General features: G+C 39.6%; 2 protein-coding genes and 1 non-coding gene across 6 annotated transcripts; 2 read left to right on the top strand and 1 right to left on the bottom strand.

The window, feature by feature from the left end:
• The first annotated feature begins 28,402 nt into the window (after positions 1–28,402).
• On the top strand, positions 28,403–28,477 carry trnaa-agc (transfer RNA alanine (anticodon AGC)). The gene has a single exon. It is a non-coding gene; the product is annotated as a tRNA-Ala (tRNA).
• A 10,923-nt stretch (positions 28,478–39,400) lies between these two features.
• LOC131524553 (uncharacterized) lies at positions 39,401–49,996 on the top strand. 2 transcript variants are annotated; one of them, XR_009267003.1, is made up of 5 exons: positions 39,401–39,493; positions 44,833–45,514; positions 45,605–45,737; positions 49,027–49,119; positions 49,251–49,996. XR_009267003.1 is itself a non-coding variant. In XM_058751742.1 (4 exons), exon 1 carries the CDS (start codon positions 42,350–42,352, stop codon positions 43,994–43,996), a length of 1,647 nt encoding a protein of 548 aa, XP_058607725.1. In that variant the 5' UTR covers positions 41,337–42,349; the 3' UTR covers positions 43,997–45,514; positions 45,605–45,737; positions 49,027–49,119; positions 49,251–49,996. The 2 variants fall into 2 exon arrangements, 1 of the variants encoding a protein (XP_058607725.1); XM_058751742.1 differs by lacking the exon at positions 39,401–39,493 and having other exon boundaries at positions 41,337–45,514.
• A 17,170-nt stretch (positions 49,997–67,166) lies between these two features.
• cd151l (CD151 antigen, like) lies at positions 67,167–115,145 on the bottom strand. Of its 3 annotated transcripts, XM_058752264.1 has the most exons (8): positions 114,892–115,143; positions 113,810–113,893; positions 98,391–98,582; positions 81,161–81,235; positions 80,980–81,084; positions 74,638–74,799; positions 69,971–70,057; positions 67,167–68,026 (listed from the first exon to the last, which is right to left on the bottom strand). In XM_058752264.1, the coding sequence occupies exons 2-8, from the start codon at positions 113,891–113,893 to the stop codon at positions 67,967–67,969; spliced, it is 765 nt and encodes a 254-aa protein (XP_058608247.1). In that variant the 5' UTR covers positions 114,892–115,143; the 3' UTR covers positions 67,167–67,966. The 3 variants fall into 3 exon arrangements, with proteins under 3 accessions (XP_058608247.1, XP_058608249.1, XP_058608248.1); XM_058752266.1 differs by lacking the exon at positions 98,391–98,582 and having other exon boundaries at positions 114,892–115,145; XM_058752265.1 differs by lacking the exon at positions 113,810–113,893.
• Positions 115,146–138,001: the final 22,856 nt, after the last annotated feature.

The following is a 138,001-nucleotide window of genomic DNA, read 5'->3' as shown; positions in this document are numbered from 1 at the left end:
GTAGCTAAAGAAAACATACAATGTTAGTTTTTTTTTTTTTTGATTTTGTTAATTTCTAGAAGAATCTTAATTTCTGTGCATTTTGTTTGACATAAATCGGCGCCCATGGACAGGTATTGTGCCCTACTGGTCACAATATTTTCCCATTTCCACACACACACACACACACACACACACACACACACACAAACATTTGGCCTGGTTGTATTTTGGTACTGTTTTTATCTTTTTTTTTAACGTTTCTTTCCAACGTGCAGATTACGTTATTTTAACACCTGAAAACAAAGTCTTTCAAAAGTTGCAGTTTGGTCTGGTTTCGTTTTGGTCGTAGACAAACGTGATATTTACGTTTTTTTACTACTTAAAGAGAACATTACAGGTTGGTGTTTTTACAACGTTTTTAAAACGTTTTATTTTGGTTACTTTTTTTTTTCTTATTTAAAATGTTGTACTTCAACATTACCTAATTGTAACCAAAATACAACGTTGTGAAAAGTTGTAAAAAATGTTTTGTGTTTGCTGGGTAATTACTATTTAATACAATTATTATTGATATGTGTCATCGTCCTAACCCTCCAACTTCCCCTCATTTCTGATCAATTTAGTTAATTACTATTATTATTATTATTATTGTTATTATTTATTTATTATGTATTTAGTAATATTATTACTGCTAGTATTACTATTATTACTTATCACCTTCCTCACCCTCCATCCTCTAATGTTTGCTATTAATGCTATTATTATTATTATTACTGTTATCATTACTATTATGGTTTTTACTATTGTTATGTCTGTTGTACTTTCTATTTATTTATTCATTAATTATTACTATTATTATTTTTTTCTTTTGTTTATATACTTCCACCTCCAGCACCCAGTCACACTTACACACACAGACACACTCTGTCACGAATCTGGTCTGCACTTCCGTTCACTCACCACTAGAGGTCACCCGCTTATCACATGGACTCTGGCACTTCACCATTTAACTACATTTCCCATCATCCATTACTGATCACAGCTGTCACCAATCACTCATTGCACCAATCACCCACACACCTGATCCTACGCACACACTGATCACATACATATTTAAGCCACGGACTTTCTCTCCCTCGTCGCCGAGTATTGTATGCATTATCGCTGCCCTACAGAGCCCCTTTAGTTTTCCTAACCTAACCTAACCTAACCTAGCCTAGCCTAGCCTAGCCTTTGTTGGATTGTGTTTTCCCTGCCTGGACCATCGCTAACGCTTTGGATGACCTCTCCTGTCTCGCCCCTTTGGATACTGTTCGACGATCGTCGACCCACGCTTGTCTCTGTTTACTCTTTGTCTCGCCCATGTTATACCTGTTTGCCACTGTTTGACCCTGCCTGTTATGACCACGTCTCTGCTTAAAAGTCTGCAGATGGATCCACACGTCTCATGTCTCATCAGCCCCGTAACAGAATACTCGGCCACACAAGGATCCAGCGGCTTTTCTAGTGGACATTGGCCAGGTATGGACGCCAGCGATCTTGTTGCTAGCCCTCAAGCAGGGTACGCGATCACCGAGGGTTACATTACGGAATATTTGGCTTTGGCTAATGGCTCCAATTACCGGACCAGATGTTAATAGATTTTTTCTGTGAGGGTATTAACCAGCCACTCAGGTCACGACTAACCCTTGAAGCTCCCTGTTCGTCTCTAAGTGACTTTATGGATTACGCTTTAATGACTGTTGGTTCAGCGTTTACTGTGGGTGTTGCGGAGGAACGTGACACCACATTCAATTGTATGATCACAGCCACGCTAGAGCACGCTCACAAAATGGCGGCCACCACAACACCCGTCATGTCATTGCTGCCATTCATGAGTCAAGTCACAGTTGATCTTCATGAGTCAAACCAAGTCAAAGCTGATCTTCACAAATCAAGCCAAGTCACAGCTGATCTTCACAAGCTAAGTCAAGTCACCGTTGATCTTCACGAATCAAGCCAAGTCAAAGCTGATCTTCAAGAACCAAGTCAAGTCACGGTTGATGTCAGAGAGTCAAGCCAAGTCACAGTTGGTCGTCATCAACCGAGTCACGTCTCAGCTGATCATCCAGAGTCACAGCAGCACGTCACAGCTGTCCGTCCAGAGTCACAGCAGCACGTCACAGCGGACCCGTCTGCTCCGCCCTGGTGGTCTTCTGCTCCACCTGTTCCGTCTGCTCCGCTGTGGTGGTCCACTATCTGGCTCTGGTGGTCTTCTGCTCCGCCCTGGTAGGCTCCTGCTCTATCTGCACCGCCATGGAGGTCTTCTGCCCTGTCCGCTCCGCCCTGGTGGGCTCCTGCTTCGCCCTGGTGGGCTCGTGTCCCGTCTGTTTCGCCCTGGTGGGCTCCAGTCCCGTCCACTCTGCCCTGGCTTCCTGCTCTGCCGGCTCTACCTCGGTCCCAGATCACTCCGCTTCCACAAGGACCTGGCCCTCCATCCCTCCCCCTGTTCCACCTCCGCTCCACCTCCCTCCTGGATTATAGACTGTGTGGAGCGTCTGGAAGCCGCTCTTTGGGGAGGGGCTCTGTCACGAATCTGGTCTGCACTTCCATTCACTCACCACTAGAGGTCACCCGCTTATCACATGGACTCTGGCACTTCACCATTTAACTACATTTCCCATCATCCATTACTGATCACAGCTGTCACCAATCACTCATTGCACCAATCACCCACACACCTGATCCTACGCACACACTGATCACATACCCTATTTAAGCCACGGACTTTCTCTCCCCCGTCGCCGAGTATTGTATGCATTATCACTGCCCTACAGAGCCCCGTTAGTTTTCCTTGCCTTGCCTAGCCTAGCCTTTGTCGGATTGTGTTTTCCCCTGCCTGGACCATCGCTAACGTTTTGGATGACCTGATCTCGCCCCTTTGGATACTGTTCGCCGATCGTCGACCCACGCTTGTCTCTGTTTACTCTTTGTCTCGCCCATGTTATACTTGTTTGACCCTGCCTGTTATGACCATGTCTCTGCTTAAAAGTCTGCAGATGGATCCGCACGTCTCATGTCTCATCAGCCCCGTAACACACTCATACTCACTCACACAAATCATGTTGGCTGTCATGTATGTTTTGTTGACCTTGGTTATTTTGTATTTGATTTGTCACCTGTAAATAGTATGTTTATTTGCATAATAAAAAAAATAAAATAAATAAATAAAATGTTTAATTATACTGTAACAAGAACACCTTAAAATAAAGTGTAACCGAATGTAAAAAAAAAAGGAAAAAAAATGGACTAAACGATTCTTCGAAGCACATAATTTGCCTCTATGATTTTTTTTGTATTCGAGTTACTCGAGGAACCGTTTCAGCCCTAGTTTTATTCAAAACTCACTTTAAACGATTTCTAAGATTTTTCTACGATTAATATAAATTTTTACTTTAAACGAGTTTTGAGTAAAAGCATATATTAATCTCAGAAATTGTTTTATGTAGCTTGATGCTAAAGCTAGTCTTCGTTCTGACTCATCAGCTTACGTTTAAGTATGTACCTGCAAATACATCATTATGTGATAGAAGATACTGCTCCAGACAGTCATGAATATGCTGGGAACTGTTTGCCCAGGCTGTGGATTAAAGATAATAATGTTGTAAATAATGTTCATTTTCCTACGCAGACCTATTGTTTCGCTTCAGAAGGCCTCAGTGTATTGTCAGGAGCCACAGGGATTGATTTGGTCATGTCTGTATTTGTGTTTTTGACACTCAAAAACCAACAGCCACGGGTGTGCATTTTATGAATTACCAAGAACAACAGTTTCACCAAAAAATCTTCTTAAAAAAAAGAAGTAATTTGCATCTCGGATGGCCTGAGGGTGAGTAAATTAACAACAAATTTTCATGTTAAGTTAAGTTAGTGACGTATTGTCAAGTATGGTGACCCATACTCGAAATTAGTGCTCTGCATTTAACCCATCCAAGTGCACACACACAGCAGTGAGTAGTGAACAAATGCACACACACACACACAGTGAGCACACACCCGGAGCAGTGGGCAGCTCCCGGGGAGCAATTAGGGGTTCGGTGCCTTGCTCAAGGGCACCTTAGTCATGGTATCGAAGGTGGAGAGAGTGCTGTTCATTCACAATCCCCACCTTCAATTCCTGCCGCCGCAAGAATCGATCCGGCAACCTTCAGGTTACAAGCCTGACTCCCTAACCATTAGGCCACGACTACCCCCCAAAGTAGTACACCCCCCCCAAATTTTTTGGTAAACCATCCCTTTAACCCAAATGTACTGCCAAGATGTCCCCCAAAACATACAAAAAGCTGCTCAGAGCGTGTGCAGTTCTTAGTGTGTTCCATATCTCATCAGGAGGAAGTGCTTACAAGCTCACCACAAGATCCCTGAATGGGGCAGTGGGAACTAAGGCACATAGCTGGGCCGGGGCCTCAAGACAACATGAGAGTCTGTCAGTCCGAACTCCAGTCACACTTCACTTACAGAGAGCGCTTGTAGGTCCCCAACCCTCTTGATGGAACTAAGCGCAGTCAGGAGTGCCCATCTTCAAAGACAGAGGCACTAAGCTTGGAAGACTGTAAGGGCTCAATTGGAGCTCTCAGTGGGACCTGTAAGACCAGAGAGATGCTCCAAGAGCATCTTAATGAGGAGATTCTTATTCTGTTTGCAATGAAAAAAGTAAATAAATACATTTCTGAACTATTACCTGAGGCACACCCTTTTAAGTTATTCCACATATTTCTCATCTCAGATACAGTCTGGACAAATGAGACATAAATGCTTTTCTTGTTCAGGGTGTGAGAATATAGACAGAAACACCCATATAATGACAATTTTTCCTCTCTGTTTTCTGGAGTTGGCCAGTAATTTCAGACATTCCAAGCAAAACCTATTGTTCACCCTCAGAATTCCAAAGGCATGTGAAAAAACAGATACACCCAACAAGATCTTATAAACACAAATGAAGAACAGAATCTAGCCAAATTCCCACACAGTATTAGAGGACAGAAAATTAGTAAACAGTTATAGAATACTCAGATAAATACAAAGTTTGAGAATTTGCTTGTGTCCATAATAGCAGATCTGTGCCAAAGGTCCTTGTCATTAGTGGTGCTTGCCAAAGGCGAAGCATCACTACTACTATTCTGTTTAGGAATTATATATCATTCATACCGGCAAGCAGCCTTTGCAGTATCATCATTGACAGCTGCCGAGCCACTCCCTAGCAACCAAACAGAGTACCCTAGCAACCATTTAGCAAGACCTGTTTTGTGCATCAGAACATCGTAGAGACATGGGAGCAGTGTTGGGGAAAGTTACTTTTAAAAGTAATGCATTACAATATTGCGTTACTCTATAAAAAAGTAATTAACTGTGTTTTTTACTTTTTATGGAAAGTAATGCATTATGTTACTTTTGCGTCACTTTTTGTCACCTGGACTGGGCTCACTTATTTATTTTTAATAACAGAAAACCCAAAAGTTATATTTTTGGAAACTGTAAAGGCCCTTTCACACAAAGAATGAAATTAATAAGCCTCAGGCTGAAGAAAATGCCTCTGCCTCTACTCTTACTCCCAATTTCTCTTAACACCGGGACAAGAAAGGTGTCAGTGAATAAATAGGAAAACAAAGTAACTTGTGTTACTTATTTGAAAAAGAAACTCAGATATGTTCTTGTTAATTTAAAAGTAATGTGTTACTTTACTAGTAACTTGAAAAAAAGTAATCTGATTATGTAACTCACGTTATTACATACATTAAAGAAATACAACAATAAAAAATAAAAAGTTAAATATATTCTCCACAATCCAAAACACACATCTTCCACTTTTTTAATATCTAAAACACCTACAAAACACCTACATTATAAAAACGTATTGCTCATTCAATTAATTCCTATGCCTCAACCTCCTATAAGTACAAAATTACCTGCCTTTTAAAATAATTTTTTGTGTAATTAATGACACTGGTAAGAAATTCCATAATTTCATTGCCCTGAATGTTACTGTGCATTTAAAAAAATAGTTTTAGCATAAGGGAGTAAAAATCTACCTTCTGTTGCCCGTCTAGTAACATATTCATGTGACTGAACATTAAATTGTAATTTATTATGCTGTAGTATGTGGGACTCACATCACCTAAGACATTGTGATTTTGGGTCACACGTCACTCAAGGTGCGGTTATGAGTATATCAGAGGTTTGGTAAGTTTATAATTACGTTCCACAAGTGGGTGATCAGTCCGGCGGTAGAGACGTCTTCCACTGATGATGCAGACTGCGTGCAGCGGGGAGGGCACAGAGTTGTGTTCCGGTAGCCGTCAATTTTGACCTGGAGGATGCTGAACTTTTGTTGTGCCACAAAGGGTCCTTAGAGCATGGACCAGGCAGCTGGGTCAGATGGGACTTCACGGGGTCCTTTGCAGCCTGGCTGTGTCGTTGAGGAGCCGTGGGTTTCAGGCAGTGTCTGCCACTGCGGAGGTCCTTTGTGGACTGGGCTGTGCTGCTTTCGGAGCGGCAAGAGTCAGACAGAGTCCGTCACTGCTGGGTCCTTTGCAACTGAAGGGCAGCCAAATGCAATAAGGAAGGTTTGCTCAGGAGCTGAGTTAAACCTTAGCTGTCTTGAAATCTCTTTCCTCGTCAGGCCAGAGACTCAAAACGTTGTATCTGCTACTGTCTCTCTGGATGAATCAGAGACTCATAACTTTGGTGTTTCTGTTAATGTCTCTCTAGATGAAAGACTCAGAAATGGGGAGTGTTCCTGTTGCTGCCTTCCCGGTAACAGGACTCAGACTCAGAACAAGGAGTGTCTTTTGGGAAGGTATCTCTTTTTGATGAGGAGGAGATTGGAATCTGGCGCCTCTCCGTTTCAGGAATGTGATTGGCCACTTGTGTCCAAGGTGGCCATGATGTTGCCCACCCTAGTGTGGAACTCATTTGCATACAGTGGAGTACAAAGTTAAACAGTGTCTTTAACATTTCACCCATGCAATATTTCTTTACCAAACCTCTTTCAAACTATTATCAGCATCATGAGGAGCAAAAAGAGTCCAAACATGATAGGAAACTGTTGAACTATCACTTATTCATACCATAATATGTTAATAGGCCTGCTTCCGTGAACTGTTGTGTTAACAGTCAATGGCCATCAACATAAACTGTACTTCATCTGAGGATGAAGTGAATCCCTTGCAGTTTGCATCCATTTAAGGTCTCCAAACATGGGTATGAATGGATTTGGATAGATCTGTGTGGCCTTTCTTTGTTTCGGCCACTGCAGTTGCATCCAGAGATCTGGAGGAATTTTTATGGCAGTCATTTCCTAAACCTTAGGATTGGGTGTGATGGTGAGGGTCAACCCGTAGTCCAATGAGAAGTCCTCTCTTAGGTGGTCGTGGATGCAGAAGGTCTCCCTTCCTGTCCTGTTAGAGGTGTCTGGCAGTTGTCTTGGCATCTTATCTGATGGTTCTGAACATCTTTTTATGTTCCTCCACCAAGATCCAATCACAGTGGGGCACATCTCCCTCCACACCGGCAGTTAGAGAGGGGCCCTGCCATAAACTGGTCCTTGGAATGCCAGTTTGACTGTTGTTCACTACATTCTCCTCTGCCCGGACTGATCAAGGACCCAAAGTCGTTGATCGGGTCCGTGTACTGAAAGAGGAACAGCAGGAACAAAAACACACCTCGCCTCATCCTTCAACCATTGGCATTTTTGGAGTAAACTATAATTCAATAGTTTGTATACACAACTAAATTTAGTGGGTATACTAGTGATATCTTGTATCAGTACTACTAACAGGTTACAAATAATTCTACATGTAAAGAAAGAAAGATGTGGTTAGTATCAAGGATTACCCTAGAAGGCTATTTAGTGAGCGGGTAGAAAGAATAACTTCTGTCCTACTTCTATCTAGTCAGCGGTACCTGTCATAGTAGGGGAAGCTCAGGAAGTGGTCTGCACATAGCGGATTTGAGCTCAAGAGCTCCACTCAGTCTCATCCTTCTCTGTTCTGACATTCTAGCCTGCAGTTTGTTGATTAGCTTGCACAGTATCCACCCCAGGGGGCCCATTGTACCCCACCCACATAGTGTTAGAATAAGCATAAGGCTGTCACTGATATCCCTTCTCCAAGTGAATGGTACCTTCTTATGTTTTAATTCTACAGGTGTAGCTTGTATGCTACCTAATTGGAGACTTATCTTTGCTAATTTAGGTCCCCACGTCATGCATGTCTGTGTCAAGATGGTATAGAACCATGTGTTCAATGTGGAGAATTGCTCCTATTGGGATTTGAATTAGCATAGTGTCACGGGCAGAGGTGGGTAGTAACGAGTTACATTTACTTCGTTACATTTACTTGAGTAAATTTATTGGGTAACTAATACTTTTAGAGTATATTTAAAAATGGGTACTTTTACTCTTACTCAAGTACACTTTTAGTGAAAAAACAGTACTTTTACTTCGTTACTGTGGGCGACGCTCCTCTCGTTACTTTATCTTAATGCATTAAAAATCCTTCAATTTATTCCAAGAGCGCCGTCTACTTTTTTTTTTTCTGGGCAATGAGCGATGCCCGTTCGCGAATGATTCATTCTTTTGAGTCAATTCTGTTCGAAGGCTTGATCAAACCAGTTGGCAGACCAGTGAATCGGTTCGCGAATCAGTTTGAATGATTCGTTCAGTTCCCTGCCGCACGCGCGGAGTCGTCTGAAGCGGTTCTCACTCAGAGTTGTAACATCAAGAGCGTTGAAGACGTGGGTTTGGATCTACAGTCAGTTTAAAGCAAATCTGCAAAGGCTATTGCTAGCTATGAAGATCTTTATTAGACGAACACCGCGTGTGATGTCGTTTCCACAGGTATAGATTCGATTACAGTACACGATACCATGACATACCAGTTTGTTGTACATGTACCTTCTATACAATGTATAATTTATTCATTAAATAAGCTGTCACAGAGTATGAAATAAACACCCGCCAAACCCGCGTTAGTTCCAGGAGGAATGCCTTGCCAAGACACAATTAATATTGATATTTTCACAATATTTACGCTTGCAGAAATAAAGGCTAAATTTGTTTACATTTTGCAGAACAGACGGAAGAAGATCCATCAATGTGCATTTGTTTCGTTATGTTCAGATGTTCTGTAGCGGACATGTGAGGAGTTTTCACTCTTCTCCGTGTCAGAGGTTATATACATTTATAATACATAATTAAACTTTTAAATATAATTTAATTTGACTCAGTGATGCCAATCAGAATTTGTATCAGCTGTTACTCCAGGTTTCAGAGTCATATGATCCTTCAGAAATCATTCAGATATATTGATTTATTACCAGTGTTGTTGAAAAAAACAAAAAACAAAAAAACAGCATATGCTGGTATGGTATGTTTTGAAGCTGGGATGTTGGTTTGTGCTGGTCTTGAGCTGGTGCTCAAACCAGCATCCCATGCTTCAAAACATACCATACCAGCATATGCAGGTTTTTTCAACAGGGAACAGTTTTGCTGCTTAATATTTTTTGGAACCTGTGACATTTTGTTTGGGATTCTTTTATGAATAGAAAGCTAAAAAAGAACAGCATTGATAATAAATCAGGCTGATAAAAAAATCTGATTTGCATCACTGAAATAAATTACATTAAAAAAAAAAAACATTAAAAGTATTTTGAACGGCAGTGTGTGTGTGTGTGTATAAATTTTTTTTATCTAAATATCTATATATCTAAATAAAAATATACTATATTCAGTATATCCAAAGTAACTAGTAACTAACTACTTGAGTAGTTTTTTTATCCGATACTTTTTTACTCTTACTCGAGTAACTATTCAGACTATTACTTTTACAAATATTTCTTCAAGTACGTTTACTTTTACTTGAGTACAGTTTTCGGGTACTCTACCCACCTCTGGTCACGGGGTGAAGAATCACACGACAAGTGAATGCAAAATAAATGCCCCGGAGGGTGGATTTATTGTTATTCAAGCAGGGTGAGTCAAGTGAAATGAGTGCCTCTGTGCTGTTCGTGCTCTCTCTCCTCCTGTTCCTTGGCCGTGTGATCGTGCTCCGTGATTCGTCCTGGATTTAGGGGTGTGCCGCTCGGTCAGCTGCTGCTGTCTGCGGGAAAGATCAGAGAACGACGTTAGTCCTTGCCTCATGGAGAATGAACTCCCTTGTGGCTTGGCTCGGCGTGGTTTTATAGCCCGGCCTATAACGAGCTGCAGCTGTGACCGAGCGGCCGGTGATGAGGGAGTGCAGGTGTTCCTGATCCGTTTCCAGGGTGACGCTGATGGGTAATCGGGACGCTCGTCACACTCCCCCCCCCTAAGCGTCGTCCTGGTCCTGTTGAGAATGTGAATTAGTAGGGGAGAAATAGGGGGTGGGTGGAGAGTGACCCCTGACAGACCTGCGAAAGCTGCCCATATCCGAGAGAGTCCGTCGGCGTTGGTGTTGGCAGCCCCGGCCCGGTGGCGCACGTCGAAGTGGAAGTCCTAGAGCACGAGGGACCAGCGAGTCACCCTGGCGTTGGTGTCCTTGGCGCGAGCCATCCACTGTAGGGGCGCATGGTCGGTGACCAGGGTGAACTTTCGGCCGAGGAGATAGTACCGCAGCTCCAGGACTGCCCACTTGACGGCCAGGGCCTCCTTTTCGACTGCGGCGTAGTTTCTCTCGGCGGGGGACAGCTTTCGGCTGATGTACAGGATCGGATGCTCTTCACCTGCCTGGACCTGTGACAGGACGGCTCCGAGCCCTGCATCGGAGGCATCCGTCTGGAGCAGGAAGGGGCAGCTAAAGTCCAGCCCTCCGGAGTTCCGACAGCACCTCACGGCCTGCATCCGGGCACCCGAGGGTGGCACGGGCGGGTTAGCGGCTCGGAGAGCTGCGATCTCCTGATCCGTCTGGCCTTGCCGAGCGGCGAGATGTTCGGCTATTTGCTGCTGGCGGATGCTAACCTCGGTGAGGTGTTTCAGGAGTTCTTCCATGTCTGAGGAGGGAGGAGCGCGCACCTAAAGAAAAACAAACAGAAAGGGAAAAAAAAAGAAAAATCGGGTGGGTGAATAGCCAGGTAAGTGATTCCGCTTGTCGGTGATCCTTCACTCTCATGCCCGCATTCTCCACCACTTGTCACGGGGTGAAGAATCACACGACAAGTGAATGCAAAATAAATGCCCCGGAGGGTGGATTTATTGGTATTCAAGCAGGGTGAGTCAAGTGAAATGAGTGCCTCTGTGCTGTTCGTGCTCTCTCTCCTCCTGTTCCTTGGCTGTGTGATCATGCTCTGTGATTCGTCCTGGATTTAGGGGTGTGCCGCTCGGTCAGCTGCTGCGGGAAAGATCAGAGAACAGAGTTGTATGTTGATTTATGGCAAGGATCATGCCCTCTAATGTCCTATCCATCTGCTGAAGGGGAGCTCTATGAGGGGGGTTTGATGGTTGAAACTGACAACAAACTAGGCAACCCTGGATATAAGCTGCGATGTCTTGTTTCATCTGTGGCCAGTATGCTACCTGACGGAGGGTCTCATGTGTTGCCTTCACCCCCCTGCGGCCTCCACAGGGTTCGTCATGGGCATGCAGGAGCATAACCCCCCTGTTAGCTGTTGGGACCACCCACCGAGGGGGTGTGTTCTCTTCAGGGGCATATACTAGCAAACCCTTCTCTAACCTCAGATGGTGTCTGATAAGGTACAGAGTTTTCAGGTCACTTGACTCTGCCAAATTTTGTTCAGTTATGGGATGCTTGACTGGGTCAGAGATGAATAGGTGGATAGTACTGATCACAGGGTCTTGCTGTTGCATAGCAATAAGATCAGTATCTGCTAGCTCTCTGCCTATCACTACAGTCTGAGGAGTGTCAGTGGGGGCTGTCACTGTGTTCCTTGCTTGCCTGCGTGTGACAGCATAACATTTACAAGAGGAGGCTCTGTTGTCGGAAGCCACTCCTCCTGGAACTGCAGAGGTAAGATGTGTCTTTAGATGATTTTTGAAAATGGCTAAAGACTCAGCTGTTCGAATTGAGATCGGGAGGTCATTCCACCAGATGGGCACAGTCCAGGAAAAGTCTGTGAGAGAGATTTGGTACCTATTTGTGATGGCACCACAAGGCGTCGTTCACTTGCAGAACGCAAGCTTCTGGAGGGTGCATAAGTTTGAACTAGTGAGTTTAGATATATTGGTGCAGCGCTAGTTGTTGTTTTATAGGCAAACATCAGTACCTTGAATTTGATGCGAGCGGCTATTGGTAGCCAGTGCAACCTGATGAAGAGAGGGTAACGTGAGCTTTCTTCGGTTCATTAAAGACCACTCTGGCTGCTGCATTCTGAATCAGTTGTAGAGGCTTGATAAGGCCTGCCAAGAGCGCATTACAATAGTCCAGTCTCGAGAGAACAAGAGCTTTGGACAAAGAGTTGTGCAGCTTGCTCTGACAGGAAGGGTCTAATCTTCCTAATGTTGTATAAGGCAAATCTGCAGGACTTGTAGCAATATGGTCTGTGAAGCTTAACTGATCATCTATCATAACTCCAAGATTCCTGGCTGTCCTGGAAGGAGTTATGGTTGACGAACCCAGCTGTATAGAGAAGTTGTGGTGGAGTGATGGGTTGGCTGAAACCACGAGCAGTTCTGTCTTGGTGAGGTTGAGCTGAAGGTGATGGTCTTTCATCCAGCTAGAGATGTCACTCAGACAGGCTGCAATGCGAGCAGCTACCGTCGGATCATCTGGTAGGAATGAGAGGTAGAGTTGAGTGTCATCAGCATAGCAGTGATAAGAAAAGGCATGCTTCTGAATGACCGATCCCAATGACGACATGTAGATGGAGAAGAGAAGTGTTCCAAGCACTGAGCCTTGAGGAACCCCAGTAGCCAGAAGTTGTGACTTTGAAACCTCACCCCTCCAAGACACCCTGAAGGACCTATCTGAGAGGTAGGACTCGAACCACAGGAGCGCGGTTCCTGAGATGCCCATCTTTCTGAGAGTGGACAGGAGGATCCAATGGTTAACTTTGTCGAAAGCAGCAGACAGGTCCAGTAAGATGAGTACAGAGGATTTGGAAGCCGCTCTTGCCAGTCTCAGGGCTTCTGTAACCAAGAGTAGGGCAGTCTCAGTTGAGTGGCCGCTTCTGAAGCCAGATTGGTTGTTGTCCAGAAGATTGTTCTGTGCAAGAAACAAAGAGAGTTGGTTGAACACAACTCGCTCAAGTGTCTTTGCAATGAATGGAAGAAGGGATACTGGTCTGTAGTGTTCTAAAAGTGCTGGATTTAGAGAGGGTTTTTTAAGCAGTGGGGTTACCCGAGCCTGCTTAAATGCTGTGGGAAATGTACCAGTGTGAAGAGAGGTGTTGATAATGTGAGTAAGCACAGGTATGACTGAAGAAGAAATGGCCTGAAGGCCAGTGGGGATAGGATCTAGCGGACAGGTAGTGGGATGATTGGAAAGGATGAGTTTGGAGACCTCCGCTTCCGAGAGAGGAGAGAAGGAGGTGAGAGAGTGTGTATTTGTCGGTAAGAAGTTATCAGTTTGTGGTGGGAGGAATTGGTCACTGATGGTTCTTGTTTTATTTGTAAAGAAAATTGCAAAGTCATCAGCTGTAAGAGTTGATGAAGGAGGAGGGGGAGGAGGATAGAGAAGAGAAGAGAAAGTTTTGAAAAGTGTGCGAGAGTCAGAACAGTTGTTGATTTTGTTGTGGTAGTATGTCGTTTTAGCAATGGAGATATTTGCAGAGAAGGAAGAGCGGAGTGACTGATACGCACTAAGGTCAGTAGAGTTTTTAGATTTGTGCCACTTCCTCTCTGCAGCCCTTAGTTTAGTGCAATGTCAACGGAGAACATCAGACAGCCAGGGGGCAGAGGGGGTAGTGCGTGCTGGACTGGATGAAAGGGGGCAAAAGTTGTCCAAGCAAGATGTTAGAGTGGAGCAAAGAGTGTCAGTAGCAGTGTTTGTGTCCAATGCTGAAAACTGAGAGGGTGAAGGAAGTGCAGATGAAACCATTGAGGAAAGGCAAGCGGGAGAGAGAGAGCGTAGGTTACGGTGAAAGGTGACCTGTGGGGGAGTGTGTGTTATGTCAGGAGTTAGTGTGAGGTTAGAAGTGATGAGGAAGTGGTCTGAGGTGTGCAGTGGAGTAACTAATGTGTTGTCAGTGGAGCAGTAGCGTGTGTAGATGAGGTCCAGTTGGTTACCTGATTTGTGAGTAGCCATGGTAGACACTCGCTTGAGGTCAAATGATGTGAGAAGAGTGTTGAAGTCAGCAGCCTGGGGTTTTTCTAGGTGGATGTTGAAGTCACCAAGCAGTACCAGAGGAGTGCCATCCTCAGGAAAGTTTGAGAGCAATACATCCAACTCCTCCAAGAAGTTACCCAGTTGACCTGGGGGACGATACACAACTACAAAGTGGATTTTAACAGGGTGGGTAATAGTAATAGCATGAGATTCAAATGAACTGTTGCCTGTAAGAGATGGTAGAAGATCAAATTTCCAATCATTTGAAATAAGGAGACCCGTACCTCCAGTGGGAAAAAGTGAAATTAATGGAGAGAGCTACATCATAATCTTGTAGTGCCATCATCCATGTAGCAATGCGACTGTTTGAGACTCTCCCCTCCCTAAGCCTCTGGCTGTTTAGGAACTGGACTGGTTGATGACATGTCTCCACAATGACTTTCTGGCCACCATTGTAGCTACGGAAATGTTCAATTGCCCACACTGTAGTGAGCAGGGCTTTCTCACAGTCTGAAAACTTCTACACTGAAGTAGATGGGCCCCTACACTGCTGAGTGCTCTGCTAGCATAGGCAACAACCCACTTGTCTTGGTCATGTTTTTGGGAGAGTGCTGCGCTGAGGCAGTGTTCAGAAAAACCAACCTCGAGGAAAAACTCCTTGTCTTTGTCAGGGTAGGCAAGGCATGGAGCAGTGCACAATCTCTCTTTCAGTTCTCCCCCCAGCTAAATTCTCTGCCCTTCTGCAGCAGCTCATGCAATGACCTCGCTATGTCTGCGTAATCTTCTATAAACTGACAGGAGTAATTGCACACTCCCAGAAAGCTACACAGTTCAGAGATATTTGTTGGAGGTTTGATATTCTTTACTGCTTCAATTCTACTGGTCTGGGGTTGGATACCATCAGGACCAACAGTCAGTCCAACATACTCCACTTTTGTTCTGCACCACTGTCCTTTGGCTAAAGACAGTTTAGCGCCTGCCTCAGTGAGCTGGGTGAGGACATGCTTTATCTCAGCTAAATGATCTGACCAGGTCTGACTACGCATAAGGACATCATCAATATAGATCACACTGCCGCGTGTAGCTGCATCACCCATTGCCTTGTGTAGAAATATATTAAATTCTGTGGGGGAGTTTGAATAGCCAAATGAGCACCTGTTCCAAGTGAACTGTCTACCTCCAAATGAAAATGCTAGCTTGTACTGATCTGCAGGGTCTACCTTCATTGTCCAAAAACCATTTGCCACGTCCACTGTGAAGAAATATTTGTCTGTAGTAACCTTCGCTAGCTCTTGGTCCAGATGTATCATGGGCCAACGTGACAGGGGAACCTGTTTGTTGAGCTGGCGGTAATCTACAGTTAAACGCCACTTCCCACTTGGGTTTAGGACAGGCCAAACTGGAGAATTGTAGGTGGAGTTGCACTCACGTATTATCTTTTTCTCTAACAGGGAATCAATAATTTCCTGAATAGAGTCAAAAGCAGCAAGTGGAATTCTGTACTGCCACACAAATGTAGGCGGGGCATTTGGATCTGTGGGGATATGGACAGTGTGGACATCTGTGACACCACAATCATAAGAATCCCTAGAAAAGATTTCCCTATGCTCATAATACACCTGTCGTAATTCCTGATGCTGGATCTCTGTGTCCAGAGCATCTGCCTGTGCTAACTGTTGTTGCACCTCTGCCTCAAAACCAGGGTATGGTTCAGTGCACGGTTCCACATCTTGCTTATAATTCGGTGGTACAGATGGCTCCTGGGCCCTCACAGTATGCACCACTATTTCACCTTCACTGTCAAAGTCTACTCTACACATAGTCCCCCCCATCACAGCTGGGTGGGGTGTGATGAAATCATTTTGGTAGGGTAGATGAGATACACTTGTTCATAGCTGTCTTTCTCTATTGGCAAATCAGGAAGCTCTCCTATGACTGCAATAGTTAATTCAAAATCATGAAATGAGCTATCAATTATGTACCTCAAAGGAGTGAGTGGGGGAATATGGATACTTCCTCTTGTGAGGTTTTGTACCAGAAGGTAGGTTGATCGGTTGTATAGTTCAAGCTGTGGGTTACCACAGATCGTGAGTCCCAATTTGCAAAATTTAGCAGAGTGCTGGAAAAAAGCTAGTACTGTCTGATTCAGTTCTTGACCCCTTTTTATGATTAGCCTGATGGGGACCTCTGCCGTTTGGGCAGGAACCACCGTTTCAAACTCATTCATTATCTGACATGCTTGGGGAATTGTCTGACTGGAAAGCATGTTGCTAGCATCACCGGATAGCACATTAGGATCAGTATCTGCTCTGGACCACAACACATTGTTGACTGTGTCTAACAGCACTTCCAGCTTTACTAACACATCAGAACCGATGTATACTGAGTGTGTCAGATCAGGTACCACAAGCATGTAGTGCTTGAACTGTTTATGATCAAGCCCAAGGGAGACTGAGCAAACTCCAACACTCTTAACTATTGTCAGGGGACAACTGGCTAGCCGCAACTGCTGTTTCTTCTCCACCATGCGAGTTAAGCAACATTTCTCTTGTAGCTGCTTGTAAAGTTCCTGACTTATTGCTGACTTCTCTAACCAGAGTGCAAACACAGCATCCTTGACAGGTACATCATTGACATGTATACCCCCTACCACATGTGGATTATACACCTCAGTGTTACGAGGTTCCAGGGCACACAAAAATGCATCTTTCTTCTCTAACAGCTGCATGGGCAGCCTGTTCTCATGAGCTGAAGATTTGCAAGTCCCTCACATCAGATGCTTCTCCATTGAGACTGGAATCCTGCATTGTCTTTTGTCTAGTGTCAGATGTTTTCTCTGCCTCGACTGCCTTACAAAGCTTCTGACTAGAGCTAGTTTCTCTGATGGGCTGTGGGATTCGGACCTGCACCCACAATTGACAGCTTGATCAATCAAAGGTGCGAGTCTATTTAACAAATCCTGGCTGATAAGAAGCTGCTCCATGTTAAAACCAACAACATAGAGAGGGTGAACTATTTTCATTTCACCAAAAGCTAACTCCACCCACACCCTCTGGTTAATAGGGGCCTGGTCCTGTGTGTAGCTGGTTATCTTGATTTGACAGCTCTCTACCTTAAGCCACTTTCCTAGCGAGTTGGTTGCTTGGGTAAGCTCTTTAAACAGTCCAGGTGACACCAAAGAAATTTCTGAGCCAGTGTCTAGCAGCGCGTTACATACTAAAACACCTTCAATGGAAACAGAAATGTAAATCCTTCCAGCCCTACCCTTTTGTGTCAAGTCACCAAGGAATTGACAGAGACTGAGATTGGGTCTGCTGACTTTGGAGTGGTTGGGCCTCACAATCTGTTCCCTACTTTCCCCTTCCCCCGGTTCTTCCCCCCACCCTATGAAGTACACTTTAGGTGGGGGAGGGGAGGGGTCCTGGACTAGTCATTGCTTAGAAGGAGGGTCCTTCTCCTTCTTGGAAGTGTTCTCCTCAGACTTAAGGTCTTGGAGGGCTTTAGCGAGCATTTTATGAATTTGCTTAAAATTATCACTGTCCCTTTCTTCAGTACCTTTGGACTCCTTTTTCTTTTGACTACCCTGTTTGTGACTGTCTCTTGATCTATCTCTGGCTCTCCTATGCATTTCCTCTCTGTGTGCATGTCTGCCTCTCTTGTATCCTCCATTTCCTGAGGATTTATGGCCCTGGGCTTCCTGTGTGGACTCACCAGACTTTGGCCGAGAGGAGCGGCTGCTCCGGGCAGGTCCACTTTGGGGAAGCTCTGACCGTTCTAGCTCCAGGGGAGGCTCACTGTCATGTCGGAGTTCAAACACATGAGCACCTGAATCCCTGTCTTTCTTGTCTGTGTGCAACTTCTCATTCTCCCAGGCTCTCATGGTGAGCTGTCTTAACTCTGCTGCAGTCATGCGATCAACATCTACCAGTAGTGAAAGGGATTTCCTAATGGTAGGATGCAAATTACTCGCAAACAAGCTCTTAAACATCACATCCTCTTCAGCTCTAGGGGAGTCTGCACCAGGAAAATACATTCTGTGTAAGCTTTCATAATACTCTCTGGGTGACTCATAGCGACTTTGCTTAGTCTGCAAGGCGGAGAGTCTGGAAGTAGATGGGTTCTGGTACATTGTATATTCTGCTCTCAGGGCCCTACACAGTTCATGGTAATTGCCAGCGATGGCTGGACTTTGTCTCTCGATGAAACCATGGACAGTTTGAACTGTTGTTTCCTCAGAAGGAGGAGTATATCTGCCATAGTGGCCTCAGGGATATAGGACAATGCATAGTTTACATCCTCAAGGTACAACTCTATATTGCTTCCAGGGGTATCAGGATTAAACACTTCAATGTCACGTGCTAATTCCCTAAGCTGTCGCAGTCGGCTATCCTTGGATAGTGCTGGACTGGGAAAATCAGGAACGGGGCGACTAGTTTTTCCCCATGCTGGGGAGTCAGGGTCTATTTCATGAAAATGGCTGGGACTGGAAACAGTAGTTGGGCCACCAGCAGCTACAGCATCACCATGGGTTTGATAACGCTGCCTCTGTGAAGGGCTTCCCCGTAGGAGATCTTTTACTGCTGAGCCAAATGAGCTGAAGCGCACACTATGTGGTTCAGGTTCAAGGGGCGTGTACCTACTTATGTCGAACTGCTCCATTCTTTTACCTATTTCCTCTAGCCTCTGCTCTGCAACCACAGCTTTGTCTGCCCGTTCTCTGGCTCTGGCAGCCATCCTGTCATGATTGTGTTGTACTTCTAACAACTTATTGTCTGCTCTACTTAAGTCCTCCCTAAGTAGGGTCTGGGCCTGTTCTGAATGGTACAGCTGTTGTTTAAAAAATTCAGACTGCTTACGAGCATCAACATAAAGTTTGTGTTCTCTTTCTACGTCCATTTTCAGGCTAGAAATTTCAGACATGGCCAACTCTAATTCATCTTTGGCCCGCTTTTCACTCATACCCACTAACCTTAGATCATTTTGAGCCTGAGCCAGTTCTGTTTGCAGAGTGGCTAGGTTCTGGCCCCTGGGTATGGTGGCTGGACTTGAGTGCCCATTCTTGAGTTGTTCACACTCAGTTTCTAGGTCTAGATTTTCATCTTTCAACCTTTTAATTTCTGCTTCTTGGCTGTTAGTAATACACTGCAAGTCTTCTTTCTCTGCAGATAGCCTAACAGTTTCAACTCTCAAGCAGTCGTTTGCCTGATGCAGATCAGCCAGCTCACTCTTTAGCTCCTGGATCCTCATATCCCTGTCTCTCATCTGTTCTTTGGCAAGGGATACTCTGTCTATAGCTTGGATTAACTGAGCAGCCCAATTTAGTGCTAGACTAGAGAGGAGTTTGGCTAGCGAGGGACCCATTAAGGCCTGGCCCGCTGCTTCAGCTGTGAGCTGTGCTGTCTTGTGACTGATTTCATCATAGGTTAAGCCCTTAAGCGTCTCTAGGTAACCTGGATTCAGAGAACTGGTCAGGTCTACAACCAACTGTTCAGGCAGGGTTAATTCAGCCATCTTTTACAGATAACTTACTGCACTTAGTAACTAATCTGTCTTAACGTTTGCCACAAAGGTGTTACTAGTTCAAATCACTGGGACAATGTAATTGACACCCTCACTAGTGATGAAACTTTAGCACTTGGCTGTGATTTGTCAGAGGTAATTATCCTTATCTGACACTTATCTAAGCTTCAAAAGGAAACTTACTTGATAGTCTTACAAGAAATAACAACCCTTTGCTATACTCCAGTAGCATTAAGCTATAATCTGTAATTACAACTTCTGCTAACAGTACAATTTCCCGAGTGAGGAAACCCTTACCAGATCTATGCCACTGTAAAACGGTCCAAAGCTTAAACCACAACTCTTTTTACTGCAAACAATTCAACTACAACAAATCCTGTTTATAAATAGTACCACAGAGCTGAGTAAGAAAAAGTTTCAAGTTTCAAGTTTCAAGTTTGCTTTATTTATATAGCACATTTAAAAACAGCAAGCACGGCTGACCGAAGTGCTGAACAGATAAAGACATAAAAACACAGGACAACCCACAGATTCATACCATAAACTCACAGTGAATTAAAAGCCAAAGAAAATAAATAGGTTTTAAGAGAAGATTTAAAAACAGTTAAAGACTGTGCCGATCTGATATAGGCTGGAAGGCTGTTCCACAGCCTAGGGCCAGCAACTGCAAATGCTCTATCCCCTCTATGCTTTAACCGTGATCTGGGGACAGAGAGAAGTCTTTGATCACCAGACCTCAGATTTCGAGTCGGATTGTATGGATGTAGTTGATCGGATAGGTAGCTCGGTGCCAGATTATTTATAGATTTATAAACATAGAGAAGAATTTTGAACTCAATTCTGAGATGCACAGGTAACCAATGTAGCGATTTCAGAATTGGAGTAACGTGATCAAATTCACGATGTCCTTTGAGGAATTTAGCAGCGGCATTTTGTACTAATTGTAGACGAGCAATGGAAGATTTAGAGATGCCAAGATAGAGAGTTGCAGTAATCCAAGCGAGTTGTAATGAGCGCATGGATAGCAATCTCTAAAGTTTTCACAGATAGAAAAGATTTAATTTTGGAGAGAAGACGTAGCTGGAAAAAACAGGAACTAATAACCGCATTTATTTGTTTATCAAATTTAAGACTCTGATCCCAGAAAACACCTAGGTTCTTAATACAGGAAGAAGTAAAAGGAGCAAGGTAGTCCAAATCGATACTTCTGCTTCCTGAATTTTCACTAGGGCCAAAGACTATAACCTCCGTTTTTGATTCATTTAGACATAGAAAATTTTGAGAGAGCCACGTTTTCACTTCATCCAGGCATTCAAAAAGAGGTTCCAGAGCAGCATGTTTATTTCGTTTCAGAGGTATATAAATTTGGGTATCATCTGCATAGCAGTGAAATGATACACCATGCTTTCTGAAAATAGAGCCCAAAGTAAGTAAATACAAAGAAAAAAGAATGGGATCGAGAATTGAACCCTGCAGCACTCCACAGGAAAGTTTAGCAGGCAATGATGAAAAATTGCCCAATCTAACAGAGAAACTTCTATTTGTTAAATATGATTTGAACCAGCAAAGAACAGTTCCCCGGATGCCCACAAAATATTCCAGTCGAGATAAAAGAGTTTTATGATCAACTGTATCAAAAGCCGAGGTTAAGTCTAACATAATTAGGATAACAGAGTCACCAGAGTCAGTCGCCAACAAAATATCATTAAAGACCCGTAATAAAGCAGACTCTGTGCTATGCAGAGACTTAAAAGCAGACTGGAAGGTTTCAAAAATATGATTTGCACAAAGGAAAGACTGCATTTGAATAAACACAGTTTTCTCAAGTGCTTTTGTAATAAACGGAAGATTTGAGATGGGACGAAAATTATTAAAATTACTAGCATCAAGAGAAGGTTTCTTAAGAAGAGGAGTCACAGTAGCCTCTTTGATGCTATCAGGTATAGTCCCCGAAACTAGACATTTATTTAGAAACGACACCAAACTAGGGCCAACCGAATCGAAAATTTGTTTTAAAATACGTGGAGGGAGAACATGATGAGAGCAAAAAGAAGGTTTCAAATGATCGATAGTTTCTTTGAGAGACTGGAGAGAAACTGGATCAAAATCACTCCATATGGCTGAAGAGCAGCAAAATTCAGGTGAAACATTAGCAAGTGGTTGCAACTGAGATCTCAGAGTAGTAATCTTATCACAGAAAAACCTTGAGAAATCTTCACATAATGACACTGAGGGATTCGAAATCGCATTTACAGGAGGATTTAACACAGAATTTATCACAGAAAATAAGACTTTAGAGCTATGCTGATTCTTTGCAATTAAATTAGAAAAATACCTAGATTTAGCGGATTTCACTGCTTTCTGAAAAGTAGCAAAACAGTCTTTAAGCATTTCATATGAAATTTGCAATTTGTCCTTTTTCCATTTTCGTTCAGCTCTTCTACAAGCTTGCCTCAGAGAGCGGATGTTATCATTGAGCCATGGTTCAGATTTAGGTTTAGACTTCTTAGGTTTAAGAGGAGCAATGGTATTCAAAACCTCTGAACAGGCAGTATTAAACAGACTAAGATGCTGTTCAGCATCCAGGTCAGGCAAAAGTGACTCCAAGGACATAGACAAGCACACCTTGTTAAAGGTGTTTGAGAAGTCGTCACAGAAGTGGGAAGAAAAGGAACGAGTCAGTTGTACAGTAGGAGTAATGCAACGTAAATAATACAGGCAAATGATCTGAGAGCAAAGTATCAAAAACTTGAGCATCAGTAATAGAAAAACCATGAGAAAAAAACAAGTCCAAAGTATGTCCGTGTGTATGTGTAGGATCTTTCACCCACTGAACCATATTGAATGAATCAATGAGACTTAGAAACTCCATTACCAGAGGTTTAGACTGACAGCACACATGTATATTAAAATCACCTAGCAGAAGAATATCGTTATACTTTGTTATGCAATTACCCATGAAAGCAGTAAATTCATTTATAAATTTACGATGTCCTTTGAGGAATTTAGCAGCGGCATTTTGTACTAATTGTAGACGAGCAATGGAAGATTTAGAGATGCCAAGATAGAGAGAGTTGCAGTAATCCAAGCGAGTTGTAATGAGCACATGGATAGCAATCTCTAAAGTTTTCACAGATAGAAAAGATTTAATTTTGGAGAGAAGACGTAGCTGGAAAAAACAGGAACTAATAACCGCATTTATTTGTTTATCAAATTTAAGACTCTGATCCCAGAAAACACCTAGGTTCTTAATACAGGAAGAAGTAAAAGGAGCAAGGTAGTCCAAATCGATACTTCTGCTTCCTGAATTTTCACTAGGGCCAAAGACTATAACCTCCGTTTTTGATTCATTTAGACATAGAAAATTTTCTTTCAACCACTGAACCATATTGAATGAATCAATGAGACTTAGAAACTCCATTACCAGAGGTTTAGACTGACAGCACACATGTATATTAAAATCACCTAGCAGAAGAATATCGTTATACTTTGTTATGCAATCACCCATGAAAGCAGTAAATTCATTTATAAAGTCTTTAACTAGGTGAGGGGGCCGATACACCAGTGCTAACAAAACAGGAACATTCAATTCCAGTCGCAACAACTGTACTTCAAAGCTACTGTAAACAGCAGACGGAACAGGATGACAGTGCATACTAAAACTGTTTTTTAAAATTACAGCTAGACCGCCCCCGCGGCCTGAAGAGCGGGGCAAATTAAAAAATGTGCAGCCTGAGGACTCAGATCACCAACCTTAATCCAAGTTTCTGTAATGAACATAAAATCCAAGGCATCAGTAGTGAAAAAGTCATTTAATAAAACCGTCTTATTGACTAGCGACCGAGCATTAATCAGAGCCATCCTGGAAATCGTTGGAGAAATAACGGGAGTAGAGGCTCTGTTCAACAGAGCCTCTGTCCCACCGCGGCGAACACGGAGAGGTAAGTAGCGAGAGGTCGCAAATGGAGAATCCAGGTGAATGGGTCGAAGCCAGCAAGCAGGATGATCCAGCGAACGCCAGACAGCACAGCGGCCATTGCCTAAGTTCCGCGTCATACGGAAAAAGCTGGAAACGCGGCCCGTGCGCAACTCCATTTTCAGTTTCAGTTTCAGTAAATGTTATCTAAACAGGTTAGAGAAACATAGGCTGCAGGTATAAACTAAGCCAAGGTCTTTAGGAAAGAGGTTTGGTAAGTTTATAATTACGTTCCACAGGCGGGTGATCAGTCTGGCGGTAGAGACGTCTTCCACTGGTGATGCAGACTGCGTGCAGTGGGGAGGGCACAGAGTTGCGTTCCGGTAGCTGTCAATGCGCTGACCTGGAGGATGCTGAACTTCTGTTGTGCCACAAAGGTTCCTTAGAGCATGGACCAGGCAGCTGGGTCAGATGGGTCTTCACGGGGTCCTTTGCAGCCTGTCTCGTTGAGGAGCCGTGGGTTTCAGGCAGTGTCTGCCACTGCGGAGGTCCTTTGCGGTCTGGGCTGTGCTGCTTTCAGAGCGGCAAGAGTCAGACACGGTCTGTCACTGCTGGGTCCTTTGCAACTGAAGGGCAGCCAAATGCGATAAGGAAGGTTTGCTCAGGAGCTGAGTTAAACCTTAGCTTGAAATCTCTTTCCTCGTCAGGCCAGTGTAGGGAGCGAATTTATTTCCTTATAAAATTAATTCTGAGGCCAAAACTCAGGAGCTCTCCCAAAGACAGATGCCATGCAATAAAGCCATGAAACTAACCTGGAGAAGATATCTCCAAAGACAACGAAAGATCTCCAAAGAGAACAAAAGATCTTCAAAGAGAACAAACACCACCCTGACCAAACTTATCTCGTTGATCATTTACGACCCCATTCTCCCCCTGCCCTCTCTACCTCTCTCTCTTTTCCCCCAAAAAAGCTTCACTCAAAGTTCATTGAGAATAGCTATATACCTATCATATATCGTGTGAACCCGTTGTTTTTCACCTTCATGTTTGGTATCATTTTAAAGGTCTCTGTGTGATTGGTAAAATGGTCTCAATTTCACAGTAGTCACTTATATTATGGGAAATATTGGAAACTTAAGTGAATTCTGCACCTCTGTTGTGGGGGCGGTCTCCTTTCAAAACCTGATAAACATTGCTCTACAGGTGTGACCATTTGGGGCACGAGAACAGCTCCTAGAGAGGTTTCTCATCCCCCATACACAGATCTAATCTGTTTTGGGGCAGAGAATAAATGTTTATGGGTCTTTTGTTCTGGTAGTATTTAAGGGAAAGTTGCAAATCAGTCAGCGCGATTCTGTAGTCAGATTGGCCCGTAGTGTGGAGGGTATTTAATATGTTCCATACTATGTATTTTCTTCTTGAAATCAGGTAAACATTTTACTCTTAGATTCATCTTTGAACAACTGATGCTATGTATTTTCTTATTTTTGAATTGGCTTCTTATTGTTTTATGTAATTGGCACGACACATTTACCTGACTAATAATAAATAGTTATATTTGATTTTTTCTGAACGGTCCTGAAATCATTATGACTATTAGACTGTGAGGAGGCTTTTGTTACCGCAAATCTACGGCCAGGATAGGTCAAACTGAAGGCTCATGAATGAACGGAGCAGTAGGCACGTCATCGGAGACCTCAGATTTCTGTCTATCACCGATGTTGGCAAGTTGTACGGGAAAAGACTAAGTAAACTACACTTTTTGTCATAAGCAAGCAGCTGGCGGCAGACGATTAGGTATTAGTCTACCTACACCCTCTGACTAACATCGGAATGCCGAATTTGGACCTCTCTGGGGTCGGCTGTCTCGCCGGCGAGACAAACTCGTTTTTTTTAAGATCAGTGCAAAAGACACTAAAAATACTCTGTTGATTTTGGTCACACAAATAAGTTTTATACATCAATCGAAACTGTTAAGTGTCTACTTTTTTTTGGGTACACTCACAATAACAACACAACTTTGTGCTTTTGGAAAAATAATAAAACAAACAGGGTGCGCTCTCTGTCTTCTCCTTCTCCGCGAACTGTTTTTAGAAACGCGTCACTAAAATGAACTGTAACTCAGCAAATACTCAGCACACAGACATGAGGGTTATATCTATAGAAAGCTTGAAGTGTATACTTTGAAATGAAACAAACATTCTGTGATGAAGTAATCTGTATGAAATCAACACGATGTTCAATCTGTCCCGTCTGACTCATTATCTCTAATGTGACCCCGCCCTCGCGCTACTCGCGCTGTTCATATGTAAATAGCCACGTGGTAAGTCTTGGCGTGCAAACGCCAACAACACAAACAAAGAGGAGGTCCTTCATGGCGGCTACTGTTTGTTTCTGGATGAAGACGCGCTGAGTAAAAGCAGGATTTCCCTCGAAAGAAGAACACGATTTCATCCAGTAGAGGAGAGCAATCTGATGAGTAAGTAATGTTTCTTTTTTTTGCATTAGTTAATGTTTTATTGTGACATAAACTTAAACACATTTTACTAGTTGGGTTTTTCCCAAACGACAACATGATGAATGCTACGCGTCTAAGAATGTTTAGACCATGTTTATTATTAATACTCTGTTCACAAATATATTTTAATAGCGTGCACAATAATAATTAGTTTCTCAGATATAAAATATAATTTTTTATAATACAAAGTACATCCTTTTATTGTACAAAGCATGCTTGAGTCTGTGGCTACATAATCATATCATAGACTACTATAAAATAATTCATACTAGACTATATGACTACAAAATCATAGTTGGGTTTTTCCCAAACTATAATTCCTGACTACAGTGTTTGAAATAGTGTAAAACATTTTGAATATGAGGGGCAATTCATTGTATTTAAATTTCTTATGGCGCGATGATGTTTTCATGCTCTATATAAAACAATAAAAGTAATATGCGTGTACACTGTAACATGATGAATGCTACGAGTCTTAAGTATGTTTAGTACATGTTTATTATTAATAGCCTACTCTGTTCAGAAATAGATTTTAATAAAGTGCTAAACAATAATAATTAGTTTCTCAGATATAAGATTTCTTTCTCTTTTTTTATGATAGTACAAAGCATGTGTGAGTCTATGGCTACAAAACATATATATACAGATGTTCCTGATATTAACATGCTCACAAATGTTTTTTTGTTTGTATTTTATTGAATCAGATACCAGCACCAGATGTATCCTGATGTCTCTTCAAACTGTTTTCCTCTGAGAGCGCTGTACCGACATCAGATGTTCAACTACACTGATATTCTATGTTAAAACAAGCTCCTTCTCTACTGATTGTTTTTTTTCTTCTTGAAAGAAGTAGAAACACTTAAATAAAACGCATAAATATCAGGTATGATTTACTTGTTTCACTTGTTGAACAGAATCTGTTGCAGGAATGACTCAAAGTCTGTTCACATCTCTGTGGTTAGATCAGTGTGCACAATAATGTGTCTTTGACCTTCATTATGTATGTTTTGGTTATACTGTGTTGTAAATAAAATACAAATAATTTAAAAACCTTTTTCAATCTCCTCACATTCTCTCTTACCTGCCTCACAGTCACAGTCACACTGATGGGCCATTAGGGGCCCATAGGGGAGGGCCCTTTGTCTCTCAGGTGAAAATCACTTAATATTCATGGCCATTACCACTCCCTCGCATATAGACCCTCGATCACAAAACATGTCTTGAAAATTTTAAATCAATATATTGTTTTCTGTGAATGAGTAAGCAGAATGATTTTCACATAATTCTGAAGTAAATATTCTAGCCTACAAGACCGATTACTCAAAAGTCTTATTCACAACTATTTAGTGTGGGTTTTAAGGCCTTATTTCAGCTACATTTTTTTTCCCAAAACTTACTAACCACGCATAATATTTTTTTTCTAAAAAATGCAAACATGCACATCCATCTTGGTCACATATTATTGTAGCACAGTTTATGCTGAATACAAAAAAAATTACATGTCAATAGTATGTTTTAAGTAGCTGAAATAAGCACAAATATCAGGGCATGTCAAAACATCTCAAGGGCCCCAAAATGACCTCAGACCCCAGAGGGTTAAGTATGGGTGTGTGAATGAGGTGCAGGTGTGGCAAGGTGATTAGGCCCAGGTATGAGGGATGATGGGAAACTGAGTACGAAATGGGGTTAGTATTCAGGGGATGGTTCCCTCTGGTGGCCGAGAGGGAGTAGTGCGGGAGCTTCGATTGTAACAGAGCCCTCCCCCTGCGAGCGGCTCCTGACGCGAGGAGGCAGACGACGCCGGGGTCTTCCACAAGGTCGAGGGGCCGGCTTCTCCGGGTGCAATCTGTGGAATTCCTCTGTGAGAGTGGTGTCTAGGATGTCGTCCGAGTTAACCCATGATCGCTCCTCCGGACCGAACCCCTCCCAGTCGACTAGATACTGTAGTGTACTGCCCCGGCGTCTGGAGTCTAGCAGTTCATGCACTCGATACGCCTCCTCGCCGTCGACCAGAATGGGCGGGGGAGTCTGCGGCTCAGCTCCCTCCTCCGGTCCCCCTCTCGGACCACCAGCGGGTTTCAGCAGAGATACATGAAAAGTAGGAGAAATGCGGTAATGAGAAGGCAGTTCTAACCGAAATGATACAGGGGTAATTTGTCTGGAAATCTTGAAGGGCCCAACATACCAGGGACTGAGTTTCTTGCATGGGAGGGAGTGCAAGAAACAGCTACAGCTTTCCTGTAGCTCAAATAGTAGAGCATGGCGCTAGCAACGCCAAGATCATGGGTTCGATTCCCAGGGAAAGCAAGAGCTGATAAAATGTAAAAACTGTTACTTGAATGCAGTGTAAGTCGCTTTGGATAAAAGCGTCTGATAAATGCATAAATGTAAATGCATGGAAGTCGGAGGCGAAGATCCCGGGTCGAGTTTTGAGCATATTCCGCCCACATCAAATATCGACTCCACTCTGTCTGTTGTTGTTGACAGTAGGAGCGAAGGAAGCAAATGACCTCTTGATTGAGACGCTCGGTTTGACCGTTGGATTGTGGATGGTATCCTGAAGTGAGACTGATATTGACATTTAGACTCTTAAAGAAACTTGACCATACCCTTGAGGTGAATTGAGGGCCTCGATCGGAGACAATGTCGTCAGGAAGACCGTAATAGCGAAACACCTGGTTGCACAGTAATTCAGCTGTCTCAAGAGATGTAGGCAGTTTAGGCAATGGTATGAGGCGGCAGGCTTTGGAAAATCGATCCACAATAGTGAGAATGGTGGTGTTACCATGGGAGTTGGGTAGATCCGTGATGAAGTCTATGGCAACATGAGACCAGGGACGCCGCGGCGTGGGAAATGGCTGCAACAGGCCGGCTGGAAGTTGTCTGAGTGATTTAGTGGTGTTGCAGATGTCGCAATTGTGAATGTAATTGGCTGTATCAGTCAAAAGCGTGGGCCACCAGAAGCGATTCCGCAGGAGTTGTTCCGTAGCCGAGATCCCAGGGTGGCCTGAACTGGGGTTTGTGTGAACCTGAGTGAGCAGTTGCTGACTGAAGGGTTCTGGAACGAATGCACGGTCGACAGGACATTCTGGAGGAGGTTGAATCTGTTGATTAGCGTGGTTGATCTCGGTCATTATATCCCACTGAACGGGAGCTAGCAGAATTCTTTCGGGAATGATATTTTCGGAGGAGCCAGAGAGATCTCTACCTTCAGTTTGACGGGAGAGTGCATCTGCTTTGGTATTCTTGGTGCCAGGTCGATAGGTTACAGTGAAGTGGAAACGTGTGAAGAACAGTGCCCATCTGGCCTGCCTGGGATTCAAACGTTTGGCTGAACGCAGGTATTCAAGGTTCTTGTGGTCGGTGAGAACGATAAATGGGAGTGCAGTCCCCTCCAGCCAGTGTCGCCACTCCTCCAATGCTAGTTTTATGGCCAGTAGTTTGCGATTGCCCACATCATAATTCCGTTCAGCAGGAGAGAGTTTGCGGGAAAAGAAGGCACAAGGGTATAATATAGCGGGCTCACCATGGCGTTGGGATAACACGCCTCCCACCCCCATATTTGAAGCGTCGACCACAACGCTGAATTGGCGGTCTGGGTCAGGGTGTCGAAGGATGGGTGCGGAGGTAAAGCGAGTCTTTAGTTCTTTAAATGATCGGAGGGCTTCGGGTGTCCACACTAGGCGAGAGGTGTTGCGCTTGGTCATAGTGGTGAGCGGAGAAGCGATGGAGCTGAAGTTTCTGATGAAGCGTCGGTAGAAGTTAGCGAACCCCAGGAAGCGTTGTAATTCTTTTACCGTCTGTGGCTGTGACCAGTCGAGTACTGCCTGGACCTTCTTGTCATCCATAGCGACCCCGTCTTGACTGATTATGTAACCGAGGAAAGAGGTGTTGGTCTGGTGGAACTCACATTTCTCTGCCTTTACGTAAAGCTGGTGTTGTAGTAATCGCTTGAGAACTGATCGGACGTGTCGTACGTGTTCCTCTTGGGTATCTGAGTAGATCAGTATGTCGTCAATGTTGTCATCAACGATTACCCATCTGTCTAACATGTCACGAAAGATGTCATTCATAAAAGCTTGGAAGACGGAGGGACTGTTAGCGAGCCCGAAGGGCATAACCAAGTACTCATAGTGCCCACTAGTGGTAGAGAAGGCTGTTTTCCACTCGTCCCCTTCACGGATGCGGATCAGATTGTAGGCATTCCGTAGGTCGAGCTTGGTGTAGTATTTTGCCCGCCGTAGTTGTTCGAGGGCTGAAGGGACGAGTGGTAGTGGGTAACGGAACTTCACAGTGATTTCATTCAAGCCTCGATAGTCAATGCATGGTCTTAGGCCCCCATCCTTCTTCACAAAGAAGAACCCGGCGGATGCAGGAGAGGTGGACGGTCTGATGAATCCCTTGCTTAATTCCTCCTGGATGTAGGTCTTCATGGACTCTGATTCTGGTTGGGACAGAGGGAAAATCCTTCCCTTGGGTGGCATAGTCCCAGGCAGGAGATCAATTGCGCAATCAACTGAGTGGTGAACGGGGAGCCGGGAGGCTTTCCTTTTGCTGAAGACTTCTATGAGATCTGCATACTCAGGGGGTAAGGTGAGAGTGTCGGCGAGGAGGGTCGTGGTTGTGTTGGGTTGTCTGGTGATTTTGGACAGACAGTGTTCTTGACATGCTGGTCCCCATTCTTTAATCTGTCCCTCCCTCCAGGATACTTGAGGATCGTGGGTTCGAAGCCAGGGAAGACCGAGAATCAACGGATGGTTAGGTGACTGCATGACGTAGAATTGGATCTGTTCAGAGTGCAGGGTTCCGATGTGCAGTGTGACGGGTTCGGTGAGGCGGAGAATCTTTCCTTTGCCCAGAGGACGACCATCTAGCGCCTCCACTGCCAGAGAGGAATTACAGGGGTTTAGTTTCAAGTGATGTTGACTGACAAACACACGGTCTATGAAATTTCCAGCTGCTCCTGAGTCTAAAAGAGCCGTTGTCTGGATTACTTGGTTCTGAGAAATCAGTTCAACAGGTAGTTTGATACTAGAGGCTGAATTGAGCGAGCGAGTAATGTCACTCACCGAGCGCTGATCTGATGATGGCCGAACGGGACAAGTGTTCTTCATATGGCCTGCTTGACCGCAGTACAGACAGAGTTGATTTTGTATGCGGCGTTCCCTCTCCTCGGGAGTGAGGTGAGTGTACCCTAGTTGCATAGGTTCAACAACGTTGTGAGGTTTGGGTGGTGAGCGTGGTGCAGACCGTACGGTGCGTCGAGAACGAATCAGATTGTCTATGTGGATGGAAAGTTCAATGAATTGACTCAGGGTCCTCCCTTCGTCTCGACACGCCAGCTCAGATTGCAATTCAGTGTTCAGTCCCTTCCGAAACAGCAGTTTCAAGGTATCCTCTACCCATGTGGTTTGTGCCGCCAGAGTGCGAAATGACAGGGCATACTCAGCCGCAGTAACACTTTCACAGTCAATTAAAGTCGGTTGTGTAGACTTCTGTCTTCCCATTATATCATCTAATACCCTCCAAAGCTTCTTCCCATCTTTCTTCTTACTACTTAACTGTAGTGTATAATGTTGTTTATTTTTCTTTTTATTAAGACCTGTGAAATAATTTCTCAATTTACAATATTTCTGTCTATCCGTTACACTACCAGGTTTTTTTTATTTTTTTATTGCTGTTCTCATCACTTCCTCTCTATGAACCATATAATCCTTTAATTCACTATCAATCCAGGATGCTCTACAATCCTTTATAATTAATTTCTTAATCGGCGCATGATTATCAATAACTGGCTGAAATTTTCTAATAAATAATTCAAGTGCATCGTTTGGTTCTTCTACCTCATAAATCTCTGACCACTTTATATTACCAATATCTCTCAACACCATTGTTGGGCGAGGCCGACTCCGGATTTCATCCTTTCCTTTAAGAGCTTTACTGACACGTTGAACTTTCTGTATCCCAATGGTAAGTGGGTCCAGATCCAATTTATCCTTGAAAAGAGCCAGCACTTTCTCTTCTGAGTCTGACCCCTTTTCGTTCGCAGCTTCAGGAATTCAATCAATCAATTCAGTCATCACATTCTGACGTCTGGTCTGGGCATCTAGAAAGTCCATTTTCCCATCCATCACCAACATCGATTCCGCCAGTTTATGTATGTCGTCTTAATTTGATTTACAGTTAGACAACAAACTTACACTCAACGCTTTTAAATCGTCTACCTCCTTTTGTGTAAATTGGAGGCTAACTTTAGCATCTGAATGGCATTATTCTAAAGGACTGCTATGTGTATCTGGTGTTTTGCCAACATCTAGACATCTATTGTCTTGACACACAATGTGCACATGGTTCAAAAACAGTAATGTAGTGTGTCTATGTGTACCTGAGCTGGCAATACCCTTAAGCTTTATGTAATAAAGCCGAAAGAGATGAAAGTTGAATGATGCAGTTATAAGTTACAATATTTCCCACCAAGAGCTTGTCTGAACCCTTACCTTGAAATCCAGGAACATGTCATGTTCATATTCATTTAGACTGTCATACTTAATTCCCAGTACTCTTAGTAATAGCATACAGTCACATTCAATAGTCCTTCAGTGACCAAATGCATGTAATGGTCAATTTAAATTGTTATGCCCTGGAGCATCTGTAAGACCCAAATTTATAAGAAAAAAAAAAAAAAAACTCTGAAAAAAATAATTTCACCATTTACAGTATATGTTATTGTGGGAGGCCTCTATAAATAAATAAATAAATAAAATATATAAATAAATGAGTTTTAACATTTTGGATATTTTAGTACGTTTTTAGTGAAATGTTGTAATATTACAACGTTGGGCCTTTGGGACAGAATTCCAGTGATTTTACTAACTGTCTGAACAAATCTAAAAAGGATCTAAGGGTTCATTTGCAGGGTATACTACTTATGTAGCCCCATAACAGCAGCCTATATATCCATACAAAAATAATCACACAATAATAATAATCAGACAAGTCATGTTTTTATGAATATTATATTTATTATAAAAAATATGTTCAATCAAAAATATTCACTGGTATTTACAATGTCTAGCTCTGTTCATAGCTATGTTCAATTCCTATTGTCTCATAATGATTTTATAAATGCTCCTTTCTTTTGAAAACTGTACTTATTGGTACAGTCTGATATAGATATCAGAGCCTTGATCATAGTACTCCAGTGGTGTATGATGGGAGACTGCATCATTAGTGATATCCTCATCAGAGAAATTAAGGTTGAGAGATAAACCCTTTTTTTTCAGACAGCTATACCTGTTACAACGCATGGTCTATGTTCTTGAATGGCCTGGTTTTGTTGGCAGGATGTTAACATAATCATCAGATAGGCCAACAAAAATGGGTGGTCATTTTCCTTTTCCAGTTCACAGGCATCTTTATATTACTTTTTATCATTTGTATCAGAATCCATCTCAAAGTCTCTGTTTCCATTTTGGATGGCATCAATGACATCATATACATTATAAAATTATGACTTTCCCTGTCTAGTAGCTTTCTGAAATGAAACAAAAGCACTGATTATTTTTAAGGTTAAATAATCTCAATGCAAGTCAAACCCAATGATACTTAAACATTTTAAAGAATTCACCAATTTTGCTGAAATCACACATTTCACAGAATTCACACATTCCACAGATTTCAAACAATACAGTCTAATGGCTTATTGTGCTCTACTTATCATGATAATAGCACATATAACCCCCATATTCCAGAACATTATCACCTGACCCTCATGCATCAAGCACACATTTGAGCAAACAAGTTAAGCCCAGAAAACCAGGTAAGTATATTTTGAAATATAGTTTTAAATATTGCATTACAAATAATTTAAAATTCTCAAAGAAATCTTTTTTTTTTTTTTTTTTTACGATGGCATTTTAGTGCCTCGTTAAAAAAAAAATAATAATAATAAATCTAAGATTACGAGATTAAAGTCGTAGTATTTCGAGAATAAAGTCGAAATACTATGTGAATAAAGTCTAAATGTTTTGAGAATGTAAATAGTAGAAATTAAAGTTATAATATTTTGAGAGTATAGCCTATATTGCGCATGCAAATGGCCCGCATTGAGAGCACCGGGAGAAATTGCCAGGCCACCGGAATTGATTTGTATATTGCTGCGTCCGAGCGGCTGCATCATCTTACTGGGATGTAAATTTTAAGGACTCAGCTTAATGTCAAGAATATTATATTTATTAACAGACCGAACAGGAACAACTGTTTATCTTAACATCAGCTCACACACTCAATCGACATTCCTTTGGGGGGGGGCGCTGTAGCTCTCTTATTTAACCCTATTTTAATACACCACAAATGTGGGATATATTTGTCATACCATGTGTCATACTCGCGGGGACAGTGTGCTTGGAAGTAATATTTCATGTCTTCCATTGCATTCGTTATTTGTAGTGCGCCAGCCACCCAAAAGCTTAAGCTTTGTGCTTTTAATATAAAACAAAGTCTCAGCTTTCAAAATCAGTTTTATAGCGAAACACAAATTATGTGTCTTACAAAAATTTGATTTTCAAGATCTTTAATGTGGCATGACAGATTGCTGTATTTATGTGAATCAGTTCATTAAATTATTGTGAAAATTCCACCACCTACTCCACAAAAATGTCTGTGGCGTCCAAACTTTCATTCCTCACATAGCCTGTTTAATTAAACAGCAATAAAACGTTCTAAAGGTTGAAGTGGACTCAAATTTGTTAATGTTATATGTCTTTTCTGCTGTAAACTTTAAGTGACTATTCACTAACTGTTTTATTCATGGTATACTGTAAATGAGGACATAATATTTAACGTCTTCCATTCATTATTTGTAGCGCGCCAGTCAACCAGTAATCGCAACAATTTTGTGCTTTGTTGCTTTTACACACAGTTCAGCTTTCAAATTCTGTCAGTTTTATAACAAAATACAAATTATAAATGTGTTTTTGCTCTTTATTTCAAGTTTATAGCAAGATATAAAGTTAAGGAACATCATAAGTCATGAAAAAAAAACAGTTTAGCCTAATTTCATAATAAAAAATAATGTCTCGTCGTTTTTTATTGTAATCGGAAAGATGATTGACTCACATGCCGCTTGACAAACACATTATTGCAATATAGCCTACATATTGTTTGTATTTCGCTATAAAACTGACAGATTTTGAAAACTGAGATTTGGAATATCTCCCGGTGCTCCCAATCCGGGCCATTTGCATGCGCAAAAGGCTAGAATAGCCTATCTCAAAATATTATACAGTGGTGTGAAAAAGTGTTGGCCCCCTTCCTGATTTTTTAATTTTTTGCATATTTGTCACACTTAAAAGATTCAGATCAAACTAATTTTAATATTACGCAAAGATAATGCAAGTAAATACAAAATGCAGTTTTTAAATGATGATTTCATTTATTAAGGGAAAAAAGCTGTCCAAACCTACCTGGCCCTACGTGAAAAATTAATTGCCCCCTCATATTAAATCATGAAAGAACTGTGATTAACCACATTATTTTAGAAAGCTGAGTTAAATTTCACTAGCCAAACCCAGGCCTGATTACTGCCAGACCTGTTGAATCAAGAAATCACTTAAATATAACTTGTCTGAACAAAGTGAAGCATGTTTAAAGAGCAACACATCATTCCGCGATCTTAAGAAATTCATAAACAGATGAGAAACAAAATAGTTTACATGTATCAGTCTGGAAAGGGTTATGAAGCCATTTCTAAGGCTTTGGGACTCCAGCAAACCATGGTCATAGCCATTATCCACAAATGGAGAAAACTTGGAACAGTGGTGAACCTTCCCAGGAGTGGCCGGCCTACCAAAATTACTCCAAGAGCACAAAGATGACTCATCCAGGAGGTCATAAAAGAACCCGGAACAACATCTAAAGAACTGCAGGCCTCACTTGCCTCAATTAAGATCAGTGTTCATGATTCAACAATAAGAAAGAGACTGGTCAAAAACAGCATCCATGGGAGAGTTCCAAGGCAAAAGCCATTGCTGACCAAAAAGAACACAAAGGCTCGTTTTACATTTGCCAAAAAATATCTTGATTATCCCCAAGACTTTTGGGCAAATATTCTGTGGACTGATGCGACAAAAGTTGAACTTTTTGGAAGGTGTGTGTCCCGTTACATCTGGCATAAAACCAACACAGCATTTCATAAAAAGAACATCATACCAACAGTCAAACATGGTGGTGGTAGTGTGATGGTCTGAGGCTGCTTTGCAGCTTCAAAACCTGGATGATTTGCCATAATTGATGGAACCATGAATTCTGCACTCTATCAGAAAATCCTGAAGGAGAATGGAGAAAGCCATCAGTTTGTGACCTCAACAATGATCCCAAACACAGCAGCAAGTCCACTTCTGAATGTCTCAAGAAAAACAAAATTAAGGTTTTGGAGTGGCCAAATCAAAGTCTGGACTTAAATCCAATTGAAATGCTGTGGCATGACCTTAAACAGTCCATTCATGCTCGAAAACCCTCCAATGTGGCTGAATTAAAACAATCCTGCAAAGAAGAGTGGGCCAAAATTCCTCCACAGTGATGTGAAAGACTCATTGCCAGTTATCGCAAATGCTTGATTGCAGTTGTTGCTGCAAAGGGTGGCACAACCAGTTATTAGGTTTAGGGGGCAAGCACGTTTTCACACAGGGCCATGTGGGTTTGGATTTTGTTTTCCCTTCATAATAAAAAACATCATTTAAAAACTGCATGTTGTGTTTACTTGTGTTGTCTTTGATTAATATTTAAATTTGTTTGATGATCTGAAACATTGAAGTGTGACAAACATGCAAAAGAATCAGGAAGGGGCCAACACTTTTTCACACCACTGTAACTACAATCTTTATTCTCAAAACATTTCGACTTTATTCTCATAGTATTTCGACTTTATTCTCATAGTATTTCACCTTTATTCTCATAATATTTGACTTTATTCTTGTAGTATTTCAACTTAATTCTCGTAATTTCGACTTTATTCTCGAAATGTTACGACTTTAATCTCGTAATCTTAGATTTATTTATTTTTTTAAGGAGGCACTAAAACGCTGTTGTAATTTTTTGATTAAACTTGAACTTATAATTTATTATAATAATAATTTAATTTGGAATAACACTCAAAATGGTAACAAATAAGACATTAAAAATCAATATTATATTTTTTCACTGACAGAAATGGTCAAAAAATATGTTGCTAACAAATAAGTACAATTCATTCATGTAATGTGTAAGGTGCACAGGCAAATTGTGCTACCACTCTAGCCCAATGTTGTAAAAATACAACATTGACATAAGCTCAAAATCTAATTTAATCAAAGTATTTAACAATACCTTAATATCTGCGTGATCTACACATATTACTAATCACAAAACATATATATATATATATTTTTGGCATTATACTTACTTACATGTTGATTTATCCAGTCCAATAAAAAAGGTGAAGTCCCTTGAAGCAAGTGTGCAGGATGTGTAAGTTTATGGCCAGGTAAACATTATACCATTGGGTGGTATATTTACAAAACATACCACCCAACAACATTGCAGGACTGAACAATAGGACCTACTAGTTGTGTAAATGTGATCTTAAAGGCAATAAAAATAAGTACAGGTTTATTTTAGTGGACCTAAAACTGACGTTGTAATATTACAAATGTGGGCCTTACAGGGTTAACAGAAATGTTCACTAAAGAGAAAGAGAATGTTTCATGTTTTTTTTTTTTTTTTCTAATGATTTGAAAAATCCATTCATTTTCAACTGTTTTAAGTGGGACACCAAATAAACTTCAAAAAGCAATATAGATTTTCTGAGAGCTTGCAGAACTTTCCACAGGGTTTGTCTGTTCTCCATCCTCCTAACAAGCATATCCTACTAATAACAAGCATACAAATCAAGCATAACTTCAGTGGGAATGTTCACATTTGGGTTTCAGCACACACTCAAAAAAATGGTTTTGTGCCACTGTTTGTTTTACTGAAATATTTTATGTTAAGACAACGCACATATATATTGTTATCCGCCAAAACACTATTGTATTGTGCTTAAATAACTTCAACTGTTTAATTTCCCACTATACTTAATTATAAATCGTTAAAGTAACATAAAAGGGTTTAATGTTACTCTCCTCCTCTATGCGCACTAGTCACTTTTCACACACACTGCTGTGTGTATACAAATCCCACAAAAAGACTCAGTAATATATGTATGTTTACATGCTCATGCACTACAAATCATCCTGCACTGTTCCCCAGCCAGCTGCTGACTCACAATATTTCTCTTCGCACATGTACAGTATTTATCTGAAGCACTCGTATAGTTTGTATAGTTTGTATTTTTTAGTTTATGTATAGGTAAAAAAAATTATATATAGTATATTTATAGTCAAAATCTATCAGTAGGATAGTTGTGTATAGGTTTATATTGTTTTACTTCATTGCTGTATGCCTGTATTTATGTAGCACCGTGGTCCTGTGAGGCACGACATTTCGTTTCACTGTATACCCCCGCATGTAGCGGAATTACAATAAAGCTCAACTTGACTTGACTTGACTTAATTACGCCATTCAAAAACCGGATGTGACGATTTCTAACGTATGACGAAGACAGCGTGAAGAAGGAGCATGGTGGCAACGATAGGAGTACCAGCAAGGTAAGGACATCTAAAGTTTCTTTGTGTTAAGCCCAAGTCTTTAATTTCTGTTAGTGTTAGTGAATTTCTGTTCCGAATTTCGGTTAGTATAGTCGAGTATTGTGTGTAATTAGTTTATTGCGCCATAATGGATGATTTCATGCGGTTGGAAAATGTGTGTTGCATGTGGAAAGTGCATGATTCTCTTGAACACTTATTATATACGTGTGCTTGTGGAACAAAGGATGGGACAATATATCAGAATGGTTTTCTGGCGAATTAATGAGATAAGCAGTTTAACGACAAAACTTCCATGTGCACTTATACATTACTCTACTCGAGTCTCATTAAGCTAGGAAGCAAGTTCAAATAATCCCTGACAGCAACATAGTGTTGGCCCAGATCCGGCCCACATCTGGCCCACGTGAAATCCATGCGAGCCAGATGTGGGCGGATCTGGGCCGACACTGCTTGCTGTCTGGGATGCCACAGTCGACTGTTGCAGAAATTTTAACATTGTATCTGCTATTAGTTTTTTTTTTATTAATTAATTTTTTATTACAGCATGCATTTTATCACGGTTTCCTTCATCACTGCCTAATTTGGGGGAAATAAAGGAATGTCAACGAATGTGATGGTGAAAACGATGTTTTGGATAAAGGTAAGTGAACGCTGAATCATTTTTTTAAAGATTTATAAACAAGTAATAATTTTCCTGACTTTTGCTCCAACCCATGGCTCAGCACAATTTGAAGTTTTGGTTATGAACATGTTCACACAGTGACGTTCTCAAACTGATCGCTACTTCGAGTTGTTCAAATTATAGATATGCTCCAGACATGTAATCATGCCCGCCCTTTTAGAACAGTAAACATGACTCTGTTCATCGCTCAATAAATCATTGAATTTTCATTGATAATGCTATAATACAGCATTGTGCATATATACCATATGCCTATGATTATAATTAACATTGTGCTATTAATGTCAGATGAGTCATGGTCAACAGAACTAACCCCTTGGTGGAACATGTAACTATAACTGTGATTTAAAGGTACACTATGTAGCTTTTGGCTCTTTAAAAACCAAACTGCATGCATTTTGTGGATTTTTTTTTTCCGTTAACAAGCACATTGGTTGATTCCGATGCCAGTTGCATTTTTTTCCCCTTTAAGCTAACTTATTTGCTCTATAATATGACAGCTGTCATGCACAAGACAAAACTAACAGATGGGCTAATTGAAATTTGTTTATCACTGTACACAAAGCAGTGCTGTGATTACTTTACACAGAGTAAGAGAAAAAGAAAAGGCTATCAAAACTTTTCTAAAGCAGGTCAGTTCCCTTCAGAGATGCATTCATATAAACCCCCAATTCAATGTTTAAATTTTTGTGAAAAGTGAGCTTGCTGCCTTGTTCAGTATTTTCTCTGCTGCAGCATCTGTGTTGTCCTCTTTCCATCCATCTTCAGCATCATCTGCCTTTGGCCTGTGTGAATGGCGTTTTTACAGACTTTGTAATATTTCTACACCTTACATTTTGGCAAATTAGTGCAATACAGTTTATGCAAGTCAAGAACAGAAACTGGCCAAAATAAAACAGAAAAAAAAAATTAATTTATGGCCAGTTGGCCGGTGCGTCTCTACCACTAGGTCTAAAATGTACGCTTATAAAGGGCTCCATAATGTATCAAGGTAAGACGAAAACATGTTTTGGGATAAGGATTGATGTATTGATTAATTTATTTAAATTGATCTTGAACAAAAAATTACAGTGTACCTTTAAATGGTGTTAGCCTTTGTAGAACAAGCTTTGTTTGTCTTCGGAACACAATTTAAGATATTTTAGATGAAAAACGGGAGGTTTGTGACTGTCCCATTGACTGCCAAGTATTAACACTGTCAAGGTCCAGAAAAGTATGAAAAGCATCGTCAGGATAGTCCATCTGCCATCAGTGGTTCAATCTGAATTTTATGATGCGAAGAGAATACTTTTTGTATTTTATTTTCAAAGAAAATAAAAATAACTTTTTTTCAACAATTCGTCTACTTACCGTAGCGCCATTTTGGATATCCACTGAACGCAAACTGCGTACGCTCTTCTGTATCAGCCGCAACACAAGGATACGCATACTACATGTATTTCCACTTTGATTTGAATGAAAATAGCGTATCCTTGTGTTGCAGTTGAGACAGAAAAGCATACGAAGTATGCAGTTTTTATTTTCTTTGCGTACAAAAAGTATTCTCTTCGCATCACAAAATTCAGATTGAACCACTGATGGCAGATGGACTATCCTGAAGATGTGTTTCATACTTTTCTGTGCCTTGACAGTGTTAATACTTGGCAGTCAATGGGACAGTCACAAGCCTCCTGGTTTTCATCTAAAATATCTTAAATTGTGTTCCGAAAATGAATGAAGCTTTTACAGTCACCTTTATTTATATAGCGCTTTTACAATACAGATTGTGTCAAAGCACTTAACAGTCACAAAACAGGTTTGGAACGACATGGGGGTAAGTGATTAATCAATTTTCATTTCGGGGTGGAGTAACCATTTAACTTTGTTTTGCATCTATATAGTTACATTTCCAATCTCCCTTGGCGTAATGTTTATTTTGTGTGTGTGTTTTTTTTTTTTTTTTTTTTTTAATTCTCTTTCGGAAATGTGGAAATGTAAAATTTGTGGAATTGCAGTTTCTGCAAGATCTAAATTACTAAAACACCACAGACTGCAGCACAGGCATTATGGTCGTAGTCGGCGATATTCTTGTACATATTCAGACTGTCAATGTTCATTCAAGACATGGAATGCTCTACTGATTCATCTAAGTAGAAATCATGCTGCACACTCAGGAGTAAATGACAAACGAAGGTCTACCTTCAGTTGTCATTTGTGTGCATGCAGTAATCTTGCATCAGAAAGAGATTACTTTGTTCACATAAATAGTCATTTAAAGATAAATGAAACTGTTCATTGCATGTTTTCTGGCTGCAATTTCCATTCAAATGTATATGGAACTTTCAAGTCACATAAAAACAGAAAACACAACCCACATTCACGAAATGACTTTAAGCCTGGTCTGTAGTTACCATGTTTGAACCATTAAGCCCAGTACACACCAAGCCGACGGTTGGCCGTCGGGCAGTTTTCTCAGTGTGTTCTGCGCCGTCGGCTGAAGTTGGTCCTCATCGGCTTTTTTTCGGCCGATTCTACATGTTGAATCGGTGTCGGAGCTCGTCGGGCAGTCGGACCATATGATCATTCTGATTGGCTGTTCAGCTGGCGAACCAGTGTGCGAGAAAGGCGCAGTGGCGACCGTCGGCTTGGTGTGTCAAGACAACTTTGGACCCAGACGCTGCCGATGTGAGCCGACCCCGCAGTCTGCTTTTGTCACCACTAGTTTGTCGGCGTCAGCTTGGTGTGTACCGGGCTTTAGGAGAGTCAGAAGATGATGTTCAAGATTTTGGCAGTAGTGAGACCAGTGGTGCTTGTTTGGATGATGACTGCAATGAAATGGCGAACGACTTGCCTAGTGTTGTTGTTCAGAATTTAGCAGCAATGCTAATAAAACTTGAACACCTTGTACATGTTCCTTCTTTAGCCATTGATGATTTTTTGGAAGAGATGCATTACCTATTAAAGTCTGTGTCAGTGCCTCTCTCAGTTGCCGGAGTACAGCAGGTGTTTGAGAAACATAATCTTCATGTTGATGAATCTGTCATAAAGGAAATAGTCGCTACCATCGCATCTAACCCATTACACTCAGCCATAGGCAGAGGTGGTTCTTTATGCACTGCCTATAAGCGCAAGCAGATTTATAAGGACAACTTTAGTGTTGTGGAACCTATTGAGTACTGCCTTGATGAACAACAGACTAACACCTTTCAGTATGTTCCAATTTTGAAGTCTTTGCAGCTGCTCTTTGCTAAGCAGGAAGTTGTTGACAGAGTTGTTGAAAACCATAGAGCAAGAACTAGTCCAGCCAGTTGCAGCAGCCATGATTACAGGTCATTTCAGGATGGTTCCCACTTCAAAGAAAACAGTTTGTTGTCTGGGAAGGACTTAATTTCATTAAATTTATATGCAGATGATTTCGAAGTGTGTAACCCACTTGGGACATCCCGAAAAAAACATAAGCTCTTTGCTGTGTACTGGATTTTGAGCAATTTACCCCCAGGCTCCCATTCGTCTCTCTCCTCGATCTATTTGACTCTCCTGTGCAAAAGTGAGGATTTGAAACACTATGGGCTTGAGAAAGTTCTTGAGCCTCTTCTGCGTGACCTTTCAATTCTTGAAAAAGATGGCATATTCGTTCATCTTCTTGGAACCTTTATTAAAGGTACTGTTTATTGTGTGGTGGCAGACAACCTGGCAGCTCACGGTATGGCTGGCTTTGTTGAAAGCTTTTCAGGAGAGTTCTTTTGTCGGTTTTGTTTAGGGAAAAGTTCTGATGTGCAGGCAAAAGAAGTTCAGTCTGGTGCATTCAACCTCAGAAACAAAGATCTTCATAAAGATCATGTGAAAACTGGACAGGAAAAAGGCACAAGCTGTTGCGGAGTGAAAAGAGATTGTGTTTTTACTAAGCACCTCTCTCATTTCAACGTGTTGTCTGCTTATCCCCCAGATGTGCTACATGACATTTTTGAGGGTATAGTGCCCGTAGAACTTGCACAGTGCTTGGCTTTGCTGATATCTAAGAAACACTTTACACTGGAAAGCCTCAATAAATCTATTCTTCAATTTCCCTACAAGTGGGAAGACCAGAAGAACAAGCCTCATGCAATTCCATTCACATTTTCACGTCGTAACACAATTGGGGGAAACGCCCATGGAAATTGGAGTATGATCAGATTTCTCCCATTTCTGATTGGACATGTGGTACCTGAAGCTGAGCCCGCATGGCAGGTGCTAATGGACCTGAAGGATATTGTTGAGTTGGTGGTTTCCCCAGTCCACACAGACGAGTCCATATCCTACCTTGAGATGAAAATTTCTGAACACAGACAGAGATACCAAGACCTTTTCCCTGATGTCAAACTTCTTCCAAAGCATCATTTTTTGGAACATTACCCTGAGATGGTAAAATCGTTTGGTCCTCTTGTCCATTTATGGACTATGCGTTTCGAAGCAAAGCACAGCATTTTTAAGCAGGTTGCATGACATACAAATTGCTTCAAAAATGTTCCACGCTCACTTGCTGTGAAACATCAGCTAATGATTTCCTACCACCAGAAAAGTAGTCATGAAAAAGGTACACTGGAAGTTTCGACTTCTTCAACAGTTCCTCTTGATGTTTTGCAGACAGAGATAGCTCAGATGATCAAAGACAAATACCCAAATGTATCTGAGGTCCATGTTGCTAAGAGTGTCTCTAACAAGGGTATGAACTTCAGAAATGGTATGATCCTGGCACATGATACTACAAGTGGCCTCCCTGACTTTGGAGAAATTGTTCAGATTTGTATAGTTCAAGAGACACTGTACTTCATACTGAGGCGACTTGTGTGGTTGGTACAGGGAACACTTCAGGGCTTTTGAGCTTAGTGTATCACCAACAAGAGAGATGTTCTTTGTAGAACATGGTGATTTAGCTGACAGCGATCCTTTGGCTGACTACATGGTTGGTCCTTTGTGTTTGGTGACCCTGAAAAGACAAGTACACGCATAAAAGGTGACATGCTGTTCCTTTAAAAAAAGGACCATGTTGCTGTTTTCTTCAAACCATTACTGTTGTTGCATTTCTTTAATTTGTAATTTATTATTACACTGATCACCCCCCAACAATGACTGCCAATGACTTCATGAATCTCATGTCCACATCAGAAATCCAAGACAAAAGTACCCTGAAAGTAGTATTGTTGACAACACTTGATGTGACCGTGATGGCTCACCCATACCACATGTGGACACATCTCAAAATGAAAGTGCATGCTCCTCACCAGCTCTATCACTCTTGTCCTGTGACACCCTTGTATTTTCTGCTCCATCTACTTCAGCAAACTCTGAATCTTCTGCAAGTTTGGCTACTGTGTCGTCATCTAGTATAAAGTCATCTGCATGGCCAGCTGAATTCACTGTGCCCCGTTTCACATATGATGCTGAGCTCAAACTGGAACAAGGAAATGCAGCCTTTAAAACGCAGGGCACTTTTCTCAGTCCTGACCCAAAGCTGAAAATCTCCATTTTAGATGGACTTGCAGAAGAAATTGTGAAATACAAACTTTACCCTTCAGATGCAGAATATGGTCAGGTGGCTGAAGCACTCATTAAAAGGCACCCTTGCTTAAAAGAGAGAGGTTCTGTAACTGGATACAGTGGATGGAAAGCCAGTTTGAAATATAAACTTGGCAATTATAGAACAAAATTGAGGAATATCGGCTACACAGAAGTCACAGTAATTCAATCAAGCATAAGCCAGATGGAATATCCAGTCCTACATATCGTATAAAAAAAACACGCAAGGCTGAAGTGAACTACTGCCCTTCCCATCCACAAGGGGAAACGGATGAAACTCTTGAGGAAGTCAGAAAAACACTTCTGACTGAAGTAAAAAAGAAGAACAATGAGAAGAATGTAAGAATGCTGATGGACAAGAGTTTTTCCATCAGGAGGCATGAGGTGATCAAGGAACCACTTATCACAGACTTCAAAACCAGGTGGCCTGCTCTAACAGAAGAGGTAAGTGAAGTTTTTAAGTGAAACATTTGTCTTTGCTGTCTTTGTGTTAACTTATATTGGTGTTCTGGTAACAAATTACTGTGTTTGTAGGTTTGTACAGAATTTGAGAGAATTACAACAGGCCCATTGGTGTCAAGATTCTTTGCCAAGATGGATACATACATTGCAACGGTTATGAGTAGCTGGGCAAAGAATTAAAACCCTCTTGGTGCCTACTACACAGGTATGAACAACTGCACTCAACAAAACCTTGAAATAAAACTAGGGCTGGGGCAATAAATCATGCATCGAGAAACAGTTCTGCATCAATTCTGAGATTTTCCGAATGCATTGCGATTCTCTCTTGAAACCATTCTGAGCTTAGTTTAACAACAGATGGCACTATATGATTTACAAACAGCCGTGCTCTGCTTGCCTCCAATTCATTATACATAACCTTGAACCTAAAATAATCCTTAATAATAAGTCCTACCATATCCAAGGTCCAGAAAGGTACCAAGAACATCAACAGAATAGTCCATGTGACATCAGTGGTTCAATCGTAATTTTATGAAGCTATGAGAATACTTCTTGTTGCGCAAAAAAACTAAAATAACTACTTAATTCAACAATTCTTCTCCTCTGAGTCACCCTGGCAAGAGGGTGCAACAAGGCATAGCACATGTGTTATCTACATCAGCAGCACCATGCATAGGGCTGTGCGATTTGGGGGAAAATAACAAATTGCTAATATATTATAGTTTTTTTTTAATTTGCAAAGTCAAGCTTCAGCTCAAGTACGAGTATCGTTACCCTGCTGAAAAAAAACAATAGAAACCATTAACAGAAATTGTTAGTTTCCATTAAACCATTACAAAATTCATTTTTGTTTTGGGCATTATTCCAGTAGGAATTACTGTTGTTCTACTGGTTGCCATCTGCCATATTACATTCCACCAATAGAATCCATGAAATGCCAGTAGACACCATTATAGTTTACATTAAAACCAATGCAATTCTCATTAAATTTTCTATTGTGTTTTGGGAGGGAATCTATTATTTATTTATTTATTTTTTCAGCAGGGAAGATTATAATGGTATTACTACTTTTACAGAATTTACTTAATTACTGAATTTCACAGGAAATATTTGTTTATTTTTATATAAATGAGCTGTATTTCTGTAGTCATAATTAAAGTATTACATATGTTAGGCTGATTTATTTATAATTTGTCAGATTTATATTGATTTTTAAGTATTTGGGATTTTAAGAACAAGTGGAAAATTTGCTGAATGTTTAATGTCATCCAAGTGAAATTAGCAAGCAGTTAGACTGAATTTGCATTCGTTTTAAACGCGGAGCCAGGCGCGAGTATAAATGAGCATTACAAAACAGGCTGCGTTATGCCGAGTTCACACTGCACGATTTTAGCACGATTTTTCACTCACCAACAGGTTTTGATAAATCGCCGACAAATGCCCGAAATCGGAGGCAAATCGGAGCTCGTTCATGCGAGTGAATTATCAAAGACATGATCTGAGAGAATCGCCGATGCCCGCAAAATATTTGACATGCTAAATATCTGGAGCTGTCGGCGATTCACAATCCTGCTGTGTGCAATGATTTCTGACTGAAAACTGAAAACTACATCGGCGATGACCTTCAGCCAATGAGAGTCAAAGGACAGAGGGAACTTCGGTGAGGAGTTATAGACCATATCAGTATTTTAATATGTACAATTATATCATACAGAAACAAGCACAAACGCTTGACCAGCCACAACATCAGCATAACAGTTACTACAAAATTATTATATACCACTCTTTGCAGAACACAATCCCTGTTCCCTGCATCTCCCTCCTGCATATCTGTTTTTCTTTTTGTAGCTGGAAATCAGCGCACAGACAATTTGCGGGCTATATTTTTTTAATACTTCCAGTCTTGCTCGAGATCAACAGTCTGACGCACGCATGTTCTCGCGTTATTTCCTTATCACTTCTCGCGTGTGTTTTGTTGTGAAACGTGGTTTGCGGATCAGACAGAGTTGTCGGCGATTCTTCCTATTGTGAAATCGTGCAATGTGAAAGCCCCTGTCACCGATCCATCGTGCAATGTGAACACAGCAGCGACTGAATGCTACCCCAGATAGTCACGCAGTGTGAAAACAACAGCGATCCGACGAGTTTGAAAATCGTGCAGTGTGAACTCGGCATTAGTGCAGCAAATGTGAAGGGCTCGTCCGTGACGCGGGATTCGCGCAGCGTGGGGCAGAGAGGAGCAAGTATTTGAAAGGCAGTGTGAGCGGTCTTCTGAATTTGGAATAGCGAACATGCATTAAACTTATTTCAAATTAATCTGTTGGGGAAATTAAATGTGTAAGATAACATTCATGTACTAATAAAATCATTTAAGAATGTATCTTTTATTCTCCAGTACCGAAAGCAGAACCGATAAAGGAGCTCTTGCAAATTACCTTTTTTGTTCGTTGCCTGTCATTTCGAAGCTAAAGTTGTATACGTTTTTCTTTAGTTTTAATTTGCCTAACTATCGATATGACCCTGTAGACGCCATAATCCCACTCTCTCTCTTGCTCTCTTTTTTTTTTTTTTTTTAAATGGTGGGTGTTTGTGCAGTTGGATAGAGCATTGCTGATTGGGGAGAATGGATGGAGGTGTGCTCAATCTATTGGTTAGTAAGACTGCCACTCAAGGCTGTCACGCATATGCCCTGGAACAGAGTAATGTCGCGTCCACATCGCAGGCTTTGCGATTATTAGTAAGAATTCTTGTAGCTTCATAAAATTATGGTTGACACGTGGACTAATGTTTTTGGTACCTTTCTGGACCTTGAACGTGGTAGGACCCTTGCTGTCTATGGAGAGTCAGAGGGCTCTTGGATTTCATCAAAAATATCTTAATTTGTGTTCTGAAGACGACCAAAGGTTTTACAGGTTTAGAACAACATGAGGGTGAGTAATTAATGACATAATTTTCATTTTTGGGTGAACTAACCCTTTAAAACCTTATCCTCTCAACTTACCAGCGTGTGAGTTTTGGGGTTATGGTCATAAGCATGCACCAAAAAGATGAAAATGTAATAGGATTATATTTATTAACATTTGAAGTACAATAAATGCAAAATATGTAGAATTACTATAAACTAGCAGATGTTGTAAATGCATTAGCTTATAAAAATATCTTGACAGAAGGCAGGCTTGTCCAAACCTCTTCTTGGAGGGCCAGTGTTCTGCAGAGTTTAGCTCCAACTTACCCAACACACCTGCCTGGAAGTTGTAGGAAGTCTTATTTGAAAATTCCTAAAAACCTTGATTAGCTGGTTCATGTGTATTTAATTGGGTTGTAGCTAAACTCCGCAGGACAGTGGCCCTCCAGGAGCAGGTTCTTTCCCTTAAGAAAATGATTAAGCACATGATGGATGAACGACTGGAATGACTGACAGTTTATAAACGTGTGCCTGTGATTTTGTAAAAAATCTAATGGCTATATTTTGTTAATGTTATTTGCATTTTTAGACTGATGACATTAAAGTGAAGAGAGAATGCATAATCAAATCCCTATGTGTCTACCTGAATGAAGACCCTAGCAGTCTTATTCTGGAGTTTATGGTCAGTATTTTATTTATTGATTTTTTTTATCAACAAAACATTTTCCTGTATTTTCTAGGATATTAAATGCTGTGGCACAGTTAATATGCAGGAATTTAAGAGTTCTCCATCTTTTTAAATTACCTCTGTAGGATACCGACGGTGCCAGCACTCAGGAGGCGATCCAGAAAGCTGTCATGGGAATCTATGTCATACGATACGAAGGTGCCAACATTGAAGACAGCCCAGCAGATGTTGGAGTGGTGTTGGAAGGTGAAAAAGTTCTCCAGGACCTTTGCAGTGTACCATATGCAACAGCCATGTTACTGAGACTGATATATGGACTAAACTTAAGCTACCCTCCTGAACTCAGGTACACTTTCGAGGTATTACAGAAATTATTTCTGGAGCTTGATGGCAACAAGGAAGCTCTTCTCTGTGTTCGAGTAAGGACTCTTCCTGGAAGGTTTTATCGGTTACCTTTTAAATGCGAAGTTTTAGAAAATGGTTTGCCATTTTTGCTGTTTTTTATAGTTTTGTAATGTGGGTTACACTTGTTCAACTGTATTTATCCATGTTCAAAATTGTTGCAAGGTCACTATTTCCCATAGGTGATCAGGGCATCTGTAATTTTCAATAAAATATCTATCCATTAGACTCTACAGGAGTAATATCATTGATTCAAGATGTCATTTGATAATTGTTGTTAGCTATCTGTTCTTTGTCTAAATTAAAATATTTTTGTTCAGATTTATTTTTAGAGGAAGTTGTGCAAGCTGCACATTTCTTGGAGGCTGCTTGGCATAGTAGAAGCTACTTTTTCTGTAAAAGTTGTTTAATATATTACAATTGATTTCTGATCAGAACCTCAATTATAATCTGCCAGCTGTCATTTGTCAATTTCAATTAAGAGGAAGAACTTCTTTATTTTGGTTTTGTTAACCATGTAAATACATTTGCACAAGTCTAAAGATTATTGAATGTAAGATTGAGCAGGCTGTTTAAAACTGTTTAATATGCTTGTTTAACAAATACAGTTTGATCATTTGTTACATATCTTGCCTTTGTACGAGTCATTACATGACAATCACACACAAAAAAAATGCTTTGTTAAAGGGAGGAACTTTAAATAGAAACAATTGAGTTAAAATAACAAGAACTAATTGGATGGAACCACTGTCCATAATTTAATTGACTTATTTGAAACCAAGCTCCTTATGTTGGCTCAGTGAAACATATTTGGCCAGTTTTTAGTAAACCAAAACAGGTTGACTGGTTTAAGTTAAATGAAAGTGATTAAATTGATTTGGTTGGACATTACTATTTCACATTGATTTTCCTCATTCAGATTTCCTCATCAGATAACTTTAATATAAAAATATTTATATGTGCTGCCGATCTGGGGTTTCTTCGCCAGATATATGGGACTTATGCTGTTCAAAACTGAAAATGGGGATTCTTCGCCCAAGATCAGATAACTTTAATATAAAAAAAATAAATAAATAATATATATATATATATATTTATACGCGCTGCCGATCTGGGGTTTCTTCACCAGATATATGGGACTTGTTGATATATGCGGTTGTTGCAACAATTACTTGATCAAGGTTTTAAGACTCCCGGTTATTATTAATCCGACACTGACCTGCAGTAAGATTAATGTTGCTCCGTGATCGGGCGAGGGGCACGCATTAGTTAGCTATGCTAATGGTTAAACCCATGGGAGTAATAGTCTAGTTGTATGGCATCGGAACACCAATGGCATCAATCTAGCTACATATAATATAAGGCCTTAATTTTAAGATAAGCGAGGAACATCGCTCGCTATCTTCTTCGCGCTAAAAGAGGGTTTCTTCGCTCAATTTAGGGCGGTTAAAATAGCATTAAGACACACTATAAAAGGTTTTGTCATTTTATAGGGTCAAATTTATAAACTACAGTTAACTTAAGCCATTAACAGCGGCTGGTTTCTCAGCGAGAAACTTGAGAACTGTTAAGGCACGGAAAGTGGGCGTGTAATTTACATTCATTCACAAAAAGACGCAGTTGGATAGTTTGAATAAACACACATAAGAAACACACCATTGTTACGGAGTCTGCTCACAGAACTAGGTTTAAAACGTTGCTCTAAATTCTCCACCAACTGTAGCATATTTGCTTTATGACATGAACATAATTAATCATAACGGGTTGTTATCAATTATATATCCATCTTCAGGAATTAGCTGTAGCATTAATAGTACAATAAAATGATTAGTTCGTCCGCAGTACGGACCATCTATTGACTCTAAGGAAAATTATTTCTCTGGCCACGACAAATAATTTCCTTACTGAAACATTGCTCCCCGAGCATGTAACAAGACCGGACGTTAAAGTGACCTCGTTCTGAGAGCAGCAGACACAGACAACCAAGTGTGAATACTTAAGGATGTTTATTAAACTACACTACAGGGGAACATGCAACATCGAACTAGACACAGACATACACACATTAAACATAGATGCCAACGCAAGGAAGGCATGGAGAGAGAGAGAGAGAGAGAGAGAAAGAGAGAGAGAGAGAGAGAGAGAGGGAGTGCTCGCGCGTAAGAGAGACTGTCATGGCAAGATTTACACATCAGCTAACTACAACCTGTTAAGAACCATCAGATAATCACATCACCTTAATTAAAAGGGGTCGAAGCCTAGAAGCGCATCTAAATAGTTAACAAGCGGTTATTTGCATGGGTTTTGTGGGTGCTGAGTAAAGCATCCCGGTGCATGTATAATGCATAGATTCCTGGTGAATTCCTTTAGGAGTGAAAGCTTCATCATTCCAGCCATGGGTTGATTAGTCCGAAGTGAATCGACAAAGTTACCGAACTTAAAACTGCCAGAAGATCGGACTCCCCCCGGAAGGGGAGTCGTGAGGTTTCCAAGCTGATACGTGTCTCCAGGGCACCGAAAGTAAAGAGAGGGCTGCCTTTTCAGTGTGGGAGAAGTTTTATCTGGTTTCCCTGTAACACCCATTTTGGTTAGTTTGACCAATAACAAGGCACATAGTTTCAGCGGGAAAGTGTTTCTTTGTCCCACTTGACACCTCATTTGCATGTTTTACGACTGATCTGGAGACTGGTGTAATTTTCCCCACAGTACAGTAAAAATAGTGTGATGCATTTCACGATCACATAGTGTACATCATTGTGTGAGCAATAAAGAGCAGATCATTTTGATATCAAGAAAGAGACATCTAAAAGGTATTAAACCAGAGATACATTCATACACCTGAATATGAGTGTTTAGAGCTTACTAATACAAATAATGAGTGGTAACTAGGCTAATATAATAAGGAAACATACAAACAACACATGCATATACCAGATACATTTGTAACTGATTAATTATGGTCTAAATAAAGAAAATGCCTCTATGTGTGTGTTATGTATCTTGTAATCATGGGGGTAGTCCACAGGCCTGGTACCGACGGTCATTTAGTTCTCTTGGAATGTGTTTGAAGTCCGATGGAGAGACAAGATAGTCGATCTGTTTAGCATATTTTTGACAGTGGGGAGGGACAACCCTTGGCAATTAGCACCCATATAACGGTAGAATGTGGGGCCAGGCTGTGAATTATATGCAAATGTCAAAAGGCTAAAAGGGTCTCTTAAGACAAAGTCCCAACGACCATCAAGGATCATAAGCAGATGTTACAAGACCTATGTGTCTTAGTGCTATGTTTACTAGACGACGGATCTGAGAGAACGATTCTGCAGTCACCAACATTTATTTTGGTAGTTATTTTATATGTAGTCTTCAAAAAAAAAAAAAAAAAGTCATTAATTCTTCTCTCTTTAAATCAATAAGCTTATGAAAAATTTGAATCAAGGATTGAATTTGGAAAAACTGGAATAAATATTCATTTTTTGATAGAGATACAAATTAAACTAATTTTTCAGATACAGCAGGTTTACTTAAGTATACATTTATTTAACATCTTTTGTTGGTTAACATTAATGACACAGATAGGTATTTAATTAGGAATGCTGTCCATTTAAGACGGATGCATGTAATACTGACACACATTCAGTTTTCACCCACCTGTTTACGTTCACTTAAGCCATAACCGACTGTATTTATGTGAGATACTTTACACAATAGACATTTGGACTGATGTGTGTATTTGAGCACCGAGAACTGATCGCGCTGTTTGAGAACTGAAGAAGTGGAGCGTGCACGAGAGAGAGAGCACTTCTATCAGCGCGATTCCACCTATCCCGCCTTCACTAACTTTAAGTTAATCGACGACAAATTGTGACTCCTGGGAAAAATGGGACGTCTGGTCACCCTATCCCTAACCCTTCAGGTGCTGAGGCCATTGTTTCAGATCGCTAGTTCGCGTTTTGGTAGCCTATCTGTCCACTGCGGCTGCCATACTGAGACTAGATATGCGAACGCACCTCATCTGATTGTAATCCAATGACAGGGACGCACATTTTGAAAGACAAGACAGTTAACTTAGTCTATAGGATGTATTTTGGATGTCCGGTACTCCTCACATAACATTCTAGTCCCATCTCATCTTGTTAACGAAGGCGCGGCATAAACTTTGTCATAGTTTTTATCATCAGATAGTAATTTTAGTCTCGTCTTCGTCACAGAAAAAAGGTCCGTTAACGAATATTTTTCGTCGTCGTCTTCGTTGACGAAATTAACACTGGTTCACACCATACATGGAAGTTCGGTATCCTTCTCTATAGCTCCTGCCTTGCAACCTGGCAGATTTTTCCAAATTCATGGAGCCTTTACGGCTAAAGAGCTGGGTCTTGTGCAACATACTTATCCCATCACTGAATTGCAGCAAAAGTATCGCTATCTTAGAGATCTGCCCTTACATGATATCAATCAAGCACAACCATTAGTGCTTATTGGTTCAGACTATCCCCATTTGATCACGCCCATGTAGCCTGTGAGATTGGGACCGAAAGGAGCACCAGCAGCTTTGCACGAGACTTGGGTGGACATTGCAAGGTCCATCAAGGTTCCTATGTCCTCATCTCCAGCCGCAGGAATGTTTCTTTGTTTATTGTGGTACACCAGATTCTGAACTCTTTAACCAGGTTGAAAAGCTGTGGAAACTGGACATCCTGCCTTATCGGTCTGATAAGGTAGTCACACGCTCGTGTCAAGTTGCAGAAGCCCTCCGCATTCTGGAAGAGAAGACCATCAGAGTTAATGTGGATGGAGTCAATCGATACGCTACCCCATCGCTCTGGAAAGAGTCACTTCCCCTGTTGAATGCACTGAAGGAAGCTGTCCTTGCTCTCCTATGTAGTACAGACAGACAATTTTCCAGGGAGCCAAAATTGACCACTACTTATAATGCTGAAATTCATAACTTACTGCAGGCAGGCTACATCACCCCACTTTCATCTGAGGAGTGTGGAGTGAGTCCTGGACCGTATCGTATTCAATTGCCCCTTTGATTTCCAAGGTCAGTCTCTGAATGAGAACCTCTTACTCTTGGGGCAAGCTTGTTGGGAGTTCTCCTCCACTTCAGGAAGCACTCTGTCGCTGTTTGTAGTGACATAAGAGGCATGTTTCATCAAGTTCGCCTACCTTGAGCCCACAGACGATGTGCGTCAATCTGTTGAACACAATTTCTATGTAGACAACTGTCTAAAAAGTGTCCCGAATGAAGAGCAGGCCAAGAAACTAGTACATCAGCACCATCTAATGGAGGGTGGATTTGAGTTGCGACAACAGGCCAGTAATGTTCCTATGGTCATTTGCCACTTTCCTTCTGAGCTGAAATCAATGAGCAATGCGATTTGGCTCAAGTCAATAAACGGCTAATCACCAGGAACGTACCCTCGGACTGATATGGCACTGCAAATCTGACACTTTGGAATACAAGCCATACCAGAAGGATGCAGGTGAAACCACCATGTGTAAGATCTACCGCACACTTGCAAAGCAATATGATCTCCTTGGGTATCTGATTCCTTTCACTACAAGAGCTAAGGTCATTGTGCAACTGCTCTGGGACAACAAACGTGGCTGGGATGACCCTTGCCTCCCTGCTGATCTACTTGCTGCCTGGCAACAGTGGGAGAGTGAGCGCCCTCACTTGTCACAAATCTTTCAGCCAAGATGCTACAGCTCCATCACCCAGCATGCAATCAAGAGTCGCAGTGTTCTATGATGTTTCTGAGAGAGCCTATGGCTTTGTAGCATACTTGAGTACTGAGGACCACCAGAACAACATCCAGGTAGCATTCTTGGCTGCGAGATCCAGAGTCGCTCCAAAAAAGCAGCTCTCCATCTCATGCTTAGAGCTCTGTGCTGCACTGACAGGAGCGCAGTTGGGTGCTGTACTACAGAAAGAGCTGAATTTGGACATCCACAACTTTGTGTATTGGACTGATTCCTGCAGGTACAAATTATTTTTCGGAGTCAGAGTCACTGAAATACAAGAGTTGTCAGCAAGAAACTCGCTGGAGGCAGGCTTCTTGACACAACCCAGGAGCAGTTGGCCAAAAGCACCTGAATGTCAAACCCCTGATGAAATTCAGGAGCTTAAGAAACCTGTATTCTATGGATTGCTTAATGAAACCGTAACACCCGTCATTCCAGACATCCATCAATTCAGTAATTATAAAGAGCTTTTAGAAGCCACAGTGCGATCCCTGCACAAGGCGGCTGGCAGTAGAGAACCACCAGACGCAGATGACTTCCATGATGCAGAATTGTCTCTTCTGAGGCACTGTCAAATGCAAAATTGTCTCTTCTGAGGCACTGTCAAATGCAAGACTTCCCAGAAGAGTTTGCTTTACTCAAAGAAGGAAAGACTCTCCCAGTCAGCAGTCGACTAATCGGACTTGCACCTGAGCATGACAAAGATTCCAAACTGGTCAGAGTGAGTGGCATACTTAGAAGATGTGACAGTCTTGCCAAAGATGTTTTACATCCTGTAGTTCTATCTCCGGCCCAGTGGCGAAACTCATTTTTAACCCTCTGGGGTCTGAGGGTGTTTTGGGGGCCTGGAGAAGTTTTGACATGCCCTGATATTTGTGCTTTTTTCAGTTGCTTATAAACATATAAATGGCTAAAGTCTAATAACACTGTAATCAACACAAACTGGGCTACAATAATATGTTAGCAGCATTTATGTACATGATTGTGTTTTTGAGAAAGCAACGTTCATGCGTGGTTAGTGAAAAACTGAAATTTTAAAAGTCACTGAAATAAGGCCATAAAAAAAAACATACAGAACATTTGTTCACAAGAATTTTGAGAACTGGATCTTGTAGTCTATATAGTTTTTACTTCAAAATGATGTAAAAAAAAATCATCTTGTTTACTTGCGCACAGAAAACAATATATTGATTTAAGTTTTCTTATTCACTTTTTGAGTAGAAAGGGTCTATGCGAGGGGGCGTGAACTATCCTGGATAATGCTATGATTCTTACCTGAGAAGACAAAGGCCCGCATATTGAGCTCCATAATGAGCCATTTAGTCAGGTGTGTGACTGAGAGGGAAGAGTTACAAGAAAGAATTTGAGGACAAAATAAATGTATATATTTTTTGTTTGTAGTTTATTTAGAATATATTTAGTTATCACACAAAATAACTTGAGATTCACTTGCGAGTGCAGTTAAACAGTTTATTAGGAACAATCAAAACTGACTTTTTAGCATCATTACTCCAGTCACATGATCCTTTAGAAATCACTCTAATATTCTGATTTGCTGCTCAAAAACATTTATTATTATTATTATTATTATAAAGAGCTGAGAAGAACTTTTTTTTTTTGATGAATAGAAAGTTCAGAAGAACAGCATCATTTGTAACATGATAAATGTCTTTATCATCACTTGTGTGCTAAAAAGTTTAATTTTTTTATATATACTGGCTTTTGAATGGTATAGTGTATATTGTTACACTTGGAGTAAGACTAGAGTAATGATGCTGAAAATTTAGCTTTGATCACAGGAATAACATATATTCAAATAGAAAGCAGGTATTTTAAATAGTAAAAATATTTGACAATATTACTGCTTTAGCAAATACAACTTTATGTATTTTGGATCAAATAAATGCAGGCTTGGTGAGCAGAAGAGAATTCTTTACAAAAACATTAAAAATCTTACTGTTCAAAAACTTTTGACTGGTAGTGTGTCATGTTGAAATATATAAATGAACATCATATGGGCTACCTGGCATTTCCATAGTGTATATTGTTTATATGCTCTGAAGAAAAAAATAAATAAATAAAAAAATACAAACATTTTGAAATTCTGGGTTATTTCTCCCAGCAGATCTTCTTCCAGAAACAGAAAGTAGCCAGGATGAACTTTGTTCTTTGTTTGGAAGGACTTTCTTTTTTCATGCTGAGGCAATGTGGGCGTTTACATTCGCGTGCGCCTCACGTGGATGTTTGAATCTGAAAAGCGCGATCGGCGCATGGGCGTGACCGCATTAGATATAATGAGTTGAGACGGGAAAACTGGACATCGCGTTGGTTTCATACGGATTACGTTACGTAACAGAGAATATTTGTTTTGCGCACTCAGACTGTGTGCTATCGCGATCTCTCCATTATTTTATAGTAGAAATTATTTCTCTTTGCTCCTAGATTAAACTTTGTCAAAAGTTATAATTCAGAATGGATCCACGCCTGACCGATGAAAATGCTACTGGAAATTTTATTGATTGTACGTGAGATGCACCAGAAAGTCTTTCAATATGAAAGATGGAACTTTAATTTCTTTACAATGTAAGTTATGCTTGAAATGTTTCGGAATGAGATATTTGTATGATTTGTACATATACATATCCTAGTCTGTCTAACTGCATCACTACATTGTACAGACATTACAGGTCAAAACCATCTGATGTTCCATTTATCTAAATAAATAACATATGGCTCTTAAATCACTGCTTATAAAAATTCAGTGTTGTCATATTTTGAATACCTCAACTGAATTGAGGTCATTTGTTTTAGAATTTTATTACTGACTGTGTACTTGTCTTTTTTTTGTAAATTCAGTTCAGTTTGAAATCAAATCTGAAATCAAGCTTTTTTGTTGTAAGCTTTTGCAACAAAGTTACCCTATTTTAAAAGACACAAATACACAGAATGAGCAAATGTTTAAGATTGAGATTTTTGTAATGGTAATTGATCAATGTTTATATGTAGACTATGTAAATAAAAGCCTATATTAAAATCCGTTCATCATATAAAGCGAACATGTCTTTTTTAGAAGACTTGGATTAAACCACTCAAAGCTTGAAATAATCCTTGCCTTGAAAAAATGGATGGACAAAGCAATTTGAAATATTAAAATATCTATATGGCAGTAGCTATACAGTAGTTTTGCCAATGGTATTGCAAATGATTGAAGTCGTCATGAAATGAAAAATGACCCTAATTACTTTTTTAGTGCACATTACTAGTCTTGTGGTGAATAATTAAACCGTGCAAGTCAATACAAAAAAAATTGTCTGCCGTCATAATATTTAATCAAAATCTGAAAGTTCGCTTCTGCTTTGGAATGGCGTTCTCGCTCGGATGACATCAGTTTGAAGGCTTGGGGAGAATCCTCTTGTTAAGTCATGACGTAAGGAATGCTGTTTCGGGGTCCATGTCCCTACTCATTTCACTTGAGAATACCATCTCAACAGCCATTTATGAGCACTTTTTATTTAATATTACATATGTAAATGACGTAAATGACGTCTATTTAAACTAAACTGAGCTAGACAATGACATCTCTGAATTCAATAATGAAATGCCTATAACTGAAAATTGAGTGTTTAATCTTATCATTATACATAACTGACACTCTATCCTCCAATTTGATACTGTTAAGTACTTTGACACAATCTGTATTGTTAAAAGCGCTATATAAATAAAGGTGACGTGACTTGACTTTACAGGTGAGATTGCAGAGCCTCTGCTTTCACTCTGCGGTTCCCGAACTGAACTGATTCACTCTCATGTGATTGCTGAATAAACCATGCCTACTCAATACAATTTTAAAGACAAATATTATAGCTGTACAGTCCTTATAGTAAAAGGAATATGAACTGAACATGGGCTTTTTTACAATGCTGATATATTTGTCATAGAATAAGGAATAGAAAAATAACTGTCAGGAAAGCAGTAATGACCAAACCCTGAAACAGACAGGGGCATGGACAGGTCATCATAGTCGTTGTATACAGCAGCACTGTCAGAGAGACATTTGCCCAGCCCTTTGTTTTCTGCCTCGTGTGATCAGCTTTCATGATTTTTTTTTTCTTTTCAAGCATTGTCCTACTATTGTGATTCTTCATCGTGCCTTACACTTGCCATTGATTTTGCTAATATCTACAGGTGCGGTTTTATAAATCATTGCAATGTTTGATAACAAAGATCAAGATATCAAAGCAAATGTAGAGATGATCGGACAGTGCAATGTCCTTTGAGATGTTTGAGATGGTTAGACCTGATTAGCAGACCTGTGTGTCCATGATTGTGGGTGGGTCCTTCGATGTGCTGGGTGAGATCAAAAGTGCTCAGAATAGATGGGAAGTTTTTACTGGTATTATCAGGGTTATCTTTATGTAACTATATTAAAATCACTAGTAATAACAACAATCAAAATAAGTGGAAGTTGCACACATAAAAGTGTTTGAGAATATTTCAATGGCCTATAAATACTGTAATTACAAATAGAAGACGTGGAGTACCTTTTGACTGTTGCGAAGAGGCTGAGGCAGTGTTGTTAGGATCCATGTGCATTTTAATCAAAACAAAGGCCGCAGTACAAAACAGGCAGGGGTTCAGAACACAAAGTTTAGTCAGACCAGGCAAACAATGCAATCCTCTAAGCAAAAGAGAAGTAGAGAATAATGGGTAAAAAATGTCAAAACTCGCAGGCAGGGTAATCTGAGATAACAGGCACAGGTCAAACACAGAAAAAGGACTCAAAGGATGAGCACCAATCAGCATTTGGCCACTACTCACGAGGCACAGACAACAGTTAGAATCCGCAATACACACAGACAAGGACATTGACTCCATTTACCCATTTTACTCAAAATATACATAGTGTATCCCTGTGTTGTATGCAATTAACCATTTATCAACTATTTACAGTATATGCATCTCTAAGTTTATTTTGATTCTCTGATGGTTCTCAGTTTGCTATTAGCTGGTGTTAAATATTGCCATTCTTTTCTTTTCTTATCTCTCTTTCCTTTCCTGTATGTTCCCCATAGTTTTATTTATTAAACCCGTTTATTCACAATTGGGTTGCACTTTATTTTACCGTACATGTACTTACATGTCCTTACAGTGTACCTTCCTAAGAAAGTTCTGGTAATATAAGGTGGGGTAGGGTTAGGCTTGGTAGGTTCAGGGTTAGTACCTAGTTATTACCTCGTTATTGTAATTACTATAATACATACATGGTATGTACATGAGGAACAGGACTGTAAAATAAAGTGCTACCCACAATTGATTATCTCAGTAACGCTTTAGATTACAACCCGCAAAGAACTACGTAATTATACTGAATTTACGGTGTACATTTCTGTAATTATAGTGTACCTATAAAGAACGTATGTGTAGGTATAAGGCAGTGGTTCTCAAACTTTTTTGGCCGCTCCCCCGCTTAAACCTATAAAAAAACCCGGCGCAAAAGTTAAATTTAAAATGATTTGCAACTGTCGCTTTGTCGCGTCCGGTGTAGACACGGTGAGTGAAGCCGAGAGCAAGATATGCCTCGTCATATTTTCTATATTTAGTTTTTGAATTACCAGCACCTGCCTGGGTCTGTGTGACTTCATCTATGGCTTTTCTCTTCCCTTTCACAAACCGATCCATCTCCCATTCTAAGTTACGTCCTTTGGCTGTTTACTGTTTTATTTATTTTCTTTTTCTGCGGATGGCCCACACACCCCCTGCAGTACCCGTGCGCCTCCCCTGGCGGGCGCACCCGGCACTTAGAGAACCACTGGAATAAGGGAACAATATGTTACGTTTGGGTAATAAGGGGGTAGCAACCAGACATACAAATTATTTATAATGGAATTATTTTAAAACTTAACAGGTATTCTGTTACTATGCCAGGCATAAATCGTACCTTTGGTGTATCTATACATAAGCTTTTTAAAATTCCTGGATAAAATATACGGTAACGCTTTAGATTACAGCCCACAATTTACAGAGCAAGTAAACAGAATTTACAGCGTAGGTTTTTTGTAATTATAGTGTACCTATTCAGTACCTTCATGTAGGTATAGGGGAATAATATGCAACGTTTGGTGAATAAAGGAGTAACAACCTGTAAAATTACAAATCATTTATACTGTAAGTATTTTAAAACTAAGGGGTACCTATTCTAATATTACGTGGTATGTATGGCCTAAACAACAATCTTATGTTTGGGAGTGATTTAGAAAGACGAAATACAGGGGGCGTCATGTGCCTCTGGCGAGGATGGCTGGTTGATTTGCTCCGATAACCCGTACACAAAAAAAGTTATAATACCCCTGTAAATTTAACCAATTCTGATCGAAACGAACAATCTGAGTATGTCCAAACATCTTGCTTCAAAACAGTGTGACAGTTTTACCAGAGCTCGTAGAACAGGCACAGAAAAACAGAAATCTCAGACCGAACCTGACCTGGCTATCATGGCGGATACATCGGAGGTGTTAGCGGAATTAAAAACGCTGAGAACGGAGCTTGGAACTAAATTGGACGGTATTGAAAAACGATTAAGTGAAGTATCATCGTCCTTGAAGACATTAGAGAACAACCTGACTGAAATTAAAAATGTGGTAACGTCCAACGAAAAAGGAATCGACGACACGGAAGACCGCATTGTGGTGGCAGAAAGCTGACTGGACACAGCTGACTCTGTCATCACTTCAGCATCTAAATGCCTGAATCTTCTGGAGGCAAAGGTTGACTTTATCAAAGACATGCTGCTTCGGTGGATGGACATGACACCTGACACACCGTTCTCTCTGGAGCGGGTTCATAGGACACTAGCTCCAGCTAAATCTAACCAACACAGGCCCATTCTCATCCGCTTTCTTAAATTTCAGGAAAAGGAACTGGTGTTTTGCTCAACAAGACGCAGAGAAATTGCCTACGATGGGAATGGGCTGTATTTTCAGAGGATTTCTCAGCTGAAACTATGCAACAATTCCGGGAGTTCAACAACGTCAAAAAAACTATTCGCTGAAAACGGTATGTATCGTGGATTTCTTGTCTGATGAGTTTTATCGCAGCATTGGCTAAAATGTCCATGTGAGTAACTGTATATGGATTGGACTAAAATGATGAATAAGCTAGTTGGGGTATAAATAATGACCTTGCCACGACTGAAAGACTGAAAAATACGAATTTAATTGTCTGTTTTGAAAGACATGTGACTTGTAATTTTGAGGACATTACTTACATTTGTTAAATCAATATTATATTCCTTTAATGTCTTAGCACTGGTTAGTCTTTGAAATGATAAGGTTTTTTCTCTCTGTAAATTTGTGTGCTGGAGATTTGAGCACAATCTCACTGGTTATTATATGTCCAGAGTTCGTTCGGTTATGGGCCTCGTGTCAAAAGGGAAGGAGGGTGGGACCTCGCTGTTTGTAGTTCTCACAGTTTAAACAGATTCAGCGCACTGTATCTAATCTTTCATCTTCAAATATACAAATGGATGGTCAGTGTAACCTAAGCACTATTGTAAAATGGAAAATGTTAAAATGTATGTAAAGTGATAACATGGAATGTCAAAGGGTTAAGGCCACCCTATCAAGCTCACTTTCCTTAAGAATGAAAAAGTTAATATCGCCTTTTTGCAGGAAACCCACCTGTCTGAAATAGAACATCAAAAACTTAGAGACTGGGTGGGCCAAGTATTTTTTTCAAGTTATAAAACTCAAAGAGGAACAGCTATGCTTATACATAATTTCCCTTTTTTATTTAGAGAACAACAGAGTGATACAGAAGGAAGATTTATTTTAATCAAAGGCACCCTGTATGGTCGAGAAATTACTTATTATAATATCTATACTCCCAATACAGATACTCCAAAATTTATAAGCAACATTGTTACTTTATTAAATCAATACTGTACTTCTTTGTGGCTTTAGTAGGGGATTTTAATTGTTGCTTTGATGCAAATTTAGACAGGTCTACATTTTCAATGTGTAATCATAACTCATCTAAAGCCATAAATCTGGCCTCCATGGAGTAGGCTTAGTTGATATATGGAGAGAATTAAATCCTGGAACCAGAGATTATACATTTTACTCAACGAGATATAATGCATATTCACGCATAGATATGTTTCTTTTGCCTCAAGAGTATATCCCTTTTGTAAATATATGTACTATCGGATCAATACTTATATCAGATCATGCACCAGTCTACCTTAATCTTTCCATAGGTCAAGGCTTACCTCAACAAACACTGGAGATTTAATTCCTCATTAATTGATAATAATGATACATGTAACAATATTAAATAATGATTTAAATATTATATAACTGATAATGCTGCCTCTGATGTTACACCAGCTGTTATGTGGGATGCTGCAAAGGCAGTTATCAGAGAGAACCTAATATCCTATACCTCTGCAAGAAAAAGGGCAACAAAGGAGCACATGATGGGGCTAATGTCAGAACTCTCCAAATTTGAACAACTTCATAAACAGCACCCTTCAGAAGACAATTATAAAAAATTACATGACATTAGAAACCAATTAAATATTATCCAGACGGAACAAACTAAGAAATTACTGTCTTTTACGAAGCAAAAGTATTTTGAGTTTGGGAATAAACCTAGTAGATTATTAGCTCACCAATTGAAGAAGGAGCGTGCACAATTAAAGCAGAGAGCTCTGGAATCTATTCTGACATAATCATAATTATGGGCTGGACAAAATATATCACATCACAATGTCATTGCGATTTCGAGAGAATATACGGACGTCACTTCCGAAAGTTTGTTGCAAGTACGCCACATTGGTCCTCTTAGCAGCATGAAAAACTAAACTTTTATTCAAATTCTGAATGGAGAACAGGCTATATACAGCAAAGAAAGCGCACAAAGCACAGTGAAACAGAGCACAAACACAAATACACATTTGATTCTGACCTGAGGCGGCTGCCGGTTACTTTCGTTTTGTTGTTTATGTTATTTAATTGCTTCTTTCCTGAGTCTTGAACTTGGTTACATGCGTTTTCCTTAAATCATCCTGGCGACCCATTTTTTAAGTCTGGCGACCCACCCGAGGGTCGTGACCCAGGGTTTGAAAACCACTGCTCTAATGGTCAGTTGACTTATGATACAAAATTAATAAATCAAGTCTTCACTGAATTTTATAATAAGCTTTATCACTCTGAGAATCCCTCTGATTCAAAAATACCAAAAAATTTGTAATCTATATCTTTACCATCACTGGCGGAGGGGGAAAGGGCATATTTGGATCAGTGGGGATTTCTTTAAGACTGCAAGGGAAGCTCGGCTTCCCCTATAATGTCAACAAATTAATGGTCAAATATGTACTATTGTGTTAACATTTTGTTGACTAAAAATGCGTTAGAACATAAGAACACGTTCATCTCGAAGACGAGTTCGTTCAGAATCAGCTACATATAGCAGGTCGGCTGACTTGATTTACTTCTCATACATTCCCGTAGCGTCAGTGCATTTCCCCATTGAAGCCTAGCGTCCATTGACTTCAATGGAGCTGCTTTGAACAGTTTTTTTTCAGTGCTTCGAAACTAGACGGTCATTGGATAAATGCTGCGATTATGTCCCACCCACGGACGCTTGGCGTCTCTGGGCCTGAATGGAGGAGCGGGCTGGCCTGGACTCCGGGCTTCTGCTTGATGATTGGAGGGTTTGCATCTCCTTTTGATTGACAGCGATTTTGTACTATAAAAAGTCGCTGACGCTGAAGCTATTCGAGCTCAGTCCCATAGTGGCTTTGCACTTGGTTCTTATCAATCATTATATGTTTTTTTTAATCATTTATAATGTTATGTTTTAATATACATGCTGCTAACTCGGAAATTTCAAGATATGCGAGCAAAAAATGCTCCTGACACTTAGGCAATACGACACGAGCAAGAGTGCTGTTTTTGTTTCGTTTGTGTTTGAATCCAAATCCGCGTTGGCTTGGGTGAATCACTGATTCACTGAGCCATTCATAAAAACAGTCATTTGATTTGCTCCTGAAGGATTCAGCCGTTTTGAAAGAATTGTTTGAATGACTCAGTGATTCAATCACGAACTTCTGCCACCTGCTGGCCGTTTTTAAGTTTCCCGTCTAAAAGTAGGCATATTACATTATTTTCCTACATATTTCTATATTCAGAATTTAGTATTTAAAACATTAATCTCATAACATTATTTATGCAATTATAAATGCAGTCTAAATGAATAAGTGCCACATCTAAATGTCACTTCATGCAGCTTCTGTGCAGTGCCAAGATGAGTTTTGTTTAGATCATTTCATGGATAACAATAGCCAGTCATTCATTCACATTAAGTATTCAGAGAATAATATTGTCTGTTTTCACTTACATCTATTTATTTATTAAATTTTGATTCATTTTGTAGAATTGAATTATAAATTAAGCTGGTATAGTATCGTAATACATTTTTATGGTATCGTGACAACCCTATTATACACCACATTCCTTGTTTCAGTTTAACCTAATTCCCACATTTCATCCGTCGAGTTTAATATCTTTTTTTTTTAGATTGTTTGTTCATTCTTTCATTCATTCATTCATTCATACAGTAGGCTAGGCTAGCGTCACTGGAAAAGTCGCCTAGTTTGTACGACAGGGTCACAGAGCATTTTCTTGAAAAGGAACGTAGGGCAGAATTTACGTATAAATAAATGGACAATTTTTATAATGTAGGCCGAAAATGAGCTTCCCCTCTTTGAAAGACCAGCAGCCGCCACTGATTTGGATGCATTACTCAGCAGAAATACAAGAAGCTATCAGATCCTTGGCATCAGGGAATATAATCAATCATTCAAAATTTAACAACTTACAAACATTAATAGTATCCATCGACGCCGAAAAGGCATTTGATAGAATCGAGTGGAAATTTTTATTTGTGGCACTAAAAAAAATTCAATTTGAATAATAAATTTATATCGTTGATCAAAAACTTATATTCACTATAAAAAAAATGAATCATGGGTCTTGTAATTTTCATTAAAAAAAAATTAAGGTGTTAATTAAAAATAGTGAGTGTATTTCATTAAAGAAATTGTGATTCAGTGTTGTATAGAAAATATTGAGGACTTTTTACTAATAAAACCAAGAGATGTGTTTTCCTCATTTTTTTTTTTAAAGGAAACAAGCAGTTTTGAGGCTTGAATTGAACTGATTAAACTAAAAAAAAATTAAAAATAAATAAGGAAAGAAGGCTACCTATTTATTTTAAGAGAATTAGCTCAATTTTGCAGTTTTATTTTAGAGGTGATTGTTAGTTCCCAGCATGCTTTGCATATGGCTGGATATGGAGAGTAAATTTTGAAATTAAATGCTCTTTTATGTGTTTTTGAGTGAAGGGAAACATCTATTAATGTTTAATGTTCAGTTATGTTTGACATTTGAAAGAGTTTCTGTTACATTGAAGAGTAGAGCTTATGGTTATGGATACTACTCCTAGAAAACATTAAGCCTTGTTCAATGAGCAGTAGCTTTGCTAGTGCTAGTGCTAGTGCAGTACTTTCCAGTATTTCTCAAGTATTTTCCTACTTGAGCTGTTTGGCTATATACAGTCTTTTAAATGTACAAAATCACTCAAAATCACAGACTTTTGAGAATCAACTTAAAATAAATGAGCACATTTCACAAATTATATGAAATTCATTGTGTCATAGATTAATTAATTTAGGAGATTTTACAAGATTTATTCAGGTAGATTCGATTAAAAAAAAAAAAAAAAAATCAAGCCTTAAAAACTACTCAGAAATATTAAGTGTAAAATTGTTACCATAATTTTTTAAGCTTGTGACATCATAACTTCTGAACAAAGATGAATAAAAAACATAATATAGTTGATGATGAAAATATTTAATTACAGATATGCAATATTTCTTTATTTCTTTTTTTTTTTTTCATTGTGGGGCATTAATTTACAAATCATGGTGATTTGATATTTAAAAAAGTATATTATTTCCATATTAAGTATGCTAAAGTGCACTTATTTTTCACCAGGGTAAAAACATACTGCATTAACAGCATTTGGGGACTGCAATTTCTATGTTTGTATTTTTAAGCAATGATCATTTAGTTCACATGCAACATGCAACATTTCACCTGCAATTTCTGAATTTAAAACAAATGCAGTTTCATGCAGTTTGTACAATTCAACATTCTTTCATGCTTTAAAGGTTTTTGTCATTAACATTTCCGTATGTGTTTAAATTTATTTTTGCAATTCTCTCTGGTGCTGATAGTGGTGCATAAATCACAAGGCAGGATTAACTGGTCCAAAAAACTAAATGTTTTGTGGCAGAGGTTTTATATTTTGATTGAGGATCTGGGAGTACACTCATACAAAGCAAAAAATGGTACATAAAAGGTTTCATATATAAAATACAGTCCAAACTTAAGTTAATTAATCAGAATAATAAAGCCACTTGGCACTTACAAAAAAAGGATCAGAACATACTTTCTTGCTCAGTAGTACTTAATGTGTGACTGATCATAAAATCATAAAACACTACTTTTGTGTCTCTGTGCCCGTGGATAGTTAGAACTGATTTGATAGTGTGCAGAACCCTCAATCATTTCCAATCTGTTTAAACAAAATGCTGTATGGTCACTGATTAATGCTGTATTTGAGCTCCTCAGTATGGCTCTGATTTCAGACTCCTGTACAGACAGCAGGTGAAAAACATGCCGACAATCTGAAAGGGCACACAAGAAAAGAAAAGCCCAATATTAATACATTTCCAAACAATATCATAAATGCACATACAGTCATGGCAAAAATAATACATTTTTATTGTGTATGTCGACACCTACATGGGTCAGTCCTGCCTGATCTATTGGCTAAATGTTTAAGTGCAACACATTGAATCAAAGCATCACCACACTGTCTAACCTTCTGAATAAGAAAAAGTATCATGTTTGGGTATGTTCTCTCTAGAACATTCTGACAGGCAAGAAACTTAGGAGTCAAGACATTTGAACCACCAACTATCCAATGCACCCCACCCCTTCAATTTCCTTTTGACACTGAACGTGTTTGTGAATATACCCAACAGGGGATGAACGCATCCTTAATGTGCTTGTGATTCACTGTAGCTGCTTCATGTAGATGTTCACAAAATGACACTTGGGAGACTTCTGGGATGATTGTTTGAGCTCAAAATTTAAACATGTTGTTTGTCACTAAAGCAAACCAACTGATTTTATCTTTACAGTGCACTTTGGCCTTCTGCTTTCGATTCTTTAAAACAGTCAGATGTCCAACAATGTTCCTTCTGAAATGTATCAGAGTACCTTTTGCTCACGTGGCAAAAGGAATCATGCAAACATGTAATGCTCATAAAACTTAACCTTGGTTCAGTCCTTGTGGGTTGAACAACTTTGTGTTGGGCTTCTAGACTAAGTTTCATACTAAACAAAGAAAAGAATATGGATGTCATTTTCATTACTATCTTTGGTTACTTTTTGACCCAAACAGGTATTGAATAAACTATTTTTTATTTTTTTACTGTATTGAAAGCAACAACTATGGTTTTCACAACAATCACAACAGTTGGGGGATAATAAATAACAAAAGGTTCATCTGCTAAGTATTTGAATATGCAGCTTTATTTTCTTCTAATAAGTGCATAAATAGATGCTAAAAATCTTTGCACATATTTTCCCCCACTAACAGATTTTGTTAGTATGACTGCCACTCCACTGTAATGCAATCTAAGAATTAAGATGTTCTACACTCTTTTAATCCTATACGTATACACACAACTCAAAGAGTCTTTATACAGGGATTATGTGTCTACAAAACTCCTTTGTAAATGCAAAATCAAGTTACTAAAGCCTGGAATACACTACACGACTTTTAAAATCTGAACAGATTTTTAAAACACTAGGCATCATACACTTACCGACTATGTAAATAGTGACAAAGGAAAACTGGGCATCATACACTACGCAACTGAAGATCATACACTACCAGACTTTAAAGTTTTTCCGATCACAACAAACTCACGCAGAAATGTGCGCCTTGTTGCTAGGAGACGCATGACAAATGAAAACATGTGTGTTCTAAAATCGGCTGAAAATATCAAACATGTTTGATATCCTCCAACTGGATGGAGTCAAAGTCTGAAGCTAAAAAATCGAAGTCTGTGACCATCATACACCAAGCGATTTTCTGTGGAATCTGTCAGCTGTAATCTGCAGACTCAACCTCAATCCTCAACTAGCGTCAACTTGTTCAGATCGTCCAAAATCGGGGGGAAATTGGGGCAAAAATCGCGTAGTGTATTCCAGGCTTAAGAAACTTATGAGAAAAATGCCATTTACAAAAAAAACAAAAAAACAAACAATCTACTGTGAATGTTTATAAATTTTGTTTTTAAATGACTTTTTAAATTTAATTTATTTTACTCCACTAGATTTTGTAATTTATTTACACCATAAAACTGCCCATGCGGGTTGAGAGATCCATAAGTAAGGAAAACAAGTGTGGCTCTAAAGAGAGAGCCATAAAAAGTGCCCATGCATGCTTTTAATTTCACATTTAAATTTTAAATATAGCAGCATTTTAAACATAGTTAGCATATTTAACTACATGACAAAAGATGAAAACAACACTTTTTGGGGGTGCTTTGGCTGACCTGCACGCAAGCTATGCCTACGCCCACTGCACCAATGATCTGCAGGTGATTCAGAATGAAGTTCTCCAGCTTTGTGATGCAGCCACCCTGAAAATAAAAACAATGGGACAAAGCAAAGATCAAGAGTATTTTAAGTATTAGGTTTTATGTAAAATATTTATGTGAAGGTATAGGTTATATGTTTATATGACTCATATTTTATGTTTATATATATCTAGATTCATATATGCATACAAATGTAGCAGTGGTCCTGTGAGGCACAGCATTTTGTTCTTTTGTATGTTCCCACATACAGAGTAAATGAGAAAACTCACTTGAACCTTAACAATTGTACTTGAAACGTAAAATTTGTTTCTGAAACAATGAAATGATTCTCTCTCTCTTATGAACACAAACACACACACACACACACAAAGATCAAACTACGGTTTAAAAATGTGGAACAAACAGTTGTTAACCTTAAGTTAGTTTTTAACCTAGTGGCATCAGTTACTAAAAAAATGTTCCATAAGAGCAAACGCTCCATACACACGACTGGTTTAGTGTTGAAAAAGATAATTACAGCAGTAACACAAATATCACCAGCAAATTACTCAAGGTGGGTACTTTGAACAAAGATAACTTCAAGTAGAAAAAAAAATTTTAATTGCTGGCCAGTCCCTATAACCTGTAACATTTTTCATCTCATATGCCTTTCATGGGCATATCCCTTGCTTGTTATATTCACTGTACTGCTTCATATGGCTCTGGAAACTCTTATTGACTTGGGGCAAGATTTACTATACAGGGCAAATTAGGGCGATTCCAAAACAGCGCTGATGGGTGTGAAAATTTCTGCAGGTGATTTACTGACAACACGTAATTAAAAAACACAGACATCTTATTTGCATATAGACCAATGCAATATACCATGCGCAGCACAAATTAGTGTAGTCACAAATAAGCAGAGCCGATGCTCATCAGGTGCAGGTGATCTATTTATGACATAGCCTCAAAACAGTTTAAAACATGCTTTTTTGGGGGGCATTAAAATAATGGTGCAAATACCAGTAATTTGACGAGCGCAAACGTTAGTAAATCACATTGCGTGATTCCTTTTAATACTCTCCTACCATTAATTTTGCGTCTGAAAGGGAATCTTCTGCAAATTAATATTCAATAGGTTCAGGCATAAAAATAACTGTGTCCACGCCTTTTCAGCTCTAATTCTTCAATGTGCATCTTTAGTAAATCCTGACAGTAGTATTTTAACGCCAAAAGATAAGTAAATATTAGTAAATATGGCCCTTAAAGCCTTTTCACACTGAACGCGAAAATTCACAGTGAATGTTCAGTGTGATGATGCTTTTGAATCAAAACAATAGATCTCTATAGGGCTATTCACAGCAGGTGCGATCATTTGTGGCGTGAAAAAGTGAGTATCATCCAGTATCTCAAAATATTCAAATATTTCATAAGATCAATCAAAAAAAGGATTTGCAAAACAGAAAAGTTCAAGTTCTTTAAAGTATGTTCATTTATGCACTCAATACTTGGTCGGGGCTCCTTTAGCACAAATTACAGCATCAGTGAGGTGTGGCATGGAAGCGATCAGCCTGTGGCACTGCTGGGGCACTATTGAGCCTTCAGCTCGTCTGTATTGTTGGATCGACTGTTTCTCATCTTTCTCTTCAAAATATCCCATAGATTCCATATGGTGTTCAGGTCAGGCATGTTGGCTGGCCAATTAAGCACAGTAATATCATGGTCAGCAAACCACTTGGAAGTGGTTTTGGCACTGTGGGCAGGTGCTAAAGTTCTGCTGGAAATCAGCATCTCCATAAAGCTTGTCAGCAGATGAAAGCATAAAGTGCTCCAAAATCTCCTAGTAGATAGGTGCATTGACTTTGGACTTGATAAAACACAATGGACCAACACCCCAAATCATCACTGACTTCGGAAACTTCACAATGGACTTTAAGCAGCTTGGATTCTGTGCCTCTGCAGTCTTCCTCCAGACTCCAGACCTTGATTTCCAAATGGAATGCAAAATTTACTTTTATCTGAAAAGAGGACTTTGGACCACTGAACAAAAGTCCAGTTATTTTTCTCCTTAGCCCAGCTAAGACGGACATCTGACGTTGTTTCGGTTTCAGAAGTGGCTTGGTAGCCCTTTTCCTGAAGATTCCACCAAGAGTGTGGTGACTCTTGATGCACTGAGACCAGCTTCAGTCGACTCCTTGTGAAGCTCTCCCAAGTGTTTGAATCAGCTTTGCTTGACAGTATTCTCAAGCTTGCGGTCATCCCTGTTGCTTGTGCACCTTTTCCTACCCAATTTCTTTCTTACAGTCAACTTTTCATTTAATTGCTTAGATACAGCACTCTGTGAACAGCCACCCCTTTCAGTAATGACCTTCTGTGACGTATCTTCTTTGTGGAGGGTGTCAATGATTGTCTTCTGGACCATTGCCAAGTCAGCAGTCTTCCCCATTATTGTGGTTTCAAAGAACAAGAGATATCCAGAATTTATACTGTAGGGATGGTCATTTAATGAAACTCAAATGTAAATATAAGTATACATACATATAAGTACAGTATGTAAGTATAAATATTCTAATATTTTGAGATACTGGATTTTTGACTTTCATCATCTGTAAGCTCTCATCATCAAAATAAAAAAAAAAACAAACAAAAAAAAAACATTTGAAATGTTTTACTTCACATGTAATGAAGCTAGAATATATGAAAGCTTCACTTTTTGAAATAAGTTAAAACAAAAAAAAATATATAACTTTTTCAAGATGTTCTATTTTTTTGAGATGCACCTGTATATTGAGCAGCGGCCCATATATGAGATACAAAGCTGAGGAAATTTACATTGCTTGTCGGTGCCACCTAGCATGCAGGCGTGAATTAGCAGAATTCAGGCGTGAATTCGCGGTAAGTGTGAAACGGCCTTTAGACTGTTAGTTTTTGTCAGCATAATTATTTTTTCTAATACTCAGTGGTTTCTTGGTCCATAGTTCTTAACAGATGACTAGTTCATACAAAACACATTCTTCATTCAGAACACATTCTTCTAGACCACAGCTATATTCTCCAATCCCATTTCTCAGCTCCACCAGCAGATGATCAGTTAATACATATCTTTCTCTCTAGTATAATGACACTCTCTTTAGGAAAATATTTGATAATTTATGATTTTATTATTGCTAATATCCGATAAATCGCCCAGCCCTAAGGGCTGGGCGATTTATCGGATATTAGCAATAATATAACAATAATTATGACTACCATGTAAAATTTGAAAATATCGTGAATATTGAATATTTCAAATTCAAGCATACTTTCCCAAAAGAACGCACCGAACGTCCAATATTAGTCCCCTTAAATATTACCACGCAAGAGACGTGAGGTAGCTTTCATTAGTGTGGTTGCCAGATATCAAGAGTTCAAAACCCCGAATCAGAGCTTCCCTGTTACAAGGATACATTTTCTGCCCGGTGTTTTGTTTATTTTAAGCAATCTGGCAACCATGCGCATGTGCTTGCTCCTCATTGTGGAATCGCCGCTGCCGATGATCTGAAATCACCGACAAACAAGCTGGAGTTTAGCGATCAAAATGAAAGTGTCACTCAACCAGTCTGTGTTCTGTCATGAGATCTCGACTGTATTGTTTGCGATTGTGATCGCTGAACAAATGCCCTTTCTCAACCGCTGTTGTTTGAGAAACATAGGCTATTGCAATTTGGAATTACTATTAGGAATTTCACTGTTATAATATTTTTTCATTTGTTTTACCAGTTTTCATAATATAGACATAGAGAGTGCATAAGTCTTTGGTTTTAATTGAGATATATATATATATATACAGTAAGCCTATAATGAATCAGTACACTAGATGAGTTAAAATAAACCATGTATGAGTCCACATTCTATTGATTTGTGTTCATGGTGGTGGATCATCCATAAGGCACATTTCCCCAAATTTACAAAATTAGCTAAGAAATACCTGCGTTCCAACAACTAGCTCTCCATTTGAGAGGGTTTTTAGTGCCTGTGGGAACATAGTTTCATGCCAAAGAGCTTCTCTTAAACCAGAGACAGTTGACAGATTTGTGTTCGTAGCTAAAAACTTGTAAAAAAAAATTAATAATAATAATAATAATAATAATAATACTTATCCCAGTTTAATTATTTCCCCCCACTTGCACAGTGTAAATTGTCAATTGCATGCACTAAAAAAAGTTGACAGAATGCATGTTCTGTCTTTGTTTTGCATTACTTCAGTTACATATACATGTGTTCATTTAATAAAAAGCAGTAAGTGATCACTTGGTTTAGATTTATTTTTTAAATGCTTAAATTTGCACAAAAAAAAAATTGTATTTACTTTGTAACAATAGCTGTTCTATCTAAATTGTTTTTGTTGTTTTTTTTTTAATGGGGGCAAAATTTTGAAAATATTGAGATATCAAATTTTTTTTATATATCGCCCAGCCCTACTATGTATGAGTGGTGGGTATACATATAAGTATACAAAGCCTAGAATGTAGAACGTTTTCTTGGGAAATAGTTATAGCAATTGTATGGTTCAATGTGAGAAAGTGCCTTTATTATCCAACAGAACAACCAGAAACAACTTCACCTTTTGTTCAGTGCAAGGATGTAATTTGTGGTACACTCACCTCTACTTTATAGATATTTGAGGGGTGAGCTCTCCGACCACACAGCTTAATGACTGGGCTCTTACAGCAGCTGTCAGGGACCAACCGACTATCAGCCTCACGAGAGCGGATCCAAACACTCTCCACCCAATCAGACGAGCTGTTACTGCCACAGCACTTGAACTGACAGAAACAAAAGCAATACTTAGCTAATTGTAGGAATAACTTTTAATGAATTAATGTTAAAAGAACATTGTTGTTCCAAATGTACACTGGTCAAGGATCACTTGTTTGTAGAAGAGAGATGAGTAAGTAAATTAGTAAATGTTTTGTCAGCCAGCTGGCGCATACAGTGGTATAGCTGATACTCCTGAGAAGGTACTAGATTATAAGGGTCCATTAGTTTGCATATAGTCGGATGGCCTCTTTTTAGAGTACAGCTCTACATTGTCCATTAGAAACCTCACATGGCTGAATGAAACTATGCAAAATAACTTGGGTAAAGAGCTTCTGATGTGGAGGCAAATGTAAAGATTGCAGCAGCATCCTTTAAAGGGATAGTTCACCCAAAAAATGTAAATTCTGTCATCATTTACTCACCTTCAAGTAGTTCCGAACCTGTATGTATTTCTTTGTTCTGCCGATCACAGAGGAAGATATTTTGAAGAAAGTTTGCAACCAGGCTGTTTTGGGACACCATTGACTTCCATAGTAGGAAAAAAAATACTATGGAAGTCTATGGTTCCCCAGAACTGCTCTGTTTCCCACATTCTTCAGAATATCTTCCTTTGTGTTCAGCAGAACAAAGACATTCATACAGGTTTGGAACTACTTGAGAGTGAGTAAATGATGACAGAATTTTCATTTTTGGGTGAACTATCCCTTTAAGGTCAACACAGGGAACAGGCAAAAACTTTGTCCAAAGAGGAAGGGGAAACATTGCTCAGTCTGCTTATTACTGAAGCAGCATCCCCCCTCTACACAGACCTTGTGGTGCAGCTTGCTGAGGTGCAAACTCTTAGGGCTGTGAGTGCATAACTTCTAGTAATGTACAACAAAGACGAAATACACTTTTTAAATAGAACAAGTTGCCTATCACTTCCTTCCATTGGGGGAGGGGGGCACTAGTTAAGTACACGCACAACCTTAGATGTTATACTACAGCATACTCCAGTCACTCATCTATCCTCTATTATGAGGTCTGCTATGACTGATGTTTCACTGGAGGATGGAGATGTCTCATACTGTAAAATGTGAAAATCACCTACAGGGGCAGAACATGGCACATAGACCAGTGAGGAGTTCAGGGAAAAAACAAAGTGCAATGGGATTCAGTGGACAACTCTGCGGTTAAGTCTTCGTCGTAAGTTGTCCTCTATCAGTAGTTTTATCCTCACCTCACTGGTCCATAGGTGTCAAATTACTTATAACCAGGTCAACAAAATCACTATACTATACAAAATCACTATTGTAGAGGTGATTTTTTTCAGTTTAACATGTAAAAAATATTTAACGCAGGGTCGGGCTAGGTTTGGACACCCCACTCAAAACTGCTAAAGAATTGTGTTTATTCAGATGCAGAGCGTCTTTACAAGCACATCAAACGGGACACTTTTCAGACGCGCGCTCCAACTTCACCTCAGCGCCAGGCGCGAGTCAAACGAGCACGGAAATGGTACTGGTGATGATGAGCTTCAGTAGAATATCAGTGAACTGCGGTCAGATGAGATATTTTCAGGCCATATGTCAGTAAAAACAAATCTTCCTGTCTTGTCAGCCGTTAAACTGTGCTCGTAGCACGTGAACAGTATTTGAAACTACAAGTATGCAATGTCATAGTTATGTCGTTAGTTAAGTTATGAAGTTACAAAAGAAAGCGGCCTTAAAACTGTGCAAGCAAGTATTTATTTTTTTATTATTTATGATTTATGAGTCACATTCAAAGCAGTGTCAGGTCCGCATCAAGTTCAGCAGCGGCAGTTTTTAAAGTAGCAGCCAAAATAACCTAATAACCAGTTGCTGTGATGTCTGTTAATCAAAGAGCAAAATTAAAAAGAGGAAATCAATAACTTCTGTAGTTTTAAGCTTTATCTCTTTTTATTTAGAATTTAGTGTTTGATAACTTTATTAAATTAGGCTATATTTTCTTGCTGAAGGGCACAGGTATGACATTTATTATAATGGGGTTATGTGAAGATTGTTTTAAATTCACTTAAATTAGAAGTTTTTTTTAATTTTTTTTTTTAAGTCTAATAATTGTTAAATTGATAGCTCTCAATTATACTGTAATGTTGAAAGGCTATAGTCAACGGTTAAATATTAGGAAAAAAATCTGTGGGATTTTGAATGTGTTCTGAATGTGGGATTAAATCGCAATTAATTGAAAAAAATAACAGAAAAAATGTGCGACTAATTAGTTTTATTTATTTTATTTTTTTATCGATTGACAGCATTAGTTTATTGTAATAAGAGTTAGACACAAAAACTATACAACTTTCAGAGGTCTAATGTATTGATATCTGTGCATAAATACTGCCAGTCTGCTGTTTCTTTATTTTCTTGTGTGGCAGGTATGTGTGTAAATGTAGTTTTAGAAACACTGTCTGGATTTTAAATGACAACATGACTAAATGACATGTAAGAAATGTTCAAATAAAGTTTTGAAAACGTTTCATAAAATGGTAAACCTCACATTTCAGCCTTGAAATAAGGAAAAGGGTTAAGTCAAACTGATAATTGATTAATAAATAATTATATGTATTTTATCTGCTCCATAAATAATTCTAGATACCTCATTTGAATTGTTCGAATGTGTAGAATCCACACAAATTGTTTTTCATCAACAGTTCAAAATTTACAGCAGGGCATGCAAATTTGGTCCGTATTTTTATTTTTATTTTTTGGCCAGACAAAAACTGCACACAGGCTAAATGTAAATGTAACTCTCTGTAAATCCACTCTCTTACTTTGGGAGGCACTTTTGGAACAGTAGGATTAGAGCTGTTTCCCGTAACCTCCGTTGACAAAACAGCATTGCGATTAAAACACTACTTTATTAGGTAAGATGAAAACAAAATGCCTTTGAATCTTTTCTGAAGACAACCAGAACATTCAGAGGCACATTCATATAATTGATTTAGGGACGCTCATTTTAACTGGTTAACTGTTAACCGACTGTAAGAATTTTGATAGATTAATACAATCAGTTAAATGGTTTAAAAGTCATTTATTTTTCAGTAATTTATCAAAATATTTTAAAAGGTTTGCTGCATGGTTAAAATATGCTACGCGTATAAAAAAAAAAATATAGCCTAAGTCTCGTATAAGTCTCATTTTATTATTTCATTCAGAAATAGGCCTAATGCCAACATTAAATGTTTACAAATATTAAAATAAACACTGTAAACATAGCTAGGCTATTTTAGTTCCCCTAACTCCACAACAAATCCTTTAAATTTAACAGTATTTAGAAAAGAACAAGAATTAAAAATATAAGAAGCTATAAACGACAAGCCAAAATGAATTTAGGCTAAAACGAAACTGAAACCAACGTTGGGTCTCTCATTCGACAGAGAATCAAATGTTTCCGTATTCGAGATCAATATACACGTAAAACTAAATGTTTTACATCACGGCGGTACGGTGATAACGCTTAATGGCACAGATTTGACTACATATTTAAACTGAGCAATGTGGGTTTTTTTATATGTTTGACTGAATATATTTTATTATGATAATGAACAGGCTGCATTGTCAAGATAGCAATGCTTAACTGTGTGTGCGCATGCGGTGCTAGCGCAATCACTTGATCTTTTTCATTCTAACAGTGGAAGCAAATACTCCTTTTAGTCAAAGATAATCGGAATTGTAAAAGGTTTGCTTTTATTTCTGTACATTCACAATAAAAACAAATATTTGCGCTTTTGTAAAATAGGCCTAAAGAAAAATAGGATGCTGCTTTTCTGCCGTCTTGGTTTCCTTTCGCGCACCACAAAAATGAACCGAAACTCTGGATAGGCTACCTGTTGCACAATTTTTTCTTTTGTTTTCTTAATTTATTATTTAGCCCAAGTAAAAATATATTTATCGTATAGGCCTATTTATTGTTTTATATATATAGCCTAGCTTTATTTTGTTTTTCTCCGCTCGCAAAAGCGCTGCAGGTGCGTGATGTGATATGACCATGTGAAGCCTCATGTTCTGTTGTTTGCTGCTTTGTGCGCATGTAAAATTAATCCCCGTAAAACAAATGTAAGTATTTTTAATGGGTCACAGACACTTATCCTTTCAAATTTATTTCAATTCTAATTGAAAATAATCTTGTTGGTTAAATAACAGTCTCACGTGCGCACAGCATGTAGAGTAGTTTCGTTTTGTGTGAAAACATGCCGGGAAAGCTGGGAGGTTTTAAAAGAGTGCTAGGGGAATTATACAATTGAATATACGAATGAATCAATTTAGGGATGTTCATTTCGGTTAATATCTCCTAACCGACAACCGACGCTCGTTAACAGGTTATTAACCATTAAAACTGCTTTATGCTGGACAGTTTATTTATCGTGAGTTGTTCAAATCATAATGTTAACATTTGAGTTATGTGAGAGTTATAAGAACTCTCAAAGGGGGGAAATGTAGGAATACAAATTCAAGAATCTTTTTTAAGATCTGTCTTGCCATAACACCACATACACTGAACAAAATTATAAAAGCAACACTTTTGTTTTTGCCCCCATTTTTCATGAGCTGAACTCAAAGATCAAAGACTTTTCTATGTACACAAAAGGCCTATTTCTCTCAAATACTGTTCACAAATCTGTCTAAATCTGTGTTAGTGAGCACTTCTCCTTTGCTGAGATACTCCATCCACCGCACAGGTGTGGCATATCAAGATGCTGATTAGACAGCATGATTATTGCACAGGTGTGCCTTAGGCTGGCCACAATAAAAGGCCACTCTAAAATGTGCAGTTTTATCACACAGCACAATGCCACAGATGTCGCAAGTTTTGAGTCGTGACCGACTTGAGTGGGCAATTGCTCACATTCGATGGCGTCTGGCACTTTGGAGAGGTGTTCTCTTCACTGTACAGGTTAGATGGCAGACAGCGTGTATGGCGTTGTGTGGGTGAGCGGTTTGCTGATGTCAGCGTTGTGGATCGAGTGGCCCATGGTGGCGGTGGGGTTATGGTATGGGCAGGCGTATGTTATGGACAACGAACACAGGTGCATTTTATTGATGGCATTTTGAATGCACAGAGATACCGTGACGAGATCCTGAGGCCCATTGTTGTGCCATTCATCCATGACCATCACCTCATGTTGCAGCATGATAATGCACTGCCCCATTTTGCAAGGATCTGTACACAATTCTTGGAAGCTGAAAACATCCCAGTTCTTGCATGGCCAGCATACTCACCGGACATGTCACCCATTGAGCATGTTTGGGATGCTCTGGATCGGCGTATACGACGGCGTGTTCCAGTTCCTGCCAATATCCAGCAACTTTGCACAGCCATTGAAGAGGAAGAGCCCCCCCCCCCCCAACAGTAAAACTGCACATTTTAGAGTGGCTTTTTATTGTGGCCAGCCTAAGGCACACCTGTGCAATAATCATGCTGTCTAATCAGCATCTTGATATGCCATACCTGTGAGGTGGATGGAGTATCTCAGCTAAGGAGAAGTGCTCAGTAACACAGATTTAGACAGATTTGTGAACAATATTTGAGAGAATAGGCCTTTTTTTGTACATAGAAAAAGTCTTAGATCTTTGAGTTCAGCTCATGAAAAATGGGGGGGAAATCAAAAGTGTTGCGTTTATAATTTTGTTCAGTGTAAAAAGCTAAAGTGATGTACATTGCATTTAGCATTTAGGTTGAAGACCATGGCATCAGACAAATGATTCTGTTAAGCAAAGTGTCTAGTAGAAGGTCTCTATCAGTTACTGTTCTCCAAATATTTAAAGTTAAACAAGGTTAATAACTTAAACTATTACCTCTTGTCTGTGATGGCTCTTGGTGCCTCTGCCCCATTCTTTAAAGTTGTAGCCATTAATAAGTATAGGTGTGGATGTCTCTTTATCTTGATGATAAAATATCTGTTTGGACTGGGCCTGGTGAAACTCCAGAATCTGGGCGTATTCCTCCAAATCCTTCCACATTTACATACTGTGATTTAGGTCATGACTTAAGTACTTGACCTCCACTTCCCTTAGTTGGATTACAGTGCCAAACAGCACATTCTCAATAAATAATTCTGCTGAAGATACACCAGAGTCTCCCAGTCTTCGCTTCTGAGTTGCCTACACCCAACATGTAAGTAAATAGTAAATGACAAATGCATTATAGCAAAAAGACAGTTGTCTCACCTCCTGCTGTAGTTTGTCCACAGCCTTCGTTACATGCTCATGCTCAGGCTGATGATATTTCTGAACCATGGTCTCCCTCAAGTTCCCCTTCAGTTCCTCATTCAGCTAAAATATTCACAAAGCATGACAATGAAAGACACAAATGCATAGCAAACAATGAATGAAAGAACAAGTAACTAACCTGCTGGTAATAAATGTAGGCCAAAACTCCAGCCAGGATCTCCAGCAGGAAAATACACAGCAGTAAAACAAAATACTGACAATAGGAAGAGAGAGACAATGCATATTAAACCACTTATACTCACTGAAAAAATATAACTTGAATAAGCTGACGATGATAAATTGTATTGATAACTTGTAAATAATAATAATAATAATAATAATAATAATAATAACAACAACAACAACAACAACAACAAGCACCCCAAGTCAGATTCCCAGTGAAATGCTTTCCGACAGCAAATGCGTTTTTGAGTTTGATATCAATAATATCAGAAAGACGATTGGCACATCTTCAAGTTATGCAGAGGTCACACAGATTCGACCGCAATTTCAAAAAGAAGTAACTATGTCTGTTTTTTAAACAATTGATAGCAAAATTTTGGAAGAAATAGTACAGCATCTTAAATCGTCAACCTGCTATCTTGACACACTCCCCACATCTTTTTTCAAAAGTGTGCTTTACTGTTTAGAAGCTGATCTCTTAAAAATGGTGAATGCCTCACTTCATTTTGCGACTTTTCCAAACTCCCTGAAAACTGCAGTTGTTAAGCCCCTTATGAAAAAGCGCAATCTTGATAACACCATATTGGAGCAACTACAGACCAATATCAAATCTTCCTTTCATAGGTAAGATTATTGAAAAGGTAGTTTTTAAATCAGCAGAACAACTACTTAAACTCAAATGGATACCTGGACAATTTTCAATCTGGTTTTCGAGCGCATCACAGTACAGAGACAGCACTCATTAGGATAATAAATTATATTTGCTTTAATTCTGATTCTACTAGATCTTAGTGCTGCGTTTCACACTGTCGATCATAACATTCTACTAGAAAGACTGGAAAACTGGGTCGGCTTTCTGGGATGGTACTCAAATGGTTCAGGTCATACTTTTTATTATGCGAGTATAGGAGAGCATAATTCTAGGCGGACATCCATGACATGCGGAGTTCCACAAGGTTCAATTCTTGCACCGCTCTTGTTTAGCCTGTATATGCTCCCACTAAGTCAAATAATGAGAAAGAACCAAATTGCCTATCACAGCTATGCTGATGATACTCAGATTCACCTAGACTTATTTCCAAATGACTACAGCCCCATTGACTCCCTCTGCCAATGCATTAATGAAATTAACAGTTGGATGTGCCAGAACTTTCTTCAGTTAAACAAGGAGAAAACTGAAGTCATTGCATTTGGAAACAAAGATGAAGTTCTCAAGGTGAATGCATACCTTTACTCTAGAGGTCAAACAACCAAAAATCTAAAAAGTCAAAAATCTTGTGGTGATTCAGGAGACAGACCTTAGTTTCAGTAGTCATGTCAAATCAGTAACTAAATCAGCATTCTATCATCTCAAAAACATTGCAAGAATTAGATGTTTTGTTTCCAGTCAAGACTTGGAGAAACTTGTCAATGCCTTTATCACAAGCAGGGTGGATTATTGTAATAGTCTGCTCACCGGCCTTCCAAAGAAGACCATTAGACAGCTACAGCTCATCCAGAACGCTGCTGCCAGGATTCTGACTAGAACCAGAAAATCTGAGCATATCACACCAGTTCTCAGGTCCTTACACTGGCTTCCAGTTACATTTAGGATTGATTTTAAAGTACTTTTACTCATTTACAAATCACTCAATGGCCTAGGACCTAAATACATTGCAGATATGCTCACTGAATATAAACCTAACAGACCACTCAGATCATTAGGATCGAGTCAGTTAGAAATACCAAGGGTTCATACAAAACAAGGGGAGTCCACTTTTAGCTATTATCCTGCCCGCAGTTGGAACTAGCTTCCAGAAGAGATCAGATGTGCTAAAACATTAGCCACATTTAAATCCAGACTCAAAACTCATCTGCTTAGCTGTGCATTTGTTGAATGAGCACTGTGCTACGTCCGAACTAACTGCACTGTATTTTATGTATAATCATTTTTATTTCTAACTGTTCTAAATTCATTTTAAATAAATTTTTTAATAATTCTAAACGTTTTTAAATTTCTGGTTTTATTGTTGTGATTATTTCTTTTATGATTATTTTACTTCCTTTTATGTAAAGCACTTTGAATTACCATTGTATATGAAATGTGCTATATAAATAAACTTGCCTTGCCTAATAATAAAATTACAAAAAAATACTGTTGACAAGATTAAAATGAGGAAAAATAACAGTGCTAAGATTATTAATAAAACAGCATTTTCATCTTTATTTTTTAGCTCAAATGTCACAGAATCTAATGGACAGCATCAAAGGACACATTTATGCTGCCTTCAAAAATGGATTTGAGGAGCCCTGCTTTAGCGGCACTTACATGAAAATATATCTGATAATTATATGCAAGATCCAAATAAGCAGTTTTGGTACATCAATAAATAAATACCCTTTTTATAATGAGGAGGATAGTTTAAGCTTTGAAACTTGCATATTGTTTTAATGGTACAAATATCTCTTATACCTATGTAAAAAGACGAAGGAAAATTAGATTTCTCATGTCATGACCCCTTTAAGCACTTCAAACTAACTCATACAGTGCCATTACAGGTGCATCTCAATAAATTAGAATGTCATGGAAAAGTTTATTTCCATTTTTTTATTTAGTTCCATTAGTTTAATTTACATTTATTTCAGTAATTCAACTCAAATTGTGAAACTCGTGAAAGTAGTGACTGAAGTAGTTTCAGTCTTTGGTTCTTTTAATTGTGATGATTTTGGCTCACATTTAACAAAAACCCACCAATTCACTATCTCAACAAATTAGAGTACTTCATAAGATCAATTAAAAAATAAAAATTTTTAGTGAATGTTCATTTACTGTATATATACACTCAATACTTGGTAGGGGCTCCTTTTGCTTTAATTACTGCCTCAATTCGGCGTGGCATGGAGGTGATCAGTTTGTGGCACTGCTGAGGTGGTATGGAAACCCAGGTTTCTTTGACAGTGGCCTTCAGCTCATCTGCATTTTTTGGTCTCTTGTTTCTCATTTTCCTCTTGACAATATCCCATGGATTCTCTATAGGGTTCAGGTCTGGTGAGTTTGCTGGCCAGTCAAGCACACCAACACCATGGTCATTTAACCAACTTTTGGTGCTTTTGGCAGTGTGGGCAGGTGCCAAATCCTGCTGGAAAATGAAATCAGCATCTTTAAAAAGCTGGTCAGCAGAAGGAAGCATGAAGTGCTCTAAAATTTCTTGGTAAACGGGTGCAGTCACTTTGGTTTTCAAAAAACACAATGGACCAACACCAGCAAATGACATTGCACCCCAAATCATCACAGACTGTGTAAACTTAACACTGGACTTCAAGCAACTTGGGCTATGAGCTTCTCCACCCTTCCTCCAGACTCCAGGACCTTGGTTTCCAAGAAGAGTGAGTTGAGACAGACAAGACAATGGCAGAAGAGTTTCAAAACAAAATGTAAAAGGGCCTGTTTTAAAAATATTTTGGATTTTGAAAAGCCTATTGACCTGCCATTTATCTAAGGTGATATTGGAAGTTTTTTTTAACAGATCGTTTCTCATTTATTTGGTTCTACAGTATTTGCTGAGTTTTATTTTATTTAAACTGTGTAATTTTTTCCCATTATTTTCCATAAAGGTGTATGCAGTCCGAGCCTCCAAACTTTCTTAATCGTTTTGCTATTAAACATTCTACGTTTTATAACTATTTGTTCCTCAGGCTTTACTGATTTTCAGTTTTGTATACTTATTTAAAATTCGTAAGTTCTTTATTATTTTATATTAGGCATAGCATATGGTGTATTTTTATTTGTTTTGTTAATAAAAGTTATATGTTCTACGTTGAATTTTGTTGAATTGATGCCGAATTGCCATTAATTTAAAAGTGAAAGTAAAATGTGCATGGTGCTTTTAAGCAAAGGAAAGTGGGGAAACTCAAATGAACTAAAAACAAACAACTGCTTGACGCCAAATTGGCGCTAATTTGAAAGTGAAAGTAAAACGTGGACGGAGCTTTTACAAGCCATTTAAAACTGAAGGAAAGCGAGGAAAGAGGGAAAACTCAAACGACCTCCCACCACGGTGATACCGGTATTACCAGTGTTGTCACACGTCGATTAACCGGTGGGAAAATTTCCTCACCGTCACAACCCTAATTCAGAGACCAAATATAATTTTTTATATTTTTTACTAGTGGGTGCAGGATACTATAGTTCATTTATGTAAGTGAGGAAAGCAAAATTAATTAAACTGACATATTGTACCCAAAAATTCTTCATACAGCGGACTACCAATAAAATTGATACAAATTTGGAAACAAAAATTATTCTAAACTGCTAGCAACTCTTAGCAGTAGCAGCCAGAGGGTTAATAATACTGTAAAATAAACTAAACTAAATTACTATCATCACTCAAAATACTGTATGCTAAAGGAAATCATTATTATTTATTGTAAAGTTACATTAGTATTTTAGCAAAAAATGTTATAAAACATTATTTTATCATATGTTTAGAGGGAGCAAGGGCAGATAACAATACAGCCTTATGAAAATTAAAACAGATACCATTTTTCAGAACCGATCCAATACCAAAAATTCTGAGTACTGGCCAATACCGATACCAACACTTTTTTTAATAAACGTAGAATTTCTATACCTCAGTGTGATGACCTGATCATAACTGTTTTGTGTGTTAAACACAAAAGTGTGTTTAAATACAGACAACTTCATTTTAAAGAAAAATAACAAATGAAAAAACATATACAGTAAAATCATAATCTATGACAAAAATATTATAAACTAGATTAGTGGATAATTCAGTAGCAAAAGTTATTCTAGAAAAATCAAGAGTGCACAATATTTTTATAAAATCTAAACATTTAGTGAAATAACATTTAGTGGGGAACAAATAAAAGTGAATAAGTGTAGGACTAAATCTGGTAAAATGGTACACATTGCTCTTTGTAACATTGTAAAATACATTAATGAAAATCAAGTAAATCTTTATATATAAATATATACTATACAATTAAAAGACATTTCTTTTAAATGTATCGCACAGTAATGGAGGCAACAACATACGATAGGACCAATGTTGGGTGTAATTAGTAACTGCAATTTAATTACTTTTCCCTGGAAAAGTAAAGTAAGGGATTGCTCTTAATTTTTTTATGTAAATTAATTACAGTTACTTCTTATGCAATTGAACTTAATACTGTGTATAGACTGTAGAACATTCATATAAAATACAATAGTGGATTTAACAAAAATGTAACATCTAACCTTTATGCATGCTTTTTATGTACCCCTCTCACTTCAAATACTTTGGTGACTTAAGAATATTGGTAACACTTTAGTGTCTATTTCTCACCATTAAGTTGGTTATTAGCATGAATATTACTGAGATATTGGCAGTGTATTATTACTTTAGTGAAGTAGTTGCTAAATTTAAGAATTGGGTAGGATTAAGGATTTAGAATGAAGTCTTCATTCCTACAGTATCCGTAAACGCCGATTGAGTGTCGCACAACTCTGACTGAAATTCAGTGACGTCAAGGCTGTAATGTGATTGGTTATTACAGCACACATGATCCAAGTTAGCCGTTACACTTTCTCCAATAGTAAGTAATACAGACCCTCTTATCTCCCTATAGTAAGATAATCTCTGGCTCCGCATAGAAGAGTTCAAATCATAACGGGAAGATATATTGATGCATAGTATATTAAATCTGTGCAATAGTTTATTGAGCCTTCTCTATTAACAGTTTTAAATGTCAGTTACTGTGCTCTTGGAGAGAGTTTCATTGTCTTGACTGTAACCGAACGCAACACGCATGCTGAATGGAGGATGACAGACAGCCGCAGCTGAGAGTAGAGTTTACGTCAACTTGAATTTAATGACTTAAATATTTATCTGTACCTCACACTGAACTATGGAACAGCTTCAGAACACTTAAATAAATATATTATAGTGCATGAGAACTCTATGGTGCTTTATAATGTTTTTGTGCTTTTTGTGGGGCTTAACAATAACACAGAATAGTATACGCACAATATCGGATTTTGATCGATCTTGTCTGATACGCGATCCGGCAGAAAATGCCAGTATCGGAGCCAATACCGATACGGAGTATTGGATCGGTGCATCCCTAGGACTCATGATGTAATTTTTATTGTACTAATTTTGACATTTAGGCAATTTAAAAAAAATATAGCTAGTTTTGTTAAATCTATAGTAGGCCTATTTAAATCATTTTAAGATAAAACAACAAACACATGGTCATAATGTGCAGGGTTCCAGACAAAACAAAAGCCATTGGCTCCTATAAGAAAAACATTAGGTGCCAAAAATGTTTTAGGTGCCACAGAATAAACGTTTTATTTTAATATTTTTTAACAATTTAACATTTCAGTCATACTGTCCTGTGTTTATGTCTCATCTTTTCATGGCTTTATCAGCATTTTAATCCATCTTGTAGATGTCCTGGGAACTAAGGTTCACTTAAAGTGGAAAGAAAGCACAAAGCTTATTGTGATAAGCTAGTGTGCAACAAATAATTTGAAGTCCATGCAATTAACAGAACACAGCCAGGGCCGTAGCTGGGGTTTGCGGGTCCTGGTGCAGGTTGTACAGGGCCCTGTTTGAAATTGTGTAAATAGCACAAATAAATAAATAGACAAAGATACAAATTAAACAGTGCTTAAGTTTTTTCAAGTTCATAGGTGTCCAGGTACAGAAACCATATAAATCAAATGTAAAATTGTAACGGGGCTGACGAGACGCGAGACGTGCGGATCCAAGTGCAAGCTTTTATTTACAGGCATGGTCGAAACAATGGCAAACAGGTATGGCAGGGACAAGACAAAGAGTAAACCTAGGGCAAGCGTGGGTCGACGATCGGCGAACAGTATCCAATGGGCAAGGCAGAGAGATAATCCAGGGAACACGGGCTAGAATCCAATAGGGGTGCAAACAGTGTCCAAACGGCAAGGCAAGGGTTAATCCAGGGAACACGGGCTAGAAACAAACATGGGAGAACAGGCAAGACTAAGACAACAAAGTGGGCTCCGTAGTAGCTATCGCTAGGAGAGGGATAAGTGCATACAATACTCGGCAGAGAGGGAGAGAAATTCCAAGGCTTATAAAGAGTGTCTGATTGGATACAGCTGTGCGCGTGTGATCAGGTGAGTGTGTGATTAGTGAGATGGCTGATGGGAAATGCAGTCCATTGTGATGTGTGGTGTGAAAGTCAATATGATGGCAGGGCGACCTCTTGTTGCAGTCGGACAGAAGAGCAGGCCCAGGATTAGTAACAAAAATAGCATTGCATAGTCTTCACTCTATAAATTAAATATAGATTAATTCTTGTTAAAACTACAAAGTAATTCAGTCAAGAGCAGTAAGTGATTTTCTCTTATTTAATTTCTTGGATTAACATTAAGGACACCGACAGCAACTAGTAAATTAGGTGCGGTCACTTTAAGAGACAAAGCATACAATATAATGATACACGTTCAATTTCTGTCTCAACTGTTTACTTTCACTTAAGACATAACCGACAATTTTTTTTTTTTTTTTCAAGGATAGTTGCAAACTATTGTGACAATTTTGTATGTATTTGTCGGTTCAATAGCAAGAAGAGGCAAAACTCAATTCGGTGTTCAAGTGCTGTGAGACGTGTCTCTCTTGTGTACATGCGCACAGAACACAACGCGGGTGCTGAATTAAGCTTTTTGTGTTTGTATGTTTAAACTGGCGAGGTGTACAGTCATGGCCAAAAATATCGGCACCCTTGGTAAATATGATCAAAGAAGGCTGTGAAAATTAATCTGCATTGTTAATTCTTTTGAACTTTTATTTTAAAAATTCACAAAAATCTAACCTTTCATTGGATAAGAATTTAAAATGGGGGGGAAATATAATTATGAAATAAATGTTTTTCTCTAATACACATTGGCCACAATTAGCAGCACCCTTTTATTCAATACTTTTTGAAATCTCCATTTGCCAGTTTAACCGCTCTAAATTTTCTCCTATAATGCCTGATGAGGTTAGAGAACACCTGTCAAGAGATCAGAGACCATTACTTCATCCAGAATCACTCCAGGCCCTTTAGATTCCCAGCTCCATGTTCGTGCTTCTTCTCTTCAGTTCACCCCACTCATTTTCTATAGGGTTCAGGTCAGAGGACTGGAATGGCCATAGCAGAAGCTTAGTTCCACTTGTGTCGTTCACTTCGGCGATGTGTCGAGTGTACGACACTAGGGGTCGCTCTTGGGAGCCCAAACACCTCTGACATCTTTGAGAAAAGGCCAATGAAATTGGGTGTGCAGAATTTGCATAGCTGGCCACACCCGGATATCCAGGTATAAATAAGCTAGCGTAGCATCTGCTCACTTGTTCTGTTTTTCGGAGCTGATGCAGCGTCTCTTCGTGAGAAGCAGCACTCATTCACCTCTTGATTTCCTCGTCATTGGATCTACGGCACAGGTAGCGGTCTCTCCCTTTCATACACAGATAAGTGTCGTGAGAGTACCCCTGGGTGCTTCAGTGGCGAGCTTTACGAGCAAATTTCTTCTAAAAGCAATTTCTCTAAAAGAGCTGCACGGGTGGAATTATGCGTGTCGACAAACATACCTTTCCATCCGTGTCCTTCTGGTGCAGGTTCACATCTCTCCTAAACGACCGGCGTGAGTGCTGTGTTCAGTGCTGGGTTATGCTCACGCTGAAACAGCGCTCGTAGATGGTTTATGTCCCGCTTGCGAGGACACGACCAGAAGCGCATTGTTAAAAAAAGAAGGTCTACACGAGGGTAGTCCAGACCCAGAGGTGTTGCAGGAACTGTGCTCGACAACTGACTATGCCCTCTGTTCTATGAAGTCACGGCGCAGGCTCTGGGTAGGGCGATGTTTACACTTGTGGTCCAGAAGTGCCACTTGTGGCTCAATTTAGCTGGGATGCAGGATGCTGAGAAAGTTCGCTTTCTTGATTCCCCCAATTCACAGGTTGGTCTCTTGGCGACATCATGGAAGAATTTGCTCAGCAGTTCTCCACGATTAGGAAGCAGACGGCGTCTGCTCATCGCCAGAGACACCCCTTTGCGAAGACTGCCGAGGCCCCGCAATAGCCTGGGCCTGCAGTCAAGACCAATTAATGATCTAATTCTCACAGGAAGGTGGCACCACCAGCTCGGTAACAGGATACCAAGTACCCTTGTAAGGCTACAAGGCGCTCCTGTGATGGGCAGCCCAGGAAGGAGGGATTATCTGACCAGCTCGGGTCTACATCCGTTGGGGGGACGGGAGGTGGATCTGGCTTTACACTGGCCATCTGCCAGTCGATTCCTTCTTCTCTGGGTCACACACACAGTGTTATTGGCCCTCCCATGTGCGAGGGCCAAACGCTGACACCATGCATCAGAACCTGCTTGGACACAGACACTGTGCCCTCACGTTCAGATGCAGGAAATCTGTCACCTAGCCCACTTGATACATGCTGGCGAACTCATGTTCCCTCATCCGTCGGTGGCGCATGTGACAGGTACCATGGACAAGGTACGGTGTGTGTTACAGGAGGTTTCACCTCCTACCACTGTACCTTCCACTCTGATCAGCCACAGCAACCCTGCCCAAGGTACATCGAAACTGGTTCCCCTGAGACCATTGGCAGAGTATCTGGATGCTTGGCTAAGCCTCTCCAATCCCTCACGATGGCTTCTCAAAACCATTCGATTTGGCTATGCGATTCAGTTCGCCAGGCAGCCGCCCAAGTACAGAGGCATTCTGTTCACCTCAGTTCGAGGCGAGAATGCTTCTGTCTTTCAGGCAGAGGTTGCAACCTTTCTCCAGAAGGGTGCAGTCGAGCCTGTCCTCCTAGCCGAGATGAAGAGGGGATTTTACAGCCCGTACTTCATTGTATCCAAGAAAGGCGGAGGGATCAGACCGATCCTAGATTTGAGGGTTCTGAATCGCACCCTTTACAAGCTTCCGTTCAGAATGTTAACCCTCAAGCACATATTAACATGTGCCAGAAATCAGGATTGGTTCGTGGCAAAAGACCTGAAGGATGCGTACTTTCATGTCTCAATCATACCAAGGCACAAACCGTTTCTTTGGTTTGCCTTCGAGGGACGAGCATATCAGTACAGAGTCCTTCCCTTCCCTGGGACTTTGGGTTAACTGGGAAAAGAGCAAACTCTCCCCTGTGCAGTATATCTCTTTTCTCGGTGTAGAACTGGACTCGGTTACGATGTCGGCTCTCAAGCGGAAAACAGCGGTCCCTCTCAAAGATTTTCAGAGGCTCCTGGGGCATATGGCATCCTCAGCCGCGGTCACGCCATTGGATCTGATGCATATGAGACCGCTTCAGCACTGGTTTCGTATCCGGGACCCGAGATGGACATGGCGCAACGGCTCACACCGTCGTGTCGCCGTGCAATCATCCCTTGGGAGGACATTTCTTTTCTACGGGCAGGAGTGCCCTTAGAGCAAGTGTCCAGATGCATTGTTGTTACAACAGATGCTTCCAAGACAGGCTGGGGCGCCGTGTGAGAGAGTTGGGAGACGAGTGGTGAGTAAGTGGGTCAAGTGCAAATGACAAACACCTGTGTCTTGTTCCAGTAAGTGGCGTGGAGAGACAGCATAAAGGGACCTGGGAAGGACATAGAGGGAGAGAGAGACAGACTGCTGACTGTGCGGGCTTGGAACCCATTATTGCTCGGGAGAGCCCAACTTTATATTGCGTATGCATCGTGTTATATTGAGTGCTGGTAGCGCGACTTTTTGTTTGTGCACTGTAAAAAAGTATTTCGCAGTTTAGTTGTTTCAGTTAATGTTTTTAAGTTGACTCAAATTGCAGTTTATTAATTTGTTCATTCAACTTAAAATTTTACATTTTCACTGTCTCAACTAGTTTGTAAGTTGACAAAACTAGCCATTTGCCCCCTCAACTTAAAAAAATGTGTTGAATCAATTTAATAACGATATCACGTCACTTATCGCGAGATCTTGTGAAGACTTGAAAGAAGACGTTCGTCAGCCATCTTGATGAGCTTCTCCACCGAGCTTGAAAATGTTTTCAAACCAACACTTTTGGTAAGTAAATATTTGTATTAATTGGTTTAACATGTGTACAATTACATATGTTGTCTAAGAATAGTACAAGTATGGTTTAAAGCATCATAGTTTGTAGTTAAATGGATACCAGCATTAGTTTCGCGACACTCGTCTTAAGCCTCAAAATACACGCGGTTCCACAGTATTTTTCATATAATTATTAAACTAAATATTCTCCCATGTGGTACTGAGCTAAACTTATCTGGAGAATATACTGTTTGGTATGTATTATTTGAGCCCAGTGCTGCATTAGAGACCGTTCAAACAGAGCACGAGACGGAGCGCAACGAACAACTGTGTGGATTTAGAACGGCGGGAATTTAAAAAGATAACCTTATGAACGATTAAAATTAGAGGAAATAAACAAGATTACTGCTCAAACTGTCATTTTTCTGCACGTTATAAGTGAAACGAATGAGCACCTCTTAGAGTTCGTTTGGAGAGCGTGCATTTGCCTGACATAATCTTGGTTCAGATGAGGTTCAAACTCTTCTTTCAGTTAATTTATTGAAGTGCCTCACCAGAACCATGGCAACGCTGCGTGAATATACGGTCGGTATAAGGTTTGAAAAGTAATAATGGCATATATCTTGTATAAAAAGCCCTGTGATAAGGATAATCACAAATGTGTAAAATTAGCTTTTCTGATGTTTTGTTCTAATTTCCTGTGTTATGTAATTTAAAAGCCTTTTCCGGATTGTAAAATATGGTTTTGGTAATTGAAACGTAAACTAGCATTGACATTTGACTTTGTCAAGATTATTTATTTTTGTTTATAGTGTTGTTTTAACATGTTTCTGAATTTTCCATGTTTATGATATTCTGGAATGATATGATGATATTCCATCAAAGTGCTATGCAGACACAATGGGAATGACTGTCACATTGTAGAGCTTGGACAAATTGTAAATAAATTTATTTACTTTATAAGTGCACATATTTATTGGAGTCTGTGACTGTTAATATTGTAAGGCATATTTTAACGCTTCCCTTTGTTTTTATTAAAGCACACAGGTTCTCAAGAGGAATTCATCAAGGACAAGTCTTTTGGCATTATAGTTGTTGTGGGTGACCAAAATGAGCACCATCAGACTGCAGTGATGTGGTCCCGGTAATAAAAGAAGAAATCTTGTTTAACTGCAGTTGTAACACGTAAGATTTCAATATAGTACACAGCACTTACTATGTCATGATACACAATGTCACAATACTAAAATAAAGCCAATATAGTGTTAAAGGGATAGTTCACCCTAAAATGAAAATTTGCAAGGTGTAGGTGACTTTTTTTCTTTTCTTTTTTTTCTTTCAGTAGAACATTTTTGGCTGAAATTGGTACTTGGTGATTCATAAAATGTAATTTTTAATGTCATTTTACATTAGATTTTATTTATTTTAGTTTTTTCTGTAATTCTGTCATTTCTATATTCTGCATTTCTGTTCTCTCTATCTCTCTCTCTCTCTATATATATATATATATATATTAGTATTTACAAGCGTTCAGTATTGTGTTGTGTATTTCTACTAAGAGTTGTGTTAGTTGTTTGTGCATTTTGCAGGTAAAAATTGTTTCTGCATGTTTTAACCATTACCATGCATCAGTGGCAGGAAACTTTTTAAACACAGAGTAACTGAAATGTAATTTTATAGGGGATTCATGTTTAAAGGTTATTTCACGGTTAAAGGGATAGTTCACCCAAAAATAAAAATTCTCTTTAATTACTTGTCCTCATGTTGTTCCAAACCTATAAGACCTTCAAGATCTTAAGGTAAAGGTAGTAAAGATATCGTTAAAATAGGTGCACACCAAAAGTACTATAGTGTTAAAGCACCCTTATATTCTTGAAATAGCAGTACTTGTTGCAGTTGGTCTGATACGCCTAGCCATGCTCATGTAATTTGCAACTTTTGTTTAAAAATTTTTTTTACTTGGCCTCTTTATTTCTGCTTGTTGTTATTGAATATTTTTAACAATGTATTACTGTAGTTGAAGTAATGTACAGTAGTACATTTTTATAAATGTAAAGAATTTCTTCTTTTGTTGTTTTTTTTTCAGCCATCTCATGAATTGAGATGACATGGGCATCTTGATTGTGACTGAGGGGGAGCAATGGGAGGTGCTTCCAAAATAAACCAATGACGTTGCTATCATTTTGGAAGAGTGTCTTGTTGCCATTGATTTATGTGGCGTCCCGAAAGCATTTGTGCTCCTGATGGGTCTTCTTTACATTAACAAAACACAGTACAGTTCTGATGTTCTCAAAACTTTGCACGAACATTGGTGGGAGCAGCTGTTCTTCACGTGTGTACGGGCTACGAAACATGCTACTCTACAAAAAGTAGGCTTTTTGGTTGGTTTTTGCACTTTGTTCAACACACATTTTTTGTCATGTTATGGCATTTTTTAAATTTTGAATGCACTTTGATGCATGTTCTAACTTCTGACTTAGATTGAAATGGAAAATTTCAGAATTACTCATCTGTTCTTTTGATTAAATGTGCATTAGTGAAAGGAATGTAGATATTTACTGCAATTGTTCCAAAGAAATTAAATGTCAGTGTTCATCTATGTTTTTTAAAGATAGCATTATTGTGTTGAGAATTAAAACATCCTAAGTAGGATACTGTCAATTTTAAAATCAAATAAAATAGCATTCTGCATGTTCTTCAATGTCCATGAGCCATTTTTCTGAAGTACTGTTAGAAAATAGAAATTTGTTGTGTGGGCAAATTACATAGTTCAGCCAGTTGAATGAACTTAACATTACAAGTAAGATGAACTATTCTTGAAAAAGTTACCTGGCTGCCTTAAAAAAATAAGTTAACTCAACAAGATGCTTAGTTTAGCCAATTTGTATTTAGCTTGCACAACTTATAATTATAAGTTTATTCAACAAAATGCTTAGTTTAAACAACTAAACGTTTGTTGGTCTGACTAATTTTATGTTGTTTCAACTTAGATTTAGGTTAGCACAACTGTCTTGTCGGGCTAACTAAAAACTTGTTGGTTAGACAAAGTATAAAGTTGATTCAGCTTCACCTTTGTTAACCCAACTATTAATTATAGGTTTAAGGAACTCCAACATATGTTTAAACAACAAAAGTTTTTTTTAGCTTATTTAACACAACATTTTAAGGCAGCCAGGTTACAAATACAAGCTGACCTCTTCCTTCCTGATCATTGACTTTGTTACAGTTAACTATATTGTTAATGTCCACACAGCTGACAGCTTTACCTGTTGTAGTTTGTTCAAGTAGTGCACGAAATAGACACTGCTTTTCTGCACTTTTACTTGCACATCTCCGTCATCTCTCTCACGCAGCACAACTGAGCTGCTTTTAGCAGGTGTGCCATCAGCACTGCTGTTTTTTCCACTAAAACTTTGATCTGCATCCTCTCAGTTTATTACGTCAACATAGCAAATGATGTGATCACAAAACAAGTGGGAAAAAAGGCATTAAATGGCAATTTTTAAATCATAACATGTAAATTTATATAGTCACCAGTGGTGACCTCAGCAAAAATACGACTCACAAAATGACCGTTTTAGTCACAGTCTGGAGCCCTGATGTGATACTTTAAATTGAACTAAACTAAATTGATGTTACTGCAAACAGAACACAATGAGGTGGTTGTTTTGCAACAAGGTGGAGACAGTTCTTCATAACAGTATATGGCTGATGGGAAAAGTGACAGGTACAAGAAAATTAGTGGAAAAAAAGTAATCCCACACAAAGTGAGATGCAGAGAGATGTCATGGAAAATGAAGTGAAGGTGCAGTTAAAAAGGGAACCTTTCATTATTTAGCATGGCCCCAGCCAAAGGTTTGAAAGCTTTTTTTTTTTTTTTTTTTTAATGTGATGGCCATACAAAAAAATAGGGTTGTCTGTGGTTTCAGAATTTGTTGTGGGTGCATGGGATGGCCTGGATGAGTGTGAGATTTCCCTGCCTGAAATTTTATCCAAGTCCTGGGTCCCCCCACCCAAGACACAGAACAGACTGAAATTCCTTTGTTGCCCTATGTTCTACACAGAACTACACAGAGGCTGTCTTTTCCTTATGCACCTAAAATCATCTTAAAAGGACTTATGAGCAGCTAATCATTTCTATGCATAACTCCATATCATGTATGTAACCCACACAATTGACTATCATGTTATAATCACATATTGTGTATGTCTTTTTAATAACTATTGAATAGCTTAAGGACTCATATTTGGTATGTATGGGTTTGAAAAATCATGCTTTAAACGTTTCTTCTAATCAATTCTGTCAAATGTATTATAGTCTTGTTATAGAAATCATGTCCAAAATTATATTCTACAAGAGAGTTCAGACCATGTGACTGACAAGTTAACATGATTTATGGATTGAAAGGAGAAACAGGGCAACACCCCGAGCTAAGATAATATCTAATTGATCAACACACCAGTTGGGATGTGTCCAAAAGCAGAGTTTAAAAATTCAGGACACCATCAAACTTTCTTCTGCCTCTCTTCTCTTCTTTTTGCTTTTGCCTTTTGCCACGCGTTTAGACGCTGCTTTTTAGCGCTCTTTGAGCATGCTCTGGCCTACATGCCAGCTGCTACCACGATGAGAAGAAAAACCACCTAGTCTCGTTACATTTTATTCTTTTACTTTAATTTATTTTCTCGTTTCGTTAAGTTTGCCGCAAAGTCCAGCTCCGACTGCAACCGCCTCAAACTTCTACCAGACCAACTCCGCATCTTCAGCCAACGCCCAACCATTGGCTTCCCAAGGCTTCACTACGAACGACCACTGAACTGTCAGCCAATCAGCAACCTTGGGAAACCCCCTTTCTGCAACAACGACGACCAAAGGGAATCCCTTAACACAAAGGCAACGCAAGCAAGTACAAACTCCAGATTCTTGCTGAGTTGGTGCATTTAATATAAATTTTAGCCTCATTGAGAAACTCAATGCGAGGGTTAATTAAGTGATTGATGCTTGTTCAGGTCTATGCAATTGCACATATTGCTGTAAACTTGGGATTTCACATTTTCATTCTCTAAAGATGCTTCAAGCTCGGGCTGGGGCGCTCTGTACGAGGGCAATCCGGCATTCGGACTACATCCCCAGTTGGTTCAGATGATTTGGTCAGTCTTTGGCAAGGCAGAGGTAGATCTCTTCACCTCCAAAGACAACTGTCACTGCCCAATCCATTTCTCAATACAGCGGGATGTTCTGGCCCAACACCCGTCTGTATGCCTTCCCTCCAATCGCCCTGCTTCCTCAGGTTATCACGCAAGTCAGGGAAACAAAATGCTCTCTCCTCCTTGTGGCCCCGCTCTGGAGGAACCAAGTTTGGTTCCCGGAGATGATTCAGCTGCTGTCGGCAGCCCCATGGCCAATATCTCTGAGGAGAGACCTTTTCTTGCAAGCGCAGAACAGAATTTGGCACCCCCAGCAAGAGCCTCCATGTCTGGCCCCTCGATGGGAGCCTAGCCAGCTCCCCACGAGAGTCACTGATACCATTTTAGAGGCTAGAGCTCCATCTACAAGACGTCTCTACACCCTTAAGTGGTCAGTCTTCAGTGACTGGTGTTCAGTCATGAGCCAAGGGCCCAAAGACTGGGCTCGCGGAGCAGGCTGCTCTGTATCTGCTCATAGCATGGCGTGATTGGATGCTTTCCCCAAAAGCAAAGTGAAGAGAACGTTTGAAAGGGAACATTCTGGTTACTGACCGTAACCTCGGTTCCCAGAGATAAGGGAATATATATAGCTATATGCTGCATGTGAATCAATGACTGTCGTTTCAGTCAAATGATTCTGGTGAAATGACGCTCCGAGTCAACTTATATAGGGCTAAAGCACTATTGGTTTGTGCAGAAACACAAACGTAAACAAATCAGGCTTATATCAGGGTAAAACAGGAGCTAATTCCCATATGCAACACTCGTTCCCTTATCTCATGGAACCGAGGTTACGTCAGTAACCAGAGCATATGCTAACCTCTTTTGGCCTCTGTTCACACTCTAAACTGATCTGACAGGCAGTCATGCATATCTATTCATGCGGAGCAACATACAGCATTAGAAAATAGAAACACAACCCTAAACAGTCCTCTAGAGCAAATAATCATTTAAATGTGTTCCTCACCACTCTCAGAAGTCGTCTTTGCTCCTTGAAGGTGGCACAGCAGCCTAAAATCCCCGTTACCATAACAATCACCCCGGCCATGATGAGTATATAGGCAGAGACAGCATAAATCTTTGAGGACAGCAGACTGATGTAGTCGCTCTTCTCAACTAGCGTCCAGATGCCCACAGCCATCACTGCACCCCCTGCCAGCTGGAAAAAGATTCAAAGTCAATTGTCAAAGGGTATAGTCTTCTGCTGTCCAATTCTTGTACTTCCTACAGATTTCAGTCTGTCCTTGATGTTTTTCTTTGAGAAAAATGGCTTCCTTGCTGTCCTTGTTGACAGTGAACAGTGAAATTTGAGTTTTTTTCCTTCTTTTTTGGCCAATGAAGCTTGTTGCAATTATTATTATTAAATATTTTTTGCAACGCATCTTATCAATCTGAAGAATAATCTATAAACAATGTGAATTAACACCCCAACAACTGAAGCAGCAAACTTTGCAAAAAACTCACTGCCAATACTTCTGGCTATGGCTGTAATCCATCGTTTCTCAAAGTGTGGTGTGCGTCCCACTGGTGGGAATAGTGACATGACAAGTGGGGCGCAACAAATGGGAGGAAATTTGGACATTTTTGTGCCAATCTCTATTACCGGTAATTCCTTTGTTTTGTTTTGATTGTATGGTTAATAAATAATGACATATTTAAATGTAAGCCTTACTTAAAAAAAAAACATCAGACTGCGAGGAAAATGTCACGTGGAACCATAGTAGCCTACGAGAATGATTTACCGTCGGAATGTTAATTGAAGTGGAACAGAATGATTTAACGTTGGAATGTTAATTGAAGCGTAACAAAAACGTCAATGTGGAGACCGCCTCTCCATATTAAAGTTTCTGTTCCACTTCAATTAACATTCCGACGTTAAATCATTCTCGTAGGCTACTATGGTTCCATGTGACATTTTCCTCGCAGTCTGATATTTTTAGTCTAATGATAAATATGCGATAGTGAATAAGATTATACATTTTTTGTCAATTTTGTTTGTTCTTTTTGCATGCAGTTTGCAAAGTGACAAAATGAAGCAAAGCACAACTAGTCCACACTTTTATTTTTTCTGTTTCTGAATTTGATGTTAGAGGCAAAATGCAAACACAATTGCATTATTATTATTAACTTTTGAACAAAGTCTTATTTCATGCAAGTGATAATGTAGGGTAAACGTACCTATTAAGCTCACGTACTCATTAAGCACACTTCCATTTTTGAGATCAGATTATAAAAGGAAAAAATGTATTATCCTATTTGATGTCTTAACCAATTGATGTGTTTGTTACTACATACCTCCTGTAATTTCAAGTCAATCAGATCACTGCACACTGAGATATGGGTCTCCATATGTTCACACTGTCTGGCGGCCATTTTGAAAGCGGTCTAAAAACTTTCACCAAAAGAGGAGCCCCTTAAATGTGCGTTTTTTAGATGTTTAAGCCTTTATTTTGGGTACGTTTCACTACTTATTGTAAAATTTAGATATTAATGTTCAGACATTTGCATATTATAACCTGGAACTTGGATGTGGGAAATAATTACATTAGATCCAAAAGATAGTTTTAGCAACATTTCTTCACAGGAATTACTGGCTTGTTCTTTACATCCACAATATTATAAATTTACAGTTTATTGCTGGTCTGTGGTTTTACAGTGCTGTAATTTTTAAAAATTCCATATTATTTTAAGGTGAGCTTAAAGGGTACACTACTATGAAAATCACACAGCTTCAGTGTGACATCAATAAGAAAAAGTATAATTTCATAGATATTGTTAATAGTTGTTCATATTAAAATATGTATGAACTTAATACATGACCTAGACTATTTATTTAGCACAAATACGGTTGTTTTAATAAATACTACATTAAATTTATTAAAAATTGTTGCTGCTCCAATTAAGCTCAGTGTGCTCTCTTTAAGCTCTTCCACAATGAACGTCTATGTAAATACTTAATAAACAGACTTTAAATATTAACTGATGGTTGTCACTTTAAGTTAAGTTAATCGATTTTCTATGGATTCTGTCAACTCAAATCTGCAGACTGGCTCTGATCTTTGGCATCAACTTTTCCAGACTGTACATCTGTGGAAAAATCGGGACAAAAATCGTGTAGTGTATTCCAGCCTTAAGAGACTACAGAGAAGTTGACATCCATTTAAACAGAGGTTTCATAATGAGGCTAGTTTCTGTGTTCATCCCCATGAATTAAATGTTTTATTGGTTTGTTTTAAATTATTTTTGAATGTGTTGCTTAGCTGAACGTGCACTAGTATAGATGTTGCAATGTGCTTAAATGACACTTCTTTATGAATATATAACTGATCAAATTGAATGCATTGTTGCTTGATTTTAGTGTTCTGTTTTTTTGTGATTGACTTTGTACCTTTAAAAAAAAAATTATATTTAAAAAAATATATTTTTACAATTATTCTTTAAAGATTTTCCTTAAAATAAACAAGAATTTTAAATAAAACATGATGTGAGCTTAATGGGAACAGGGGTGTGCTTAAAGGGTACAAAAATGTACCCATTAAGCACAGCCGGACTTTTTGAATTTAATGTACAGTATCACAAAAATTCTCACAAAAGTGAGTACACCCCTCACATTTCAGCAACAATTTTAGTTTATCTCCTCAAGGGACAATACTACACAAATTAAACTTGGATATATTTCAGGGTTGCTGCAGGATTTTTAAGCTCAAATTTAAGACTTTTTAAGACCTTTTTTAAGACCTGCACAAATAAAATTAATACCATATGAGCAGGGTAGGGCAATGTCTATGGTAAACTGTAAAATGAATGTAAAAAGCATGATTTACAGTTCAGATAGAAGTTTTCACGAAACAAAAAGTTTTATAAAATTATACACTTCACATTTCAGCCTTTAAACCATTTTTTTAAGAAAATGGATGTCAAAAGTATTAATTATATTAATTTAAACAATTATCAATAAATTATTATATGTGACCCTAGACCACAAAACCAGTCTTAAAGGAACACTCCACTTTTTTTGGAAATAGGCTCATTCTCCAACTCCCCCAGAGTTAATAAGTTGAGTTTTACCGTTTTTGAATCCATTCAGCCGATCTCCGGGTCTGGCGATAGCACTTTTAGCATAGCTTAGCATAGATCATTGAATCCGATTAGACCACTAGCATCGCGTTCAAAAATGACCAAAGAGTTTCGATATTTGTCCTATTTAAAACTTGACTCTTCTGTAGTTATATCGTGTACTAAGACCGGCGGAAAATGAAAAGTTGCGATTTTCTAGGCTGATATGATTAGGAACTATACTCTCATTCCGGCGTAATAATCAAGGAACTTTGCTGCCGTACCATGGCCGCAGCAGGCGCAGTGATATTACGCAGAGCCTGAAAGTAGTCCCCAGCTAGGTAACTAGTTATAATATAGCTGGGGACTACTTTCAGGCGCTGCGTAATATCACTGCGCCTGCTGCTGAATGGATTCAAAAACGGTAAAACTCAACTTATTAACTCTGGGGGAGTTGGAGAATGAGCCTATTTCCAAAAAAAGTGGAGTGTTCCTTTAAGTCGATGGGGTATATTTGTAGCAATAGCCAACAATACATTGTATGGGTCAAAATGATTGATTTTTCTTTTATGCCAAAAATCATTAGGACATTAAATAAAGATCATATTCCATGAAGATATTTTGTAAATTTCCTACTGTAAATATATCAAAAGTACATTTTTGATTAATAATATGCATTGCTAAGAACTTCATTTGGACAACTTTAAAGGCGATTTTGTCAATATTTAGATTTTTTTTGCACCCTCAGATTCCAGATTTTCAAATAGTTGTACCTTGGCCAAATGTTGTCCTATCATAACAAACCATACATCAATGGAAAGCTAATTTAGATGATGTATAAATCTCAATTTTGAAAAACACTTAAGACTGGTTTTGTGGTCCAGGGTCACATATTAATTAAATAACATACAAACACATTTTAGTGTTTAGATTTTTATAATGAATTATCTCCTTATCGATCCACCAGTTCACATTTACAGCTCTGTGTGTTTGCAGGGTAAAAACATGGGTCGATTTTTGCATTGGTCTGAACAAAAACAACCCAATGTTCCTGCAATACTGGAGGCTGCAGTTCTAGGACTGCATAGGACCCTATTTTTTGGGACAGCACCATCTATTCCAACAGAGGAGACCTGATTCAAAGAAACAAAGAAACAAAGAAACAAACAGATGCAAACAAACAGCACATCAGACGTGAAGCGCTGCAGCTAATTAACTGAAGTCTCGCACAGACACAAGTCTACTTTCCAAGAAAACTGAATTTTAAACCAGAATATATTGAATATTGAAATAAATTAGGTTAAATATTTCAAGAGGGTTACCAACGGGTATGTTTAGAGTTAGGAGTTGGTTAGGACAATAATTAAGTCTATAGAATTAAATAACTACATAATTCCTTAAAAATAATAATATACAGAATTGAATACCAAGTGCTATAAAATAGTATGAGCCACTAATATTTAGTCATTTAGCAGACTCTTTTATCCAAAGCGACTTATAAATGAGGACAATGGATGCAATCAACAAAAGAGCAATATGCAAGTGCTATAACAAGTCTCATTTAGCCTAACGCAGTACATGTAGCAAGAGATTTTTTTTTTATTATATAATAAACAAAAAGAAAGCATAGAATAGAAAAAGAATAGAGCAAGCTAGTGTTAGAGGCCTTTTTTGCTTTTGTTAATTGTATAATAAATAAAAAGAAAACAATACAAAAAGATTAGAAAAGCTAGTGTTAGTTTTTTTTTTTTTTTTTAAAGAATAGAATTAGAATAGAGATAGGTGTGACGTTCTTCATTCTCTCTCACATTCTTTTTGGCTCATTAAAAATTAATCTTGCTGCCACGTTCTGGATTAATTGTAAAGGTTTGATAGAACTGGCTGGAAGACCTGACAATACATACACGCAAAAAAATAAATAAATAAAATTAAATTAAAAAAAAAAAACAAACAAAAAAACTATAGGGTCCTAGAAATCCAGTTCTGAAACTACAGCCTCCGGCTACCCACAGTCACAACAGCCCTATTGAACATGCAGATGCATTCTCTGCCAGCAGGAGGTGCTTTCGAACGGTTTCCCCGGTAACGCCAGAACACAAAGCAACACAGCACCTGACTTTGAAACGTGCAGCACTCATATTTTATTTATAGCCTATTGAAGTTTAATCATCACATTAAGCTGTATTGCGATTCTGGTCTGTACCCAAATTTAAGACCTCTTGAAATCATAATTAAGACAATAAGACTTTTTATGACCTTAAATTTGATAAAGTAAATTTAAGACCTTTTAAGACTTTTTAAGGACCCGCGGGAACCCTGTATTTTAGAGTAGTCAATGTGCAGCTTGTATAGAGGTACAAATTTACTGTCCTCTAAATATAACTCAACATATAGCCATTATTGCCCAAATAACTGGCAACAAAAATGATTACACCCTAATTTAACATGTCAAAACTGTGTCCCAAGTGTCAATATTTTGTAGGGGCACCATTGTTATCTAGCACTGCCTTAATCCTCCTGGGCTTGGAATTCACCAGAGCTGTACAGGTTGTTGCTGGCATCCTCTTCCACTCCTCCACAAAGACATCACAGAGCTGCTGGATGTTAGACACATGGCTCTTCTCCACCTTTCGCTTGAGAATGCCCCACATGTGCTCAATAGGGTTCAGGTCTGGAGAAATACTTGGCCACTCCAGCATCAGCAAGGCAGTTGTCATCTTGACGGTGTGTTTAGGGTCATTATTATGTTGGAAAACTGCCATTCGGCCCAGTTTCTGAAGGGAGGGCATCACCTTCTGCTTTAGAATGTCACAGCACATGTTGGAATCCATGTTTCCCTCAAAGAACCGCAGCTCCCCAGTACCAGCAGCACTCATGCAGCCCCAGACCATAATGCTACCACCACCATGCTTGACTGTAGGCAAGAGACAATTTTCTTGGTACTCCTCACCAGGGCGTCACCACATATGCTGGACACCATCTGAGCCAAACAAGTTTACCTTAATCTCATCAGACCATAGGACATGGTTCCAGTAATTCATGCTCTTGGCCAGGTTGTCATCAGCAAACTGTTTGCAGGCTTTTTTGTGAGCCAGCTTCAGAAGAGGCTTCCTTCTGGGACGATGGCCATGCAAACTGACTTGTTGCAGTGTGCAGCGTATGGTCTGAGCACTGACAAGCTGACCTTCCACTTCTGCAACCTCTAAAGCAATGCTGGCAGCACTCATGCGTCTGTTTTTTGAAGCCAGCTTCTGCACCTGACGCACAGCACGAGGACCTAACTTCTTTGATCGACCCTTGCGAGGTCTGTTCCAAGTGAAACCAGTCTTGGAAAACCTCTGTATGACCCTGGCCACTGTACTGCAAGTCAGTTCCACGGTGTTACTGAACTTCTTATAGCTTAGGCCATCTTTGTGGAGAGCAACAATTGCCATTCTCATATCCTCAGAGAGTTCTTTGCCATGAGGTGCCATGTTGAACATCCAGTGGTCAGTATGAGAGAATTGTACTCAAAGCACCAAATTTTAACTGCTCTAAAACAAGATACACAAATTTGTATGGTCCTGTCAAGCAGACAAAAACATGAACATGATGAATAGGACATGTGGCTTTGCATGGTTAAACAACGTATAGCTGTTTTCACGTAGGGTGTACTCACTTTTGTTGCCAGCTTTTTTGACAATAATGGATGTATGTTGAGTTATTTTCAGAGGACAGTAAATCTTTACTGCTATACAAGTTGCACATTGACTACTCTAAAATATATCCAAGTTTCATTTCTATAGTATTGTCCCTTGAAAAGATATACTAAAATGATTGCCGAAATGTGAGTGGTTTACTCACTTTTGTGAGATACTGTATATCTGAATTTAAATGCTTTTGTCATTTAAAATAAAATTAAATATTTTTGTGTCAGATATTAATATTTTATTTTAACAACTTTTTGTACTGAAACCAATATCTTGTACACTAAGAATGTCTCAATGTAGATTTTGGTGAGCTTAATAGGTATGTTTACCTTGACTGCACTTTTATTTTCTCTATTTGAAAGTTTTTAATGCCGTTATTTAATGTTTTGTTTGTAAAATGTGATGTTAATAAAATACATTTTAACAGTTAAACTTAAAGCCTAGATTATTACCATTTTGTTGGGGCGATTGGGGACAGGTGGGGCTCAGAACCCTTCCCTACCTCCAAAGTGGGGAATGGCAGCAAAAGTTTGAGAAACACTGCTGTAGTCTACCATTGTTTCATTGAAAATAAATCCTAAATTAGATCAGGGCCCGTATGTATAAAACTTCTCAGAAATGCTCTTAAGAATAGTCTTAAGCTTTGAATTAAAGGGTTAGTTCACCCCGAAATGAAAATTGTCATTAATTAATCACCCTCATGTCGTTCCAGACCCTTACGACCTTCATTCATCTTCATAACACAAATTAAGATATTTTTGATGAAATCAGAGAGCTATCTGACCCTCCATAGACAGCAACACTACTGAAATGTTCCCAGGTCCAGAAACATAGTGAGTGAGTAATTAAACATGACGGTGAGTAATTAATGACAAAATTTTCATTTTGGGGTGAACTAACCCTTTAAGTGTCAAAACATTCTTAGTAAAAAGTACGACTTTTCTAAGAGTAGGAAACGTTTATAAAGAAGCTAAAGCAACTTTCAGTGAGATTGATGAGACACTGAGATATCTTAATATTTAAATGTATTTTTTAAATACTTTGCATTCTGAAAACTATCAAAAATTATTACTGATGCTTTGTTTTTGGTATGTCTCCTCGTTTACAGTTGGAGCAATGATGTTCCATCAACTCCAGGAAAGCCCACAATCCTCATAAAAGTGGCTTGTTTTTGCAATATGGTTTGGCGGTCAGTTGGAAAGTCAATAAACTGCCATATTGTAGTGGCCAAAGTGATATCCGGCCTAGGAAATTTGACATCTTCACCCTTAATTTAAAAAAAAAACAAAAAAAAACAATTGCTGCAAGATTTTGTAAGCATATTGCATTGCTTAGAGTCGGTTGTTTTATTTGTGATAATAATGCAATGAAACATGCCAAATTGTGCGGTCGTAATTTTTGGCCATGCTGTCATACAAATAAATTATGAACACATGCAAAAACAAGAGGACCAATGAAATGTAAATAACTTATATTGTAGTCAGTGTGCCAGTGTTGCCAATTTAGTGACTTCCTCACCCCTTTAGAGACTTTTTTTTCAAAAGCCTAGCAACAAAATCAATTTCTTAGACAAACCTTATCTACATTCCGAGACTATACCATGATGTCATAAAGGCGAGTTTACTGATGTACAGGTGCATCTCAATAAATTAGAATGTCGTGGAAAAGTTCATTTATTTCAGTAATTCAACTCAAATTTTGAAACTCGTGTATTAAATAAATTCAATGCACACAGACTGAAGTAGTTTAAAGGTCCCATGACATGCTGCTTTTTGGATGCTTTTATATAGGCCTAAGTGGTCCCTAATACTGGATCTGAGGTCTGTTTCCTGAAATTTCAGCCACTATGAGCCAGTCCCACAATGAGCTTTCCTTAGGACGTGCCATTCTGTGTCTGTAGCTTTAAGGATGAGAGAGGTGGGGCAAGGTGGAGGGTGGGGGTGTGGCCTTAACCAGCTTGCGCTACCATGCGCTAATGTTGACAGTGGATGTATCGCAATGGCTCATAGACACGCAGTCATTCAAGCTTTTCACTTTGACCCAGAATCTGATCCGGATGGATAAGCACCGGATGAAGAAGTTGCAACTCAGCGGCTACAGCAGGACGTCTCCGAATGGTTAGTTTAAAATATTGTGTCTGGATACGGTACTTTAGTTGGTTTGTTTATGTATGCTGTTTCAGTTATCATCATGTAGCTAATGCTAGCCATAGGCTCGGATGAAGGAACTAAAAAAATACTTTGGTGTTCATTTGTACATCCAAATTCTGAGCAACTGCCATGCTTTGCTCGTTTGCAAGCCATGATGTCTCTCGAGGAAAAAAAAATATTGCGCTCGCGTCGCACGGTAGTAGCTCATTTTCTCATGGGCGGGCAAAGCAGAGAAAGGGGAGGTAACCTTTCTCCGTATGACGACATAAAGGGAAGATTCCAGATTGGGCCATCTGAGCTTTCATTTTCTCAAAGGCGAAGCAGGATACACAGGGCTCGGTTTACACCTATCGCCATTTCTAGCCACTGGGGGACCATAGGCAGGCTAGGGGAACTCATATTAATGTTAAAAAACCTCATAAAGTGAAATTTTCATGCCATGGGACCTTTAAGTCTTTGGTTCTTTTAATTGTGATTTTGGCTCACATTTAACAAAAACCCACCAATTCACTCAATCTCAACAAATTAGAATATGGTGACATGCTAATCAGCTAATCAACTCAAAACACCAGCAAAGGTTTCCTGAGCCTTCAAAATGGTCTCTAAGTTTGGTTCACTAGGCTACACAATCATGGGGAAGACAGCTGATCTGACAGTTGTCCAGAAGACAATCATTGACACCCTTCACAAGGAGGGTAAACCACAAACATTCATTGCCAAAGAAGCTGGCTGTTCACAGAGTGCTATATCCAAGCATGTTAACACAAAGTTGAGTGGAAGGAAAAAGTGTGGAAAAAAAAGATGCACAACCAACCGAGAGAACCGCAGCCTTATGAGGATTGTCAAACAAAATCGATTCAAGAATTTGGGTGAACTTCACAAGGAATGGACTGAGGCTGGGGTCAAGGCATCAAGAGCCACCACACACAGACGTGTCAAGGAATTTGGCTACAGTTGTCGTATTCCTCTTGTTAAGCCACTCCTGAACCACAGACCACGTCAGAGGCTTCTTACCTGGACTAAGGAGAAGACAAACTGGACTGTTGCCCAGTGGTCCAAAGTCTTCTTTTCAGATGAGAGCAAGTTTTGTGTTTAATTTGGGAACCAAGGTCCTAGAGTCTGGAGGAAGGGTGGAGAAGCTCATAGCCCAAGTTGCTTGAAGTCCAGTGTTAAGTTTCCACAGTCTGTGATGATTTGGGGTGCAATGTCATTTGCTGGTGTTGGTCCACTGTGTTTTTTGAAAACCAAAGTGACTGCACCCGTTTACTAAGACATTTTGGAGCACTTCATGCTTCCTTCTGCTGACCAGCTTTTTGAAGATGCTGATTTCATTTTCCAGCAGGATTTGGCACCTGCCCACACTGCCAAAAGCACCAAAAGTTGGTTAAATGACCATGGTGTTGGTGTGCTTGACTGGCCAGCAAACTCACCAGACCTGAACCCCATAGAGAATCTATGAGGTATTGTCAAGAGCAAAATGAGAAACAAGAGACCAAAAAATGCAGATGAGCTGAAGGCCACTGTCAAAGAAACCTGGGCTTCCATACCACCTCAGCAGTGCCACAAACTGATCACCTCCATGCCATGCCGAATTAAGGCAGTAATTAAAGCAAAAGGAGCTCCTACCAAGTATTGAGTACATATACAGTAAATGAACATACTTTCCAGAAGGCCAACAATGCACTAAAAATGTTTTTTTTTTTTTATTGGTCTTATGAAGTATTCTAATTTGTTGAGATGAATTGGTGGGTTTTTGTTAAATGTGAGCCAAAATCATCACAATTAAAAGAACCAAAGACTTAAACTACTTCAGTCTGTGTGCACTGAATTTATTTAATACACGAGTTTCACAATTTGAGTTGAATTACTGAAATAAATTAACTTTTAATTTATTGAGATGCACCTGTATAAAATCAGTAGAGGATTAAATAATTTTTTTCCCCACTGTAGCTAAAACTGGTCACTTAATGTTGCTAGATGACTTCATAAAGGTGAGTTCACTGATCTATATTTATATAGATCAGTGAACTCACCATTATGATATCATGGGAGAGTCTCGGAATGTAGATAAGGTTTGTCCAAGAAATTGATTTTGTTGCTAGGCTTTTGAAAAAAGTCTCTAAAGGGGTGAGGAAGTCACTAAATCTAGTGACAAAATCACTAAATTGGCAACATTGGCACACTGACTACAACATAAGTTATTTACATTTCATTGGTCCTCTTGTTTTTGCATGTGTTCATAATTTATTTGTATGACAGCATGGCCAAAAATTATGACCGCACAATTTGGCATGTTTCATTGCATTATCATCACAAATAAAACAACTTTTTTAAATTGAGGGTAAAGATGTCAAATTTCCTATGCCGGACATCACTTTGGCCACTATATGGCAGTTTATTGACTTTCCAACTGACCGCCAAACCATATTGCAAAAACAAGCCACTTTTATGAGGATTGTGGGCTTTCCTGGAGTTGATGGAACATCATTGCTCCAACTGTAAATGAGGAGACATACCAAAAACAAAGCATCAGTAATAATTTTTGATAGTTTTGCAGAATGCAAAGTATTTAAAAAAAATACATTTAAATATTAAAATATCTCAGTGTCTTAATTAAATGATTTTTATTGTAGTTACATTAAATTATTGGTGTTGTGCTGCTGTGACTTTACATGAGCAGGCTCACTATTGACTGATTCAGAGGTTGAGGTCAGCCATTTTGTGTTGACATCATTGTAGTCTTTAGTTCACAACACTTAAGTGTTACATCAGTCTTAGACTTCACTGAAAGTTGCTTTTAGCTTCTTTATAAAAGTCTCCTACTCTCAGAAAAGTCCTACTTTTTACTAAAATCTTTTGACACTTAAGTCAAAGCTTAAGACTATTCTTCAGAGCATTTCTGAGAAGTTTTATACATACGGGCCCAGCTGCTGTTAGTCACAAAAACTGATTTGTAGAAATGGAGCAAGAGGTATGATTATCAGGACCAGTGTATATGTGGAAAAGCTGATCAAGCATGTAAGAGTAGGGCTGGGTATCATTTAAAAATTTTCGTTATCGATATCAATACCGATACCTTGAGTTCGATACCGGCTCCTGAACTATACTTTTTTCAATACCAATTTTATGAAATCAGTTTTAACAAGAATACATTATCTCAAAAAAACTTTGGTGTTATTTTTCAAGCTTGTTGAGATTTATACAGACTCAAAGCCTCATCTCCTGAGCTACTGCACAAAGGAACAAAATATATCCAACAATAAATCAGTGCAAATAATTTTAATAAAGTTCAAATAGTTTTCAGTGTACACATCTGTTAGGCTACATTTACACTAGTGCGTGTTCGTTTTAAAACGCATAGATCAGACAGAATAATTTTTCTATTCATTTATTCTAGGTTGTTAAAGACTTCAAGAAATTGAAAATCTTTATCCACTTTCATAAGTGGATGTTTTATTTTCTTTCACCATATGTTTTATTGTTATTAAATTCTGGTGTAGTATGTCTAATTATTTGAATGCATAAAAACTTAGTTTATTCAAATTTATTCTTAAAATAGCCTTATGAAATGCTTTATTTTACCTCAGAAATTCTGTGTTCTGGTTTTCAAATGACGGCGTAAAACATTCATTTCATTTATCTTTAAATTATTGAAAATCAAAGTTTATTTATTTATTTTGGCAAACAAAGGGGGTTTACTATTAAAATTAAAACATGGAAGAAATGTGTGATCATTACTTAAAAAAAATAAAGTTTTAATAATTTTAATAGTAGCCTAGTAGTAGCAGTATGTACATTCTGCTGAACAATAGTAATGTATTTCTGCCGCAGTGTCTTCCAAGTTAAACCAAACTTTTATTTTGATGGGTTGCTGTGAATACCTTACAGTTCTGTGTGTATATGATTTGACGCTAGTTTTACTCAAATCAAACAGTAAAATGCTCATGAAGTGACTCTCAGAGCACTTCTGGAGATGTTGTTCATGTGTTTATGTCCTCATTTAGTGAGATGGCAGACGCTGAAATCACCATGAGCGTCACGCACGCTTCAGTCTGCGTGTAGTAAACAAAATCGCGCGATATAGAGAGCAGACTGCTCCGTACGCTTTCGAATCGTTCTCGCGGATGTCAAACACTGATCAAGCTGTGCCGCATCGCTTCTAGTCGAACACACCTAGTGCTGCAGGCTTATTGGCTCACTGACGTTGATGAGATTAACCCCTTAGGTATCGAAATTTGGTACCAAACGACAAGACGTTTTTCGATACTCGATGGTATCGAGGTAATTTGGTGCCTAAAAAGTATCAAACTCGATACCCAACCCTATGTAAGAGTATATAACTGAGCATCAGTTTACTCTTGGGTTGTGTTGCGCCACACCCAGTATAGACAGAATCACTAGCCGCATTTCCACTGTTGGGCCAAAAGCAGGCGTGCTAGTGCATGCCATGTCCAGTCGCGTTTCCACTGTCACTTCCAGGGCTTGATTGTGCCTCTTCGGTACTTCTTCGGAGCCAATGGCCAGGGTTTTTTGGCCCGACAAAAACCTTGGGCCAAAGTGCGCCAGCTGGGGCTAGAGGAGTGTCTGGAGAGTGCCAGCTCGCGGATGATTTCATAAAGTTAACAGCTATAACGCCAACATTAAAGACTTTTTAAATAATTTTAGCTCAAAACTCACTTTCAGACAGCAGCGAGTGCTTGAAATAACGTGATCTGATCTGGATTATGATCACCATACAAGGCAGAAATATTTATAAGCGATGCAAAAGACGCACACTAGCCATTAACGTTACCATAGTAAACATGGTAAATATGACCGCTTGAAGAAATCAGACGTCAGCTTTTCATTCTCTATCACACTCTTGTATTTATTTAGCAACATATTTTATCTGTCATAAGTCTCGTCTTATCTACGCTCCGCGTATGTCATAAAAATATAATAATGTTTTTTGTTCGGGAACTCCTCTGCTACTCAGGTCGTATTTTTGATGGAAAAAAAAAATAGAAATGATCATTCTAAATGTGATGTATACTGTGACTATAATATAAATAAACAGAAACAGACTCGACTGAATAAGTAGGGTATTTGTCCTCTTTCTATTGTGAAATAGCGGTTCATACTGCTTTAGTCACCATGTGACTAATTTTCAAAATGAATTCATTATGATCAACGTATCGCTTATTATTGTAAATATTGATGCTTTTGGATTTAAATCTTTAACAAAACATGCAAACAAACGACCATTTTTATCATGTTTGTTTTGTGATCGCACTAGTTCCAGTGACTTATTTCTTATTAGTTTTCTGATAACTTCTCTTTGTTGGTGAAATGATGGGGTTGCGTGATGTTGTTCCTGAGAGGTGTGTAAAGGGCGGGTTTTAGTGAAGCTCAGCACAGCGCAGATTCTGGGCCCACAGTGGAAACGCATCGTGATTTTTGACTCGGTGCTATAGGTCTGAGGCTATTAGCCCCGCCCAGCCCGTTTCAAGCACTGGCTCACACTAGCCCGACAGTGGAAAAGTGGCTACTGATTTTAATGGGTTCTGTTGTCTTTGTTGTCTTTAATGGGTTCTGCTGTCGCTAACATCTTAGTACTTGATTTTATGTACTTTGTCCAACACTGAAAGACACTGAATTATACGCAAATTAATCAGCTTTTCTGCATATACTGGCCCTGATAATCATAAAATACACTTACTGCTTGCTCAATTTCTCCAAATCAGTTTTTGTGAATGAATCAATGGCTTGCTCTGCCTTTTGCTTTGGTCTTCAACAACACCCACTTACACCACCTGTTTGTGAGGCTGACTAACAGCAGATGGAGAATATGTATCAGTATTTTACTGCTATTCTTGCAAATCCAATATTCAGCCAAATTTGAACCACTGAACTTGTGGAAGTGAATCTGTAAAGCAAAATAAAATGGTCTGAAAACTGGCTGATGAATATTAAAGGTGATATTTAGAATTTAGTCTGGAAGGTGAATGTTGATTATTGACTCACCGATAATGTGTGTTTCACACTGAAAGTGCATTGAATGTGTTCGAAGATAATAGAAGCTACTGCTAATGCTGGGTACACACTAAAAATTTTAAAATCTTATAAGATCTTCAAAATGAGGACAAAAAAATCCTACATTTAAACGTTTTGCTCCTATAGTGTGTGGTGTCCTCGGGGTTCCCCCCACACATCAGGGTTTCTGATGTTGAATATTTACAATTCGCGATTGGGGCGCCTCCGATGTTCTTCCGAGCGGATTCAGTCACTCTTAACACACCTCACACCACAGGAAAATCTAATAAAATAATCTTTAGAACCACCAAGATAATCGGGAGATTACCTAGGATTGTCGGAAGGGGAGAAATTGGCCCAAAATCAGCTCGATTATCTTGTGATGTGTACCCAGCATAACTGAGATGAAAAAGTAAACTTGAGTTATGCCTTGCTTACATATACTTTTAAATAGACCATCAGATGTAACAGATACCAACCCAAAAAAGGAAATTGAAGGTGAAGAGCAGGTATTTTAAGCAAATGGTCCCGCATGTTTCATTCTTCTCTTTATTTGCCCCCATCTGATGAAGAAAAAGCACAGAGATAAACTAAAAGCAACTGAACACATTTTTTGGGCTAAATATGCTGTGGTTTTGTGATTGTGCACAGTATTTTCATTTTTGTCTTTTCAAATCTTAAGTTAACACCAAAAAACCTTTATTCTTGTCTTGTTTACTCTCAGGGTTTGCATGCTCCTGAAACAGAACTGTTAAATACTTTGACACGTGATGAATGTGTCTGGATGTATTTGTTTATCTGACGCCAAACACAGATGTTCACAACAACGACTGATACACACACACACAAATTATAAAGAGTTAAGATGCCCTTAAAAGACAATACTGTGGTACAATACTGCTCCAGCTAATTCTACATGTCTGAAAGACCAAAACTGCATATAGTACATGGATTAGATTAATTTCGAAATAAATACTCAATTTCACAGTTGTAACATTTGTAAGAACTAATAATAATGCTCACTAAATGAAGTAGCGTGTGACACAACTGACTGGTCACTCACCTGTCTGAACATGTTCAGAATGATACTCAACTAGATCGCTACCTCAACGTAGCACAAGCCAGGCTGAATTCGAAATTTCAAACTTCCATAAACTCTTTAAATTGCAAAAATAAACAGAGTTGTATTATGTCATTCCTAATCAGCCTCAGAAACCGTTTCGACGCACATTTATAATACACTTAACCAACTTTCATTTGACAGTCGATAATTTTCGCATTAAGAGCTTTCATGAGAATGTATTTTAGCGTTGTTTATTTATTCAGATTATTTTCTGACTTTGTAAATCACTAATCTCAGTCCTATTTTCTTTGGTTGTTGACATCTACAGCGGCAACACAATGCCAGCCTAGCCTAGAAATCAAGTAAACGCTACACTGCAGCGCTATCATTAGAATCTGTTCAGTCCCCTAATTCTGTGTATTAGTGATCAGATTTTTCGACCTCGACAGCTAATTCCATAAACACCTACGAACATTTTTCAAAGAGTTTAAATTTTACCTTTATTAGCTGATGTCACACAAGGGCAGCCAAACAGAGGAATACTACTATATATAAAAAAAAAGTAAGAATCGGTCCTCATTTAAAAAAAAAAAAAAGCAAAAAGAAAAGAAAGAAAGAACCTTATCACGCTTAATACATCGGCCAGCTTGCCTTTTTTTCCCCCTTCAGAACGAACTGCAGAAACGCAACATGCCCAGAAAAAAAGTTGCAAGGAGCTCCACCCTAGTTAGCAGGGTTGCCAGGTGCCACAAAATGTCACACCCTACGTCACGCCGCGTTGGATTCCACCATGTTTAAGGGCGAATGCCAAACGGCTTTTTTGCGCCCTTGAAGGGCACTTCGGGAAGGGGGCGCCATTTGTAGGGACGTTCCAAACGAAAGTGAACAACTTCCAGAAGTCCCTTAGTGAAGGGAACATGCCATGGTCACTTCACAGAAGTGATTTCCGTTTGTGATCATGTGATCTTCACTTAGGAGACCTTGCATGCATTTTAAAGCAAAGTTGGGGTTTATTTTGACTTTACATACAAACGTAAGTAAAAATATGATTTAAGACTGTATTGATTTAAGACAGAGCAAGTTTAGTTTGAAAACATTTAATAGTAAATAAGAAACAATTAGACAGTATTTGAATAAAATAATAACAATAAGAAGAAATATTTATTTGCAACAACTGTTGGAGCACTGAATGCTGCATGCATGCACAGCGTTGTCAAGGTAACATTTTGTCCGTTATTCCCTTCGCCAAGCGAGTTCCAAACGCTTGGAATAGTAATGCCCTGGCCTACACCCTTCAAAGAACACCCTTCAAAGAACACACTTCAAGGGCTCTTCCCTTCGAAGGGAGTAGGGCATAGGAATGCTCACTTCTGTTTGGAATTCGCCCTTAGATCACTCACAGTGTAACAAACGCAAATCACCACAGAAAAAGCCAAACTATAAAAATTTTTGAAAAACATCTTACATATGCTTAGAATAAAACAGACTAATATGTAAATCTCTTTAAGGCGAGACACTGCAGGTGAATAGGGTAAAAAAAATTAACTAATAGTTATCGCCTTACTTACCTAGTTGATTGATTACATTGATAATTGCAAACATTTTTTGTATTACAAGTTTTCTAAAATGTTAGGTTTAAATATGCAAATGAGGCATTATTTAGTGAAATATGCACTAATTTGCATACATTTCTAGTACAAAAATCTAAACGCTGGATGAAGTCAGTTTCAAAATTCTTGTTTAATTTTTTTGACATATTATAAACAAAAGTTTTTACAGAGGGAATTTTGGGTATCTCATTTTGTCCCTCCATAATTCAGAAAATACTTTTACTTATATATGAACAAATCCCTCTGTAAAAACCTTCAGGATATAGACAGGAATAAAAATGTAAAGTTTGGTGTGTCTAAGTGCTACTGAAGTGGAGATTTATGGCTCAGTGTAGGAGAAAAAACTCATTTTGAGAAAACGGCCTTTAAAAATATGTATTGTAATTGAAATCTATTGACACAAATAGATAAAGTGCTATAAAAGAAACACTTAACAGTGTCTTTTGGATGTTTTCGTTCTACTAGTCTGAAAAAACACTTTATGAAAAACCAAAAAGCCCAAAATCTCAAAATTGACAGGTGCATAAAAAAACAGTGTTTTTGCCTGTAGTGTCTCCCCTTAAATTATAAAAAAAAAAATCAATAAATTAAAAAAAAAAAATCGCTCTGTTAATTGTTTGTCTGAGAGGCTGCAAATATTCATTACTATGGTCTCCTTCGCTACAGTGGTACTGATATAGGCTAACTGCTAAAACACTTATGGAAATTAACCATGGTTTTGCTATGGTAAACGTGTAGCGACCGTGTTTTTGGTGTATTTATTAGCATTCGTATGACCACAATTTTATTAGAAATACCAAGGATAAACTATGGTTAGAGTAGCAAAACCATGGCTAATTTTGTAAGAGGAGAATACACTACAGCTAGATCTCAAACAGTAGATAATTTATCATTGTTATATCGTCATATTGCCCAGTAAAACTGCTCAGTGTTAAGAATTAAGCCATTATAGAGGTAACAGAACTTATTGTAAGCTGCTTTGAAACGATCGTGGATGCTATGCAAATAAATACCTTGACTTGAATGAACCACGTTGAAGATTCCTTAGAAATGCCGAACAAGGATGCGAGCGATCAAATAAATGAATGAATGAAACTTAATCCGCACAAAAAGTGGTAACGAGCTGCCGCAGATAACATTTCCATATATGATTTTCTTCTGTTTGTGGTGTGAGGGTTTACAGTTGAATGCAAATCACTTTATCTGTAATATAAATCTACAGAGATGAATTATAAAGCCACATTTTATTTGAGATGTTTACCATACCGAGTTTCAGTTTAATTTTCATCCGAGTTCCGTAGTGAATGTACACATTTTATATTATTTTATGTTTATATGATTCAATTAAAGATCACGTTGGAATGATCAATGCTTACTGTATCATAAATTGCCACAGCCCTTATCAATGTCTGCAGGTAAAACCTCTGCTTTTTCGGCTTTCTAACACGGAGAAAGCATGTTTTTCACACAGGCTGTGCAAAGGGATATGACAATCGATAATACAGTACGCCTTAACCACTCCAACATGATCTTAAGTAGAATAATATAAAAATAATATAAAACCTCTACATTCACGACTAGTCAGTATCCGCTGTAGCTCCCGTGATTTAAATTCCCAGAATGCATTGCCGCTGTGACGACACATTCCCATTCTCTATAGAGTGGGGGAACTATGATGTCACTTTCTAGGCGAAAACCCGGAAGCGAGTTAGCATTTTAATCATTTTAAGCATTTTTATCACTTCCGGTTCCAACGTCCCAGAGTCAATGGGTTTTTTGAATGGGATTTTGGTTAAATCCCTAAAATAAGGTCCGTGGTTCACACAGTTCTCAAGATACTTTCATGTTTTATTCTACGACATAAAACACACCAGTTACACCCCACTCGTGATTTTTTTAAGCTGTTATGTTTCTTAAAAAAGACGGTTGCTAACAAGTTGCTAAATGGGACTACAGAGGCTGTCGGAGACATTAAACGTCATCACGCCAAACAGTTTATCAATATACAGTATTTTCCAGTTGCAGTATAATTTGTAATTCAATTAATTTGAGGATAACCAATGAATAGTTTACAGCATTTTATATTGTTGTTCGATGTTGTTTTTTTTGCTTTGCCCAGAAATGCGACAAATGTTTTCAGAGGGAAGATGCTTGTTTTATCGCTTTACTGACACGGAGACTCTCCGCACCATAAGGTAAACGCATATTACGATTATTACATGTAAACACCACATTTGCCGGCTTTTCGTGGTGAAAGTTAAACTTTAATGATGCATATTGCTTAAAGGCACGTAAAAATTAAATGTTTGCGGCCACATGAAGCGGTTAGAAAACATAGATTGAGGATTTCCTTGAAGCACGGATAAAATAACATTTTGTGTACCAATCCTAACAAAATGAGAGCTGAAATGTGGTACTTTGTTCACTAAATAAGTTTAATCTTACCATATCCAAAAACTTGCTCACTCTGCTGTTATTTAAATACGCGGGGATACGTTTTTAATTAAAATATTCATATTAATCAAGGATTTATTCACTTTTAATGCACCTTATTTCGAAATGTACAGAAATACGTGCTTTAAATGTCCTTTAGTTATGATTATTTCATTTATTCACTATACTATTTATTACTAATGTATCATTTCAGTTTTAGTTTGTCTCTAGTTTTGTATTTATTCATGAAACGGTTCCTGTAGCGTGGATTAAAATTCATCCACAGAGTAAATCCTTTACTGAACATGTTAAAAATAAGTTTGAAACAGTTGTCGGGAGCTGGTGGTGGTGACGTTGAAGGCGCGCGACCGTGGTGCTGTAGTTCGTTTATAGCCTAAGTTTAGCTTTTCAGTTCTGGCGCTTTTATTTCGGCTTCAAAATTCGTCAAAGTTATATTATCTTGTCAAGATTATCTTGATGGACAAAACGTGTAAGTTTCATGAACTATGGTTGAACACAGAGCTTATTTTTTGCGATAATCCAAAAGCCTATGGAAAAATCCTATTGGCTTTTTGTCGAAGGAACCAGTTTCATGCTAACAGCCGATCCGCCTACAAAGTGATGTCATAGTTCCCCCACTCTATACTCTTGCAATACCGGAGGCTGCAGTTTTAGGGCGGCATCTGTAGAACCATTTGTGTGTGTGACTATGAGGTGTGCAATGTGCAATTTTTCTGGAAGAGTCTGGAAGGGCATAACTGACAAGCGTTTACCTTCTCGTGGGCGGGCGCTTGTCTGAAGTTTAAAATCATTGGTGTACCCGTAAGCCAATCACATAACGGTTGGTTATGATGTATGTTATTAGCCGGCTCAGCCGCCTCGAACTTCTGCTGTAAACACAGGTATGCGGCGAAAACAAAACCATCGAGCAAAATACCGGAGTGAAGATAGCTGTGAACGACTTTTGCAGATTATGTGAAGTAAATCTACGCATCCACAATTATCGCCTTGCCGAACTTTGGCCTCCCCAGTTTCTCGCTGACGATCGGTAACAGTTGATAAATTAAACTTAGGCCCACAACATCACCTCCATTCAAAATGTGAACCAAACACACTTCTTGTTCGGGCTTCAGTTGGCAAATGCCGGGAATATTCTCCACAACAGAGCGAACAGCATCCCGTGTCTCCATGTCAGCTGTCGTTTTAGATTTCCCTAACCTAAACTTAATCTACAATCTTAAATTTGGCGCTTAGCGTCTACGTCACGGCTCTCAGCCCGCCCTCTGTTCGTTGATTGGCCCGGCTGCTGCGGAGCCGGAGATAAACTGGGAGATGGTCTGCTATATCAGACTGAGTACAAAAGCGAAATTAAATTGAGCGGAAGTACGAAGTCTGACGTAGTCAAGCTAGTAAAGATGTCTTTCACTTAAAAAATGGCCCGGATGTGCTTTGATGTCGAGTACAACTACAGTGGCAATAGACACAATTTCTCATTTACATGTAGTTTCTAATTATAGTAAGGCATCACGTCAATATGGGACAGTTGAAACAAATTAAATTTCACATATTTTGCTGTTCGTCAGTTATTTCGACAGATAGTAGTTACTATGGCTGTATCCGAAATCGTCCCCTATACCCTCATTCACTATTCCCTACATTAGTCCACTCATACAGTTCACTTGAAGGAGTGAATGAAAACGAGTGAGTGAATTCGGACACTGAGTGCACCGGAAGGACTGCCGCTTTGCATGCTTTTTAATAATAATTTGAAATGGGCAGCTCCAGTAGTAAGATTAAAGGATTTATCTTGAATTCTGTCACGGAAATTATGTATAAACCATAGTTAAACAATTTAATAATCAATTTACAATGAATTTGTACCTGTGTTGTACAGCCTATGACAATCGTTCGCATTGGGCTTTACGTTAAAAGTTAGGTAAACACTACTGATGAGCTCAGCATTTTATCCAAAGTTGAACATTCTTCAACTCTCGGCACCAAGAAAAAAAATGGCCAAACGTTCAGCGCGGAAAAGACGCTTAGCGCTCGGCACGCTTCTGGTGTTTTAAAAAACGGGGCACTCCCATTGAGAACAACTGAAAAAATACGCCAGCCTCGGGAAAAAACGCTTTGGTGGACACACGGTGTAAATGCTCTCAACAAGAAAATTAAACTGCCAAAACGAGAAAAATGCAGCATTTAGCCTAAGGCCCCGATCAGACAGAGCGCGGTTTTTGCAGTGAGAGGCGCCTTTTTTGAATTGTTTTCGGTTGGCAGTGAGCGTTCTGCGCTCTGTTTATGCACCTGTTTTATTTTCACCGCCTGCTGCGCCTCGCGTTTTTTTAGGAACGCTCTGAGCGCCTGAAGTTGAAAAAAAGCAACTCTGAGTGGAGAAGCGCCTCATGTCGCGTTTTTTTCCATTGTCTAATCGAATGAATGGAGAGGCGGCCCTTCCGTTGTGGTGATGAAAGTTTACCGTTGCTTAGAAAGTCCGGAGACTGCAATAATGGATGAGAAACTTGTGGTGTCTGTCGTGGGTTTTACCTGGAGCTGTATTTTTTAAGGTTTTTGTTAATATGACAGTTTACTTAACAGCAAAAAACAAAGATTTTAGAGCGCTTGCCTTTGATTAGGCTGACAGGATAGCTGGTTTGGTGGTTGCCTAGCAACATAAAAAAACCGCAGCGCACTGCTCTTTTTTAATAGTCACCAAAAAAGTCAGTGCAGTGCGCCTCACGTTTTCAGAACTAAAAAACGCGTTCGGTGTGATCAGGGCCTTACTGTGTGCTATGATAGCAATTTCCAGCTTACTGCACATACCAAGGCCACTTGTCTAAATGTTGTGATAGGAGGTTATTGTGACATCATATCGCTTATACATTAACTTAAATAAATATAAAAGGATATATTTCTTAAGTAAAATTAAGTGAGCTTGCCAGGAATTATGAATAAAGCCTCTAATCTTCAATCGTTAATGCACTGCTCCAGTTGGTTGGATTTCAGATTTGAACGAAGTGCGCGTAATCCCATAATGCCACACTACAGTAAGTTAGTGTAAAAAGCAGGAGCTACAGTGACCAGACCCCCTGTTCCACGGCAACCAATCTGATAACACTAGTTTTATTGCTCAAAGGAACGTGGGCAGAGCAATACTCACCTCATTTTCCCTTAGGAAAGTGGCTTTATGCCATAAAAATGGACTCTTGTCTAATTAATTCATAGAAAAACCTTTCTTTGAATGAACACACATATTTTCAGGTCATTGTGTATATTATTACTGTTCTTGTATATGTTCTTGTGTATTGTATCCCCACACCCGTCTGTAATTATCAAGAGCTCCTGAAGATCTTAAAGCGATAGTTCACCCAAAAATGAAAATTCTGTCATTAATTACTCACCCTCATGATGTTCCGAACCCGTAAGACCTCCGTTCATCTTCGGAACACAAATTAAGATATTTTTGATACATTCTGAGAGCTCTCTGACCCTCCCAAAGACAGCAATGTAATTAACACGATCAAGGTCCAGAAACGTAGCAAGGAGATCGATAAAATAATCCAAAAATGCTTCCATCAAGCTAGCATTTTTAAACATTTTCTCACTAAAAAATAAATCATTTCTGATCAATGATTTAATAACCACAACAACCTGGCCTTTATGTTTCTAAATGAAACAAGGCTAGAAGACAGCTGCAGTGCAACAGTCCTCAATGAAACAGCCCCTCCTAACTTTCATTTTATAAGTGTCTGCAGGACTGTTAGGAGAGGTGGTGGTATGGCTGCTCTATTTAAAGATGTTTATCAATGCAAGCAAGTGTCATTTGGTCAGTATTTGTCTTTTGAATACCTAGGTATTGTGCTGAAAGGTGCTCCACGCATTTTGTTTATCATTATTTACAGGCCTCCAAAATACTCTCCAGCCTTTGTTGAAGAGTTCACAGAACTGTTATCAATGATTTCTTCAGAGTTTGACTGTTTTGCTATTGCAGGGGATTTTAATATTCACATAGATAATGCAGAAATCAAAACTACAAAAGAAATTAAAACTGTTTTAAACACTTTTGACCTGATTCAGAATGTGCATGGACCAACACACAATCGTGGACACACTCTAGATTTACTGTGGTCAGTGGTCTAAACATTTCATCCATTGTTATTAAGTATGTAGCACTATCTGATCACTTCTGTATTTTCTTTGATATACTGATCTCTGCTACCACTGAATCTAGATATATCTCTGTCAGAAAGAGATGCATTAACAAGAACACTAGTGCACTATTTATGGAGGCTATATCTTTAACACCAAGCATTTCTGCAGACTCTGTTGTTCTTCTCCTTGATTCCTTTAACCCTTAAAGACCTAGAACATTTTTGGGGCACCTGACACGCCTGTACTTTTCTTTGTTTTTTCAGACCTATTCTAGCAGTCAGCATGCCATATATCATTATAAACAGGAGAACTTGAAGTTTCAGTCCAGCTAATTTAAAGTCCCAATTTTCCATTTGTTTTCTCTAAGAATTAATGAATTTCCAGAATTTTAAGAAAAACGCAAGCAATAATTGGGTGTTTTTTTTTTTACTGTGTACTCAAACAAAAACTCCTTAAGTTTGGATTTTTGTCTTTAGAAAGTTGTATCTGTGTGTTTTACACTTCCAAATATTTTTTTTTTCTACATATAACATTCCCCAAGCAAGTTATAGCTATTCATTACAATATTGTTATAGGTGCTTTTCAATGAAAAACAGGTATATTTACTTTACTAACAATATAGATGTGTCCAAAAACATTTAGGGAGTAAAGAAAATGGAAAATGTGCTTTATAATAACAAAACATACAGAGTGCAACAGAAAAAAAATTGTGCAAATGATCTTTATGAACTATATAAGTATTATTTACATAATAAAACAGCCAAATGGATCGATCCGTTGGCTGCACTCTGCGTCAGACTTGATTTTACCGGGACATCGCCTCGCGACGCGAATACCTAAATTCCAGTGCTTTATCCGATATGTACCGCTTTTTCATCCTTGCTTTTGGTTTGTTTTATGCCAAAGTGCTCTCTCCTGTGTTTTTCTGGGCTTTTTCAGAGAGTGCTCTCATGCAAATGTGTTATTGTGTGTTTGTTTTCATGCATGCACGACACACTTTACTTTCACTTTGTGTTTGGTCCGATTTCCAAAGAAACTCGCTAAACAACGGTCCAAAAGACCAAAACCTATGTTTATTGGTTGAATATGTGACAGTCTGAACCAATCTGGGCACGGGGGTGGGACTAAGCATCAACAATCGTTCCTGTTTGGCTCAGAGGAACGAAATGCATTGGTTTCTTCTGACCAATCAATGTTGTCAAAATGTGATGACGTAATCACGTACGCTAAAGAGCCTCTGAATATCCAAACGAGACAAATGCGAAATCTCCTAAAAGCGGAGAATCTCTGCTTTCCGACACTTTATAAAGTGTTTTAACATGTATTAAAGTGTATTAAACATTTAAGAACAATAGTTATTTTTAGCCGCGGGCGGCTGTCTCGGTCTTTGAGGGTTAACTCAAAAGTTACGAATGTTATTGATGATATTGCTCCTGAAAAAGTCAGTAAGAAGACTGGCATACAGAAATCACCTTGGAGAAATTCAACAGCAGTTCAGAGTATGAAAAGACAATGCAGAAAATCTAAGCGGATGTGGTGGAAGACGAAACTTGAAATTCACTATAGCATCTATAAAGACAGCCTTCATGCTTTCAATAACTAGGAACTAGCCACAGCTAGACAGACCTTCTTCTCAAACCTTATAAACAGTAACTTAAACAACACTCGCACTCTGTTTGCTACTGTTGAGAGACTAACAAACCCCCCAAGTCAGATTCCCAGTGAAATGCTCTCCGACAGCAAATGCAAATACAATTTTGCTTCCTTCTTTTCTGAGAAGATCAATAATATCAGAAAGGCGACTGGCACATCCTCAAGTTATGCAGAGGTCACACAGATTCGACAGCAATTTAAAAAAGAAATGACTATGCCTGTTTTTGAAGCAATTGATAACAAAATTTTGGAAGAAATAGTACAGCACTTTAAATCATTAACCTGCAATCTTGACACACTTCCCACATCTTTTTTTTTTCAAAAGTGTGCTTAACTGTTTAGAAGCAGATCTCTTAAAAAAGAACGCCTCACTTCTTTCTGGGACTTATCCAAACTCCCTGAAAACGTCTCGGTTACGTATGTAACCCTCGTTCCCTGATGGAGGGAACGGAGACGTTATGTCGTGACGAGATTAGGGGATTCACTTGGGAGCCCCAATCATCTGTGACTTTAAGAGAAGACGCCAATGAATATTGGCTAGTGGCTTTTGCATACCTGAGCCACTCCCCGTGCATACGGGTATAAATAGGCGACAGGTGCATCCACTCATCAGGTTTTCTGCTGAGGAGCTGAGAACGTGTCCCTGGCACTCAGCGATGGTTCAAGATTGTGGCATGGGGACACAACCTTATGGCATTGCAAATGTTGACAAGCAAGCGCGTGACAGACAAATGCCATGCAAAGGTCGTAACCTTCCCATCGCTCCAGCGCAAATTCACTGACCTTGGTACCCGAAGATTGCTTTGAGTCTTTCCTATTTGTTGATACAGCTTGGCAGTAACGATGGGGAAGCGAGCCTTCCAGAGAAGGGTGCTACAGAGGCCACATCCTGCCCAAAGGGAGGTGACATGTGGAGATACTGATATGGACTGACCCAGGCCTAGGGCAGTACTACATATGAAACTGGTCTCTGAGGCAGGTCCTACCTAAGAGTAGGGAGGAGAGCTGTCAGCAGAGCCTGACAGAGTGCTCTGTCAAAGGGAAGACATGGATTTACTGAGAGGGAAACCTTACCGTGGAAGAATACACATATGGGATTACCTGAAGGGAATCAAGCCATATGGACACCTAGCCCAGTACAGGGGCTGACTGGAAACCCGGGCGAGCTACTGGGCCTTGCGTCAGACTGCTCCGCCCAGTCTGACTCGCCGTCCGGGGAACTTACTGGAGGAGGAAAAAGGCGCTCGCATCCCCGGGTGAGGGGGAATGGCGCAGCAAGTGTGACACCGGCCAGCTCTTCCCGCCACTTACCTGTTACCCAACACACGGGAAGAAACTGGCTCAACACGGAGACTGTAAAATCTCACAAAGGTGTTTGGTGTCGCCAAGCCCGCAGCTCAACAGATGTCTGCCAGAGAGGTTCCATGCGCCAACGCATAGGAGGAGACAATACTCCGCGGGGAGTGAGCCCTCACCCCCAGGGGTCACGGCTCGCCTTGAGATTGGTACGCCAAGGCGATGGCATCCACTATCCAGTGGGCCAACCTCTGCTTGAAGACAGCCTTCCCTTTCTGCTGACCTCCGTGGCAGACAAAGAGCTGCTCAGAGCTTCTAAAGCTCTGGGTGCGGCCCACGTATATGTGCAGCGCTCTTACGGGACACAGCAACGCCAAGGCTGGGTCTGCCTCCTCCGAGGGCAGTGATTGCAGGTTCACCACCTGATCACGGAAGGGCGTGGTGGGAACCTTGGGCACGTATCCAGGCCGGGGTCTCAGGACAACGTGAGAGTAGTTTGGTCCGATTACAAGGCACTCTTCGCTCACCGAAAATGCTTGGAGGTCCCCGACCCTCTTGATGGAAGTGAGCGCGGTCATGAGCGCTGTCTTAGCAAACAGGAACTTCAGCTCAACTGAGTCCAGCGGCTCAAAGGGACCCATCTGAAGTCCAGCCAGGATGATAGAGAGATCCCAGGAGGGCACCAGGGGTGGCCTAGGAGGATTTAACCTTCTGGCACCCCTCAGGAACCTGACGATGAGATCGTGCTTTCCCAGGGACCAGCCGTCCACTGCAACGTGATGTGCTGCGATAGCAGCCACATACGCTTTCAAGGTGGAGGGTGACAGCCTATGCTCCAACGTGTTCATAGACAACCCCGCCAGTTGATGTACGAGACAGCCGCAGTGTTGTCCGTGCGGACCAACACGTGCTAGCCAAACAGCAGTCGCCGGACTGCTGCAAGGCTAGTAGCACTGCCAACAACTCAAGGCAGTTGATGTGCCAAAGCAGTCGAGGCCCTGTCCAGAACCCCGAGACTGCCTGCCCGTTGCATGTAGAGCACCAGCCTGCACTGGAGGCATCCATCATGACAACGACATGCCGAGACACTTATTCTAAGGGTACTTCGACCCGTAGAAGGACAAGGTCCGTCCAGGGGCTGAATGAGTGACAACACGTTGGCGTGACGGTCACGCGAACTGTACCGCGGCAACATGCCCATCTTGGGACTTGGGAGTGTAAACTGTGCTGAAGTGGTCCAGCTCCAGCAATCCGAGCGGCGCGGCTGCGGATGCCGTATGCCCCAGGAGCCTCTGAAAGTGTTTCAGTGGTACCACCATCCTGCCTCTGAAGGAACTCAGGCATGTCAGCATAGACTTGGCCCGTTCGTTGGTGAGACGCGCCACCACACTCCCCGAGTCTAACTCCATACTGAGAAAAGCGTTTCTCTGCACGGGGGAGAGCTTGCTCTTTTCCCAGTTGACCCGAAGCCCCAACTGGCTGAGGTGCCAGAGCACCAGGTCCCTGTGATCGCACAACTGTTCTCACGCGTGGGCCATGCTCAAGACAGTTGAGGATCCTGATGCCCACTTCCCATAACGGGGCAAGGGCACCTTCCGTGACTTACGTAAAGACACGAGGAGAAAGGGAGAGCCCGAAGGGGAGGACCCTGTACTGCCATGCCCAACCCTCGAACGCAACCCGTAGAAATGGCCTGTGTCGAGGGCGAATCGAGACATGAAAGTAAGAGTCCTTCAGGTCAACCGCTGCAAACCAATCCTGGGGTTGGATGCATCTGATGATACGCTTCTGCATCAACATCTTGAATGGGAGCTTGAGAAGGGCCCGATTCGAGATTCGCAGATCCAGGATTGGCCGAAGGCCACCGCCTTTCTTAGGTACGATGAAGTAAGGGCTGTAAAACCCCTGCCTCATCTCGGCTGGAGGGACCGGCTCGACATACTCGCAGTGGTGCAGCAGAGGGGAACAGAGCTGGATGGTACAGAAGGTGTCGCGTTCTGACACATCCTCGCCGAACACCCCAGGTCCCCTGGGGGACTGGCCAGAGATGTGTGGAGAGGCATCGCGTCTCCCAACCGCAATCTCTTGGCTGCTGGCAAGAGAAGGCATCGCAGGCGAGAATGAGGAGGCAGTGCATTGCACACTGTCAGCCCGCGAGCCTGAGAACCCGGAGGAAAGGGAAATTGCTCTTTCATTGACAATGTGGTTACCCTTGAGCCAGCGGCGGAACAGAATGAAATTATTCTCCCCCTGCCCTCCTTCGGGGGAAGGAGCAGCGCTGTCCTCGCCATCTCTTGAGATCGAGCAGCTTCCCACATCTGCGGGTTGCCCGTGTCAGGGCCGCTTTATCGCCTCCCTGGACGATATCGGGGCCAGCTGGAATACGGGCGCCACGCTCCCGCGAGAGGCTCAAGGCGCCGGCCTAGGTGACGATTCAGCACAGGCGGAGCAGCTCTGGAGGACACAGGAGGGCACCCACAGCGACGAGCAGACTGGGGCTTTCCTTGCGGCGGAGCGGTGGCAGATGGTGCATCATGCCGGGGCAAGATGTGTTGGATGGCCTCGGTCTGCTTCTGTACTGCCGAGAACTGCTGGGCACAGTCCTCGATAGTGTCGCTGAACAGTCTAGCCTGGGAGATGAGAGAGTCGAGAAAGCGCACTTTGTAGACATTGCTCCTCTCAGCAAGGCTGAGCCATAGATGGCGCTCTTGGGCCACAAGTGTGGACATCGCCTTCCCGAGGGACTGCGCTGTGACTTCCATTGCCTGTAGGACGAGGTCAGTCGCCGAGCGCAGTTCCTGCTTCAACCTCGGGTTAGTACTACCCTCGTGCATTTTAATGCCTTGGCTTGGTGTGCAAAATTCACTATTCATTGGCATTTTCTCTTAAAGTCAGAGATGATTGGGGCTCCCAATTGAATCCCCTAATGTCGTCACGACATGACTCGTAGTGACTGACAGATAGGGAACTGCAGTTGTTAAGCCCCTTCTGAAAAAGCACAATCTTGATAACACTATATTGAGCAACTATAGACCAATATCAAATCTTCCTTTCATAGGTAAGATTATTGATAGTTTTCTAATCAGCTGAACAACTACTTAAGCTCAAATGGATACCTGGACAATTTTCAGTCTGGATTCTGAGCGCATCAAAGCACAGAAACAGCACTCTTTAAGATAATAAATGATATTTGCTTTGATTCTGATTCTGGCAAAATATCAGTGCTGGTACTACTAGATCTTAGTGCTGCGTTTGACACTGTCGATCATAACATACTTATAGAGAGACTGGAAAACTGGGTTGGGCATTCTGGGATGGTACTCAAATGGTTCAGTTCATACTTAGAAGGGAGAGGTTATTATGTGAGTATAGGAGAGCATAAGCATAAGTCTAAGTGGACGAATAGGATCAATTCCTGATTTAGTGCACGTTTCTGGTCCTTTTGAGTCGACGCTATGGCTGAACTGGAGGAATTAAAGAGATAGAGATGCAAAGGCGGTTTGATAAGCAGACAGGCATATTAGAGCAAGCCAGAGCCGAACAGAGAGAGGCACTTTCCCTTGCTAAAACTGTTATTGAACAGCAGGCTGCCGCTCAGAGAGCACTATCTACTGTTTACATCCCGAGCTTCCACAGTTTAGCGGATGTCGTTCCAAGCCTGCTGAGTTGAGTATAGAAGAATGCATAAGTTCAATGAAGTCCGCCTTTAAGGTGATGAAAATTCCCAAGGAAGACAGAATTGAGTTTGTTAAACAGTATTTAAAAGATGAGGCTAAGATGACAGTAAAATTCATGCTCAATGGAAAGGAGAAGTCAGTGGATGAGATTTTCGATGCTTTGGACCAGACTTATGGGGTCAAGCTTCCCATTGGCAGCATACTGAAAGAGTTTTATGACCACAAACAAATGCCTGGAGAAACCATCCGTTCTTATGCTTATGACTTGCAGGAGAAGCTGAGTATCACCCAGAGCCGAGAGCCATCTAGAGCAGTGGTTTTCAAACTTTTTTCAGAGCGACTCTATTTTTTTCTTTTTAAATTGTCGCAACCCATATATATATATATATATATATATATATATATATATATATATATAGAAAGAAAAAAAGAAATAAAAGGAAGGAAGGAAAGACAACTGCATTACAGACCGGTCTCGAGTCCCACCGTAGAGCTCCGGAAGGTGCTTATGAAATTAGTGAGGGTGCTTTCTTTCATGCACATCTATTCTAACATATCATATTTTGTCCAGTCCATAGTTATGATTATCACAATGTCATTGCAATTTCGAGAGAATATGCGGATGTCACTTCCGAACGTTTGTTGCAAGTACAACACATTGGTCCTCTTAGCAGCATGAAAAACTAAAATTTTATTCAAGTTCTGAATGGAGAATAGGCTATATACAGCAAAGAAAGCGTGCAAAGTGCACAATTAATCTCTTATTTACATTATTTACTTATTTACACCTACACTTTGTTCATTATAATCAGATGATTCACGTCGTGAGCTTCCAGAACTCTGGGATGAACACTTGAAAACCCCTGATCTAGAGTTCCTGATTCTGATGGCGTATTGAAGGAACAGCTTGTGTTAGGCCTCAAAGATGATTCACTACGGCGTGAAAAGAAGAGGAGAGTTCAAGCTGAGAAGGACCTGACATTCATCCAGCTTATTCAGGAAGCTATTACTTGGTCGGAAGAAGAGGAGGTGCAAGTTCCAAGCAATCTGAGAACCAGTACTCACAGTACTCACGTGGTGTCGTTCATGCTACCACTGAGACAGAGAGCTCTTTAGCCCCTCTCACCCTGGAGTCGATTCACGAAGCTATTCAACAGATCGCTGCCCGACGAGAATAACTGTTTCAGATAGTAAAAAGCAATCACTATTCCTCCATTTAGTGAATGTGTTTTGGAAGGACGCTGTAGAATACCACCAAAAGTGAGTTGTCAAATATTGGTGGAGGCCTCGTCAAATGTCAGCTTGCCTAAGGGTGTTCTGATCGCTAATGTGCTCGCCAAGACAGCCGATGGTAAAGTCCCAGTCAGAGTGTTGAATTCTAGTGAAAAGCCCGTAAAACTCCCACCACGTTGTAGGATCGCTGCACAGTCCAAGCCACAGGAAGTTGTACCAAAAGCTTGTCGGGTTTGAGGAGAAGGAGGGTACTTTGCATGTTAAGGCTGTACAGCAACGTCAAGTGAAAGTGGAGGTAAGCACCACAGAGCAGTTGCCAGTTCCAGTGTACCAACATCAGATGTTCAACTACACTGATATTCTATGGTAAAACAAGCTCCTTCACTACTGATTATATATTTTTTTTCTTCTTGAATCCATGGAAAGAAGTAGAAATGCTTAAATAACACACATAAATATCAGGTATGATTTACTTGTTTCACTTGTTGAACGGAATCTGTTGCAGGAATTACTCAAAGTCTGTTCACATCTCTGTGGTTAGATCAGTGTGCACAATAATGTGTCTTTGACCTTCATTATGTATGTTTTGATTATACAGTGTTGTAAATAAAATACAAATAATTTAAAAAACCCATTTTTTTCAATCTCCTCACATTCTCTCTTACCTTCCTCAAAGTCACAGTCACACTGATGGGCCATTAGGGGAGGGCCCTTTGTCTCTTTGTTGAGAAGGACTTAATATGCAAGGCCATTGCCACTCCCTCGCATATAGGCTTTCGATCACAAAACATGTCTTTAAAAATTTAAATCAATATATTGTTTTCAGTGAATGAGCAAGCAGAATGATTTTCACATAATTTTGACTACTATTTAGTTTATTTATTGTGTTTATTTTAAACACAAACTATTTAGTGTTTTTATTTTTTATTTTATTTTTATTTTACCTTTATTTAACCAGGAAGTCTCATTGAGATTTAAAATCTCTTTTACAAGAGAGACCTAGCCAAGGTAGCAGCCATACAGTAAGACAATATTAAAATACAACAAGTACACATTGCAACAATATTTAAACATATCCTCTCAACAAAAACAATCACAAGCTTCCAATACCATACAATACATAATGTGGGTTTTATGGCCTTATTTCAGCTACATGCCCCCAACTTACTAACCACGCATAATATTTTTTTTTTCTAAAAAATGCAAACATGTACATCCATCTTGGTCACATATTATTGTACAACCTGATCTCACAGAATTCCGTGTAATGTTCACGGACTTAATTAACCCCGAATCTGTGGTGGCATCACGGAATCGCCGAAAATTCCGTGATGGGCTCACAGAAGGCATCAGCCGTGGTCCACGCACGGATTCACTGGTTCAACACCAGCGCTGCATCGGACCACGTAAAAAGAGTGACTCCCATGCAGTTATACTTTCACTGGAGTACCTGACCCCACCCCTACCCTAAACCTACCCAGTTCTGAACAATAATGATGACGATAAATTTCCCAGTATCGCGTCGGCATATTGATGCTAAGGGTTTCCGTGCGTGGAGCACGGCTGATGCCTGTCACTGACTTACATTGGTATCACTTCTGTGAGCCCATCACAGATTTTTTTCTGTGAGCCCATCACGGAATTTTCGGCGATTCCGTGATGCCACCACAGATTCGGAGGTTAATTAAGTCCGTGAACATTACACGGAATTCTGTGAGATCATGTTGTATTGTAGCACAGTTTGTGCTGAATACCAAAAAATTACATGTTGGTCAATAGTATGTTTTAAGTAGCTGAAATAAGCACAAATATCAGGGCATGTCAGAACATCTCAAGGGCCCCAAAATTACTTCAGACCCCAGAGGATTAAAAATAAAAAATACAAAATAAAAAACGAAAAAATAACATGTACATAAGTATTCCCATCCTTTGCCATGACACTCAAAATTGAGCTCAGGTGCATCCTGTTTCCACTGATCATTCTTGAGATGCTTCTACAACTTGATTGGAGTCCACCTGTGGGAAATTCAGTTGATTGGACAATATTTGGAAAGGCACACACCTGTCTATATAAGGTCCCACAGTTAACAATGCATGTCAGAGCACAAACCAAGCCAATTGTCCAAGGCATTTTCTGTAGACCTTTGAGACAGCATTGTATCAAGGCACAGATCTGGGAAAGGGTTGAAGGTTCACAGAAGCATGTAGTCTCTGTTACTCTTAATGGAAGAAGTTTGAAACAACCAGGACTCTTCCTAGAGCTGGTCTCCTGGCCAAACTGAGCAATTGATGGAGAAGGGCCTTGTCTAGACTGTTGACCAAGAACCTGATAGTCACTCTAGTTGAGCTGCATGATCATATGCAGATGGGAGAAACCTACAGAAGGACAAACATCACTGCAACACTCCACCGATCTGGGCTTTATGGCGGTGTGGCCAAATTCAATCCTCTCCTCAGTGAAGACACATGAAGATACACTTGGAATTTGAAAAAAAAAAAACAGCTAAAGGACCCTCAGAGTCTGAGAAACAAGATTATCTGGTCTGATGAACCTCAATTCTAAGCATCATGTTTGAAGGAAACCAGCTCTGCTCATCACCTGCAGAGTACCATCCCAAAAGTAAATTGTGCTGATAGCAGCCTCATGCTGTGGAGCTGTTTTTCAGCGGCAGGGACTGAGGGACTCGTCAGAGTAGAAGAAAAGCTCAATGCACCAAAATATTTAGATAGCCTTTATGAAAACCTAGTCCAGAGCATTCAGAACCTCAGACTGGATAGAAGGTTCACCTTCCAACAGGACAATGACCCTAAGCACACCGCAAAAGTGTATTATAGACAACTCTGTGAATGTTCCTGAGTGGCCCAGCCACAGCCTGGGATTGAACCCAATCAAATATTTCTGGAGAAACCTGAAAATGTGCGTCTGCCCCCATCCAACCTGACAGAGCTTGAGAAGCGAAGAGGCAAGTAGAAGAATGGCAGATAATTGCCAAATGATGATGATCCAAGCTTGTTGCATCATACCCAAAAAGATGTGAGGCTGTAATTGGTGCCAAAGGTGCTTCAACAAAGTATTGAGCAAAGGCGTACTTGTGTACATGTGAGATTTTTTTTTTTTTTTTTTTTTATAAATTTGCAAAGATTTCAAACAAACTTCTTTTACGTCATTATGGGGTATTTGTAGAATTTTGAGGAAAATAATGAATTAAATCCATTTTGGCATAAGGCTGTAACAACAAAATGTGGAAAAAGTGAAGCGTTGTGAATAATTTCTGGACACTGTACATCATCCCTTATTTGAGTTTTCAAAACATGCTGTATTAACATGTGAGTGTTTCACAATAATACCAACAAACAGAATGAACAAAAACTTTTTTCCTTTTTTTTTTTTTTTTTTTTTTTGCGTTTCTTCTTTCCAATGTCAACATAATATGAAACTTGTGTATATAGACACACAAAGGAATACCATAGGGATTCCGGGTAGACTACCGGTTACCCACATAGACGCTGGGGCTTATTCTACCCCATGTAGCAATCTATGTACTAACTATGAAATCTTTTCAAGTATCCAGGCTGTTTAACAATTCTTCCTCTGGATATAACAACATTTTTAGGTTGCTCTGGAACATCCTGCTGTTCGGCTTGTGTTCGTTCTTGATCCACACTCCTCTTTCCCTCGAACACATGTTGGTGTGAAGACAAGTTGAAGAAACGTAGATTACCATTTTCTGTGTGAATTATGTAAGATCTCAGAGTAGTGTGTTTATGAACAACTGTAGCAGTCTTGTTCCAGCCTTTCTCACTATCTGTTTTGACTGCAACAGGATCTCCAGGTTTGAGTTTGGGGAAATAGTCGACAACCATGGCGTCTATCATACCACTACAAGAGCCACTTTTCCACTATCGGGCCGAATGGTTCTAAGAACTGTCAGGTACGGTTCCAGTTGTCTTTCCACGTGAGCCTGATACGGCGCAGCACAATTACAAACCGTTCTCAGCCCGGAATTCTCGGCACGGTTAGAAAACCGTGCTGAGAGTGTGTGTGCGTGACGTCGACACTCTGTTGCCTGGCTACCAGTTTCAGCTGGCTAAGCGGAAGCGCGCTAAACAGCCAAGTAAACAGCTAATTTACACTACGTTCAATATAAAAAAAGAAAAACAAAATGTCTGAGACAGTTTGGTTTGTGGAGGAAACATTTGCGCTTCTTGATATTTGGACAGAGAGAAAAATTCAGCAACAGCTGGAGGGTACAAAGAGGAATGAAAAAGTTTTTAAAATCACAGCGCAGTCTCTAGCAGAGATCGGCATTAAAAAAATTCCAAACAGTGCCGGGAAAAAATAAAAAAAACTTAAACATGCGTATCGCGTCCAAAATGACAATAATAGCAGAAGCGGGGCTGCCAAAAAAACTGACCGATATTACAATGCTTTGGACAGAGTTTTAGGATGCGGCCCAACTATGCAAAATGACGGTGTGCTTGATTCCTCTCTGTCAGCTTCACAGCTGTTGGAATCAATCGTGGAGGGTAAGTAGCCTAAGTAGCAATTCATGCTTGCGCATTTAAATGTGACAAAAAAATACATACAGTATGTTTCATGCACCATTGAAGGCATTTGAAAGGAGATGTTTATTTATGTAAACAACTATTTACCTGTTTCAAACGCCTTCAAACTGATGTTTACGAGTTTCACATTCACGAGCTTGCGTTTACATTCACAGACACTTTTGATCAGGAAATTCCATCCTCTTCAAGAGAGTTTAATTCTCCATCACCACTGCATGCCCCAACACCACCCCGTCTGTGCTTAATTCTGTTACACCACAAGAACCAACTGCATATGAGGTTCCCCCCCTCACCTCATCCTCTGATCCTCAGACTTCAGTCAACAATCCTGCATACAGCATTCTTGGTGAGAAACTTGGTGAACACTTTAATGTTCAGACATATTATGAGAGACAACCAAAGAAAAAAAAAAAGAAAAAATTGAAGTTAATGTTAACAGAAATTAAACATTAGTAATAGTTTAGAAATGTGGTTGCTGGATTTTATACACATACCTGTCACGAATCCGGTCCATGAACTTCCGTTCACTCACCACCAGAGGTCACTCGCTCACCACATTGACTCTCACAGCACACATCACACTTGACTCCATTTCCCATCATCCACTGAACTGATGACGCATACACAGCTTATTACACTGATTGCACATACACAGCTGAAGGCACTGATCACACAGCTATCACCAATCACACACCCTACTTAAGCCATGGACTTTCTCTCCCTCACTGCCGAGTATTGTATGCACCTATCGCTGCCCTAACTTTAGCTACTCTACAGAGCCTTTGATAATTTTCCTAGTCTTGCCTTGCCTTGCCTTGCCTTGCCTGTTTTTCCTGTGATTTTATTCTAGCCCGTGTTCCCTGGATTAACCCTTGCCCTGCCGTTTGGATACTGTTTGCCCCAGCCCAGACCATTGCTTTGTTTGCTGATTACCTCAACCACCACCAGTGTGCAGCATCCACTTGGATGATGCGACGGCAGCCACAGGACAACGGCGCCAGTGCGCTCACCACATACCAGCTACAGGTGGAGAGGAGAGAGTGTCGTAGAGCCAATCAAGTGGATGGGGATTATTGGGAAGCCATGATTGACAAGGGCCAGTGGAGGGAATTTGGCCAGGACACCGGGGTTACACCCCTACTCTTTACGATGAGTGTCATGGGATTTTTAATGACCACAGAGAGTCAGGACCTCGGTTTAATGTCTCATCCGAAAGACGGATTGAGTGCCGTCAGGCAGAGGCAGAAGCTGAAGCAGCAAAGTTAAGGGTGGAAGAAAATTTTAATAATCAGTTTTTAAAGTTGTTTGGACAATTCGTTCAGATTCTGGGGCAGAATCATTCTGTAACCCCTGCTGACCCACTAGATGTAGACTAAATGTACATTTGTTCCTACTTAACAGTGATGTTCACAAATGTAAAGAGATTACATACAGGAAGACAATTTTCTTATTGCCTTTATTTATTCTTTTAATGGAAAGTATGCAATGTAAAGAGATTACATACAGGAAGACAATTTTCTTATTGCCTTTATTTATTTAATGGAAAGTGTACAACATTGTGAAGAACAATACATTTTTTGTTTGTTTCTTCAATAGTGTGATGTTTTGTATTTTCATATCTTTCATATTGTTTCAGTGTGTTTGTATTATATTTTATTTTTCATTCATCTCTTTTTGTTTTTCATACATTGTGACTAAAGTGTCTCAATAGACCAGCACGCACAACATCTGCTTCAGGGATAAACCTCTCCCGCTCTGGAAGAGGTGTGGAAGGCTGTTGATATTTGGCCACATCAGAGGCATTCATCCATTCTGGTCTACACATTTCATTGTGTTGCTCACACAGATTATGCAGAATACAACATGCTACAACCATCTCTCTGGCCAAATCCAAATCGCAGTCATTACGTTTCAAAAGGCAACGCCACCTTCCTTTGATTCTGCCAAATGCAGTTTCAACCATCACTCTGGCTCGACTGATCCTAGCATTGAACCATCTCTTGTTGTTCTGTCAGTCTTTCTGTGTCTGTAAAAGGTTTCACTAGCCATGGCTGAGCAGGATGAACAGCATCACCAATAATGTAATAGCCTAGATTCTCCCCTCCAATACATCTTGTGTTTGCAGGAAAAAATGTCTGTGTGTTCAAGAGGTCCCACAGTTTGGACAGTCGAAGTACATGGGCATCATGTAGGCTTCCCGGTCGGCCAACACAAATATTCCAAAACTGCCCCTTTCCATCCACAACAGCCTGTATGATAATTAGGGGTGTAACGATACACCAATGCCACGGTTCGGTTCATATCACGGTTTTGGAGCCACGGTTCGGTTCGGTTCGGTTCTGTTTGCTGTGGGGGCAGGGTTCATGGCAGGGCACCAGCAATAATAACACTAGATTCACTTTAACTTAATAAAAACAACAACAACAATAATTTAACTTATTAACTTTATCTTTATTAACTTAACTTTATACATTGGCTTCACGTTTTCTTTAGAGCAGTTAGCACACCTGAGTTAACTAAAATTAAATAAATGCCTCCGCTGACTAGTCAGAAATAAACTGCACACCTGAGTCAACTATAATTAAATAAATGCCTCCACTAGTCAGAAATAAACTGGTCTAATAAAATAAAATGTATAATACATCTAAAATGTTAAATTAAAGTTTTTCTTCAAAAATACCATCATGTCCACATTCTCAGGTGAGAGGCTTGCTCTCTGTGCTGTAACAATGTCCCCTGCTGTAGAGAACACCCGCTCACTGGGGACTGATGTTGCAGGGACTCCAAGGAAGCATTTAGCCAACCTAGCTAAATGGGGAAACTGGCTCTCTTTGTCCTTCCTTCTGAAGACGATGCTGCGTGTGGTCTCTTCAAGAAACGGCAGAGATTTAAAACGTGGGCAGTACTCATATGAAGAAACTGCATAAGTGTTGAGTCAGAGTCTGGGTATCTGTTGGTGAAGTCGGACACAATGGCAGATTTGACATCTTT

This window comes from Onychostoma macrolepis, chromosome 18 (assembly GCF_012432095.1).
Source record: "Onychostoma macrolepis isolate SWU-2019 chromosome 18, ASM1243209v1, whole genome shotgun sequence".
In the NCBI taxonomy this organism is placed as follows: domain Eukaryota; kingdom Metazoa; phylum Chordata; class Actinopteri; order Cypriniformes; family Cyprinidae; genus Onychostoma; species Onychostoma macrolepis.
This window is presented reverse-complemented; position numbering and strand designations above follow the sequence as displayed.

Bases quoted from the DNA above. Each gene is read 5' to 3' on its own strand.
- LOC131524553 (XM_058751742.1), top strand. From the start codon at position 42,350: ATGGCGAACGACTTGCCTAGTGTTGTTGTTCAGAATTTAGCAGCAATG.
- cd151l (XM_058752264.1), bottom strand. From the start codon at position 113,893: ATGGGGGCAAATAAAGAGAAGAATGAAACATGCGGGACCATTTGCTTA. The intron at 70,058-74,637 runs GTGAGTGTACCA...TTTTATTTTCAG, and splicing joins CAAATATCTATAAAGTAGAG to GGTGGCTGCATCACAAAGCT. The intron at 68,027-69,970 runs GTCAGCCAAAGC...GTGCCCTTTCAG, and splicing joins TAGGCATAGCTTGCGTGCAG to ATTGTCGGCATGTTTTTCAC.